This window comes from Haemaphysalis longicornis, unplaced genomic scaffold (assembly GCF_048455015.1).
Source record: "Haemaphysalis longicornis isolate Haplotype H1 unplaced genomic scaffold, Haemaphysalis longicornis Haplotype H1 scaffold_10, whole genome shotgun sequence".
In the NCBI taxonomy this organism is placed as follows: domain Eukaryota; kingdom Metazoa; phylum Arthropoda; class Arachnida; order Ixodida; family Ixodidae; genus Haemaphysalis; species Haemaphysalis longicornis.
Window position 1 is genome coordinate 71,788,015 of NW_027526204.1, and position 143,125 is coordinate 71,931,139.

The following is a 143,125-nucleotide window of genomic DNA, read 5'->3' on the forward strand; positions in this document are numbered from 1 at the left end:
AAGATCACCAGAAAAGTTGATCGAGTAGAAAATGTCTTTGCAAGAAAAATGGGCAAAAACTGGACAAACTTTTTTGTGAAGGAGTTGTATTAAATGCTCCTGAGTGTTTTGTTGAGAACCAAAACGCTTCGTAAAGGCATTCACGCTGGTTTTATATACATCAAAATTGGTCTAGCAACTGTTATAAAAATAGTTTATGTAGTCATAGCACAAAAGTGTTCCGGAATATTGCCCTAAAGAAATTGGCTAAAAGCGGCGCACTTTAGCTCTATGAAATTCAACCCACTAAAGTATGCGCCCTCCGCCGCCCCGCCCCCCCCCCCCCCCTCCTCTTTCCCCGTTTATTACAGGTAAGCCGACCCACAGAGGATATCAGGACCTGGACAATACAGCTATTCAAGCTCTACAAAGAACTGAATATTTTCTGTGTTCGGCAGTAAAAGAGGCACAGCAATTAAAGGAACGACAATTTGTGAGCACTGTTTAATAAATGAATTTTGCTGTCAACTGAGGCTGGTAATTAAGCAAGGCTGCACTGAAAGCTTGACGGCTAGTGGTTGCGCGCGAGCTCACTTTGAAGTGGCTGCATTGGACCCAAACTGCTGGGTTTGTGCTGCTTCTGCACTGCGCGAATGAGTCATCTGCTTGCGCGACACGCAGTGACCGGCCTCAGTACAGTTAACGTACTGTGGCTGAACTCCAATGCCCGTAGCACGGCCGTATTTCCGGTAGCTTTAGTCCGGCTGGAGTCCGACGACCGCATCTCGGCTGTCCTCCGGCGGCCGTACTTCGGCCGTACACGGGTGGCTTTGGAATGGCCGGAGCGCTACGGCTGGAATCTGGCCGTATCTCCGTAAGCCCGTCGACTGGCCGACGGACACTGGCCGTTGGACAGCCATGGGAGTACGGCCGTATACGGCCAAAAGGCCCACATTTTGACATGGGCCGAACATGGCTGCCGGAAAAAGGCCGGACAGAAAATCACCGGCCAAAGTACACCGGCCTGTTTTAGGCCGAACAGCCCTGTGCTGCCTGGGACGCTGTTGGCTTTTCTGCTGGCTGCATGTTATTGGCGAAAACGTTCCCGGGGCTTGGTGTGCGAGAGGTGTGCTCTGGCTTGTCAGGGCGACTCGTAAGCGATGTAGTATTGAGTGGTGAAGACTGGCGAATAGTGTGCTTGTGTGCGCCGAATGAAGTTAGAGAAAGGGCTGAATTTTATAATAACATTAGGCCGCATCTCTTGACAGACAAGCGTGTTATCGTACTAGGGGATTTCAATTGCGTCTTATCCGCGCGAGATAAGATTAGTACCCGGCCATTTCATGACGAGAGCACGGCTGTGCTGCAGGAAATCATAAATACTATTGGGTTAGTGGATGTGGGTAAATGTCTAGAAGGAGGACGGGAGGTGCAATTTACCCATTTTCAAGGAGTCAGTCACGCTAGACTGGATAGAGTGTATGTGTCGTGTGATTTAGTTGAAAAATGTGAAGGGTACGAAGTAAAGCCTGTATCATTTTCAGATCACTGCCTGGTGGTGTGTAATCTAGGATACAAGAAACGGACCAATGCTTTCACGTGGGAGCTATGGAAATTAAATGATAAGTTACTTAAGGATGAAATTTTTTTGAAAAAGTGAGTGGTATGATTCGGGAAATAGAAGAGGATAAAATCGGTGAACAGTGGGAGTGGTGTAAACAGGAGGTAAAAATGAGGGCCATTGAGAGGTCCACTGTCGTACGATACGAACAGAAAATTATAGAAAGGACACTGAGGTCAAACCTAGAAAAACTTATCCGTGAAGAGTGCAATGCGCCTGGGGTGCTTAGCGAGGATATCAGAAAAATGAAACAGAAGCTTCATGCGCTTGATGATGAACGCTACCGGGGAGCCCTCGTGAGAGTGAGAGTGGAACGATTAGCCCTACGAGAGGCCCCTACCAAGCGTGCGCTGGGTATAGAACGGGCGAACGCTCGACGTAACCATATAAGGGAGATAGAGTGTGAAGGACGGGTGACGGGTGATCAGCAAGAGATTGAACGGGCTTTTCATCACTACTACAAAGAATTGTTTGCCTTCGGCAGGGTTGAGGTGGAGGCCTTTAAAACCGAGGTTATCAGTGCTTTCCCAAGGATTGATGAAGAGTACAAAGAAAGTTTAAGCCAGCCTATTGCAGTAGCTGAAGTTGAATGTGCGATCGATAGTTTGAACAACGAAAAGTCTCCGGGTCCAGACGGGTTAACTGCAGCCTTTTACAAGGTCTTCAAAAACGATTTATCGCCACTCTTGGCAGCACTATTTAACGAGGCCTTCGAACTAAAGGCATTGTCACCCTCTTACCGAGAAGCGCACACGATACTCATTCCTAAAACAAAGGACATGGACAACCTTAAACATGTTACAGCATATCGATCGCCCTATGTCCTGGACAAATGTCGATTACAAAATTTTTATGAAGGTCCTTGCACAAAGAATTCAGTCATCAAGCCGACTGTAGGGCCACACCATGACGTGTGGCATCACAGGACGCACTATTTTTTTCAAACACACACAAGGCGAGATGTGTGCTGGAGTGTTGCGACGCTGCCCGAGCTCGCGTGGCTGTTCTCCAGCTTGATTTGAGGAAAGCTTTTGATTAGGTGTCCCATGAATTAGTGTTGCTGATTTTAGATCATGTGGACGTTGGAACAGTCAGCAAGGAGCTGGGTGGCTCTGGCGTACCGCAAGTGCACCACGAGATTAACTGTAAACAAGACGCCAGGTGCGCCAGGGCTGCCCTCTGAGCCCACTTCTTTTCTGACTGTATATCGAGACGCACTGCTTGAATATATTTTAAAGTGAAGGAAGGAAGGAAGGAAGGAAGGAAGGAAGGAAGGAAGGAAGGAAGGAAGGAAGGAAGACTTTGTTGAATGCCTGCAACAGACACAGTGTGTACACTGCGCCCGGACGTAGCCACTCGTCGATCCCGACGTCAGAGTATTGTCACGAAGCCAAGGACGACGCAGTTGTCTTGAAGGAGAAACAAGTTTATTGGAGCGAACTTGTGCTCACCTAACAACTCAAAAGAATACAGAGGCGGCGAAGCAGCGGTCAACAAAGTTACTTGCGTCGGCGAGCGTCGCAGAATCGAATGCCCCGGCGTCCGCACTGCAGGCTTTTTAAGTGCGATGCACTTTATAAGCGACCCTGAATCCGCCGTCCGCATTGCTCCTCCTCCTCTCCCCTAGCAACGGCGCGAGGAGCGGAGAGGAGCGTCTGTAGCAACGGCGCAGCGACGTCACACCCCACGTGACCCGCGCGCGCTCCGCCTCCCGCGCCGTGGCTGCGCGCGCCCGCGCCGGCTCCCGCACCGCTCCTCGCGCCGTGACGTCACACTCCCACGTGACCGCGCGCTGGCGCCTTTGCGTCTGCTCCCCCTCTCCTCGCGCCGTGACGTCACATGCTCTGCAGCTGGCGCGCCTCTCCCCCGTTAGGTTTGCACTCACCCTCGGCGCGCGCCTCTCCCCTCGCCTGACAGCTCCCCCTCGCCGGTACTGCGCCTCTCAAGGCGATGGCAGAATTACTACGCCGTGTACTCTCGGCGCAAGAAATGCATTCGCACTTCCTCACGATTCCCTTCGGGGAGGTGGGGGCAATTTTTATCTTTCGGCGCGCGTGGTTCTCGAAACGTCGAATCGCATCGAGAACATAGTAGATCCAAGGAGATTATTCTGGGCTGTTCACGTTAGATCGGAATGCTCTCCCTATCACAACAGATAACACATGCGGCACAGAAAGAAAGAATGGAACACACGCTTCCCTTGGCGCAGAGATAACACAGACCGGCGCAGCCGGGCGGTAAAAGCAAAACACAAATAAACAAACCCAATGTATGGTTCGCGGCAATATTCGCAGGTTTCAGCTATGCGAGGCAGAGGTAAAACTTCTGGCCTACGCAGACGACATTGCTGTTTTCTGTACGACCAAGGAAAGTGTTACAAAAGCGGTGGACATTGTTAAACGTTTTGGGTCAATCACAGGTAGTGGGGTAAACTGCGGGAAATGTTTGGGTTTCTGGCATGGGGACTGGTCTGTGACACCGGAATTTTTTGCCAACGTGAGCTGGGAAACCAGTCCCGTTAAGTATCTAGGGACGCCACTGGAGTGCTACCATGACAGCGAACCGAATTGGCGTGCCCGAACGCAGGACAGCGCACCTGTTTGTCAGCCAGTTGGCGAATAGGTTCCTTTTTCTTCGCGATACAACTTGCGGTCCTTTTTGACGAACACTTTGCCAGGTGCGGCTGTCTCAAGCGCTGCCGGAATTTGTCGTATCCAGTTTGCACATGCAGGGAAGGATTTCAGGATATTTTAAAGAAGTTGTCATGTCACACAGGTTTCTGTCAACTCGCTTTTCGATAGACTATTTGAGTACAGTGTCATGTAGAAAATTATATAAGGATGTTTGCGGCTGTCTGTTCCCGGTACCGCGATACAGAGAACTGCACAAAGAAAGCCCAGGGCAGGATGTACTGAAAAGAGTTAAGCGTATGGCTGTAAAACCGGGGAGTGAAGTCCTTTCTTTCAAACTTCATTCGAGGACACTTACTGTGCAAACATGGTTAAAAGAAAAGTGGTTAGATACACCGTGGGGTACTGACTGCACAATTTGTAAACAACCGGATAACATCGATTACGTTTTTATACGCTGTTGGATGGCGGTTCACTTTTGGCATGTTGTGCAGCAAACTTCACACAAAGACTTCCCACTTAACCCGCATGGTACACGGTATTTACCCACAGAAAATAACGAAGGAGCCCCCTACGATTTAATAATGCTCCTGGGCCAACACCGCCTGTATAAACATTGCCTAACGCGTCGCCCGCTTTCCAATGGGAGAGGTAGGGCGTGGCCTCCGCGATCGGCTACCGGCGGCGCGCCGTTGCTCCGGCCGTTCCAATCGCCCAGAAAGAGCGTAATTGCGAAGAGGCTGTTTCGCCGTTTTCCGCCGCACCGCGGCACGCGTAGCCTAAGGTCGCTTTCCCTGGCGCGGGCGGGCGCAGAGGAAGAAAACTCGGCCTTCGCACCCGGTGTGCGACGTTTAATAATACAAAAGTTACCGCACACCAATGCAGGAGAAAGGTAGAAGTAGTTGCTGGTGCCATTAGGGTAGTTACTGGTGCCTTTGAATTTTCGACGTAGACTATGCCCGGAGTGATGCATAAGTGAATTCATTGCACAGCAGTATTCTTTTTTGTAGTCACGCATGGTTCCAAAACACAACACGTTTTCTGGTTTTATTTCTGAAAATCTCGTACACGGAACGCATATTCCGTGCGTTCCGAGCAAGAACCAAATTATGGGAACTCAACCGGCCGAAATCCAACCATTAGTCAACACGAAAATACCCCCTATGTCGTTTCCTTTTTTCTCCTTTAAATGTGGCGTCTTTGGCAGATAAAGTAGATGACATGGAAACACTGCTTGAAATGTTTGGCTTAACTTTTACCGCGATACTATTAACAGAGACGTCGTATACTTCAGCATCTGAAGTGTATACTGTCCAAATGGCTATCGGTATTTCTTCCGCAACAGGCAGATTAAACGTGCTGGTGCCGTTTATTGGCATGCATGCTTGCATATACAAACGTACAGAGAGACTTCCAGTCTACCATACATGGACGTGGTCTAAGTAATGTAATAAAAATCTTTACCTGAGTTACGACTGATATAGTTCTCCACTTGATGTGTTTATTCACTAATATCCCGAACAACTTACTTACAACCGATGTTGTGCATAAGATATTAGTGATCAGCTTAACTGCTAACCGAAAAAAATAATGCCCTTAATATATCATGCCAACAAATTATGTACAGAATATATTACCCCAGCAAATCTAGAAATTCAGAAACAGCCTTTCGAAAAAATACATATGTAGAGTCGATAACGATATGAAAGGCATCGCGGAATACCATGACTTTTTCACTCACGGCAAATAATTTGGTAGCGAGATTGCAGTATGTACTTGAAACCCCTAAGCATATTAAATAAAACGCACAAAAAAATGATTGCTTCGTACTCGTGGAAGCCTAATAGATTATGTGACTATCGTAGTCGCCTGCCTAAAACAATACACGAGAGCTTATCGGTATTATGCTGTTTTCGCGCACGTGCACTCGCACACGCACACACACGCACACGCACGCGCACACGCGCGCGCACACACACACATACGCGCGCGCACACACGCGTACGCACACACACACACACACACACACCCACACACACCCACACACCCCCCCCCCCACACACACACACACACACACACCCACACACCCACGCACACCCCCCCCCCCCCCACACACACACACACACACACACACAACCAACCGATACCCAGAGCGTTCGAAACAACTTCAATGGCAAAAAAGCATACTTTCGCGCAGCGATATCGCGCGAAAATGCTGTAACAGCGAAAAAAGAATTCAGCACGCTGGCATTCACTCTGCCCGAGATGACAGAACCCTGGGCTAAGGCATTTGCCTTTCAAGCAAACGACCACTAAAGCTGCGTGCAAAGGCAATCGTGGGTGTTAAACAAACATACGTTTAACAACTTTGTACTTTTAGGACCGAGTCAAAATACAAAGACCACATATTGAGTTTTCTTTCCCGAACACGCGACAACGAAGGCTGATTTACAACTCAAAGCACAGGCAGCGTCGGCCCGACGAGCCTCCCTTCAACCTTAGGCTAACGGCGCCGCCTCGCGGCGTGTGTCGGAGTTAGCAAAATTACACCGCTCCCCTTGCTTCCGCGCCGAATGGGACGGCCGGAGCAACGGCGCGCCGCGGGCAGCAAATCTCGGAGGTCACGGGTAGGGACGCTTAGTTCAGGCACTCATCCGCTATGTGGCGCGCGCCGACGGACGTCCCGCCTTACGTCACTGCTCGCGAGTCGCGAACACTGCACCCACTTCTACCAACGTTTATAGATAAATGTTGACTTCTACGGCGTGTGTCTGTCAGCTGGCCTCTTCGAGGCGTCGGAGCGCCACCTGGTGACCGCTAGACAAACTGTCAACTATTTTGCATAATTTCCGAGAAGCGCCGCTGGTTGGTGGACATGAAAGCGGGAAAGGGTAGCAGAGAGCAACAGGAGAGTGGCCGTTTGGCCATTTTTCGCTCACGCGTTAGGCAAGGATTATACAGGCGGCGTTGCCTGGGCCTTCACAGCATATGGCGGGCGCGCATGGCGTGGCTCCATGGCGACGTGGATACCCGACTGGCCCGGCAGTTTCTGCGGGAGTGTCACGCAGTTCGTTAAGGGGCTGAGTGTCCAGCAGCCTGTACCAGATTGGTTGGATTGTCTAGAGCCGTTAATTACTCTAAAGTGATGATTAAACGACAAAGCCTAGCCGGAGGCACGGCTGGTATGTTTATGTCGGTGTGTGTTGTACCACATGCATCGTATGGTTATTTTTGGGTTGTACGTGTTGAAGACTGGTATGACGGCCTGGGTTCGAGCTCCAGCAGGTCTAGTTCACTTTTCTCATTTTTTTAAACGAATTTTTTTATTGCAGAAGAACTCAATTCTTCGACCGCTTTAGGTTCGGGACGCAGACTATGACCACGTTTAATTAACGCTCTGTTTCGCACGAAGACGGGTCACGTGGGGCGTCCTGCAGAGAGAGAGAAAAACTTACTGAGCGACTGGGGTTAGGGAAGCGCGGTGGCCGCCGGTTGGAGGTCGGCGGCGACGATGGCAGCTCGTTCCACCAAGGAGATCTGTACGCCCGGGTCGGAGCTACCCAGCGCACCCTCCCATTGCTCCAGCAAAAGGGAAATTTCGGCCAGTCGGTTTGGAATCATGATAAACAGGGTAGGGAACGAGACGATGAACAGGAAGACGCGGGACGAGCGCTGACTGACAACTGGACGTTTATTCAGAAAGAAATGCAGGCTTTCCCAATGACGCCCCCTTGTTTCCGCCTCACAAAAAATTCTCAAGAGGTTCAAGCGCAAGAAACAACCTTACAGAGAAAAAGATGGAAAGCGTAAGAGGCTGGCGGTCATACCGTATACCTCCATGACATCTCCCATCGCGTTAAGAAGATTGCAAAAAAAATTACGCCCCCATCCCCTCGCGGGAACCCTGGTGTGATGCGACGCTGAGGGGGGTTCAAGCACACGCGGAGAGCAACTGTCGACCGAAAGGCCGCTGGAGAGCGGCACACCGGTTATATGCGCAGCGCGCCCGAAGGAGAGGAGACCGCGGAGAGAGAGAGTAGTGCACATGCGCAGCGCCGCCCACCGGCGGAGTGAGAGCGCGCTGGGCCGCACACCCGCAGATGTTGAGAGAGAGTGTTCGCTCTCACCTGGGCACGCGCCGGCGCCAGTGCGCCTGCCGCGGCTATGACGGAACACTATCCAACACAATCCACTTTAATCCAATCCAATCGAATCCAATCCAATGCCCCTCGCGAGAGAGTGTTCGCTATCGGAGAGGAGAGGGGGTGAGCGGAGGAGAGTGCGGACGCCGACGACGACGACGGACGCACGCAGGAAGGACACGGCCGCCGACAAGAGATGCTCTCAGCGTCGCATCTAATATAATGATGTCATGAGGGTCAGTTTTGCGCATGAGCAATGTTTGTACTGTACCGGTTTGTTCCGTGCAAAAGCAATGTGGTGCAATCCATTCCGCTGTCGTGCGGCAAATTGTATGTGGGGCAGACGGGGCGCTGCCTCAATGTTCGTCTGCGCGAGCATAAAAGCTTGTTAAAAGGAGCACCTTGTACACATTTGTCGGCGCGCATTGCTCTACGTGTGGCTGCAGTCCGGAAATTGGTCGCACCACCGTCAATTTTGTGCACTGTGATTCTCGCACAAGAGAAATTGCAGAAGCTTTTTGCAATCCGTAAGCATCTTGACGCATGCGTAAATGCGCCGCCGCTTGCGCTGCTTGATTGTGAAGTCAATTTTTTGGAGACATGATAATGCCTACTTTCCACTTTTTTTCTTGCCATTTTTCTCTTTCGTAATGTGCGTATGGTGCGCGCGCATCTCTAATTTCTGTTTTCAGTCAGCACTTGTCCCGTGTCCTTCTGTTCCTCGTCTCGTTCCCTGCGCTGTTTATCATGACTCTCATTGCTCGTCACGGGTGACTACAGGGAAGCGATTGGAAGGACAGGCCCACATAGAGCGCGCAAGTGTGGCGCACTGGCCACATGCGGGGCAATGAGGCGAGGGGTATAGGGAAGGGTGAATGTGATGGAGCACCGCCCTTCAGGGACAGGAATGAACCTGCAGAAGTCATCAGGTGGGCGCTTGCTCGTGACGCTGGGAATGCACCACGGGGGGAGGGGGGGGGGGGATTTTCGGCGGGCGAGGCGGTAATGCGCAAGCATATAACGATACGTAATGAGGCGGTCTCTGGGTGATCGGGCCCCGTGGTAAGGAACCAGGCTGGCTCCCGCTCGGATTGTGAATCCTCGAGCCGCGTCATGGGCCGCCTCGTTCCCCACGAGTCCCGAGTGCGCCGGTGTCCTGAGTGCCAGTGGCGAAATGAGAACACGGACAAAATTTTGAACGGCCTTCTTTGAATCAGATACGGTCGCGGGGGTCGGCCTTTTTACAGGGCGAGCGCAATTGCCGCCTCCTGCGCCGTGGCAGGGCAAGCGGTACGAACTGTAAGGGAGCATAAGGGGGGGTCGTCCGGCCGATTCACGATGGCCAGAGCATACGCATTGTAGTAATGGTGCTGCGTCCACGTATACGATATCCAGTATCACAGGTATACGCGTCGCTGAGGTCCTGCGCTCGTTGCATTCTGCGACCCCCATGGTAGACAGGGTGAATGTTGCGTAATACAGGACGGACGACAAGTCGAGCGTGAATAGCGCGAGGGATGGGTGATTTATGAGCGGGCAAAGGACGGGCACGAATCCCGAGTCGGTCTAGGATGTGCGGACTGGTTAAGGTAGTGGATAAGCGTGTTATTTGTCCTGTGAGGTGCGCCTCCACAAGCTCCCCGGCATTATGGATGCCCAGCGGTCTAATCTGGCAGTGGAAGAGTACAGGGGTGCCGCTGAAGTGCCGCTTTATAGCAGCAGCACTGGCATGAAGGCAGGGGAGGGAGTATGTTATTCTGCTGATCACGAAGGCCTGAATAAATCCTCACTCTCACACAACCCATGCCGGCGGGTTGGCAATCCTTTTGATGAGAAAAATTGTTTGGACAACATGCTTAGTTAACTGGGTGACAAATTGTCGATTCCGTTGTATAATGGGACGTGTCCAGTGGAGCTGACAAAAAGAGATGAGATGCAGAGGCCGCGCGCGCACGTGCTGCAGAGAGAGAGAGAGAGAGAGAGAGAGAGAGAGAGAGAGAGACAGGCAGGCAGACAGATACAGACAGACAAACTTTACGCCACCAGACCCAGGGAGGGCCGGTACAAAATGTGGCATTTATTCGAACGACCAATCGGAATTGAAATGACCGAATCGAAATCGAATTGAAATGACCAATCGCATAAATTGTAATTGATGTTATTGTAGTTTTCACGTCAAGTGGGGATAATCGCCTATCATACCGTGGGGGTGAAAAACCTTGCCTCCCTCTCCTGGCTGGGCTAAAAAACACCCCCACGGTGACAGGTCTGGTCTCGTCATCTCCTGACCAGAATAACTTTAGGGTACAGAAAGTTGTCAAGACGGCATCTTGCTCTTGCTCTTTTGGCTCGTTCGGTGACGCTGAGGTGAAGTAGACGGTCATTCCTACTCCCGAGCATCGCATGTTTTCTCTCGTCCCTTCACCTGCACCGTTAGGTCTGCAAAGAGAACCCCCATTAAACGCCCCCCACCTAGCCTTCCCCGTTGTGATACCGCCCGTGTGGCACCGATTAATAAGCCTCCTTTAGGCATAATTAGTAAAGGAAAAGTGGATTGATAAGAAGACTAGAAACAAACAGGGGAGAGCGAATAAATAAAGATCAAGTTCACAACCGCCTGCTTCCCCTTCAGAATTTCGTTCCAAAAAATCAAAATGGCCAATCCAAAGTTAGACTTGAAGAGAGAATTTCAGGCACCTGTGGCTGCCATCGACTCCCACTAATGTATCTGCTAATTCTTCAGTGGAATTGTCGTTCGGTAATTGCGGCTCACAGCGATCTTAAATGCCTTTTTAATAGTCATTGTCCAGATTATGATGTTCTTCAAGAATCCGAGCTTTTTATAAGAGCAGGCACTTTGTGAAATTTGATTCTTATATCACCGAACTTTTGCAACAAAGCCAGATTGTACAACTCATGGCCATTGATGTCTTTATTCCTGGGCGTCTAACCCTTCGCGTTAGTTGATTGATGCTCATTTCCCTAACGGGGTGCTTACGACCGGTCCTCTTGATCTTGTCCTTTCGTCCTGTAAACAGAAGGGAATGGGTGCAGGAGACGTCGATTCTCATCACGTTAGCTGGGGTTTCACAACAAATATGAGCGGCTGCCGTTTATTGGATTCGACAGCTGAAACTACCCTGGTTTCCTTCAACTCGGGTACTATATGGTTTCAGTGTTTAACACTTGCAAAGGGAGGATTACTTTCTTCGTGCAATACTTCAGATTGCCCTACATTGTTTTCGAGATAGCAGTCTCACCGAGCACACCAAATCGTACAGTACGCACTTTAACTATCAGATAATGCAACACAAACTACGTCCTCCCCACTCCTCTCAACCCAATGGTCGTCTGCAGGCAAGGTGTTTACAGATAACACCCTCACTAAAACCATAAGGATGACAATTTATTGTTTGTTCAACCAAGAAAGATGGAATCAACACTTGCTGGAATCAGGACTGCAGCGCGAATTGCCGAAGGAAGGCAGAATAGAAGAAATTCGTTCAACATCAAAGCCCTGATAACAGGGTGAACGAATATTACTCCGCGATTTTCCAGCGAACCATATCTGTGGCGAAGCAGGAGTACCATAAATTTCGCTTTTTCGCGCTTTCGGAAAAGAAAATACGGCGACGGCTGTTGGCATTCCTTCGCAAGCGTAAATGTGCAGACACTCAAATTACAGTTGCAGCAATAGGAGAGACGCTGGATGAAATTCAACGCCTTACTCGGCCGACGCGTGTCCTTTCTTTCGGGACCAAATCCCTGGGGTTTTGTCAGAGGGTAGACGTGGCCATCCATGCGTACATTTTAGAGACCACACGCCTGTCCCGTTAACCCGTTCAAAAATAGGTCTCTCCCCTATTATAATACATATGTCATGAACTTGTAATTCTCCAATTCTATTATTAAATTCCGTGGCTGTTTCCCCACTTCCGATTCCACAGGCTGGTTTTACAGTGCTACGAGGTGGGCGTCTTAGGCCCAGAAAGCTCCCCCGTTTCTTGGCCAACCCGCCACGTGGATGTAATTCAGAACCTCCAGATTGCCAGCAACTGGTTGGGCGCAAGGGCAGCTCTTTATGGTGCGTGGCCCCCCAGGATACTGTGGGAGCTCGACCAGGGAGAAGGGGAGTCACAGCGCGGAGTAGACTGGACGTCCTAGACAAGAATCAACAACAAACGTAGCCGCCCTAAAATTGGCGTCTTCTGATAGCTCGCACTCCGAGTCTCCCCTCACAGGGAGAGGAGGAAAGCGCGCGAAGTTACTCTCGTCCCACTAATGAAACGAGGGAGCCTTTCAACGTGATGTCGGATTTCCGCTCGGTCGGCAACCAGCGCCTCTTCACGGCCGAACTAACGTCGTATTGCGGCCCCCGCCCGCGCCGCGTACCGTGCTCCTCAGTGCGCCTGGCGCGTGCGTTTTTATTGCTTTTGATTTGCAAAGCGCTTAGTACCAAGTTCATTCCAAAAGCTGCGTGCAGCACTGTGGAGGATAACGTTTTGCCAACAGTCCGCTCATTGAGGGCGCCTAACTCACTGTGAATGGGGCCTCGAAAGAACATTTCCATCTCCTTTCTGGGCAGGTGGAACCGCAAAGCCCCGGAGAGTTTCCTTCACGGTGAGTTAGGCGCCCTAAATGGGCGGACTGTTGGCAACAATGTAGCCTCAACAGTGCTGCACGCAGCTCCTGAAACGAACCATATAACTTCAGTCACCGCCAGCTGCCAGAAGAACGAACAGAACCCCGTCGTCTCCGCCTCCAAGAAGCGGATCTTTTGTAGCCCGCGAGCAAAAGCTCCGACCTCTGATCGGAGCTGCGAGCCAAGGAGTAAGCGTGACGTAGGCGTCACTTCATGGTTATTCCGCACACGGTGGAAGGATGGCAAGTTGGGGTATCTGGTTCATTGTGACCATATCGAACAAGCAGGGCAAAATAGAAGGGGCATAAGAAGGATGGACGACAACAGCGCAAAGCACAATTGTGTACTGGGTTCAGTCGTTTCGCTTGGCTGAGCCATACTGTGCGGACGCAAAGTCCTCCACTGAGGGGTAAGGTATTCACACGACGAAGTCCGCCATGTGGCCATATCGAACAAGCCGCGCAAAAGAGTAAGAAGGACGTCATAGGCAATCAACATTAATCGAAAATCAATACACCAACGCAAGCTGAAGCACCCACACTCACTCGTCAAGTCAAGCTGACAAGAACAGCGGGGCAAATGTCCAGTTCACCGGCCTTGTACATCTTAGCCCCGACATTATTTGTTGACTGTTCACCCAAACGCACTCTGCTGTCAGACCAGCACCTGTTGCCGCAGTGTCTGCAAACTTGTTTTCCCAGACACCAGAATGGCCTGGCACGTGACGCAGAGGAGCGGAGAAGGCTGACGTTCTTGTTGCAATTGACAGATGGGGCAGGACCGCTTTTTTTAAGGGAGAGAGCCTTCTAAAAGATCGATGTAGACGAAAGCGGAGGAAAAGGCGTGCAAAAGAAGACAGGAGTGTGGCAGCTTCATTCCACTTCTGCGCCGAATGATGTCGAAGAAACGTAAACTCCCATCATCGACCTGGATTTTTGGGCCCATCGGTAGCGCAGTGTGACGAAGGCATGACCAGTGCTTGCGGTTTTTAAGCTCCGTCACATCGGCCTCGAGTTTTCGGCCCATCGGTAGCGCAGTTGTTCGATAACTGACCATGCTTTGAAGCTCCATCACATCATCGACCTGGATTTTTGGGCTTATCGGTAGCGCAGTGTGACAAAGATAAGTAACCAGTGCTCGCGGTTTTCAAGCTTTAATTATGGCAAACGTGAATCAATAAAGGAGCACACGTAATTTTTGTTGGTGCACTAACAATCTGCACCGCTGCTGACTGGGCACGCACGCCGGCAAAGTAAGGTAAGGGCCGGTTGAAGTACGTATTGACACAGCTACCTTCCCAGAGAGTTGTGGTGAACGTGCCTGACGAATTGCAGCGGGAGACCCCTTATACCAGTGACCAACCTTTGGCACGCTATTAAAGTGGACAATGGTATTCCTCACTCGCGTTCGGCTCCTCACTTGCTTTGCAGTTTGACTCTAACCCGCCTCAGACCCTATGCTGGTTTACATTTACCGATAAGCGTACCGATACCGATCTGTAACCGTATTCGCGTGGGCTAGTGAATTAGGATGACGATGACATCGGAAGATGCATGCAGCACCAGAAATTTGAAAACGACAAAGCTGCAGATATTTTGATAAGTGAGGTTGGAAGCAATGAGCAGCGTGACCACAGTACCATTTTTAACGAACCGTTAAGACGGCGAGGTTCCAGTTCACAAATAGATGAATGTTGAGATGGCAGGGACATTGTGGCGTGGCCGCCTTTCTTGAAGGCATCAACTCAGTGTCGAAATTAACGGCTGTTGGAAATTTGGGTGCGATCGTTTCTGTGCGACCCTTCGTAAGGCTTGAGGCGGACGACGTGAGCCACTACAGGCCACATCGGGCCTTGGACGACTTCATAGTTAAGGCCACCGAGACGACGAAGTATTTTATGCGGGCGCCGTACGGGTGTCGAAACCGCGGATCCTCTGAGGGCTTCACATTACCGCGTCTTCGTGGGAAAGGTCTGTCGCTTGAGGAAGCAAGCATTGCACCGAGCATTGCATTCACACCCCGGTCGCTTACTATACGTCTTGTTTTGTCGAGTGTGTTGTGTCCTAGCGTCACAAACAAAATCACTTAGTACCCCTTACGGCGCTCAACGCTTGTGTTCATGGCGATCAGAACTGTAATGAGGCACTCATACCGTTTATTTGAGGATAACACGCAACACGGTGTAAAGCAGAACCCGCGCTACTCAAGCGTGTCAAGTGCTATAGGCTGGGACGAACGCAAACCTCAGACCTTTGTATAAATTGGATATCGACTACAGCCTGTTAGCAGGTTGACAATACGCATGCGTTGCTTGGACAGTTCGGTACATACGTGCGTTCCATGGCTATTCCAGTGTTAAATCTCCTGCTGGGTGTGCACCGGTCATGATCATCATGTAGATTGGCCGTGCCAGTAGTGATCATCCGCGTTTCGGGAAGCCATGGCCACGGTCTGCCTTGCGTCGTCGTTCTGTTACATTCGGATGCCGTTAAGCCCGGGAGAATGAACACGTGCGGCGAAGGAGACCACCAACGTCCCCTCCGGCTTTAGGTTCGTAGAACCCCGCTCCTTTGACTGCTGTTTACGCTTCTCAGCCCCGCCCTCAGCCGGAGGTCGCCATGGCTGGCACTGACCGCCTACCTTCGACCGAACGGAACCTTCAACGGGGCGCAGATACACACCGTCACTTCCAGGGTACCACGCTTGGGATCAACTGTACGTCCCCAAGTACCAAGCTGCTGATGACCTGGACGCCCTGCGTTCGTTAAGGTTCTTCGCACTGCTGTTACGAGGCTGCTAAAGGCAGCGATTGAGCTCCGGCAAGTTCCCTCACCGTCCGCGTTCTGAACAATATGATAGGTTAGCTGCTGGAAGGAGACGAGTTCGAACACGACTACTAACGACATTTTGCACTACCAGGGAAGAATATGCGGGGCTATCAGTCGGCTGCGATCGACCTTGAACTATCTGCGGGCAGCTGGCATTAAGTAACCGGTAAGGGAACTTCACCCCGCCCACACGACCCCTCCCACGTCAGCTCGCACACGTCGACTTCGCCAGTTGTCCTGCCGAAGCTGCAGGATTCAACATTCAACGGTGAGCCACGTGGGTGCAACGGGGTTCGGTGCCGTGTCGAGACGACGGCCCACAGCCACGTTCCAGAATTGATGGCATGGGAGCCAGCACCGAGGTAGCGTCGAGCGTTCCAGCGAAAAACTGAAGAACGCGAGGCCACGCCAGCCGCTTACAACAACAACTCAGCTGCTCCCGTCCAAGTAGACGACAAAACACTTGAAGCAAACGACCCGAACAAAAGGATATAGCCACTACCGTGTGAGCTTGAGTTCAAGTACATCTTTGTTCCCCACTTCATGAAGGGTGAAGCGTTACCGGACATTCATAAAAGCCGTCTAGCACCAATCGTAGACGTAGTCCGCGAAGTTGCATCCAAACGCAAATATGTATCCTTCCGGGTAAGTGAAGGCACGAAGGCTGAACAACCTTTGCTGATCACTTCTTGTTCTTGCGTCAGTTCTCGCGCTCGTCAGGAACGGGAGTTACAGAAAAGAAAACCCAAGAAGAAGCCTAAAACCGATTCAAGAACACCGCTCGACGACACGACATTCCGGGTTGGCCGCCATCATCTTCAGGACAATCGCAGCAAGCCTCAAGGACATGAAATCTTCTGGGAAGCAGGGCGCCGAGTTCGGTTGTCGTCCGCGTCACCTTGTCGGCGCTTGGCTGTCCTGAAAGTGGCAAGATGGTGCAAGCACCGCTGGAAGAGTTAAAGGAGACCGGGTTTACCTGCAGCTATACAAGGATTGACCTCCTGGAACGAAAAGAAACTTTACGGTTGTGGACCTATTCTTTATCCACTAGGAACTATCTTGCGGGCTGGAAGAAATGTTAGATCCCAAGCCGGGTATGCGCGGCTCCGCATTACAGAAGTTGCAGCGTTTCGAAGCTCCAAGAACGCTCCAAAGAGCTGCATCCGCACAATCAAGCTACGCCGCAGCGCTGAGGTGTTCAAGACGCGTCAAAGCGAGGCATCAGCGGGTAGTTCCACTACTACATCCCACGGCGTTCTTGAATGTAGAGGAACACCGCCTCTCCAGTTCCGTCCGGCCGTCTGCAGAGCCCCGTCCAAGAAACCGTGCTGCCATTCCCTGGCTTAAGGAAACCTTGTCCCGTGTACTGCGAAGTTATGACGTAGAGGCTCCACGTGCCTGCGTGTAAGCTGGGGCATGCAGTAGCGGGCGGAAAGGATAGGCTCCCCAGAGGATCGTTTCCTGGTGTGGTCTACAAGATTTCCTGCGCGAATTGCGACTACGCATACATCGATTAATATGGCAAGTTTAAGCAGAGATTGAGGCAGCATCAGAACTACGTGAAAAAGAAGCGAATAGCGTCGAATGCTCGTGCCGAGCACGTGGATGCAACGGGCCATAAGACTGATTAAGATAATTAAAAAATCCACGGCCAGGAATGGAACTTCAAATCGCGGCTTTACCTCGAGTCTTTAGATATACAGAGGAAACGTCACACGCTTAATCGGAGTGGAGGGTCCTCTCTCCGTAGAACACTCGCTCCTTACGTCACCTGCCGAATAAAACATAAGCGTCCATGCACTTTGATTCATTGTAGGGTTTAACGCGCCGAGGCAACGCAGGCGATGAGGCGCGCCGTAGTGGGAGGCTCCGGATTACTTTTGACCACCCGAGGATCTGTAACGTGCGCCGAAATCTCGTACACACGGGAGTTTTCGCTTTTCGCCCCCATTTGAAAAGCGGTCGCCACGGCGGGATTGAACCCACGACCTCATGCTCAGCAGCGCAACGCCTTAGCTACTGAGCCACCGCGGCGGGTCTTCATGAACTTTGCTTCACCTCATTATGAACAACGCTTTTCAACTTTCTTTTGGTCGGTGTCTACGTTTTTACTTCAACATGCCTGCCGACCAGACGGACTTTCGCCAAACCTTCAACTTCATTATTTTTGCGTGTATCAGTTTAGATTGGGACCGGTGCGTACTTCCGATGCTCACTTCTTGGCCATAGAGATTTGAGGTATTACTGTTAAATTTTCTAAAGCGTGATAGGAGGGGCCTAGTAAGTGAAGTGCACAAAGCGCCACTTCGATACCACCTATCAGCCCCTGCAGTGGACATAATAGGGCTGCGGACTCTATAAATGACAAATCCGTGGAAGCCATTTCATTGCGCAGCACTTAAGCCCCGCTCCTGTGGTGTCACGGGAGACAGACGAACGAGACAATGATTAGAAAAGCGGAGGAGGAATGTGTGGCCAACGTTTGAGAGGGAGGTCGGTATGCCGAGGCTGCGCGAGACATTCTCCCCGGCGGTGATGCACTAACAGATAACCAAGACAAGAAAGGCCACCGAAGATAGAGCGAGCAGAAAGGAGGAAGGTGAAAGTATGGCGAAATGCGCGAGACATCATTCCCCGTTGGCCTTGCGCACAAATTTTGTATTACGAGTATCGTAATCGTCAGCCAAATTTTTTTATTGACTGACAGGTGGTACTTTTTTACTTATTTCCTTTCTCCTTTACGCCGTGTTGTTTGTGCTCAGCGAGCGTACTTTTTGCGTTTTGTTTTCCCATGGCCCCAATTTAGGGGCCGACAAGACCCGGCAACGCGCTGTAACCCGTATATGGTTCCAGCCTTTTTTTCGCAAGGTAAGAGAATGCCAGGCATGTCCAGTCGCGGGTAGGAACCGTTGCTTTACCTGTCTATCGTCAATCCCATCCCGTTGGCGCAGTAGTATCGCAAAAGGTATTCGTTATCACCAATGTCGGCATATACAGGTCGTCTGCACCTTGCAGCAGTGGAGGACCATTGAGGCAATCGACGGTTAGCTCTTCCCGAAATTGCGGTACAGCTTACCCTCAGGCATTTTATCCCCAAAAAGCGAATGCACAACTAGGAACGGTTCCGAGGAAACGTCCGCCTTCAGCTTGGGCTTTGTTGCGTGTGCGTTCTCCCCGCGCCTGCAGTCAAAGCATGTTTTTCGATAGCATTTTTGATACAGCTGATGAGCTTCTGTTAGGTTTGTCGTATCAAAAGAAAGTATCACTACTTCATTCTTTAGCGCCCCATGTTTTAAGGACGTATATACAGCATCAGCGGCCATAAGCTTGCGAATTGGCGCGAAGGCATTGCATGGCCCGGTCACCGCCATCTCGCGTTCCTTTTAAGCGGGATTCACACGACGGAGAAACCCTCTCTTTTTGGCCCGCAGGACCCGCTCACGTGACCGGTTTTAGGCTCCGCCCCTCGGTGGGGATAGCACGCGGTGGCTCCGCGAAAGAAAATGCCTCCGCGTGTTTTCGCTCGACGGCGGTGGCCCTCGGCGGGGAATAAAACCTGTTCCTCGGCGCTGTCGTCTGCTACTCACTCCGCGTAGCTCCGCACGTGTGGATGCGCCGCCAGGCCGGATAATCCGGTCTCGTGCTGTTGACGGCACATATCCGTCCGCCTCCGTGAGAGGGTTCCTCCGTCGTGTGAATCCCGCTTTAAGAACCGTTCATGATCCTGCCAAACCACCATCCCAGAACTGCCGCTCTTCGCGTGCTCACCGGCCACCGTTCACCACGGAGCTTCCCCCTAAGATGTTATGTGCCGCCTTAACGCCAAATAATTTCATTGCGTGGTCTTTGCCTCTACCGCAGCTGACCTGCGCAACTTGGCAGTCTTACATGCCATAATTGTGCAACGGCTAGTCGTGGCAATGCAGTTCTCAAAAATAGTGCGTCAATTAGCTGATGTGACATTGCGTAAGAATTCGGGGCGCGTTAATAATATCGGGCAGTCAAAACAGCATCCTCGAATACCCTACTTACCGTAGGCCTCCCGCGCATCTTTGAAGTGAAGAAACTGATTTTATTGCGAGTCAGAAGTTCTTGAGAAATGTGCGGAACAGCAAAGCTGCTGGCAAAATCTGGTATGCAATTGTAGTAACGATAACTGTCAGCCGACTTTTGAGAATCCATGCACATTGTTTGTCGCTTGTTCCTTCATCACATACGTTCAACCTCCTAAACTGAAAGCGATCACAAACTGATTTGTGAGATGAGTGCGACTGATCGTGGTTTGACACAGCAGCTTCATGTCAGGGTAAATCTATTTTTATTACACAACGCTAGTTCAGTTTAAGGTCAAATATTACTTACCGGCACTCGGGTGAGCGCGCCCGCGACGATGGGTGGAGCTGGTTTCGTTAGGATCGTAAACGAGCGCCGCTGTGGCTGCAAAACCAAAACAAGACTTGGATACTCCGCCGGGTTGCACACGAGTCGTTCACTTTACTATAAACTCGGTATATTTGCAAGATCCGCACCTGGAGAGCTGTGTAAACGCGGAGATGGTCGAGAAGGAACGCAGCGGCTCGGTACACAAAGAGCGTGGAGAGCTTTCCACTAAGGGGGAAATGTTAGCCCAACTGATGAGTCGCCTGCCACATCACGCCGTTAAGATGCACAGAATCATGGATAAACAGCTCGGGGCCTATGCACCGCATGAGCCTTAGGCCCGTCGTGCTCTGCCTGTTCGATACGACATGAGGTTATACGACGTATCGCGCTCTGCACTGGTCTGCACATCGGCTTTTTGCCGCGAATGATGGAGACATTCATGTTATTTTAATTCAAACTGTTGAGCACCCACCCTCAGTTCACCGTACCACTCTTTTCGAATTTTTTAATGCCATTGCCTTGCCGCACCAAGCATAGCGTTGACGCTTACGAAATCTAACTATCGGACGCACATTGCGTCCTAGTGATCTGGCATCGCACACATAACCATCAGCTTTTTCAAATCCGTAACTCATACGTACATTTACCTCACATTTAGCTTGGCGAAAATAGGATTAAATAATGGCGAATAAGCACAGAGCAAGTGTCGGTTCTGCGACCGTATCCTTTGTGGCTGCAGCCGGGAACTGGAGGTGTACATTCATAGGAGTACCCGTAGGAGCGTGTTCAGTCGTGCCGGTTAAGCAGGCCACCCGCTTACCTTTGGGCCATTGCACCGAACGTTCATTGACGCTCTCTAGAATTCTCACTGTGCGGCAAAAGCTCGGAAGAGTTCACGACAAGAAAGTGTACGACACCTTACTGGTCTCCTGAAATACTTTCGCTTGATGCCCAGGGGCGTGCGCCGATAGGTCAAACGTAACGCGGGTCTTCGTAGTCCGCTTTACCCGTATGACTGTGTTATGAGCCATGTAATAGACGCGGCCATCAGTGTTGACCATATATGCTGCAGCTCAGCCGTGTCATCGTAGGCGTACCCAACGTCACGGTGTTTCGCGCACTCCCCCGCAATTTGTTGCAAACTTAAACTAGAGTTGGGTCAGCCGTTGTACCATGCTCACATTTTCGCCGTCCAGCAAGACTGATGGCTTCCAGGGTAGCCGATCTTCCTACCGATAATCAACGCTCTGCATGAAGTCGTTCAGTTCAGCGAGTGTTTCTTCTTGCTCTTGCGCACGCGTTTCCGAGCGAATACCGACTGTGTTAAGGCGCAGAACCGCATTCGGACATTTTGGGTGGTGGTTCTATAAGATCTGAAGACCACTGCTTGTAAACAACGTCCGAAGGCTGTTGTCTAAGTAGTAGATCTGTACAGAGTCCAACCAAGAACTGTTTCGACTGCTTTGAGGCCATTTTCGATGTGTTTGTTCCACCTGCGACGGAGTCCCGATAATGCTCAGCGCCGACGAGGATGTCGATGTCATCGGGAACCACACTATCGGTGATCCATCTCCACACCAGTGTCTCCACACCACCTAGTGTCTCCACACCACCTAGTTTTTTTTTTTTTTTCAAAGCATTTTCTGCCGGTACAGGAATAAGCCGATCGCAGATCTGTTCCTTAAGGAGGGGGTCGATCTTAAAATCGGGGCCTCCCTTAATTCCACGTAGGGCAATCTCAACTCTTCGGTTTGTTGTTGCAGACGAACCTTCTCAGGTAGCCAGTCGTAACTAAGATTCGTTGACAGTCCCCTTATAGCACAGAATACACGCGATAATTTCTTTTGTATAGACGCGTACATCAGGGCAGTTTTAAGTTAGACGATTTGCTTTGTGGAACCGGTTGGGCCAGCGTCTGCTTTTAGCTGAGCTGTGTAGCCTGAGATCTTTGAAGCCGTGAACTGTCGCTTTCGTGGGCTCGCACATTGTTGAAACGTGTCGGCGGCGGCCCTTAGTGCAGTTGACCTTTTTCCTACAGGCTATGGTCACGTGATTCCTGGCACCTTCTTTTGGTAAAAGGAACAGGGCGAGGTTTCGCGACTTGGACCTGTCCCTGAGGCGATTTCTTGACTAGTAAGTGCAGAATCCTTCGGCATATGCCGATGTCCTTCCTGCGTCCAGCATATTCCGGTTCTTTTTAAAAAGCAGGCAACCATCTGTGCGCGCTCTCGACGCCGTCTTAGTTTTAGGCACTCAAGCAGAGGGGCCAAATTTACAGGATTGGAAGCAGTTGCGTCACCACAAGTAGCTTTGTTTCCCTCCTGTTCTGTATGGTGATTAAACTTAAGGTCACTTGGCAGACACCAAACAATCAAGGAGCTGACACAGTAGAGAAAGATACCTCAGTGACGTGTAAGGCCTTAGGATCTCGAATAAGGGCCCTGAAGTGTGTCGTAAGACAACTCAGACCAATGTGATCTTGCACGATCAGGACTGATTGCGCAAACCTGTCGACGAGTATGTACTTAGCGTCTTGGTAGCACCGAGATGTCATGGTAAGGCCTGTGGTGGAATCCGATGCATGACCTAAGAAATGCGAGCTTGGCGCAATCGCTAAGCGTCGGATTGTTGTGCACCGTGTAGTAACATTGCTCCCAGAAAGAGTTCCAGCTGTGCGGATGGACATCAAATTCGCATAAGCCGATCCTTGCAAACTTGATGCTGCGGCTGGCCGCGCTCACCAAATCTGTTTTGGCGGAGGCGGCTGAAAAAACGGCGGCTGCGGATCTCGGGTCGTTAATTGGTTGGCAGTATTGTCGTTATATTCGGCGGTTCGAAGATACCCTTGATTCATGTGCGGCCCAAGAAATGGTGCTCGATCTCGGGGTCAGTTTCCCTGAGCTCGGTGGACATCGCACTAGTGCGGCCATGGAAGGTAACGTATTCATTCAGACTGGCACCACCTCGAGTCAAGGCAGCCTCAGTTTCCGAAATCGGCGTCGCTAGTGAAGAGCGTTGTGACTTCCACTTGCCTTTCAGCTGATCCATGATGATGCCGGCTGATGTGGTCGGAATGTGCATCAGGTGCGGTTACAGTGGCCTTGAAACACTCGTCCGCCTTTCGGTTCCGTGAATGCCGTCGTCGGTTCGTCGCCCCCACAGGTTTCGGCCCCAAGCTTAACAAGACGACGGCGGCCTTCAAGAAACAAGTGCCTTTACTGGACCTCTCAGAGACCACCGTCAGTCGGTGTCCATGACTGAACAAGAAGAAACCAGACGAAGTGCATGAGTTGGACGCATACCTGAATCATACAGGAAACGCCCAGCGGCGAAAATCGGTGACTTATCCGCCACTAAAGTTGCAAACGTAAGGCATTTCAAAGTGTTTACCCTCTGATGTCTTCGCCAGACAACCTTTTCTTTACTTTTTGTCACAAGAGAGGATGAAGATCATTGTTGAGGAAATATATGACGTTTCCAAAAATTGGCTAAAGATGGTAGAGAGATCAAGGGTGGAATCTGAAATTTAGACTTGCAGATGCGGCAGCGCCTCTTGTCTTCTAAATCCGTTCACACTGATTTTGAGGTAACGGGCTGCCCAAACCTCCTTTCCATGTTTCGATGGCAGTGGAATATGTAAGTCTGAGATGTCCTATTGGGCCTACCTTAAAGGGACACTGAAGTGATATGTAAACATTGCGGGATTACTAGCGCAAATTGTAGTCCGGAGTCCCCAGGCCATGTTTCGACCACTCTAGGCGCGTTTACGCGATTTTATTTAGTAGAAAAACTCATTCGAAAACGCTGTCCTCCTCTCTTTACGCTCGCCCATTTTCTGTGGCGTTTTCGTGTGACGTCAGGAGGGGATGAGCTGGCAATTGGCTGCGCCACGGCTGCGCTACTGCACGGCTCCCCGGCCGACAGAGCCAGTCGGCCCAGCGTTTCGTCCGCCGGCCGCCGGCGAGTCGTCGCAATCAAGGAGGTTAAAAAAAATTGCTTGGTCGCAATTCGTTCGCTTAGTTGAAACGAAGCCAGGACACGTTTGTGAATGGAAGAATGTGCCTTTCTTTACTTGGTTTGTTGAACACTGTATCTAGCTCCAAGTCAAGGTCGCTTCACACAAGCGCTCGACGCTTCGCTGACTGGTACGCCAGTAGGAAAATATAAGGCCTCTTGAAGGCGGGAGAAGAGTCAGCGAAGTCAATATAGGTACTAAGGAAATAAAATCAACTGATATTTTTACCGTACAGCGTAAAACTAGGGCGCGGGAAGCACTTTTTTGCGCTGGGCGAACAAGCACAGCGGTCAGCAGCACGACTACGCATCTGCGAACGCTTTTCCGTCTACGAAATGCAATTGGTAGACGTGAGCTACTGTGGAAACTCGGGCGACGCTTACTTCACGATCGCAGTACAACAAATAGTCACCTAAGCTGCTTGAAATGCCAAAACTAAATAAAAGTGTAAACCGGTTGTACAATATATACCTTATATTAGCAAGGCCTTTGCGTCCCGCTCCGTGGCTCAGTGGTCTGGGGCGACGTTTATGTCGCCGCAAATATTTTGCAAGTCACGAGTTCGAATCCCCGCTGGTACGTGCTTTTTTTTTGTAAGTTAACTTTTTTGTTTTCCGCCGATGTTTTCTATATCGAGTTCACCTTTTTTTGGGCCGCAACGTTCATGGCTACACGAACTAGTTCACAAAACGCGCGCAGGCTGGCACTGGCGCGCTAGCGAGTTCTCGTTGGCGTGCTGTTGCCATAAGCGCCGACTGCTTGCAGGCAGTGGGCACAGGCCAGAATGAACAGACCCTTGGCCTGGTGCGAACACGCTTTTTACGATACAGGCATGAGGGAGGCAAGCTCCAAATATGGGGGAAAAGCGCATGACATTTGGGCGTCTGCGGGTACCCGGAGGGCGTTCATGCACTGCGTAGGTCTCGGCTAGTGAATGCTACGACTACAAGCCGTCCTGGGAGGCTTATCTTGTGCATTTTACAGCCGACAACATGGCAGAAGCGCGGTACGATGATTACTGAGATATTGAGAATGCCCATCCAACAACGCCATTGGTTATGTTTTACAGAACCGAAACCGAAACCGAAACTTGTGTGATTGCTAACCTTGGGCATCGTCCAATCACGGCGCCCCTCCTCTCAACGTCACAGCCTTAGTTGGTGCGGCCGCCGCAAACCGCGCATGGTAGTTTTTCTTCTTTCGCGCTTTGTAAAATAATTACCGTTTTGTCAACCGGATAAACGATGAAAAGTGTGCTAATTTGAGCCAGTCTACGCAGTGCAAGCAAAAACGGGAGCTTGACAAATTCACTTCAGTGTCCCTTTAAGACATGGCTAGGTTGCGTGAGAGCGGGTGTATGTTTTCCCGATTTCAACAGAGTTTTAAGTGAATTTCTGATGTTCCCGCAAAACATCTTCGCACACAGATTTTCAGATACTTGTGCTTGTTTATTCTCCTCCACAGAGTTTGCGATTCTTCGGCATTGAGACCCTCTTGTAGAAAGAAGAAATGCCGTGTTTGTAGGCGTGGGGTGAAGAAACGTTTTTTAGCGTTCGACGGGCCGGTCCGTGCGGTAGTCGACGTCGCAAGGAGTGCGGCGAGGGAGATTGCGTGCCTCTTTGTCGGTGCCTCGTTGCCTTCTAGACCTTTGTGTTCAGGTGTCTTGGTGCCGTTAACTTCCCTCACTGTGGCTTGGAGAATTTTATCGAAACCATTAGTATGGTGACTGCCGCCAACAGTCTAATCCCGTTGAGTCTGCAATGATGACCATTTTATTCGAGCCTTTGGCCAGTCGGATGGCCAAAATGGTGCCTCCAACTTCCGCTTCTTTGATCCTGTTTGTATGAGGATCACGCATTGACAAAGATTGTTAGAATGGTAAGCTAAGACAATTGCTGCCTCGTACTCTCGAGCACCCCGTAGCCGGTGTACTGTGGTTTCCAATTTTGGAGCTTTCCTCGACTGAACTTGCCATATCGCCTGTTCTTGTACAGGTTTGGATGTATGTATTTGGTAAAGGAACGTCCTTATGCGTGTTCGCTAATCGTTGACACGCCCATCACTGCGTGCTGTCGTTGCTTTTTTTCGGGGTGCCTTTCATACGATACCCCGTCCCGCTTCTGTTTTCTTAGGCGCTCTCTGGGCGCTAGGAAAGTGGGTTCTCTGGTTTTGGAATTCAAGGACTTATCCTGTGTAGGTAAACTGCAGGATGAAGGCCTCTGCCATCGACCTTTACCCACCATCGATTGAGCTTCTGTCCTGCGCTGTTCGAATTCATTTTTTGCCTTCGAATGTTACTTCGTCCCCCTCATCGAGTCCATGGCCCCCCACTTCTTATGGACACGTCTCTGGCTGCACATTCTGCTACCCTGGTTCTTCACCAGTTGTCGGTTCATCTGAGGGCTACCTTGTACACAGTCGTAAGAATGTTGTCTCTTATTTTCTTTGCTGTGGTCAAGTTTCTGGTATGGTGGGCTCTGCGATATCCGGCTCATGATCTGCGGCTGCATGATGCTTTAATCTTTTTTTCTGTCTACCACTCTCCTCTTGGTTAGACGTTTTACAATGTGAATTTTAAAGTTTTTTTTTCTTTTTTGGCGATTGGGAGTTCGATTGCGCCGCTTGACTAGACCCAGGCCCAGCATTTTTACGACTGTTTTCTGCGAGGGCATCCGTACCTTTTTTAGGGTCATTTTCACTTGGCCGCGTGGCGTCTTGCGCTCTCTGCCAAGCGGAGAAAATTTGTGTTTCTGTTCGTAATCCATGCGTGCCCTGATTTTTGATAGACTGACAGCGCAGACGCGGCCCCTGCTAAAAATGCATGTCCTCCCTTTCACCTCTGCCCTAGTATCACTGTCCTAGTCTCCCCACTTCTATTACCATTGCTCTATGTTCCAGCTTCCTGGTAGCAGCGACGACGTATTTTGCAGACGCGTAACCAAGGCTGATAGTGGACGGCTCCCAGCCACGGGGAATTTGAAAAATGATCCTAATAATGCTATCGTGTTAAACATGACGCGGTATGCTTCGAACATTCTTGAATGTCAAGGTGAAAGCCTGGTTGGAGACCATTTGCAACAAGATAGAAGGGAAGTTAAGGGTAGCTGAATGTTCGCACCTGCTACACCTCAAACCCGAAAGGTATCAAAGCAGCCAACAGGCAGCAAATTGAACGCCTGGTGCACGAACACGAAGGCACAGAAGAAGAACTGCTAGAGGAGCTCAAATAACGCTACATTGTACATTGGAGAAGTGCCGACAGTCTCTCCCGCCATAAAAGGGCCTTGAAAACGTAGTCCTGGACACCTTAATTACAATAGCCAAAATAGGAGCTGCAACTAATAAGCTCAAAACGGGATCGGCGGCTGGACCAGACCGTTAACAACAAGATGCTTAGAAACCTACATGATGGATCGGAAAGGAATCTCGCAACATTTATGCAGGAATGCTGGAGCACAGGCAGCGTTTCTGAAGGGAAATTTGGCTCAGATCATTTTAAGTCCTAAACCGGGTAAGAAATTCAGCCTTGACAACCTGAGACCTATCTCGCTCACGTAAGGCGTAGGAAAGCTAATTGATCATGTCGTTCAAACAACACAAAAAATACGTGGATGATTCTGATCTCTGTTTAAGCACCAGGCTTCCGTTCACACCTGTCAACGTATCATGATATGCTTCAACTGAAACATGATATTTTTTGAAAAACAAGACAAGGGATACCTGAGTAATCGTTGCACTTGTTGCGAAGGCCTTTGACAACTTTAAACACACTGCTATACTGAACCTACAAAGCCTTAACGTGGGGAAAAGATATACAACTACATGAAGAATTTTCTCACTCACAGAAACCAAATATCTCAATTGGACAAACCTTACTTGATGGCATAAGCTTTGGAAATAGAGTTACTACTGAATTCTTAGTTCTATCCTCCTTTTACCATCGCCATTATAGGAATCCCTGAACGCCTCGAGAAAATATAAAATCTAAATCACAGGATATATGCGGACGACGCGACCCTCTGGATAGCAAGGGGCAACAACGGTCAAATAGAGGAAGCTTTACCGATGGCAGTAGATGAAACTGATGAATATTTCTCGGGAAGTAAAATGCACAGCGTGGAAATCCTTCGCATACTGGTCCTATGGCTTTAAGCCAGCTGCAGGAATAATGAGACAATAACTCTTCCAGACTGCAGTGCACAAGAAACCAGTAGGCTCTTTCGCAGACTTGCAAACAAGAAGAACTCGGGCATAAAAGAAGCCAACCTCCTCCGACTGTTCAAGCGTTTGTGATCCGTAGAAACACGTACGTAGTACCAGATTTGAAGTAACCAAGAAAGAAAAAGACAAGCTGGACGCGATCACCAGAAAATCACTAAAACTGCCCTAGGGCTTTCCATTTGTGCGTCCACGAACAAGCTGATGAAACTAGGCTAACAAGATAGACGGGCTGATCGAGGCGGTAAGCATTGGACAGCCCCAAAGACTTGTCAACGAAGAGGGGCAGACATATACTGAGCAAACTCGTTATCTCCTATGAAGCCACAGCCGACCCGCAAGAGGATATTCCCCCGGACGTCGGAAACAATATCCTAATCCCTCCCCATCCAGATAACATCAAGCAGCGTTTCATGAGGATAGGCGACAGGGAACGGCCTAGGCGCTACAAAGGAGGTACTGAGGGCGGTGCAATGTACCATACACTGATGCTGCGGAATACTATCGCAGAAGAGACAATATTGCGGTAGCGTCCGATGAGAACCATAGGCGCACGCTGCGCGACCAGAAATGGGACTCCCAAAAGGCGGGAGAAGTGGCGATATCGCTAGCAGCTACGTCCAAAAATACCAACATCATAATCTGCGACTCCAGAAACGCCATAAACAATTGTAACAGAGGACGAATATCAGCTGAGGAGATCAGAATCCTCGTAAAAAACCCAATGGACCACCAGGATTTACTAATCAGCACCCCGGCCCATCAGGCTCTCAGGAGCAATGAAGGAGCAAACAAGTTTGCCTTGGACTCGCTTTCAGGGCAGGCTCAGACACCCGTTTCACAGAATGTCTGAAAAAGAGAGGATGCTCACTTACAGAGAAGTAACGCAATACTATAGATTACCAAGCAAGGAATACCCAGACACAGATCGTAAACTCAGCAAAACGGAAAATGTACTCTGGCGAAAATTACAGGTCGGAACATACCCAAATTCGCCGCTGCTTAGTGAACTCTACCCGGGCTAAAAATGCAAACATTGCGAAAGCCTGCAAGGCGTAGTAATCATACCCACATTATCAGACGGCACACACACCATAAACACTTGGGATGCTCATGTTTATGGATGCTCAACGGAAGATCATCAATCAAGCACAGGCCAAAGGCATACTGGCCTACTCCAGCAAGGGTTGTAGAAAAATTGAGTGAGACCTAATAGAGATTTTCTATCATATACTGTACAACTTCGTGGCCGCGCCCATCCCCGTTTTACCAGCCCCGTGGACAGCGCTGTGCGAAGCTGGTTCCGCACCCTCGCCATCGCCAGGAGCCTCTTGTTTGCCCCTTTCGGCACGTTCCTCTGGCCCTGGCGCTTACGTTTCCCGGCGCGCACTCTTCCCACTACCAGAGCTCTCTGTGGTCACGTTTTCACGGCGCGCGAATTCCGTGGTTACCGCATATTACCAGCATACAAGGGGACGTTCTCTGCTACCACCTTGCATCAGCGGCGGACGTTTTGGTACCACTTCTATTAACGATATTCGTTAGCGTTAGATGAGGCCGAATATTTTTCCCTCAATATCGAGCCTTCTATTACCTTGTTTAATCTTTGCTGGAGGAATAATAGCCAGCAGCTAAAAATCGCTTTTTGTCTGGCGGTGACCTGTTGCAAGATCAAACAATTCAGCGCCGAAAATTCCGAGTCTTTCTTACAAATGTAAAGTAGAATTTGCATACGAGTTCAATGTTTACGTTTAATTGTCATACGCAATTTTAATATCACTCGTTCTTCAGCCGTCCCGGCACACTGCAAAAATATGTTATGCGAGTTTAATCTGCTATTAAACACAGTGTGTGTTCAACTACAAACATACTCCATTTAGCTGGTATTGCTGGAACAACCTGGTCAGCGGTCGCATCTCCAGCTGATTATTTTGAACACTCCATGTCGCAGCTTTCCAACGGCTTGCTCAGAGTCTGCAAGGCCCACTTATGAGGTCAGTGGCGAAGCGCGCAGGCTGCGCGTGAGAACCTGCCACTCTGTCTGGTGGCTCAACACTGCGGACTCTACGCGGCAGCCGTCGCCAATTCGTCACGGCGCGCACAGGAGACGGATTGTCTGGCCGACCGAATCGCGGGGATAATCCCCCATTGAAAACGCAGACGGTGCCGCCGGGTTCCGAGAAGCGCCGGGGAGGTGTAATTGCCGACGTCGGAGCATGCGCCGCGCGAGCCTCCATTCTTAACGCGCTCCTTCGGCATAGTGCACTGTCGCCGCCTTTCGCCCTCACCCCGCGGGGTCGCGCACGCTTGCTCGTCCGCGAGCGGGCCCGTTGACCCAAAGATGGTGGCGCCTCATTGAATATTCCGTAGCGCACTGAGTGGCAGCTGTCTACGTGAATTTGGGCACTCCCTTCCGCGTGTACGAATGCTACGGGGGCGTTCCCGAGAGAGCGTGAGCTCGAAGTGTTTAAGGCCGAACTTGGCCGTTACAAATCTTTCTTGTCTGAGCGCCGAGCTGGGCAGTTCCCGGCGGGACAAGGAGTCTCGACCGTTAAAGCTAGGATTTGTGAGGCCCCTAGGCTAGAGCTTAGGATCGCGTCGGAAGTTTAGGGTACAGCGCCGTACCGGGCAACTAGACGGATCCTGCGGTGAGTCAGGGTCTCGGCCGCCAGTTCTCGAGCGGTTTGTGTACGCTCCGAGGATAGGAGAGTTAGGCGAAGTTGAGTAGCTCCAGTGATTTGTACGCACTTAGAGCTAGCGTCTAACTGCAGTTTGAAGTTTTCTCTTTATTACTCATGTACCCAGTTTTCCTACTGTAAATTGCTGTATATAAACTCTTCGTTCCACTTAATCAGCCCCAACGCCTCGAGTTCGTCAATTCGACCGCCATCGATCTCCAAGAACTTCAACACCATCGCCCTGCCAGCCTCCTGCCAAATCAACCGGAGCCCGGGCGATTGGGTTCCTGATCGACACCGGACTTCGGGGAAACGAACCACAACAATCTTTACTGAGTCTTTATGTGGTTGATAAGCAAAGCCGCCCCCTATGTCGAACGGTTGAAAACTGCCGACTCAACACTTACAACGCTCTTAGGGTGGAGCTTCGCAGTCAAAACGCCGCGTGCTGCTTCGAATGATTGCAGATGCGGGGCTCAAGGTTCTTAGCTAAGAACATACTGCCTCACAGTATTGAACAACGTTTTTACATTTCTATCACCGCTCAGATATGGCAAAATGCACTCTCTGCTTTCACTGTTTCATTTAGCATGCATAGATTTTACTTATGAATTCCACTATTATTTAAACTGCGGATGTATTGTACATGCAGCGATACATTTTTTTTAATTCTACAAAAACGTATGTTCGTGAAATACCTCTGTTTCTTGTCCGTCGAAGAGCCCCGCCAGGAGCAGAACCCGCGGAGCTGCTGCCTGGGGTTCGTCGGGGAAACGGACGAAATACATGCGGCGCCCACTCCGGGAGGACCTTCGGGCCTCGTAGTACCTTCGGGTAAGATACGTGGAGGCTGTGGTTACATTTTAGATGGCAGTGCGACAGCAATAACGAATAGAAAGCACGCTGCTTACCGAGACTCCGCTTGCTGAATACAACTGAATAGCATTTCGCCCTTTGACCACCTGCGACCCAGTAGTCGCGGCTCTGCCATCGTGGCCTCAAAGACAGAGTGAAAACCCGCTGAAATGAATTTTAAATGCAGAGCATTTCTTAGCCTCGCCTCTTCCTGCGTCGGACGGCGTCCACAGCTCCGCGTCCGCAGCAGGTGCGCCTCTCGTCCTTCCCTCCTCTCTCTCAACAGCAGCTGGCGCGCGCATGCGTCCTAGTCAGCCCGTTCGCTCCGTCGCGGTCTCGGCGTAACAGGTGCGTGATAGCAGCGCGGTGGGGCGTGGAAGGGCGCGCGCTGCTTGCGCATGCGCGCTCTCCCCCCCGTACTGCTCTCCCTCTACTGCGCGCGCTGCAAATATAAAGCGGCTAGCGGTCGCTCGTGCTTCAGTCACGGCGTTGCTCCCTCCTTCCTTGGTTGACGCTCGCTCCACCCTTACGCGACTTTACTCTCCTCTCTCTACCCCAAACCAACACCAACGCAACTACGACCCAACTACCCACCCTAACGCGACTTTACGCGGCGTTAACGACCCCCAATGCTCTGCATTTACTCGTGTTCCCCTCGCGGGAAGGCGCGGGAATTTTTAACGCAATCAGGGAACTTTGTTTACGCAAAACGCTTCGAATATCATGCGCACATTTATCTGTGTCTGGGTCATTCCATTTCGTTCGGACTATACCGCAGCGTAATCCATGTGTAACCAACACTATGCTTCTTGTATCAAGTGACGGTTACCCGTTAAAGTAAAGGAATGCAGCTGTCTTCAGTGCAGGGGTGCAATTCCAACCTGACCAGACGAAAATCCCTTTGGACTCGAGACCCTCTTTTGACAGCCTCATGTGTGCGATACTTTTCACGTCTGGAATCCCTAAAAGTGCGCTCGTTTCCTTTTCTCTCTGACATCGGCTCGCACTTTTAATTCGTCTGTCTCACTGCATACCGTTAGTTTGCAACACAGCCGTACGTTACCGCAGAGTGTATCAGGTGTGGCCGCACCGCTGGCCTTGTCGTCCACTGCATTGTATTTGCAGTAAAAGCTCGTTCATTGGAACTCGAAGGGGGCAATAATATTGCGAGCGCTAGAATGAATAGACATTGCGCCACAGCGCAGGGGCAGAAGACAAACAATCCGCGGCTGGACTTGAATTAGGCGCTACGACACTACACAGCGACCCCGCACAAGGAATATGCACCCAACTTACCACATGGGGCGGCGGGAGCAAAGGGTGCGCGCGCTGAATAAGCGACTCCCCGTCCGACCGGACATTATGTGGACGCGGCTGACTACCGCCACTATGATGCGTATGCGGTAGCAATCGTTGACCGCCCTGATGCACTGCCAGTTGACTCAATTTCTGTCCGCACCATCAATCCGATTCGAAAATTGGAAGCCAATTTAGAAAACACGGGTCCCGCGACCGAGAGAAGACGCAGTGAAACATCCCCCTCGCGAGGGGCACGATCAAATGCAGAGAATTTCCGGGGGCGCACGACGTTAAGTAGTTTGCGTTACGTTAATGTTGTTGCACTTGTGGCAACTGCTGACGAGAGAGCGCTCGTCAGTAGTAATTTGAATGAGTCAACGATATAAGGCGCGTTCGCAGCGTCCTATTCTGTGTCGGCTTTGTGGCGCAGTGGGTAGAGCACCATGTACAACATTGCGTTCCGCCCGCAGGGTCGAGGGATCGAAACCGGGCGCCGGATAGTATTTTTTTTATATATATATAGTAGGGACAACGACGGTGCGGACTACGGACGTCAACGCGGGTGACATCGTGAGTTACTGAAATGCTCTGCATTTAAAACCTGCAACGGCATGTGTTGCGCACTGGCGGCTGCGGCGCGGCGCCTGCTTCGGAAGTGAAATAGGCTGTGGCTGCAGCGTAGCACGCACGCTACGCTTTTTTTTTTTTTTTGAAGTGCAGAGCACTTTAGGCGCTCGCCTTGTCGTCCTAGCTCGCTCGCCGGAACCAAGCATATCGCTACGGCGTTCCGGTGTAGCCTGCCCGGTTCCTTCGCCGCGGCGTAACCCAGCGGCTTCGAAAGCCAAGCGGCCATGCCAGGATATATGTTGAGTGAGCTAAGGTTTAGGTGGTTATTCTTAGCTTTCGTGGATGTCTAGGATTAGCTGATTATCATGCTTACTGCTGCTTATCGTCCAATCCACAATTCAAATCCAATCCAATCCAAGGCAGCCCAATCCAATCCAATGTAATCCAGAACTCCCTCTGGCGCCGTTTCAGGCAGGGGGCGCGCGAGCACTGCGAAGGCAGAAAAATTCTAATTGCATGGGGTGGTAACAGTAAGTGGATAACGGCGGTACAGCCCATATCGAATCGCTGCTCTGCACTTCCGAAAGTTTTCACATTGAGTAAAACGGCTTTAATTTCTTGTTTCGTTTTTATTTTCGAGCAAATTTTGTTCGGTTTGGATTTGCAACAGATTGTAATCACTCTGGGCCAACTCCATCTGCAAGGAGCGATGGAAACCAGGGGATTCGAGTCCGAATTAACCGTTCTGGATACTGACGTGTTCGAATTGCAGGGCAGTGCTGGGACCAGGGTTTCAGTTCGAGAGTAAGTTCGAAGTAACCGACTTCCAATTAACGAGCAGTTAGGGTATCTCGTACTAGCTAGCTGACGTACTTGTATGAATAAAACTTTTTCGCGTTCGTTCCCTCGTTTGCAGCCATTGACTAGCGTAGTGTTTTCGGTCATTAGTACTGCATCAAATACTGGCGCATATTACTATGCTTTGATGTTAGAGTGATCAGCGTATCATAGCCAACGTATTAATATTTCTTTATGGTAGAATAGCAAAAGCGATACAGAATTTTTGTTTAGGTTTGTAACAGGTTGTGCGAGACCTGTTTCGAAGGGAGTGAAAAAAATGACGGGACAAGTGCATATAGTCTGCACCAATAAGAAATATTTACTGCGCATATTTCACCAAGCGCAGCATTGTGTATGAAAACGGTGCGCTTTTAGAAACTTTGGGGAACTCAAAATCGTTCTCGTTTACTTGGTCTGTCTTCCTAGTCACGATCGTCGCTTGATGTGGGCCGTGAAGCGTGTTAGAAGCGATAAGGGTAAGGTTCCCGGATGCCCATTTGGCGACGGTGCGCTCTCCCGCTTTTCTGCGAGTCCAGGAGCGGAATGTTGTTTTTCTTAACTTTCGTGCGCGATTTCCTAAAGCAAAGAACATTCTCCTAGTGCCCTAAGCGAAGAAGGGTGTACACACTCGCTCTTATTGATGGCCCCCGTCCCCTCCACATCAATTGCTTGCGTCACTTGCTTAACCCAAGTGGCCTACCACGGAAAAGTGGGGTGGAACCCCGATTAGCCTCAAGGCTAGGCGTGTTTACCACAGCTTCTGTTGTATCGTGGCGTCCCACACATTAAACACCGCATCCTCCTGCTATCTCGTATATACCCTGAACCGCCCTGGGCGTTCAAAATTGCACCTTGGGTAGAATGAGTATTTTAATACATCAGAACACCCCTTTTTACGGCCTTGTGAATGCAGGGCACTGACTGTGGGCGACAGTTAAGGATTTCTGAGCACCCTTGCATACACCACGCCAGGGTACAGGCTACTGTGCACAGCTGTCAGTTGTGTATATGACGACAAGCACCTACGGGCTGTTTGTGGCCAGTCCGGCAGTGCCTTCAAGGGTGTCCCACACGAGGTTAGAAATCCCCCACAGCAATAAATAGACAAGAAATATGAGTTTGCTTCCCCCCCCCCTTTCTCCAAATGACAGTAACAGTAAATTATTTTGAATGCAATACGGATTGCAGCCTGGCCAGTTGATACACAACCGAGCACGAAACGGCGCAGAAAGCACACGTATAAAGCGCTGAAAACAACCCATGCATTTGTTTGACAAGCAATAAATAGGGAAAATTGTCCTGTGACTTCAAACTACTAAGATTACAGAACATGCAAAACTAATCACGGAGATCTACTAGGAAACAATATTCATAGTACACAGCATGGAGATAATGTTCAAAGCCGCGTGTTTTCACCACCCGTATATTATTTAGACACTAATTGACAGAGGTTTTGACGGAAGCCTCTATCAATGTTTTACAGAACCGAAACCGAAACTTGTTTGAATCCGAACCTTGGACATCGTCCAATCAAGGTGCACCTCCTCCTGTCGTCGCAGCCTTTAGTTGGTGCGGCCGCCACAGAACGCGCATGGTAGTTTATCGTGTTTCCCGCTTTATAAAATAATAACCGGCTTCTCAAACGGATAAAGGATGAAAAGTGTAGTACTTTGAGCCAGTCTAAGTAGTGCAAGCAGACCCGGAGATTGACAAATTCATTTCAGTGTCCTTTTAAGGGGGTCTTGTATCATTTATTACTTTGTTTTCTTTTCAAAATTTCTTAACGCTTCGTCGGAATTATGTTCAAATATCCGCAGTCATATTCCCCAATGCCGCTCCAATCCAGTTCGTAAAATCGGCGGAAGCATAGAGGAAAGGATAATCCGCGAGAAAGAAAGAAAGAGCGAGGAGGGGGTGCGGCTGAAGGGCTGCAGCGAGGGACACATGTCCGTCCGCGCCACCCGGTTCCCGATGCGGTGCGTCAGAATATCTACCCGGTTGGATGCACCCAGAACCTGTCGGTGCGGCGGGTCATCCAGCAGCCGACTCGCCCACATTTCCGCCTTGATTCAAACCAAGCCGGTTCTCGGGGCGGAGACGCGTGCGGAGACGCATCACTTTCCACCCATGTGTTCCACCCTTGAACCCTGTTCGTATGTATATGGTGCGCCTATGTCCGCGTGCTGCCGATGAGAGATGACGCCAGCAGTAACGGTGCTGACCTAAAATTACCTCCACTAGCTAACAATTTCTTGCTTTTTTAGACCGGCAGTATACTAAGCTTGCTGTTAAGCTTGCTGTTTGGTACAAAACATAAATGCATATGTAAATGCTCCTGCATTATTCTTAGAACGGCGTCTGCTTCCGGTACGCTACGTAATGTAGACATAGGTGGCGCTGGCTAACACCCAAAATCGAACAGGAAATTATGTAAGGATCTATCAGCAAAGTATGCAGCCAGCTATAAAAGATGGTGCTGCTTGCCCTACTGGTCCAAGGCTGGAGCAACAGCAGAGCTTGCGGCCCCTCGCCCTCGACGGAGACCCGGCTGGTGCACCTGACATTGGTTTCCGAACTTGACGCTGAAGTTTGCCATGACTAGCAGGCCCGGATGGTTTTGACCGCAGCGTTTCACATCTCTCGCAAAGTGAGCCGCGTTATCACACGCTAGAACAGGTGTCAATTAAGGGGGGAAGTGGGTCTTTAATCTATTTTTTTTTTATTTCTTATCCAATTTTGGTGAAACTATGCACTCTTGTACAGTTTTTTTGTGCTGATTCCAAATATCCAATCAGTTTTTGCAAAAGTCAATTAGTTTTAGAGATAATTACTAATTAGCCGCCATTTTTTAAGGCCTAAATTTATTAAAAAAAAGTGGTCCATAAAAAAATGTTTTGAACACATGATTGGGTAGTCAAATGCATAAGCAATGAACTAATGGGAGCACTTGGCTTTAGTAGCAGTTTTACAGCTCATTGAAAATCGGTGTTGAGATGGTGGCCATTAGTGGTGGAGGATAAAATGCAAAATAAGTAATTATTAAAGCTCATTTTCATACATCTGCACCCATTAGTGCACAGTACGCATATTTAGCTTCCTGGTGCAAAAAAAAATTATAGCTCTACCTGCCATACATGCAGAGATATTGAGGCCTTAAAACTGAGTGGAGTGCAAAATTTGTGTTTTGAGGAAATGGCAAAAAACAAACTACATGAGATTAATTGACAACAGCAATTAGTATGTACATATTTATGATTGAGAGTTAGTAGCCTCCAGGGATGTAGTCTGTTTGCTTTCCAGCATTGGTGTGCCGCTTTTTCACCGCTCGCTGGACATTTTCAGCCGCTGCTCGCTTTCGACCCGATTCAGCTGCTCAGGACCACGTAGTCCAGCACGAGCCCCGTAAAAAGTTCGATCACGGTCCCGACGCCGATGTGGGATGTGTGTCCGTGAGTCATCCATGAACCGTCGTAGGAAACGGCGATGTTTCCCGGATTGTCGGTGTCGAGCTCGCGGTAAAGTTCACGAACGGACTGCGCGGACTCAGTCGTGACACTGTCGGCTGCACGAGTAGCAGCAGGGGTCAGCTTTGTTTTTACGTAGTGCTGCCCCGTCTTCGTATGCAGCCCACGATGGGAAATGTTCATCTCGGCAAAGACGTTTAGCGCCGTTTAACGATTTCCGCTCGACTGCATCGCGCGTGCAGCCAGTACGTTCACTACGAAGGGGTTCACCTTCTGTTCCCCTTCAACACGCGGAGAACTCCACATCGACGACACGACTCCGCAGTTCGCGCATTCAAGGCACAATTTCACCGCGAGGCCGTATTCGCGTTCACCAGTGGAGACGCTAACGTTCCCGCCGCACGTTTTACACTTTACACCATTCATCAAGCCGTTCAACGAGTTCAGGCTTGCAATGACGAAGTTCGTATCGTCAACGGGGCCGGTCGCAACGTCGGGGCTTTCAGAAGCAAAGCAATCCATCTTTCTCTTTATTGCTGGTTTTGACGCAAGGTCATGTAGGCGCTTTTCAGCTTTCGCTTTTTTCTCGCGCACTTCAGACGGCTGCCGCATCGCTGTATCTAGTCGAACGCGCTGGCTCGGTCCCGGCGGATCCGTCGGGGCTGCTAGGCCTATCTGGCTGTCAGGCACATCGACGGCTCCGTTGGCTCCAGCATTACGCTCAGGGTCGCGTGCTATCTCTCCAGTTTCCACTGATGCGGAACGCTTCTTGAAGTTGTTCACTCGGGACTTCTTCCTTTTCTTGCCATACTTCTTCCGCGTATGATGTTTTTTCGCCGAACCAGGCATCGGTTTGCGTTTTCGCTGCCGTTCGCACACAAGAGAGATGGCGGCGGCACTTCCAGGCAACCGATGCGCCCGCACGCTAAGCAGACGGCCCGCGCCGCACTCGGCCAATCCAATCGCGCCGTGGCATCACGTGCGCCCAACGTCCAATCAGGCCTCGAGTTTTACTTTTTTTCAATGCTTATTTTCTCTTTACCGGGTGGACGAAGCGGGACAGCAGTGGCGGGCGATTGAAGCGGGAAGAGCGCTCTTTCAAATGACACCGCGATGGCGCCTGTCGCTCCAGGGGGAAAACGGCTGCGCGACGTGACAAAAGTACCGTTTTAGCGTTCGCTTTTGCGCGCATTGGGCTCGCGCAACTGTTTTGAATTGTTATTGCGAGCGAAATACTAGTTCCCGAGGTTTGAAACATAGCAGACTTAGGCAGAAAGACTTGAGGATTCCGAAAATGCCACTTTCAAAAAACCGGATTTTTTCGCCAATTTTTGGTCCGACCCGTGTGTCCCCCCTTAACCGGCTTCGCGAATTTGGCGTCCGTAGCGCGAGCTTTTCTGTGCCCCCCCCCCCCCTTCAGGCACAAACACACATGAACCGGCGAGAAGGGGAGCACGCGAGACAGCACAACACAAGCGCTAGGCAGAGTGGTTTCGAAAGCAGAGCTGGCCGACGCCGAGCGCTCCCCACGGGGCAAACGCCCACGTGTGCTCGATATTGATATTTTTTCCGCATGTCAACGGACCACGCTCAAGCATAAACACTTTTACGTCCCAGTACGGAGAACCGCTGACGGAAAATGGAAGGTGGCTCACAATACCTTCGCCTCTCCAATATCCTGTGCTTCCTTTATTTCGTCCCTCCTCCTGTCCTTGTGCCGGCCCAGCAGTGTGGCACTGCTTAATTCTGTGATGCACATTAAGTGAGCATCCTGAGGAGCTGTGCACATTCCATGCGTTCTGCCGCAGTCGACGTCGTTACAGCCTCTAGTCTGCCTTACATAGAAGCGTAAGGCAGTAACCCGCAATAACCACATCTCAATAAATTTACGAATGGTCGGGGGGCTTAGAGCATTGTTTTGGCGCAGAGCCGCCCTAGTTTACTTTCTAGCAAAGGCTACATAATTTGTTAGGTCTACACCTGTCCTGATTTTATTTTACCCTGTGGCTTACCCATCCGTGTAAGGCATGGCGACGATTTTTTTCTTCTTCGACAAAGGTTCCTGTACACGCTGCGTTTGCGCATGCCGTTTAGGAGCTCGTAGCCTACGCCCCACAAAAGAGCCTGATAATAGCTCAAGGAGGAGGCCTGCTTAGTCTTAGACGCTACTCTTAAACACGATGACGCCGATATCTGGAACGCGAGTTCTTCAATGCAGACGTCGCGAGTCACCCTTTTACAACCTTGGAATGAGCACACGTATATATAAGGCATGAAACCTTCCGTGGGACATCGGCTAAGTTCCAAGACTCCCACTGCATAAAACATGAAAGTGCTTGCGCCGCTCCTGAGTAACCTTGTGCTCGCCCGTGGTATGGTGTCGAGGTTAGCGACAGACTGCCTCGTGTTCGCAACGTTTCCGGTAATGGGCGGTCGCAAGACAATAACCTCTTCCGTATTGTTACGTAGCCAGAGACGACGCAGCTGTCTTGAAGGAAAACAAGTTTACTGGAGCGAACTCTGTGCTCCCCTAACAACTCAACACACAGACGGTGAAGCAGCCGTCAACAAAGTGATGAGCACAGACTAGTGTCGGCGAATAGAATGCCACAGAGTCCGCTCTGCGGGCATTTATCTTTCGGCGCGAGGGCTTCTCGAACCGTCGAATTACAGCGAGAACTCTGTTGATCACAGATTATTCTCGGCTAGTGACGTTAGGGCGAAACACTGTCCCTATCAAATGCGAACCCGGCGGCATAAGTAAGAAAGAATGGAACACCCGCTTCACTTGCCACACCGATAGCAAAGCCTGGCACGACCGGGCGGCAAAAACAAAACAAAACAAACCAACCCAATCCATGGTTCGCTCCATTACCCTTTCTCCAAGGGTGCATCGACCCGATGCTAAAATAAAGCGACAGTCCGAACAAAGAGAAAAAATTCCGTCATCTTGCGCAGTAAGGGCGGACGACGTGGACGACTTCGGGCCGCGTGCGTCGTCGTGATGTTCCGGAATCACCATCGAGGATCACTTCGTAGGTACTACCTTGGTCAACACGTCGTAGAATCTTGGTAAGGTCCGAAATACTGCTGCAGAAGCTTCTCACTGAGTCCGCGTCATCGGATGGGAGTCCAAACCCCCTCACGATCCCCTAGGCGGTACTCGGCGTCTCGGCGTCGGAGGTTGCAGCGCCCCGCATCCACCTGCTGCTGGTACGTTGTACGAACTCGAGCGAGCTGGCGGGCCTCCTTCGCACGCTGAAGGTATCCTTAAGACGGCAGCGTTGAGGTCGTCGTCTTCTACGTGCGGAAACATGACGTCAAGCATCGTAGTTGGCCGTCTACCGTAGACAAGCTCCAATGGTGTCATTTCCGTAGTTTCCTGGATCGCTCTGTTGTACGCAAACGTGACATACGGGAGGACTTCGTCTATGTTCAACGTCGACGTACACTGACAGCATATCCGTGATTGTCTTGTTCAGACGTTCCGTTGGTCCGTTCGTTGCGGGTGGTACGCCATCGTTCTTCGGTGATCCGTGTTGCTGTAGCGTAAGATTCTTTGCTTAAGCTCCGCGGTAAAGGCCGTTCCGCGGTCCGTGATTAGGACTTTTGGGGCTCCATGTCGCAGCACAACTTGGTTTATGAAGAACTTCGCGACTTCATGTGCAGTCTCTTTCGGAAGAGCGGCGGTCTATGCGTAGTGCGTCATGTAGTCTGTGGCTACGATAATCCCCTTCTCGGATCGTGACGTAAGAAACGGGTTCAGAAGGCTCATTTCAATCTGCCGGAAGGGCATTGATGGGACGACGAGTGGCTTCAGAAGTCCGGCGGGTCTCGTCGTCGGCGTTTTTTCGCCACTTGCAGTCACTGCAGCTCCGGACGTAGGGGGACACATCGGTTGTAAGGCAGGGTTAGTATGATACTTTGCCTTAATCTCTCTATTAGTGCGAGCTATGCCGAGATGTCCGGAAGACGGGTCGTCGTGGCACGCTTCCAAATCTTTCTCACGAAGATCTGCGGGGATGACAAGATAATTTGTGCGTGTTTCAGGGTTTAACTTTTTCTTCACAAGGAGGCAGCTTTTGAGGCAGAATGCTGGTAAGTTGCGTTTCAACGCCCTAGGAACGGCGGCGTCGGGTTTTTGGAGGTAGTCGATCATGACGCTTAACACTAGGTCGGAACGATGCTTGAAAGCTAGGTCGCTCTCCATCACGACTTTGAAGAACGCGCTGTCTTCATCGGAGTCTAGTGGTAGAGGGTCGACGGGGGCGCGGAAGAGGCAGTCGGCGTCGCCGTATTTCGTGCCGGCTTTATTGACGATTGTAACTTCGAACTATAGCAGTTGCAAGCTCCACCGCCCAAGGCAGGCAGAGGGGTCCTTCAAATTGGAGAGCCAGCACAGCTCATGGTGGTGCGTCACAACCTTGAATGTTCCATCATACACGTTCAGCCGAAATTTCTGAATGGCCCATATTGCGAGGCACTCTTTGTCTGAGGGTCAGTTTTACTCCTCGTTCAAGAGACCACGGCTGGCAAACGCCGTTACTTTTGCGCATCCTCTCTGCTTTTGGACGAGGACGGCACCCAAGCCTGTCACCGGCGTCCGTGTGCATTTCCGTTTCGGTGTTTTCGTCGAAATGAGCGAGCACAGGCGGACTTCGCGGACGTTGTTGCACCTCGCAAAATGCTTTTTAGATGCGACGCTGAGAGCATCTCTTGTCGGCGGCCCTGTCCTTCCTGCGTGCGTCCGTTGTCCGCGTGCGTACGTTGTCCGCAGCCACTCTCCTCGTCTCCTCTCCGATAGCGAACACTCTCTCGCGAGGGGCATTGGATTAGATTCGATTGGACTGGCTTGGATTGGATTGGATTGGATTAAAGTGGATTGTGTTGAATTGTGTTGCGTCATAGCCGCGGCAGACGCACTGGCGCTGGCGCGTGCCCAGGTGAGAGCGAACTCTCTCAACATCTGCGGGTGTGCGGCCCAGCGCGCTCTCACTCCGCCGGTGGGCGGTGCTGCGCGTGGTGCTGCGCATGTGCAGTACTCTCTCTCCCCGCGGTCTCCTCTCCTTCGGGCGCGCTCGGTGTGCCGTTCTCCGGCGGCCTTTCGGTCGACGGTTGCTCTCCGCTTACGCTTGAACCCCCCTCAGCGTCGCATCACACGAGGGTTCCCGCGAGGGGAGGTGGGCGTAATTTTTTGACGTTTTCCCAGCTGAAAGGGGTGGTATCTTTCGTCAAGCGCGTGTCTGGCTATGCAATGCGTGCGAAGTTTGCGATGAAGCGCCGGTAGTATGCGCACAGAATCGACCTCCGCCCTTATTGTCTTTCGGTCTTGGGAAGTTCGCTATAGCTTCAAGTTTTCGGCGGGTCAGGCAGGACTCCCGCGGCGTTGACGACGCAGCCCAAAAATAGTTCCTCGAACGCTAAGCGGCACTTTTCAAGCTTAAGCGTTAACCCCGGCGTACGAATGGCTTCGAGTAGACTCCAACCTTTCAAGGTGTTCACCGAAATTCCCGGCAAATACCACAACATCGCCGAGGTATACGAGGCATGTGTGCCACTTCACGCCAGCTAGCACAGTGTCCATGACTTGTAAACTTTGCTGGTTCTGTGCAAAGCCCAAAGAGCATCACCTTGAACTTGTTTAGACCATCCGGGGTTATGAATGCAGTCTTCTCTCGGTTTCTTTCGTCCACTGCCAGTAGCCTGTCTTCACGTCCATTTCGCTTGGCAGAAATGGTCGAGGGCGTGGTCAATTCGTGGGAGAGGGTACACAACTTTTTTTGTGATTTTGTTCAGCCACCGTTATTCAACGCAGAACCGTATTCTGCCGTTTTTTTTTCTTTCTTAACGAGTACGACCGGGGCAACCCAGGTGCTTTTCAATGGCAGTATAATGTCGCTGAGCATGTCTTCAACTTGTGTCCGGATGGCTTCCCCCTCCTGTGAAGACATGCGGTACGGTGACCGTCGGGTAGGTCGGGCTGCATCTTCGGTTATTATTTAGTGCTTTCCTAGAGGTGCATGACGTAACTTTTGAGTTCGAAGAAAAACACTCGCTGTAGCGACGCAGCGAGGCCAATAACTTTTTTCGTTTTTCTTGCGGCGGCGCAGGGTTCACTTCGAAGGGATGCTGAAGCTTCAAATCATCTTCGAGTGCGCGTTTAAAGTCGGCGACCACGATCACGTCACTTGATTCGCCAGGGTATACATGCACACTAAACGCTCTGCAAGTCGCCAAGCGAGCCTCACTCGAACCAGCCGCGGCCCACCCCGTTTCAATCGTTCGCCTTCGTCATGCCCAGCACCTTCACCCGATGTCACGAAGCCAAAGGTGACGCTGTTGTCTCTAAAGAAAGACAAGTTTATTGGAGCGAACTTGAGCTCCCCTAACAACTAATACGCAGACGGCGATGCAGCCGCCAGCAAGGTGACGTGCGCAGGTGAGTGTCCGTGAATCGAATACCATGGCGTGTGTTCTGCCGTCATTTATCGTTCACCGCGAGTGCTACTCGAACCGTCTAATTATATCCGGAACACTGTAGACCAACGAAGAATATTCTAGGCTCCATCAGCATATTCCATAAGCAAACTCTTCTGAAATTCTAGGCTGTTCTGGTCACTAATGTTACCGAGGTGTATCAGCATTTGAGCAAGGGCGCTACAATTGCGCCAACGTCAACATTAGTGACCAGAACGTGGGATTTGCTTTGCTAAAAGTGTGCAATGGCTCCTGCAACGAAGACACCATGGTCGAGAAGCACGTTTCGGTCAATCTCTACGACAGCGTCGACGTCAGAGACAATCTTCTCAGTAGACGGCAATCATCAAGCTTGCGCGGGTTAGCAGGGTGACATGATCATCGGCGATCCTTACAGCAGCGCGGTGTTCGGGGTTCGGTTCCGTCGTCATGGAGTGATCGGAGGAAAGATATCGACTTGGTCTGCAGATCACTTATTACATCGTTGTCCGTAAAAAGTCCATTCCGAGAATTACGTCACGGGAGCAGTTAGGCAAAATGACGAACGCAGCGGGGTACGTGGTGCCGTCTTTGGTGATGCGCGATGTGCACGTTCCACCTGGCGTTACGAGATGGCCTCCTGCTGTGCGTGTCTGGACCGTCCCATTTCGTAACTTTCCTCAGCTTAAAGGCGAATGATCCGCTCATTACTGAGTAGTTGGCTCTTGTGTCTATATGGGCGACTAGATTAAAGCCATCGATGGACAACTGGACGTCGGACGCCACGTTCCTCAAATTCCAGGTGCGTCAGGGCGTCATATCTCGGCTTGCACGTGTTGATGGTCGGGCACTATGCGTCGTCGTTTCCTTCTCAGCGGCAGGCTCGGTCAATTTAGGTACACGTCGCGCCGTGTGGCTGTCGTCCTGTTCGGGAGTCACGTCATGGTTAGATCGGGTGGTCGAGCCTAGGGCATGTCGTGAATCGCGGTTTTCTGTGAGTCTTTGCGTCTTTGTAGGGCTTTCGTTTTTCCGCGGTTGAGAAATTCACCTCCAGACGATAGGGCTTTCGTTTTTCCGCGGTTGAGAAATTCACCTCCAGACGATGCTGCTTTTAGTTTCCCCTGCGTTGGCAGGAGAACCTTCCTCTTGCCAAGTCAGCATTTCTACGGCGGTTCAGCGATTGGTATGGGTAGGACGACGACAAACGGTTGAAACGGGCTGGGCTACTGCTGGTTCGAGAGAGAGATTCGTCGATCTCACATGGTCGTTGGCCAAGGAGAGGGAGGGGTGCGTCGACATAGAAACCACGCATTCCGAGTCTCTTGTATGGGCAGCGACGGTAGACGTGGTAGGCCTCTCCGCAGTGGCAGCACAGCGGACGATTATCGGGGGTTCACCATACGTCAGTCTTTCTCGGTGTCTGGTTTTGGACAGCGGGGATCGGGCGGGCGACCGTGGACGGCGATACGGCGGGGCCTCTTGAGGGATTGGAGCAGGGCGGGGTCGACGAACAGCTGCGGAGTAGGTCATAGCTTGTTGCTCGCGGGGTGCTTCGGACGGCATAGAAGTCTCCAAAGCGTGTTGAAATTTTTCCCGGATGCCATCAGTCAGGGAAGCGACTTGAGGTTGCGGCGTCGTCGGAAAAAGTTTCCGCAGCTCCTCCCTGACCACTGCATGCGCGGATGGTCTCGCGTGTGTGTAGATCGTCTGCAAACCCAGTGCATTGGCTACGCGGTCGTACTGCCTCGTTTGTACTTCAAGCGTCTTCTCCATCACGGCCGGCTCAACCGTAAATTCGGCCACCGTCTTAGGAGGGTTACAGACAAGGCAAGCAAACAGCTCTTGCTTTATCCCTCGCATCAGAAACCTTAGCTTCTTTTCTTTTGTAATTTCCGGATACCCACGGCGAAACAATCTGTTCATCTCCTCAACAAAGACCACTACCCCTTTGTTGGAGTGTTCCGAGCGCTTTTCCACCAAAAGTGGGGCTAGTTCCATTCGCAAGACGGTGGCGAATGTTTTAAGGAACTCGCTTTTCAAAAGACTCCAGTCAGTCAGGGAGCTTTCATTATTCTCGAGTCAAGTTACAGCGGAATCCTTCAAATAAAAGAACACATGCCGAAAAGTTACTTCGTCGTCCCTCTGTTAAAGATTCGGACGTGCTCCACTTTTTCAAACCAGTCCTCGGCGTCTTCACCGGGAGATCCGCGGAACCATGGTGGTTCCTGGGGCTGTTGCAGGACGATGGGGGGAGTGGCTTAATGCGTGATATCTGTTGGGACGGTCTTACTCTTGGTTCTTTCTGGCAGGAGACCAAACGCAGCCGTAAACCTTGAAGTCGTGGCTTCCTCGGCTTGTACTGGCTTGTCCACAGTGTACGTTCCACAGGGTATAGGGAGCATTAAGGGTGCGTACCCAGCACCTCTACCAGATGTCACGTAACCAAAGACGACACAGCTGTCCTGAAGGAGAACTTTATTGGAGCGAACTTGTGCTCCCCTAGCAACTCAATTAATACACAGGCGGCGAAGCAGCAGTCAAAAAAGTGGCGTGCGCAGGCTAGTGTAGGGGAATCGAACGCCGCGGCCGCCGCTCTGCGGGCATTTATCTTTCGGCGCGAGTGTTTTAATGAACCGTCATATTACATGGAGAACATTTTAGATCAAAGAAGATTATTCTAGGCTAGTGAAGCTAGAGCAAAACACTCTCCCATGAAATGAGAATGGAACACCAGTTCACTTGGCACACATATAACAGAGCCCGGCGTGGCCGCGCGCCAAAATCAAAACAAACCGAATGCATGGTTCGCGCCAGTATACATCTTCTCTGAATACTTGAGCGGATTCGGAGGAGCTCCCTTCTCTAGCACTGAGCGGCAGTTCATTTTGCACTTAGGGGCTGGGCACCTATGTTTGCGTTATGCCCCACGGTCGCATAATTGTTCCACGCCGTATGCGTCTGCTCATTCCAAGGTTCTAAAGATGGGAGTGGCAACGTCTGCACTGCCGAACTCGAACTGCAAACAGATCAGTGTCTTGATTTTACCCAACCGGCCAAACCGCTTCCGCTCACTGACTAGCCAGAGTCATTATTAATAATTAACAGTGACTCTGGCGAGTCATGTAAGCGGAAGCGGTTCGGCTGGTTGGGTAAAAGCTACTATGACTGCTCCCATCGCCGCCATGAAGCGACACTAATTAGACCGTTGCCCAAGGTGGTATCACCATGTCCAAAGCAGCTTTGAAGACCAAACACGGCCTCTTTGTGCTGCCAGTTTTCCATGCTGATTCCTAAAAACATAAGTTCGCCGAAAAATCAGGTAAAAAAACGTTTCCGCTTCCGAATGGAGGCGTTTTCGCCGAGGGAAAAAGTAAAGCGCCATGGCTTTAAGTGCGCCGATGTTATCTCCCCAGGCGTCTTGCGTAAGTATGGAGGAGATCGCCTGCACTGCGGTTCAGGGATTTTGCCGTGGTTTGAATAATCCTGAAATCAAGATGTCGACGTGGCAGCCAATTTCTTTTCTCTAACGGTCACTCGAGCTTCTTGCCAGGCTATTTTGTGCCTTCCGGCTTCCCCTTGCCTACATTTGCTGTATTTTGCTACGTACCTAAATAAAGTGTATTTCGCTATGCTTATTTTCGCATGATTCCTAATCTCCACAGTCTGAAGTTACACGTCCTGTTCCTTATATTATTTAACGCTTGCCAGGCAGTCAATTCCCCAGTTGCTGGTCAGCGCTCTGCCCGTTTGCTCTTGTGTCGTTATTCGCGGGCTTTCGTGCCAGCCACGTTTAAATCCGGGTGTCACTTGACGCCCTCCTGCTGCATTTAAAATGGTAAAGGTTCGTACCCTTGACAGACGACAGCGCAGCGCTGGCGTTGGAGGACTGCCGCACTGAAGCTTCGCCTGTCTGGGGCACTCTCGACCCGGCAGTTGCTTGTGCGCGGTTGGAAGCACTCAGCCGGCCCCCCGAACCAGCAGGGCACCAGGCTCCATCGCATGAGACGTAGCGTTCTAGCGTCTGCCTCCGCATTTGGCCAAGGGGCCTCCCCTCCTACCTGATGCGCTGGCTCAAGCACCAGCACAGGCCTGCGACGAACATAGGACACATTTACATAGACGTTAGGCCACTCGGGAAAAATGGGGAAATCAACACACGGGATCGCAATCAAACTGACGCTCACTCAATGCGTCTAATCACGCCGTTTTCGAACTATAGCGTTTACACAACGCCCTGAACACGTTTTACGAGGCACTTCTCCGGAGCCGATCAGACGTTTAACCTCTAGCACGATGCAGCAATTGCTAACCCAAGCAATGTGCAAACACCTTGCGGTTATACCATGCTATTTAAACTCTTCCCGTTGGTATTGGTACAACGTTTGGCAGCACTTGGTTACACTACCCCCGTGCTCTCGGCACAAACGGTTTACAATGGAGTTGTCGCTGCGAATAAAGGCGCTCTACAATTAAGCTACACGCTTTGTAAAAATATCCTGGCCGAACAAATGGTCCCATAGAATGCGCGCTCACATGTTCATGGCTTGGACCTCAATCACGGCCTCCCTTTATGCACTCAATATGCTCCCCCTAACACTTTCTCCAGACGCTGTTCCATTCTCCGCTAATCCAAACCACGTGATGCCTGCGCGGGTGGTTCAAACCCGATATGCAACAACACGCCCGCTGTTCCCTTGTGCGGGGCTAATCCGAATCACGTGACATTTGCGCGGGAGGTTCAAACACGATTTACAACATGCTGGGCGGCGGCGGCGGTGCACTGCGAGGTAGCAGAAGAGTAGCACACGCTGCCGTACGTTCGCTCATCACGCGAACACTTCCTAAGACGCAGCAGAAATGCGCCGTGACCGAGAAGATTGCAGCTCCTGTGGCGCACACATTTCATATTAGGGAGTGGAGCAATCGTCAGTGCATTTTTTACGTCCATCCGTGCTTCTGTTTATTTTCGCAATCATCTGATAACCGCAATACCGCCGTTAGCTGCCGACTGCGCAACTTGCCAAAGGGGCATAGGTGGAGGCGAGGTGGAAAATAGTTGTGAAAGAGGGTTCAGCGGTAGTGAGGAGAATCCCGGAGCGGCGACGAATAAATCCATGACAGGGGGCTTAGACATATACTGCTTTGCAGTGCAAGGATGACCTGCGCAGCCGGATGCAGTACCCGAAATTAACGAAACCAAACACGTTTGTTCGTAATTTCCGATCGAGCAATTAGCCCTTAGCCCGATGAAACTGCAAACTACTGGAGATTTATTCTAGTGGACAAACATGGAGCTGTTTAAATCTTACTGTCTGCGTAACACATTAATCCAACCTGCTCGACCACTGACCACTGACACCGGAAAGTTCGCATTATGGCGTTGGACGTACCCGTTTAAACCTCCCACCAGCACAAAGGAAATGTTACCATGTGAGCGCATGAAACCTTTATCTGCGCGTGCACCCCCCCCCTCACCCCCCTCCCCCCGTTCCGTCCAATCCCAACTCGTGCCTAGTATACTGGCAGCCAGTTATGTGCGCGTGCTTAAGGTACCTCCAAAATTGTCGCTCTGAACGCCCTTGCTCACGTGACGTTGCTATTCCTCCGGGAGAGATTCCCAGCTACTCGGCGAGCTGGAACTTGTGGTGTAAACGGCGCCGGCAGCGGCTTTGTTGTTTTCGCACCCATTCGCGCTTCTGTTCCGGCAGACGCTCCTTCGATCCCCACTGTTGTTCCTCCGAGCGAACGACACGCGCCTTTCCATAGGAAATTGGAACCTGGATGAACTCGAGTACGTGGCTTTCTATTTCCGTCCCGCGTCGTAGGCATCTCACTATCTGTGTAACATGCAAACCCAAACCCAAAGTGATCGACCATTGCGGACAGCTGATAGGTCGCATTGATCCGCGAGACATCCGCGTTTAATTTTCCCGCCAGCAAAACGCGCATGTCATCGGTAGCGGCATGAAGACTAGCTCTGCATGCACGCCCATCTGCTTCCACCCCCACCCAGTGAAGGCATAAACCAGCAACGGGGGATGGGCGCGTGCTTAAGCGTGAAGTACACGGGCGAAAATGTCACGCGGAAAGCCTTTCACGCTGAAAAAGAATTATGGCCTCACGTAGGCGTTCAAAGCGGGCAAGTTGCTCTGGTAACGTTTTACAAGGGCGCTACCGTGGTTATCAACCGACTGCGCAGCTTCTGAAAGAGGTGTCGGGGGTGGCGACGGGAATAACAGTTGTGAAAGCGGTGTCGGCCGTGGCAAGGAGGAGCGGCCCCGCAACGGCGGCGAGTAAATCGGCTTCACCGGAATGAAAACTGGGGAGTTAGACATATAGTGCTTCGCAGTAATAACATCTCGCATTGTGGTTTTATATTTACAAATAAAATAACAATTATTCGTTTTCCGTAACAGTAACACACGAGGGCAGTACAAGCCTCTCCATACAACGAACCCAACGCAACACATTTGTCCACACTCCTAGTAAGCTGGAGGGTCACATGATCGAATTCAAGACAAAAAGCAATCTGACTTTATTAGGTGTAGCGTTTAGCTTTGCTTTCCGTGTCATGCAATCGATGGTTACGACCGCCTTTTTTTGTGATCAAGCCATAAGCTTGTAACTTGGCAACAGACGATAGTGTGGCGGCGGTGATGGGCAGGAAGGTGATAGCTCAACAAAGCTTGCATTGAAGCAGAGAGCTCGACCATGTTACTAAAAGCGACTGAAAAGAATGAATAGATACAATAAAAAAGATTGTGTGGTGTTATTTAGCTCAACACCCGGCTTTATCTCGCGTTTGGATCCACGTTACTTGATCGCGTTAGGGTACTGACGCTAATTTTAACCTGAAGAAATGTGTTTGTCTTGCCAACCGGCCGGCCGCTATTTTTATAGCCAAGTGTTCTTATATCTTTTATGCGCAATGCCACATAGCTTAGTTTGCGATATTTCTAAGCTAAGCGTCAAATTACACTGCATGTCGTCATAACTATAAGTGTACACGGAACTTGTTGCTTACGTTTTGCTTGCACAAAAAATCATGGCGCCTTCACCATGACTTTATGAAGTCGAAGGTAGGGCCCCAAGACAACCAGGCTAAGCCAAGCTTTCACCACGCATATCCAGTGTTTGCTGAGTTAAGACGCCGCCATTTTTATATTTTAGTAGCTAATGCACTGCGCCCTGCATCTCGCTATCTCGCCCGATACGTCGAATCCATTTATATCTATCTATATGCATGCGCAGAGCGGTGTGCACTGGTGCTTGCGAAAGGATTTAAAGTGCTGCTTGCATGCTGGCTCTCGCGGGGCTTCACAAAGACGCCGATTGCGGAGCGGACCGGATAGCAGTTTCTGGGGCACACTAGCGACGGGCGGGCCCTGCTGCACGTGGTCCATCTACAGGGACCTCTGCGTCATAAAATCCCGCCTGTGGAACCGGTTCACCGTGGAAATGCGCGATTCGCGAGAGCTGTTACGAACGGGGCTGTTTTAGCATTGACCACCGCCAACGCCACTCCTTCAGAGCATGAGCTAAGGACAAAACTCCGTCACTCGTGGGCCTTGAGCGCCCACCCGAGGCACCGGTGTACTACCGCACGAGATGAGCCGTGGAATCCATTGTGAACGGGACCCGCCTTCAAGCACACCTTCAAACGAGATCACCGGCAATCGCAATTGAGGGAAGATAGCGCCGTTCCTGAACACGCCGCCGCCCAAGAAGGACCACCTGGTCTTCGAAGATTTTCCCAGGCACTGGTCTTCAACAGCTAGGCCTCAGTTGTCACGAGCAGAAAATAAACCCCTGAAGTACTTAACTAATGGATCAGTGTACGACCGTTGCGGCTAGCAGCAAGGTAGATCTGCTTTAACCTCGATACCTAAGCACACATGTCCTCTGCGACTTTTTGCTGCAAGCAGCCTGGCATGGAGACGGGGCAAACGTTATTTTGGGCAGAGCACTAGCCCTTCCGTGCCGCCCCTGCAATGTACAGCCATCCTGCCTATATTCTTACCACATTGTTTACTCTACATATATGCTTGTGGCAGGCTGGTGTTGTGCTGGTGACGCGGTTCATGGAAGCGTTCAACACTTACGCTTCGTCGCCTGGCGAGATGTTGAAGGATGGCCTGTACCTAGCGCTGTCGGGAAACGCCGGCCGCAACATCAACCCATCTCGGTCATAACGAACGGCATCCGAGATAGCAGACCCTTCCAGGCCACTGCAAGGAAAAGGCTCTTTGAAAATGTTGCATGTATAGTTGCAAAATATGATAAGATATCCTTCCAGTACTAAGACCTTGTTGCGTTCGTTTCCTAAACGTTTGTAACAGTGCACCCCTACTAGCCAGTGAACATCGTCATTGCGTTAAACCTCATAATCAATCAACCATCTACACCCGATACCACCTACATCTACATCACTACCATCCACAGCCTATCATTAATGAACAAGACGGACCACCGATGGGGATTTTCACTGCTACGGCCACTGCGTGTAAATAATTTGTGCACAGATTATCAATGCATAGCATTTCTTGCCGTGTATCCCCACAGCCAGGACCATGCAGGGGTTTATGCAGAATTTCGATTTTGGGGGGGTGTCGGTAGGATGTTTGGGGGGTGTTGTATAAATCCGTAGGCAGGGTGCCTGTGGTTGTGGAATCTTTTTGGGGGGGTGTCGAAGTCCTTCTGGGGGGGGTGTTGGGGGGGTGTTAGGGGGATGTGTATAAATCCCTGGGACCATGTAACGCCCTGCATTTCCACAAAAAGCAGATTTGGCGGAAGTAAAGATACATCTTAAGTTGTTATAGTAGCGTAAACGGAGATAACTGGTAGGACAAAACTGAAAAACAAAAGAAGAAAAAAAGAAAAATATGTAACGAACATGGTCCGACAAAATCCAAATAAAGAATCGCACACATCTCCCACAAAAGTCGAAGGCTAAACAAAATAAGCCCGCAGAAGAACGTTGGAAACGCGAATAAAATATAGCGAAAACGGACCAACCTGGCACTACGCCTTGCATCTTTGGAAAAAAAAAACACATAATAAGCGAAGCAAAGCGCCTCTTCGCGTTAATTCTTTGCCCCCGCCCCTCAATGTATCCTACAACATTCAGCAAGCACTGCGGGGAACAGGACATCATAAGTGGACTTGCAAATCTAACCCCTCAGCTTTCATCCCCCCCCCCCCTTCGAATAGTGAGTAGCCGCGCTGGGATCCTGAGATTGGATTTTAAAGGGGCCATGAACCCAAAATACCCATTTCTTTTATTCGAAAGATTGGAGGGTTTTATAGTGCCCTCAGCGCTTCCCCGGCAGCAAACGATGCTATACTCACAGGCAAATTAAGCAATTTAAGCCAAGAATTCTGATTTTCCCGCTAAATCGCATGTTTCGGGACGTTTGCGATGACGTGCCCAAGATAGGTGTTAACCGAAACACCTTTTTTCACCGTCATTTTTTTAGATGGCGCCCCAATACCACTCAGGGCCGCTTTACGCCGTCGTTATGTTTCTGACCGTTTATGCACCTGGCTTGTTTTAAACACGATAGTCTTTCTTGGGCTACTTAAACCCAGAAATATTGGTCTTTATGTCTATCCGCCTGTCTGTCTCGATTCAGCCACCAGGCCAAAGTGAAACAGAATTTGCACAATACGTTTATATACCCACAGCCAAATCTAAACGTCTAAGTCCGGTTTATATGTTCATACTTCTCAACATTGTTGAACAAGAACAAGACATTACGCAAATATATAAGACAGAAAATTAATACAGAAGGGATATTTACAGTGTTCCTTTATAAAAAAAATCATATATGCCCGATTTTTGCTAAATGAAATACATCCACTGCAGAAAAACACACTTCCACCTGCTGTCGCCCGCGCCAGTGTAGCTCTGGCGGCATTCTAAGAAATCAAGCGGCAACAGTTACGAAAGGTTCCACTTGATAGGCTCCACGTTCTGCTTGGAACGCACGTTGACTATAGGCAACGCAGAACTACAAACGTTGAAGTAGGGCGTCTCGATTCACGCGCGTCTCCGCCTTATGGCAGCGCTGCATCGAGGCACCCGGCCGGGAGCAGTGGAACGCGGTAAATTTAAATTGACTTGAGCAAACCTTTAGCGTGCTTACCTTGGGAGAAGCGCGACGCAAGAGGAATAACACGAAAGGTGAGCGGGAAAGCGAAGGGAGGCATTTACTTGGCGAATGTCGACAAAGACTATCGTTTTTTTGTCGACATATCGTTTTTTTATTCCTAGCCCCAGGCTAGGAAACAAGGTGGGGTGGCGCTTAGGTGGGAGAGCGGTAGCTTTTTTTAGGATGCTCCGCGCCGCTAAGGAAAGCAAACAGGAGACAAAGGGGAAGCGAGGGACACATGCACACTCAGCGCTGGAAGGCAGTCAGGCATAGCGCTAACCGGAGAACCTACAGACATAACTGAGAAGGTTGACAGAAGCGATTTCAGTGGAAACAATAGAGCGAACAATTTTGTAAAAAACAAAAATACACCCCGTAAGCGGAAAGGGAAAAACAAATGCAATAAATATTTAATCAGCAACATAAATATGCATGGAAGCAGAAAGCCTGATAAGTGGGTTGAAATTGAAAACCAACTTGAACGGTAAGTAAACGTGTACGCTTTAGCCGAGACTCACCTCCGAGAGCTAGAAGTCCCACCTGTCAGACAATTATGTCTGGGGAGGATGCAACAGGACCACAGGAATGAAGAAAGGGGGAGGTGTTGGCATGCTCATTAAACAAGGGACCGACTGGTAGAGAGTGCATGAAAGCTGTAAAGAGCATCTATTGGTTAGAGGCACCATAGCGGGGGAAAATTACATGGTTAGGGGTTGTGTTATCTGTGGACCGGAACCAGAGCTAGGGAGGAAAATAAGGAAATGGTAAACCGTTTGAGAAGAGATATAACCGAGTTCAAAGATTCGGGTGAAATAATCTTAGTTAGAGATATGAATGCCCAGATAGAAGATTTAAATGAATACACAGATCTAAACGGCTTTCTAGTGATAGATCTTACGGAAAACAAGTGTGACGGCCAAATAAAGTGGGAAAACGGAAACAGACATGCAGTCCAGCATAGACTATAGTCTAGTCTCCGAGACAGTATACGAAAGGTTGCTGGGAATGAGGATAGATGAGAATGGATAGACAGCTAAGGAAGCGACCACAAACGGCTTATTTTGCACTTTGGAGGCGCAACCGGGACAAATTTAGAAATAAGTACGACCGCAGGAACTAATCTGAACAATTAGCAGTTAAATATCATCGCAAATAGGATGGCAGATGAAATGAATAGATACCCAGACAAAAATTGGGATTATGACAAAATGATTGCGTTCATAAAGAGCCAGATGAATGAAGCAAAGCAAGGAAACCGACCGAAAGGGAAGTTAAAGTCGAGAAGCTGGTGTAATAAGGAAATAAAAGAGGCTATTGACAAGCGAAGAAAGGCGTCGAGAGAACATAGAGAAGCAAAAAGAACTAGTATGGAACCGGATCTATAGTGAAGGAAAAATGGGACATCTACCCGGGCAAAAAAACTAGAAGTGCAGAAAATGGTGCAAGCAGAGATCAAGCAGAAAAGCGAACAATGGATGGCAGAAATACGGAAGAAGGACAAAAGCGCATCCAAGAAGTTTTGGAACCATGTAAAATTAGTAAGCTCAAAAAACAACATCCATCAAAAATTCTAGAAGGAGAACACGCGTTGGCGCATATTCATCTAGTGATTAGTGAGAAGCTTAGGGCAATAGAGGTAGGGAAGGCTGCGGAAAGGGAAATAAGTTTGAGCAATCTTGATAGGAAAAAAAGCAGAGCAAAAGGTTTCCCCCCAGACAGCAGTGGGCCCGGACGGAATACCAATGCAACTGATAAACCTGCTTGGACCTAAAAGGAAGGCATCGTTTGTGTGGGCAATCGATAAGGTGATACAAACCAAACAAATACCGGAGGACTTGCTAGGAAGTAGGATGAATTTAATATATAAAGGCAGAGGTGACAAAGCCAGTATTGATTCATACAGACCACTCACAGTGACGTCAGTGGTGCATAGATTCGTAATGCAGGCGATAAAATCAGAAATTCAAGCATGGATGGAAGAAAATGAAATCCTTGGGGAACTGCAAAATGGATTTAGACAAGACAGGCGATTGGATGATAATTTGTTGGTGATAACGCAATGCATTGAAATTGTGAAAGCGCAGAATATACCATCATGGATTACGTTCTTGGACATTAAAGGGGCATATGACAACGTAAACAGACAACTGCTGTGGAGAATGCTGAAACTCCATGGATTAGATGAGTTAATACAGTTCCTTATAGCAATCTATAAATAGTGTGCACCTTACAAGGGAAGGACAGAAATGCGCCCAGCAGGACAACGCCCACCGGGGACTGAAACAGGGATGCCCTTTGAGCCCAATACTGTTCATGCTTTACATGGCAGGGTTAGAAAAGAAAATGGAAGAAAGTCAAGTAGGGTTTAGCCTAACCCATATGCTGCAAGGCGAAGTGGTACAACAGCATATTCCGGGAATGTTATACGCAGACGACGTTGTTCTTTTAGCTGATGACCAGACCCATATGCAACTCATAAATATTAGCGGCTAGGAAGCCACCGACCTCGGGTTAAATGTTAGCGCAGAAAAATAGGAAATAATGATTTTCAATGGCACTAGTACCACTGACGCAGTGTCTATCCAGCAAGGAGAATTACCTAGAGTGAAGGAATATAAATATTTGGGAGGGTGGATAAACGAAGGGGATAACTACTTAAGAACTCACGAGGAGCAACTTAAGGTTAAGGGAAAGCGAAACGCAGCTATAAGGAAGCATAGAGCTCTGAGGGTATAATAAATATTAAGTAGTTAGAGGAATGTGGAAACGAGTAATGGTTCCGGGTCTCACATTTGCGACTGCTGTACTCTGCTTAGAATCAGACGTTCTATTAGGCCTTGAAGGGGACCAGGAAAGGGTAGGCCGTTTGGCCTTAGGCGTGCATGGAAAACCAACTAACGAAGCCGTGCAGGAAGATATGGGCTGGGCGTCGTTTGAAGTTCGAGAAGCGCAGAGTAAAATATGCTTTGATATGAGGTTGTGGGCAATGGATCAACGAAGGTGGGCAGCTAAGGTTTTTATGTACCTATACTTGAAAAGCGTGGACGCGCAGTGGTTAAGGAAGACTAGAAGGCTAACGATGAAATACGGAAAGAACAGCGGAGAATCCATAACAGCCAAGGTAACCAAAAAAGAGGCAAGGCAGATTGAAACGAACAAATGGAGGGAAAAAATGGAAGCTAAAAGGTCGTTAGAGATGTACAGGGCATGCTCCCCGCTTCGCGTGCACACGACCGAACTGAACTGCAACGTTCGACTCCTCCTTGTGTATGGGTACGCGGTGACAACTCTCAATGTCTCATTCGGTGATAGCTTCGTTAATGGCCTTAATGGCCTTATATATTTGCGTTGTGCATTTCTCATCGAGGGTCCCGTTACAGTCGTCAGACTCTGGGACCCTCGCCTGTATAATAATTTGCTTGTATGTTTCCGTACAAAATAAAATGAATTTGAATTTGAATGGCATTTCCACGCTTACCAACAATTGCGGCTACGTTGTCGTCCACTCGCTCTACTACCCCGCGAATCTCTAGATTACAACAGCGCGAGTCCTGCTCGGCCTGAATAAGGCGCTGCTCTACTTCCCGCTTGCTTATACATGAGGTGATGCATTTCGGTCAAAGCTCCCCGCTTTCACGAGCCCGCTTGAATTTTTTCACTATCTCAGTTTCCAGTCCTTTTCCTAGGTCCTCAACAACTCCATGAGCGTGCTCCATGCCACGAGCAGTTTCTTCCGGGTCGCTTCCCCAAGTCGCTTCGAATATTGCGTGCAAGAGTTTCTCGCGACGACTTCTATTCTATATACCTTAAGTTCATCTGAGAGTTTCGAAAATTCAGCTAACACCGTCTTTGCAACCTCCTTAGCCACTTGTACAAACGATATAAATGCACTTACTCTCAGCTTGCCAGACGCGACGCCGGAGAACAGACTACCACGATTGCTGAGGTCGTGGTCTCTTTCCTCACGTCACCACAGCAAGCGAACCGGAACGTCTGCAAAAACGAGCAGAGGAAGGTGAGGTTGCTGCTCGCCCTCTGTTGTCGCCGCTGCAAATAATTATTACTAGTTAAAAAGCTAGTATTTCCTTTTTGTGTCCATTAACTCTTTCTCTAGCTCCTAACTTTTTCTGGCCTTCTAGGCTACGGTTAGTAGCCTCGGTGATCTCCTGCCGGAGAGACCCGACTTCAGCTTTGAAGCATTATGAATCCCAGAGGCTGTTCAAATCAGCAACCGTCTACGTAAACCTCGTGTGCACAGTTTATCGAACACAATTTTATTTAAGACATTTTATCGACGGGCGTTTAATTTGCAGCACGTTTTGTAGTTTTCTGCATGTTTATGCAATGAGAAAAGCGTGTCTCCAAAGTGAGTCAGCAGTAATTACCAAATTTTGTAGTATTTTATTGTAGCTGCCTTTTACTTCCTGCGTGTTTTATATGTTTTTAGTATGCGCAAGGTTTGTGTCCACAAATTGTTTGCTGTGTTCATTGCTCAGGTGGAACTACTAAAACGAATCTCCTTTTTTCCCTATTCGTTCCTTTGACCCGCAGCCTATCCCGGCATCGTGGCGCACAGGCTACAATGCGGTGACATACGTCGTACCCTTTTCTATACTCCGCTTTGTTATCGGCACATAATTTTAATTATTTTGCCGTGTCTGTTGCACATAAGTAAGACACTTGGGGCTTAGTCGACCTCGGTGTCGAAAATCCAACTAAAACGCTTCCAAAAGTATCCTCCGATTTCAGAATTCCTGCTGCTGTATCCGCATCAAGTGTAATTACTAACAGGTTACTTTACTAGGGAACAAGTTAAGAACGGCAATAGCTCATACACGGTATCACTCCGCCCAAGCGACGGACCCGGATGTCAACGGGCGCGCACGTTTTGAACGGAGATGCTATGAATGCGTGATATCGTCTGCCTCTCCTCGCGTAGTTTGTCTGCCGTCGCTACAGTACTTGAAAGCATATTAAGTACAGAAAAGTACGGAAACGGCTCGTGCCATGTTCAAAATATTCCCAGTAACGCACTACTTGCGGCGCACGGAGTAACATCCGGCTGCGCTGATGAGGCACAGCGGCAACTTCCGTTGCCGTGACGTCACGACCGACGTGTGACGTACCCCGTGATAGGTCCATTAAATTTTGGAAAGGAGGACAATGATACTACGGCCTAGGCAAAAGAAAAGATACGCGATTTGAGCAGGCGGCGCGCCTGCACAAGTTCGTTGCTGACCAGACACGGCCGCCAGCAACAACGCACGCCCCTGCCAAAGCGCCTCTCCGACGGCCTAAAATGACGCCGGAGCCAACACTGTCACCTAGCTTTAAAAGGGAGCAAAAGATGGACAGACTCTCAAGAACCAAGCAAAGCTTAAATTGCAACCATTTAGGACAGACTCAAGAACCAAGCAGGTCCTAAATTGCAACCATAATCCAACTAAAATTGTCCCCTGTTACGATTGAGCCCGCCGCTGGGCTTCGTTTCAATACTCCTCGGCTGTGCGGCGAAGCCTCCACTACGTGCGCCTTTCACACAAGCCCCACCGTGTCGGTGACTCATGTTTTCACGTCTCGAAAAGCCCGGGTCAGACGCCTCGCTTTCGGCAAGTTTCAAACTTCGACGGTTGCCGGCGAGGCGCGTCAACGCGCCCCAAGGATACGAAAGCCCCGCGTTCGCAGCAGAGTCCTCCTCTCTCCCTTCTCTTGGACTCAGCGTGCGCCGCTACTACCGACTACTCACATGGAAAAAGTGTGTGTGTCTGACGTTCGTGGCGTGAGCACGATCTAGAGGGAACGCTGTTTGACCGTTAGCGCTTTGGGTATAAATAGACCCCGCCTAACCGCTGTATTTTCATTCCTGTTTGAGCAGTGAATCAATGTTGTCACTCTGCTCGAGTTCTGTACTGTAACCTCGCACGTCGGGGCACTGTTTTTTTGGCTTCGGCTCACCTCTCGCTATGAAGTAAACAGTTACGTTAGCCTACGGACTTCACGGCTGCAACAGCGGCTGGCCGCTCGCTTCGCACCACGCTACCACACGTATGTAGGAGGCGACGGAGCTCGGCTCGGGTCTGCCTTCCCCGTACGCAACACCCTACTACGAAACAGGACCGAGTATATATGGCGTCTAATTAGACAAATTTTAAAATAACCTAAAAAATTTTCGTGGTTGTACTACTGCCACAAGCTCCGTCGGGCAAACGATGAATGGCCCCACGCGGCAAATTTAAAGGGACAGACAACCGATTTTTGTCGAGCATACATTCTCTATCCCAAATGAAAGGGCATCACTTAAAGCACCTTGACGAGAAACGGTTTTGCTGATAACGCTCTAGAACTTTTTAAATCGAATTTTCTGATCTACGAGCCGTATGTGTCCCTCCCAAAGCTAATGCTGGCAACCATGATGTAGAGTAGCTCGGCAACATACTTTTGTCTGTATGCGGAATAAAAAACGATATTTAAAAACTTGTTCCCAGCTAAAAAAGTGTGAATCGCAGGTTTCCTGTTCCTTTATGTGTTTTTTTAATGCAAGGGTCCATTTTGCACGAATGCGCCATCTGTTGGGGTAGACGATAGGTAGAATCTGGCTTCACGTTGTGGAGGCGGGAAGTTCGATTCTCCCCGGGCGCGACTTTTTTTTTTAAGCTGCCGTTGGCGTATTTGGAGACTGAAATCCAATATTTTGGCAGAACAAACGCCCCTGACTCAGACAGAATCGTCAAAGCTCCTTCGCTGGGTCTGTTTACTGAACGCTGCCGTTGATTCTGGGCATGGTGGCTCAGTTAGCCACACTGAGAGCAACCCAGCGGCGGCGGGCGGCGTGTCTTTAGAATTTTCAAAGTAATGTTTAGAAATACATATACTATTTAAGCTTGTACAAATACTTGTGTTAAAAGGTTTTCAATACGTAAATAAACGTTTCAGCAGTTACAGTAGCTGCTAGGTTTGCAGGTCACGTGACAGGGACACATATTGTAGTGTCAAGTTTCGGCACTATGAACCGCCACCCTTCCGATTTCAGGAAGTTTGCTGCCAAATTAAAATTATTTCCGCCAGTTTGTTTAAAAATTGTTACTGGGCTATATAAAACGCTGGCTTTCATATGAGCTAGAGAACATATACGCTACAAAAATCGGTTGTCTGTCCCTTTAAACGAAACCCTTAAAGGGACACTGAAGTGATTTGTAAACATTGCGTGATTACTAACGCAAATTGTAGTCCGGAATCCCTAGGCCCTGTTTCGACCACTCTGAGCGCGTTTACGCGAATTTATTTTGTAGAAAAATCAATTTGAAGATGCTGCCCTCTCTGCATCCTCGACCATTCTTTGTGGCGTTTTCGTGTGACGTCAGGAGGAAATGACTTGGCTTGACTGCGCTAATTCACGGCACGCGTCGGTCAGTCGGCCCCAGCGTTCAGTCCGCCCGCCGCCGACGGGTCGTCGCAATTCGTTCGCTCAGTTGAAACGAAGCCAGGACACGTTTGTGAATGGAAGAATCTGCCTTTCTTTAGTTGGTTAGTTTGTACACTGTATCAAGCTCCAAATCCAGGTCGCTCCAACCAAGCGCTGCACAAGCTCACATGCGACGCTTGGCCGACTGGTATACGCTAGTAGGAAAATATAAGGCCACTTGAAGGCGGGAGAAGAGTCAGCGAAGTCAATATATGTACTAAGGAAATAAAATCAACTGATACTTTTACCGTAAGCGTATAAAACTAGGTAGCAGGAAGCACTTTTTTTTTTTTTTTTTGCGCTGGGAGAACAGCAGCATGACCACACACCAGCTTCAGCTGGTGGACAGAGCACATAAGCGGCGCGGACAGCATATGGGCTCCAGTGAAGAAGGAACCACTCCTCTTGGTCTTTGAGAAATTTGAATAAAAGTATTTCCTCCTCCTTTGCGAACACTTTTCCGTCTAAGAAATGCACTTGCTAGACGTGAAATATTCTGGAAATTTGGGGGACGCTTACTGCACGAGCGCTACACAAAAAATAGTCAGCTTAGCTGTTTGAAATGCTAGAAATAATAGTAAACTGGTTACACATTACATACCTTATATTTCTGAAGGAGGCAGCGCTGGCCTGTGGCCGAGTGGTCTGGAGTGCTAGGTTTTGCAGTTGATTTTTTTTTTCTGCCGATGTTTTCTATACTGAGTTACACATTTTTGGGCTGTAACGCTCACTGCTACATGAGCGAGTTCGCCGAACGCGCGCAGACTGACACTGACGCGCTAGCGAGTTATCGTTGGCGTGGTGTTGCCATAAGCACCGACTGCTTGCATCAACTGCGTCCACTGCGTAGGCCTCGGCTAGTGATTGCTACGATTCCAAGCCGTTCTGGGAGGCTTATCTTAGGCATTTTACAGCCTTCAACACGGCGGAAGCGCGGTATGGCGATTATTGATATATCGAGAATGCCCATGCAACAATAACGTCGGTTGTCAAGCATGTTTTACAGAAGCGAAACCGAAACTTTTTTGAATGCTAACTTTCGACATCGTCCAATCACGGTGCACCTCCTCCTGTCGTCACAACCTTTAGTTGGTGCTGCCGCCGCAAACCGCGCATGGTAGTTTTTCTTTTGGGCTTTATAAAATAATTACCGACTTATCAGCCAGATAAACAATGAAAAGTGTGTTAATTTGAGCCAGTATACGCAGTGCAAGCAAAACCGGGAAGTTGACCAATTCACTTCGGTGTCCCTTTAAAATCGGCGAGCATGTGATCCCTGAAAGAAGCCACGCAAGAATTCTCAGAGATCACTCAACATTATAGGCTTTCCTTATATCTGCCAGGTCATAAATCCATCACAAAAGAGCAAGAAACCTCACTTCGGCAGCTACAGACCTATACTTTTCCGCACCCTACCCGGCTCCACGCTATATTCCCCACAATGTATACATCCATTTGCCCTCACTGTGGAGAGCTCTCAACCTTGTATCACATGGTGTGGCCATGCCAACATAAGAATATAGGCAGAATACGAAATTCAACTTTAGAGCAGTGGGAGCGAGAGCTGGCCAGCTCTGATCCTGATCATCAGCTTCGGCGAGAGGGCGAAGGCGGCAGCAAGCTCTTCTGGGGTACTGGACTGAGGACTCCACTCACAGCGCTCTTATTTGATGTGAATAAAAGTTTTCCTCCTCCTCCTCGGCACTGACTGACGGAAAGCGGCAGAGCCGATCTCCCAATTGCCAAAATACAGGAATTGTTGGACCCTTTAGCCGACATTTTGAAACGCCTGCACAGGGTAAGTGCAGGAATGACAGAAAAAAAGATAAATCTTCTGCAGCTACTGACCACGAGCCTGATATCGTGCAGCCTGCAGCACCAGAAACTTTATCCGCCCTGAAGAAGGCCACATTAGACTCCATCATCACTGCAGTATATAAGGCAGCTTTTACCCTCCCTATATTAAACAATCACCGCAATTAAGGGCCTTTAAATTCTATCTCATAATACCTTTCAAAAAATCACTCTTCTAGCAGAAAAGGAGCCCCTGGGAAAAACAAAATAGGTACCGGTCCTCCTGTAAATTATAGCCCACTTCCCGAGAAAAAAAAACAGAAAAACACGCACGCGTACACCCAGAAAATATTATACTTCGCAGTTAGGCTACCTATAGTCTAAGCTGTCTACAGTAAAACAATTTTATTTACTATTCATAGTTCCTCAGTTTAGAAAAAAATATTTGTTACGGGAGAGGCAGCAACAGTGCAGAATTAAATTGCGCGAGCAAAGAAAATGCGACAGCATTAGTGAAGACAGTAACCAGATCATCTTAAACTTCGTGCACAGCTGAAACAAGAATAACACTATCATGGGTAACCACACGTATTCCTTTATGCTTTCCCTTAGATTGAATTGTGCCGCCTATACAAATCAACGAACACGAGAAAAAACCTTTTAAGAAGTGCGATTCTCTTCCCCACTCGCCCAGCCGATACAGCGCGCAATTTGTGGAAAACAGAAAAATGTGTGAGCTCAGTTCGGGCTATATTTTAGGCCTACATTAAGAAGAATTGAGTAGGCCTTTGTCACCAAACGATTTTGCGCTATAGGTGGTATTCGTTGCAAAATTTAGCTGTCAATTTCTTCGCTTGGCAACACTGGAAACGGCCACGGACATAGCCGCTGCGCCACGGACATGGCGAGGCTTGGGCCACTGCGCCCCCAGGCCGAAGGAAAAAATTACGCCCACCTCCCCTCGCGGGAACCCTGGTGTGATGCGACGCTGTGGGGGGGTTCGAGCGCAAGCGGAGAGCAACCGTCGACCGAAAGGCCGCCGGGGAGAGGCACACCGGTTATATGCGCAGCGCGCCCGAAGGAGAGGAGACTGCGGAGAGAGAGAGAGAGTACTGCACATGCGCAGCACCACGCGCAGCGCCACCCACCGGCGGAGTGAGAGCGCGCTGGGCCGCACACCCGCAGATGTTGAGAGAGAGTGTTCGCCCTCACCTGGGCACGCGCCGGCGCCAGTGCGTCTGCCGCGGCTATGACGCAACACAATCCACTTTAATCCAATCTAATCCAAGCCACGCCAAGCCAATCCGATCGAATTCAATCCAATGCCCCTCGCGAGAGAGTGTTCGCTATCGGAGAGGAGAGGGGGTGAGCGGAGGAGAGTGCGGACGCCGACGCCGCCGCCGACGACGACGACTACCACAGACGCACGCAGGAAGGACAGGGCCGCCGACAAGAGATGCTCTCAGCGTCGCATCTAAAAACACCGGCGTGCGTCGTCTGCTCCGTTTCAACCAGATTCTCAACGGTGGTGTCAGCATAGAGGTCATTAATCGCACTCACATTGTACTCGAGGCAATACTTTGCGTGCGTTGAGGTAGTGTTTATTAACGTGCAACACAGTCAAGTGCTTAGCACGGACAAGTACCGCCATCCCGCGGAGCCCGACGTAACCAGTGACGGCGCAGCATGGCCTCTGCGATCGGCTACCGGCGGCAGCGCGCGAAGGCCATGGGCGCACTCACACGGTTGCCTGCATGCGCGCAATTAGGATGCGTTCAAGGCATCGGAGCCCATTATGCCTGAGCTATTTGTCACCGGCCATGCGCTCACACTACGCACGAAATGAACGACGAGAATAGAGTTCTAGCATTCCGTATGCCCCGTGTGTTCCGTTGGGACCGCGTTGGGCGGGACCCGGCAGCGCATGCGTGCGTGGGCACGGCGGGGAGGAACCCCCCCCCCCCCCCGCCTTGACGAATGCGTGGGCATGGTGAGGGCCGGCCTGCGGAACTAATCCACCCTCCTGGATGAATGCGCAAGAGTGTCCCGGTCAACACGGTACGAACGGTACAGACGGAGCATACGAGGTGCTAGAACTCCAAGATGTTCCCGACCATGTACATAACGTAACGACAGGATAGAGCAAAGCTAGCCCAACATATGGCAGGGGTCGGCAACCTTTTGAGGCGGAGAGCCAAGTTGCATGACGTCGACACGACGGGGGCTGGACGGCAAATCGGCATCAGCTGGGGGCCAAGGGATTTCCAGGGAACGTTCGGCGAGTTTTCACTAACGTACAAACGTGGAACAATACTGTGCCAAACTGGAATATTGTACTAGACCTGTGTAAAGAAAGGAAGTGAAGACGGTATCTGGCTAAGTGCGAAGATGGGGGACAGACAGTTATAACTGGAAGCAATCTTGATTTGTTCCTCTGCAACCACATTTGAGATCAAAACTGCCGGGCCGGTCTTAAGATTGGAAGTCAAAAGTGGGGAGGGTCTGACGTCTCCCGGGGTGGGGGGGTGGGGGGGGGGGTGCACATTCAGCCCTCAGGCCATAGGTTGTCGACCCCAGATCTGTGGTATCCCGGCCCATCGTTTGAGATTACTGCGCTTTGAGAGCCGAGTAAATTTTAAACGCACCGGAAAGATTCATACACTTAGGCCTATAAAGCTGTATGCTGCAATTAAGACGCGCTGCGTCTACACGTTCGAGCGAACCACGCGCAAGCTGGCACAACTTCTGCAGCAACGTGATCGGGCCCATCATACACTAGCGCCGCAACGCCTGAAAACATGTGATTGCTCGGCCGAGCGCAGTGTAAACACCCATAAAGTATTTTTTACACTGTGGTTTCAACACAGCTGTATCATTAAGAGCACCTCAAATACCAGTCAACTCACATAAACGCTTAGGATAAGCGCAGACGTCGGTACTCCAGCCCCCGGAGAGCTGCCCCTGGTGGCGCGTGCTGGTCTTCGACGGACTATCCCAGGGCGTGCCCTCTCAATGGTAGTGCGCGACCAAACTCGGCTGCGCCTTGGAAAACGCCGCGTAGACAACTCGGCGAGGGAGGCAGGGGCCGGAACGCAGCCCTCAGACCTGGCGGCCAACCGGCGAACGAGGCCTAACGGCGGTGGCGAATGCGCCGAGAGCCCTCACGGCGGTGTTGTTCACCACGCACTCGATCGCTATGGGCACCGGTCAAGAAACTTACCGGAGGATGCGGCCGAACCTGTCCTCCTTGTCCTGGCCCTGGCTCGGCGGCGCAGGGGATGCCCGGACCGTCAGACGACCAGCCACTCACGCCGGCGGCGGAAGCAGTAATGGCGTCAGCAGCCTTCTGCCACGCTCGCGCCCTGTGCGCGCGCGCCCTCTTCTTCTAATCGACGCTCACGTGATGGTGACAAAGATCAGTTTACGACGATGACAACGAGTAGAAAAAGCAAATGTTTATTGAAGAATATTGGCATTTACTCGTTCAGACTCACTCCTATCCTTTGAAGAGTATCAACATTTAAAGTTCGGGATGAATGTTCATTTTTGTGTTTCTCGGCAATGCGAAGTGACCTTCACCGAGCTGCACTGCAGGATTCCTAGGCTAAATTTCTATCTGTTCAGACCAGGGTTTTCGCCTGCGGAACTATGTGTTTGGTACCAGGTGGTGGTGGTGGTGGTGGTGGCCCGAAAAATGGCGCATACCCACTTAGGGGGATTGGCCAAGAAGAGTTATCCCTGAAACAATCGAACGTTTTTTTTTTTGTTTTTTTTTTCTCGACTGTCGCTGTTTCTCAGCAGCTAGACAACTGCTTTTGAAGGACCCTATTGAGCGCTTGGGGTTGACTTGGTCGATTCCACTTGTATTATCTATTGGAGGAACAAACTTGGGGTATGCAGAAAGGGATATATATAATTGCATTCAAGTTTCTTCTTTCTGCTTCACGTTCTTTGAATTGCTGAATGTTGCTAATAATGGGAAATTCGGGTTTTATTTATAACGAAGTTTCCTTTTACGGCCTCTTCCCGGAAATAAATTAGTATTTTGAGGCCCTCACGCATTTCAGCAACCGATTTAGCTTTGGTCAATCACCCCTTGTGGGTACGTGCCCAAAACTTTGAGGGCATCATCATCAGAAGAAGAATTGATTTGATTGATAGTGGGGTTTAACGCGCCGACGCAACGCAGGCGATGAGGCGCGCCGTAGTGGAGGGCTCCGGATTAATTTTGACCCCCTGGGGATCTTTATCGTGCGCCGAAATCTCGTACACACGGGCGTTTTTGCTTTTCGCCTCAATCAGAAAAGCGGCCGCCGCGGCCGGAAATCGAACCCGTGACCTCGTGCTCAGCCATCAGAAGAAGAAGAAAAAGAAGAAGAAGAAGACGTGCCATGGTGGGAGGCAACCAACCAATCTGGTTTTTTAGTTAAAAAAATACACTCTTCTTGGCCAATCCCCCTGAGTGGGTATGCGCCACTTTATGGGCCACCACCACCACCACCAACCAACCAACCTCTCAGCAGGGGCGTCGCCGGCCGCCGGTACTACGGGGTGACCTTCGTAGCCCAGGCTAGGTGGTCTTGTGTCTCTCCGGGTTAGAGCAGCTCAACGCTGCCTCCCGGAGCCCTCAGGAGTAGGCTTGGAGGAGATAATCACGTGGACGGGCCCTCATGTGATGACGACGTCGACCCATGGTTTTAATACTACGCTTAGCATCACTTTCGCCGCAATTTTCTCAGCTTTGATATATTGTTGTTGTTGTTGATCCTGATAATTAATGGCGCATACCCAATCAGGGGATCGGCCAAACAACAGAGGATTGTAAAAATGAATGGTACTCTTATCAATTCACGACACGCCTAGGAAGGATAATTTAGATCAGTTGGTTTTGAGAAGAAAAAAAAACTGGAAAATTAAAGCGAGGATGACCAATCTCAATCATAAAGAGAATCGTTTAGAATTTTCAATGTAGCGCAGGAGAGCAGAGCATACATCCCGGCGGCAAAACCCCGTTTCGGATGCCCCGAACGATAGTATAGCCGGCCCTGTTAGTGATATCCCCAAACTGCAAAGCGGCACCTCCAGGGACTGACGTCTCAGTCGGGAAAAACGTCGGCATGTCAACAGGTAGTGTTCGACAGACTCGTCTTCGTTGCAATAGCTGCACAGAGCTGTTGGCGCCAGACGAGACCTGTGCAAGTACCTATTTAACTAGGGTACTCGACAACGTAAGGCTGTGATAACCACCTCTAAGTTGCGGGAAGGGCACCATTCAGGTTTCCATGAGAATTTAAGATGATTAAATTCACTTAATGACAGTAAAACCGATTCTTGCTGTTCTCGGAGTTTCAGCATCCTACGGTACCTAGCTGCTGTTATTAATGGTGTCGGCTCTACGACGTCTACTACAGGACCTGAAAGTGCTATCCTTGCTAGAGAGTCGGCTGTCTCGTTGAATGTGATCCCCGCATGACCAGGAACCCAAAGAAGGTTAATTTCAGTGAAGTGAGGTGGCAGGAGTGACCGAAACGTCCGCAGAAGAGGAGTGTCTTTAGGGGAAGAAAGGGCTAAGCATACAGAAAAAGAATCAGAAATTATGATTGGAGATGTAATTGATACATCCAGCTTTCGTAGCGCCAGGACAATTGCCAGGAATTCCGCGAAGAATATCGGGATAAAATCAACCAGACGAACCGAAAAGGACCAGTTAAGGGAAAGGGAAAATATTCCTATACCGGATTTTTCTTCTCGTTGAGAGGCATCTGTATATATTATAGCACCTGGCTGCATGGAGGTCAAATAACCTTCGAGAAGACGATTGAGCAGTCGGGCTGGTAAAAGTTTAGCATTTTTGGGGAAAATGTTCTGGAAATTGATAGAAAGAGGAGAACTCCTGTCTCTGTATGGAATAACCTGATTTATTGCTACACCCAACGGAGAAAGGAGGCTCTGTACCAGAGTGCTTTGTGGACATGAGGACTTGGGCCATTGGTGCACCATAAACGCACCTGGTTCTACAATAAAGATAAACTGCTCCCTGTTCACCTCAGAGCTATAAGCTCTCAGAAAAGTTTCAACAGTCAGTGTCCGGAACCTATTAAGCAGAGGAGGAACGCGCGCTTCCAAGTAGAAAACTGCATTTGCTGCATTCTTAGGCAACCCTAAGGAGCAGCGAAGAGCCTGGCGCTCCAGAATAACCAGACGATGAAGCTTATACGCCGCGGACCCAGCGAATAACACGCACCCAAACTCTAAAATGGGGCGAACGTACATCCTGTATATCATAAGAAGGGTCTCTCTGCGCATTCCCTTCTTTCTATGACTGAGACGTCTTAACATCCCAACAGCACGTGCACCTTTGGCCTCAATGAGGGCAATATGTGGGGTCCAGTCAAGTTCACTGGTGTAAATTATCCCGAGGTACTTTAAGGAAGGAACCTGAGGAATTATGCACTGCCGGTAACTGAGCGTAATGTTAACAGGGCCTGAGATCGGAAAAACTAATAAGGAACATTTGTTGACGTTCAAAGAGAGACAAATACTGTCCAACCAGGAGGCAATGAGGTTCAGATATGACTGCATTAAAGTGTAAAGTGATTGAATGTCAGGAGCTGATGCAAAAAATGCAACATCGTCGGCATATACATATGTGGAGACACCAGAAACCACCGGAATATCGCTTACAAGGATGTTAAAAAGAACAGGGGAAAGGACCGCCCCTTGCGGAACGCCCCTAGACTGTGGCCGCTGTGAGGAAGTAACATTAAATTTAACACAACTGAACTGCCTGTCCTTCAGAAATTCACAAATCCAAGCTATAATGTACCTTGGGAAGTTTAGGACTTGTAACCGGGACAACAACACAGGGTATTCCACGCTATCAAAAGCTTTTGCTACATCTAGGGTAACTAGAGCCGAAAACTGGTTAGTGCGACGGGCTAGTTTAATCCGGCTTTCAAGGTCAATGTGCGCACTCCAAATGGAACACCCAGGGCGGAAACCAATTTGTCTCGGGCTAAAGATTCTAGAGCTAGACACCAATTGCATTATGCGTTGCTGCAATATCCGCTCGACTAATTTAACCACGTTCGATGTCAACGCGATAGGCCTGATGTTTTCAATCAAGAGGCCCTGACCAGCATTCTTAAGTACAGGAAGTATTTTGGCGAGACGCCAGACATCGGGGATCCATGCATGTCTAATAGAATAATTTATCATGTTAAGTAAATGATTCGGAGCTTCATTATATAATAATTTCAGCATTTCAGTAGTAATGCCATCTGGGCCAGGAGCTGCAGCTGTCAATTTAGTCATGACATCAGCGAGCTCTGAGAGCGTTACCTCTATGAAGTCGTCTGCCACGTCTGGCGGGGAAAAGGACACCGCTAAGGAAGATGAAAAACGAGCTTGAAGCCCATCAGCTATCGACTCTAGGGACTCTGAGAGTTCACCTGGAGATAGCACCACAGAGTCTGTATTATCTGGACAGGGTACGGCTTTCCGCAATCGAAGAAAGCGAAAAAGCGCACGCTTATTGTTAGGCTTGGAGAGACTCAAAGATCTATCTGTGTCATAAGTCTGTTTAGCATTGGAAACAGCGCGTTTGAATTCCGCTGAAAAATATTTGAAGTTGCACCAGTTAAGCGGGGATAAGTTCTGGCAAAGTTTCTTCCAGGCTGCCTTTCTACGTCTAAAGCTGCGCGAACACTCTTCGTCCCACCAGGGACTAGGCGACACTGACTTCTTCGACATCACTTCAAATAATGACGACTGAGCTGAAGTGGAAAGGGCAGAACAAAGGCCTGTCGCACATTCAGCTTCGTTTTGTGGGACCAGAGAGGACAAGGACTCCTTCAGAGAGATTTGAAACCTTTTATAGTTGACAAAAGATCGGCTTTGGCGGTTAATTAAACGGATGGGACACCCGATGTCAAAAACTATTGGGATGTGGTCACTACTCGACCCGCCATCAATGGTCGACCAAGAAGGCACTGAAACACCTCGAGAAGATATAGTTAAATCCAAAACAGATTGCGTTTGTCCCTTAAAGTAGGTTGGAGAATCCGAATTTATGCATGTTAAGTTGTTATCTGTAATCCAATCCAACAAGCGATTACCGCAAGAATCCGTCCGGAAGCCCCAAGTAACGTGGTGGGAATTAAAGTCTCCTGCAAAGATAATTGGAGGTACAGCCGAAGCAATAGCCAAATCAAGGGGTTCAGAATCAACGACGCCACTGGGAAAGTAAACATTGGCTAATGAAAAAGGGAGGCAACCAGGTACGTAGCTTCAATTCCAGCACTAAAATTTCACAGTCAGAGCGTTGAAGTTGGAAGGACACCTTCGCGTTATGAGCAAACTTTGTAGATATCAAACTTAACAGACCGCCACCTCGGGTTGGTCTGTCTAGCCGAAAGGTGCGGTAATTATAAAGACCAAATTCCTGGTTGCTTCTAAGCCAGGTTTCCTGTAGCAAAATTACGTCTGGGGAAAATTGGGAGCACAAACAAAGTAAATCTGCAAAGCCTGCCGAAACGGAGCGACAATTCCACTGAATAACTTTTAGAACCCCTATGATTGAGAGAGACCGGCTGCAGCAACTGCAGCCTCTAATATCTGACCCTTGGGCTTTGAAACAGATTTACCTTTCTTGGATTTTGCCTTTGGCTGCACTTCCAGGGTTTCGGTACTAGGTGATCCGGAACGCTTACTAGACTGATTTACAGTCTCCATGGGCCAAGTCTGAAGCTCCATGTCCGAGTCTGAAGAGGGCGAAAGGGGGGGAAAATAGTCTGTGTCGGCCGTAGCACCACGATCAGACGAAGTACCAGCCTCAGCGTAAGTAAGATGTTCGGATCCACGCACAGAGGTAGTGAGAGTAGACGAGACTTTAACTGAATCCGAGGCAAGATTAGCTGCTGAGAGCAGCGGACCTTCAGGGGCGGTGGAAACTTGTTGGATCACTTGGGGAGAAGAGGTACACGAAAGCGGAGCGGGCTGCAAATATGGCGCCAGCTGAGTCACCACTGTGCGGGACACGCACTCGATTATGCTGGAAGTTAACTGGGTGATAACTGAAGTGACACTTTTCTCAACGGCCGCCGCAACCACGGAAGCAAAAGCTGGGTCAGCGAGGGAAGGCTGTTGGATCTTGGCAACCGCTTTTTCCACCGCGGCAACAATGGTACTGACTACGGCTGCGTCAGCGAGTGATGGAGATTGTTTGGCAGTAACTCCAGCGTACCCATGTGTCCTTTCTTTGACAATGGCAACAGCATCCCCGCGCGAGCAGCGACGCTTACCCATGACCTCAACCACTTGGACTTCTTGAGCTCTAGCAGGGCAATTAGAATAGTCAGCTGGGTGTGCCGCTCCACACAAACAACATTTGGCATCTTGGGCAGTGCATAGCTCGACAGAATGGCTCTCACCGCATGCGCGACACCGGGGAGACGATTTGCACGCCCTGGATGTGTGGCCAAAACGCCAACAGCTGTGGCACTGAAGTGGCCGAGGAGAGAGAGGTTCCACACGGTAAATGAGTGGCCATAATCTCCGATGGACATGCGGTCCCTACAAATGTAGCGATGACAGATTCTGTTGGCACCCTGTTTTTCTCTACAGCACGGCTGCAACGGTAAACTGACGTGACTCCCGCTACTGAAAACTGCTCTAGTACCTCCTGAGGTGTCATCTGAACATCAACACCTCGAACGATGCCCTTCACGCAAGCAAGGTGAGGGGGGATAAATGCACTCACCTGAACAAAGCCAAACATTGTACATTTCAAGAGGTCAGCGACACAGGTCTTGTCTGACGATCGGCACAAGACGCCACCTTTGCCGAACGGGCGAACCTCCGCAATGTGCTCGAACTTCTCAGTAGCCGCTCGAAGTGCCGCCTGTACAGCCCGCGGGTTTTTCAGCCGGATGAATCCGCCGCTTACTGGCACCAGGGCCACGGGGATGCTGCCCACCCCACTGCGCTTTAGGGCTTCCAATTGCACGTCCTGCGGACGAATAGAGGCCGCCCAGGGGGAACTCCCCTGGCCAGGAGACTCTAAAGACATCCAGGCGCGGAAACCAGCAACCTGGAAGAAAAGAAGACCAGAATAATGACGGCAAACAACCGCTAATCTGCCTGAAGGTTGGCCGATCACCTGAACCAGGAAAGCGAGAAACCAAGCGGCTTAGAAGCAAGCGACCACGCTGGCAGACACGTCTCCGCCCGTGCAGTCCGGAAAGCATTGGTGAGCCGGTGGATCAGGTCGTACGGTATGTTCAGGTTTTGTTCTGCGTACCTGCGTCGGTCGCTTCTGGGGAGCACTCTTTTAGTGCTCTGCGCTGAGTAAAATCTTTTTTCCGGATTCAAATGACTTGGAAGAACTTATCGCATCTTCTAATTTTGCACATGCATAATATCCTTAGATCTAATTCTTTTTTTTTTTCAAAATGAGATCATAGTGCAACTTGGCCAATCCCCCAGGATACAACCCCATGTTATCTTTACTCCAACCAGCCATCCAGCATCATGCCTAACATTTCTTTTAAAGCGAAGCTGGCTATGCCTCACTGATGAAAATCCGTGTCACTGCATAACGCACCACAGGCAATCCAACTTTACACAATGGGCAGGGTTTCACAAAACAATGATGACGATGAGCGAAGGCACATCAAGAAAATATGCTTCCCGTGGTCAAACTCGAACCCGAGACTCTTACATTAGAAAGCCAACACGTTTTCGACTGTGCCATTCCGACACAGTCAAAGCCGTTTGTATTTCGACTTGGACTGATTATTCGGGTAACCGATCCGGGGTTTCGGTTTCGATGCCGGTAGTTCTGCCAACATGGGGCTAACCCCAGGGTGTATATTGTTTTTTTTTGTGTGTGCCATTTTGCCCCAGGGCATCAGAGGAATTGAAAAAAAAACGAAAGTGGCCGGAGGCAAGCGGCTTCATTACAAAGCAGTTTCTACAAGGGATGTTGCCTCCCGGGTTCCTAACGTAAAGGGATTCGCCAAGCCTGCTGTGGTTTGAGAGAAGATGAGGTTGAGGTGGTGACTTTGCCGGCTGTAATAATCACCTCTATGTTGTCAAGTACCCCAGTTAAATAGGTACTTACATGCACAGGTCTCGTCTGGCGCCAACAGCTCTGTGCAGCTACTGTTACGAAGACGAGTCTGTAGAACACTACCTATTGACATGTCGACGTTTTTCACGTCTCAGATGTCAGTCCCTAGAGGTGCCGCTTTGCAGTTTGGGGATATCCCTAACAGTGCCGGCTTTACTATCGTTTGGGGCATCCGAAATGGGGTTCTGCCGCCGGGATGTATACTCTGCCCTCCTGCGCTGCATTAAAAATTCCAACAGATTCACTTTATGATTGCGATTGGTCACCCTCGCCTTGATTTTCCAGTTTTTTTTTTTTCTGTCGTTTATGGTTCCTAAACTCTTTCCAACCGGTCTAAATTATCTTTTCTAAGCGGCTCGTAATTAGATAAGAATTCCATTAATTTTAACCGTCCTCTGTTGATTGGCCGATCCCCTGATTGGATATGTGCCATATCTAAAGACAACAACGATTTTGCTGGTCGCTTCCCGATCTATTCGCTAACTTGCTGCCTGTGTGGAAACTCTCATCCGGCGGACTACTCCAGGTGTCCGGTTCGCGAGCAGGAAATGAAAATCCTTGAAGTGATTGAGAAACGTCGGTGCACGCGGAGTGAGGCGATGACAGTGGTTCGCGAAAGATTGTCCGGCTATGCCTCAGCAGTTGCCCGTGGCTCTACACTTGTTGATTCGTCTCTGGCTGAAATAATTGCCTCTGCAATAGAAAAAAGTCAGGCTAAAGTAATGGACAGGTACATGCATGCCATGACAGAACTTTTGGCAGCTCACACATCCCATGTATCCCAGACTGTGTCTGCATTGTGCGGCGTAGCGGTACAAAGCGATTCAACAGACGGGTCCAGTTCAAAAGCTGCAGGGTCACTAAACCAGCAAAGCTTTAGTGAGTCAAATCTTTCGGAATCACCAGGCCAAGTCATCTCTAAAGCCCTTCAGTCCCCTGAACTTCCAGCCTCTCCCCCTAGTGTGCCCCCTTCGCCTCAGTCCTGTTCTGGACGTGATCCATCTTCCTCCAAAATCGTTTTTCGACAGCCCACTTTGCTGCAATCCTCCAATATTCATCCTGAAAACAAACCTAGTGCCAGTTCTTTGAACTCTCCGGTGGACATGGAGTATCAAACAGTTCCGTTTAAAAGAACTGGATCTCCGACTGTGGGCTCACTGGAATCGTCTCCCAAACAAAAAGCAAAAAAAGGTCAAAGCGTTCCCAAAACAAATGACATCTTGGAAGCTGCGGTGGCAGCCATCAATTCATCGTAATGTCGCTTCGGGTCCTACAATGGAATTGCCGCTCTGTCATGTCAGCTCTCACAGACCTTGATTTTATAGTCTCTAAAGAACAACCAGACATTATTTTATTGCAAGAAACCTGGCTGACTCCGTGTAGGCCATTTTATTTCCATAATTATCGGATATTCCGCTTAGATCGACTAACCAGAGGAGGTGGATTGTTAATTCTCGTGTCATTGCAATTTTGTCATAAAGCCCATAAGTCATTTGAATTCATGTCGGTGGATTGTGAAATTCTAGCAGTTACATTTAGCCTGCCCGGGTGTTTTGCATTTTCGGTGGTTAACTCCCATTTTCCGGAAGGCGTCATTTCTACCTCTCCTCTCGATGCTGTTTTGCAATCGTGTGAGAATCGCGTTATTATTTGCGGTGATTTTAATTCCCACCATGTCTCTTGGGGGCTCCGCACAGATTCCTGTGGTAGGCGGCTAAGTGGTTGGATGAATGATAACAATATGCATTGTTATAACTCTGGTTCAGCAACATTTTTTCGATGGAAGACTACTTCAGTCTTAGACTTGACTTTTTCAAACTCCGGCATTATCTCTTCGTGGACTACTTTAGGTCACGCGACAAGTAGTGACTATGTTCCTATTTTATTTGAGATAGTGTGCCCTTCTAGGTCCCCACGTGCTCGTATGATTCGGCATACAAATTTACACCGTATGCAAAACAAGGTAAAAATAGCACTTCAATCTGTTCCATCCGGTAACGAGGAACGCAGGGCAGTTCAAGTTACTTCGATCATTTCGGATGCTGTTAGGTCTTCCCAATTCATTATCTCTTCTCAAAAAGATGGCAATAGCCCGTGGTGGAACGAAGATTGCGCACGGGCGTATAATCAAAGGCAGGCGGCTTGGAAGGTACTGCTAAGAAACCAATGCCCGTCTAATTGGACCAATTACAAATTTGCGGCCGCCATATTCAAACGGACAGTGTCTAAAGCGAAAGAAGCTCATAACACCCAGAAGTTTGCCGCTCTCTCAAAGCCAAAGAATAGGCGTTTGCTGTACCAGTTTCTTCGCTCGAGAAAGGTGGTTCAAGAGCTCCACAATGAAAATTCAGTGGTTCATTCAACACAGGAATCTATTGAAGCTCTCGAACAAATTGCACAAGAACTTAAATCCCGCTTTTCTTCTGTGTTCTCCGCTCCTTTTGTCAGTCAACTTTCTAATGTTGGTTTCAACCCAGTGAAAATGTCGGAATTGGCTGACGTTGTTTCACAGCTGTCTGAGGCTGCTCCGGGGCCAGATGGCATTACTGTGCCAATGTTACAGTTTTTATTTGAGGAAACCCCTGAAGATTTACTCAACATAGTAAACACGTCAATGAAACATAGCTGGATACCTCCAGAATGGAAACTCTCCAAGATAGTGCCATTGCTAAAAAACGAAGGATTAGGTTATGTCCCAGATAACATCAGGCCAATTTCCTTAACTAGCAACTTGGTAAAGCTCGTCGAGAGGATATTGAATGGTCGCCTTATGCGGTTTCTTGAAAGCAATAAGATTTTAAGCCCCACTCAAATTGGCTTCAGACCCGGGAATTCCATTTGGAAGGCTCATATTGACATTGAGAGCCGCGTTAAACTAGCCCGTAGCCTAAAACACGTGAGCGCACTTGTTACTCTTGATATAACAAAGGCCTATGACAGCGTAGAGTATACTACCTTAATGTCTCATCTTGAGAGTAGCGAAATCCCTCTATACATCCAATCGTGGATTAGTCAGTTTTTAACTGGAAGGACATTCTTCTGTTCGAAAGGTGGCATATCATCTTCGCACTATCAGCAGTTTCGAGGGGTTCCTCAGGGGTCAGTCCTTTCTCCGGTTCTTTTTAATATTCTTCTCAGATCAGTTCCCATAATGGATGGCATATCAACTTACGTTTATGCCGATGATATTGCTTTTTACTCATCGGACAGAGATATTCATGACTTGTGCCAAAGACTACAAAACTATCTGGCCACCCTAGATAATTGGCTTAACAGGCTACATTTGTCACTTAATGTGGGAAAATGTGCGGTCTTAGTATTTCCGGTGACCATCCCTATTTCTTTATGCCTATTGTACCGACAGCAATCCATCCGTCAAGTTACAGAATTAAAATATCTCGGTATAATTTATGATGACAAGCTTACATGGCGTCCTCATATTAAACATATTGCTACTAAAGGAGAAAGAGCTGCAGGCGTGCTCCGCAGGCTATATAGCCACAAATTCGGGTTGCGTAGAGATACACTGTTAATGATATATCGCAGTTATGTCCGCCCGGTATTAGAGTTTGGCTGCGTCCTTTTTTCTGGTTGTGCGGCGTACAAATTAAATCCCCTATTTATCGTCGAGAGAATGGCTTTGCGACTATGCTTGGGACTGCCAAAATATGTCGCTAACCCTATTTTACACCTTGAGGCACGGTTTCCTCCACTGAAGTTTAGATTCCAATTATTAACCGTACTAACCTTTGTCAAATTGTTTGAACCCCCACTGCATGACGCCCAGTTCATTTTCCGTCTGAGGCCTAGCTGATCTTTTTCAAGGCATTCAGTGGACGCGGTTCCAGAGACCCCAGATGGATCTAGTACAGTCATGGCTCCAGCCACTTCACGCAGACCTTTTCCGGCTCCCCTCTACTTGTATTAGTGTGTCATCTGTTGAAATAATGTTTGATAATATCTTCCCCCCGAATGCCAAGATGTTGCCAGCCCGAATTCTAAATGGATTGCTGGAGGATCATTTGTCAACCCTTCATTCCCATATCGTAATTGCTACCGATGCCTCACAAGTTGATGAAAAAGCTGGAGTCGGGATATTCTCCCAGTACCTCGATTGGTCCTTTTCGATCAGGTTACCTGATTTCACACCTATTTTCCAGGCGGAATTATTGGCAATAATTTTGGCTCTTCAAAAACTTCAGCATAGATTTTCCCATGTAGTTATACTTTCTGACTCCCTCTCTGTGTGTTCCGCATTAACATCCGAAAAAGATTCTCCAATTATCCGCACATTCCGATCATTTGTTCCACATCAGCTTTGTGAGGTTCGGCTAGTGTGGGTTCCAGGACATGCAGGAATCTCATACAATGAAGTGGCTGATCAATTATCCAGCATGTCTCTTGGTGGCCCTGTGGTCGTGCAATGTCCAAATGACAGTTTTCTATTGGGGGCGAGATTTAAACGTCTACAGCTACTCCAGGCTTATAAGCAAGACGCCCTTCTATCCTCTAGAGATTATAGCCACCTTCGTCATGCATGGAAGCCAATGTTTTGTGAAACAAGGATATGCGAGGTAGCAATCACTAAACTTCGGTGCAAAATTCCCCCACTAAATTTTTATCTTTATAAATCACGTCTGGCTCCATCTCCGCAATGTCCTTTCTGCGACGAACTGGAAAATTTAGAACATTTTCTATTTAATTGCCGCAGCTTCTCCCCAATGCGACGCACGCATCTGGAGTCAACCTTTAGACGCCTTAACCTTCCGCTATCTAGTTACGAGGTCCTGTCACTAGGCGCTTCCGCCCTAGGAGTCTGCCACAGGGATGTTGTGTCTGCCCTCCATTCTTATGTTGTGGCGACAGGCAGGTTTTCCTGCTAGCCAGCTAAACATTCACACACACCTCATTTTTCTTCCTGAATCTACTTTCATATTATACATATTTAAAAAATTCTGTTGGGTATTTTCTTTTCTAAATTTCAGGATCTAAAATAATATAGGTCACATCCTCATTAGGCACAAAACTTCTTGGCCAATCCCCCGCGTGGGTATGTGCCATGGTGGGAGGCAACCAACCAAACAACCTATTCGCTGGGCGGTCCCTGGATCACGCCACTGTAAATGAACCCATTTCATCAATCAAGATCGTGTCACGTGGTAGAGGTGCTGGGACTCCTGTACCCTGTGGACCCAGCGAAATCAGGCGTTTTCCGTCGGAGTTGGCGAATCGCCGAGTTGCCTTTGGACCCGGGTGCGTACTTCCAAACGCTTCGCTGCACAGACCACCCACGTGACATGCCTGTTCGCGCGATGGAGAACGGTAATTCAACGTGGTCGTTGGCTGCGCCCCAAACCTAACGCGACCTAAAACATACCAAATCACCATTATTAACAAAAACGACGCGTAGATTTGAGTTTAGAAAAAAAAATAGAAAAAAAATAGGCAATAGCTTAGACATAAACCTGCTGAGGCTCGAACACAAGGCGTCATCACCAGTACGCAGTGCTCTACGTCTAGGCTACAGAGGCAGAACGGCTTGTTAGTTTTAGCAGGCGCTCAAAAGAAAGCGCGCGCAGTGACATCACACATGTTACGTGGGTGCTCTGTGCAGCGAAGCGTTTGGAAACACGCCGCCGGGACACGAGACACGCTCCCTGTGCGAGGAACGGTTAAGAGAGACGCTTCCAGGATGCTAAGTGACGTTTTCTCTGCCATCCGGCTGCAACTCCGTTGCGCCGGCGAAAGCCCGCCAGCCCTCCTAGCTCCCGACCATGCCTTCAGCTGCTTCTCTTGCCCTACGTACCTAACACTCGACGATCACGCCGTGTGGTACGCACCTGTGAGTGAACGGACCTCGTCTACCTCGCTGCTGCGAGCCGATCTGGCCACCACGGCGATGCGCGCGCGCAACGGTGCGCCGCTCCCCGGAATTTGCCCTGACCGAATTAAGAGCCCACCGGCTCTGAGCGCCGACGACGTGCACACTTGCGCGTGGCGCCCCATCGCCCCTTTCACCTAAAAAGAACTACGTAACTGTAACCAATGTAACAGGGAAGTTGGTCTAGGAGGCGGAGGAGGATAAACATCTTTTTTGTGTAGCAAATTTGTATGGCGTCTTTAGGAGGTGGATTCCTCAGTCCAGGACCCCATATGCTGTGCCAGCCGCTACTGCCCGCTCCACCAGTCGAAGCTGGGCGGCAGGCATGAGCTGGACAGGGCGCGCCTCCAGAGCTCGGGAGAGTTGTACGGATTCGGTTTGGGGAGAGGGTGGGGGGTGCATCCCCCAACCATATGGAAAAGAGTGCAGACTGCTCCACAAAAGGGGCAGCTAGGGGCGTAATTTGTTCGGTGTAGTGGCAGACTCTTTTAGGGTGGAGAAAGGTGTTTGTTTGCAAGGCACGGTAGTGGTGTGCCTGCTCAATAGATAAGTGTCGGTGGGGTTGGGGAAGAGTGCGTCGGGCCAGGCGTAGATATTGGGTCATTTCTCTGTATGCCAGCCGGGGAGTAAACCTCTCAGGGGCGGCGTCTTCACCCCTCGTGCGGCGTATCATTTCTCGCGCAAGGTCGTGGGCCGTCTTGTTCCCTCGCACTCCCAGGTGGTCTGGAGCCCATACGATCTGGATCTGTCGCTGCGGAGGGTGGCGGAGTAGTATTGCGCGGGCCGCAGCGTGTACCGTTGCGGCCTGGAAGTGCCGGCAGGCCTGGTAGAGGAGATGGCACGCGCGATTGCCGCCTCTTCAGCTTCACATGAGGAGCGTGTTGTGATAGAGGCAGTGATAGTCGGTCGATCCTTCTCGGGCGGGGCTTACTGCCAGGGCGAACGCTGGGTAGGAGGGGTATGCCACCGCGTCTGTGAAGACTCCATCAGCATCTTGACTGTACTGCCATGACATGGCATCCGCGCGAGCCTTACGTCGTCCGCTGTGGTGTTCAGGGTGCGTGTTACGCGGTAAGGGTCGGACTTGAATGCGTCCTTGAGTATGTCGGGGGAGGGGCTCTAGAAGTGGGCCGTTGTATACTGGTGTATTTATTCCCAATTCTGACAGGACACGGCGGCCAGCCTTGGGGAGAGAGAGCCGTTGGTATTACTGTAACAGACGTCCTTCAACTAGTTCCGACGACGTATTACGGATGCCGAGTTGAAGGAGCAGTGAGGTGGGTGTGTTTGGGGAAGGCACAGTGCGCGCTTGAATGATCTTCGGATTATTGTATTCCCGCATTCTTCTTCTTGCTTGTTGAGCAGAGCATATGGGACTGTGTAAGTGATGCGGGAAATAATGAAGGCCTGCACGAGACGTAGCATGCTCCCCAAATCCGCGTCTCTTCGTGATGATCCTGCGAAGAATATGCGAAACCTGGTCCGTAGAGTGTTTTAGGAGAGTTACGGGGGTGGAGTTTCGTTTGTCGTGCTGGAAGACCATTCCAAGGATCTTGATTTCAGGTGTGGGGCGAATAGTGTAGCCCTCTATGTGTATCTCGACCGGTGGGAGTGGGTCCCGTTTGGGCTCCCCTGGTTGGACCACGAGGAGTTCCGACTTTTGCGGGGCGCAAGAGAGTCCGCAGTATTTGGCACACTCAGTGACCACATCGGCCGCTTCTTGAAGGCGAGCTTCCATGCCCCCCAGCCTGTGCCTGTCCAGACTGTCACAGCGTCGGCCTAGATGCCATGCTTAATTTTTAGAAGAGCCGCAAAGCGTTGTGGCAGTTTGATTCGGGCAATGTTAAAGAGCATTGGCGATAGTACTGCTCCTTGTGGAGTGCCTCTGCTCGCCAGGTTGATGGGGTGGGCTTTGCTTCACCGACGTGGATCACCGCTTGCCTGTTTGTGAGGAAGTTTCGCAAGTATGCATACGTGCGTTCCCCGCAATGCAGCTCTCTCAGGTGGGCCAAAATGACAGAGTGAGACACATTGTCAAATGCCCCCTTGAAGTCCAATGCCAGCATCGCTGTGGGGGAGTGTCGGGTGGCCGGGGTCATGACCTGTTCTTTATTCTGGAGGAGGATGTCCTGGGTGGCGAGGTGAGGTCTGAAGCCAAACATAGAGTTTGGTATGAGGTCCCGATGGCCTAGGTGACGCTGTAGGCGAGCGAGGACGATATGATCCATGAGTTTAACGACGATGGACGTTAGCGATATAGGTCGTCGGTTGTCAATGAAAGGGGTCTAGTTCGGTTTGGGAAAGAGGTGAACGTAGGCGAACTTCCATTCTGCAGGGATCTTTCCCTCGCGCAACACTCTATTGAGGCACGCGGTGTCGTCATCGAGGTTGGCTAGTAGCCTGTTTGAAATTCCATCGGGATCCGGCGCCGTGTTTTTCCGTGAGCAAGCCAGTGCCGCTCGTACCTCCGAGATCAAGATGTCTTGATCCAGTGTGGGGTTTGGCTCGCCATCGTAATCTATGTGGCGCTGTTGAGCACCGGGTGGGAAGAATTTTGACTCAAGGTTCGCCAGAAGTGTGTCTGTTGAGTGCTTGTGCATGAGGGCCCGTAGCTGGTTCAGTGACACTGTATTCGAGGTAGAGCAGTCCAGGAGGTAACGAAGAATTCTCCAGGTTTTTGGCGTTCTCACATGGTTGCCCATGGCGTCACAAAGGGAGAGCCAACTCTCACGGCAAAGTTCACGCGCGTATTTTGGCGCCTTTTCAGTGAGCTGCGCAATGCGCATGCGGAGATTTCAATTGTGTCGTAGCTTTTTCCAGCGCTTTTGCAGGCTGCATCTAGCTTCCCATATGTGTAGAGAGAGAGAAACAACGTTTTTTATTGTCCGGCAAAAAGACGCGGCCTGAACGTCACGCTGGACGGCCACCCGGCGCCTCCGAGGAGAACGTGCTGTCGGCCGCTGGCGCTCGAGAGCCTCCAGCGCTTGCTGGAAGGCCTCGCGCTGGGCGTCGTAGTCCACACTCGCCACCGCACTCGCTAGGCGCGGCGGCAACGCGTCTGTGACACCGTCCTCTACTTTGCATTTCCACAGCATGTGCGCCATGGTTGCTCGGTCCTCGCCACACACCGCACACACGTCACTGGCGTACACCTCTGGGCACACATGTTTCGCGGTGTGTGTCTACGCAGGGATTGTCGGTATTTGCATGTAACTTAGTAGTACAGGCGGCCTGGTCCTGAATAAGTTGGGTTATCCACGCGGAATATTGGTCTTCCTCCATCGGATCTGGGATGTCCTCTGTATGCCGTGATGACCTCATTTTCCTAAAACCAACCCAGTCTATCAAGGAGGCACGTCCCACCGTGCGGACTAACTCAGGGCCTGAAATGACCAATTCAATAATAAAATGATCACCGTGCCTCTTGCTTGTTTCCCCATACGCACATCACCTGCTTGTTTCTCAGGGAGAGGTATTGCATTGTATCCCGGCATGGTGCTTGTGCCCGTGCACAAGCACCTACCTGGTATGTTGTGCTCATTAAGTATCACCGCGCTTTCTCGTCTATATACTTGTGAAGGTAGTTGCCCCTTGGATTAGCGTAAGCGTAACCCCAAAGCGGGTGGGCCGCGTTGAAGTCTCCACTGACGATGAGCTGATGCCTGCCTGCTTTTTTTCCAGCCACTTCTAGCGTGTCATTTAGGGCCTGTGGGGATCATTTGCGTCTGCAGTATTCGTTGAGATGGAAGATGGGTAAGGAGGTCTTTGATGCCTCGGCGAGGAGTAGTTCTAGTAGTACGCCTGAGACTCCTGCTAATGGAAGGGAGTGCTGTGTAGCGGTGACTGACCTGGGTACCAGCGTGTGTAACACTCGCGTGCCATCCGCATGAAAGGTGACTATCCGGGTAGCGAAGCGTGTGAGTGGGTTTCCTGCAAGGCTATAACGTGCGGGGGTGTTTCTTGAGTTGTAATATACTGGATAGGTTCTGCGCGTTTCTCGCGGAAACCGCGGCCGTTCCCCCTGCCAAACTTTTGTTCGCCGAGGTTCCGTCTATCCTTATTAGGAGGACCCATCTTCTTCCCTGGCATCTTTGAGTGGAGGAGGAAAGGAAGCAGTGAAGCGAGTGCACTGATTAGGAGATGCTTCAGTCTTCGTAAGTCGTTCCTCGAAATTGGCAAGGATATCTTTGAGGGCTTGCAGGGTCTGATTGAGTTGCTCCGTAATCGTTTGTTGCGAGGAGCTACTGCAGGAAAGAACGTATACCCATCACCTCGTCTCGAATTATAAATGTCGTGGGATTAGCTGGCGGGCCCGACTTGGGGGGAAGGGGGGGGTGGGGAAGAGGGGGGTTGCACCACCGTTTGGTGGGAGGAAAGTGCGGATGCGCTTGATAGCGGGGGAAACTTGTTGCGAAGAAGGTGAAGGCGAGTTTTAACGAGGCCCGCAGTTCTGCGAGCTCCTGTCTTAAAGCAGCGTTTTCATCTTGTACTTGTGTTAGTATTGCGCCATATTATCCTCAACTCCGAAGGCCGCTATTCCTGCCCGGCTCACCTTGGGGCAGTCTTCCTGGCGTGATTCTTTGTGCCCGGTGCCCGTGTTGAATGAGCAGATTGTCGAGCGTTGGCCCATGGGTGGCTTGCGCTGCGTCACTGGCGTCGTACCTCGATAGCGTGCCTGGCTGGGCGGGCGTTCCCCGGTGGTTGAACGCTCCCTGGTTGCTGAACGCCCGTGTTGTGGCCCGTGACCCTGGTCCCGGCTCGGTCTTGAGCTCGAACGATGAGGTCCCAGGTTGCGCCGAGAGCCAGGAGAGGGGGAGTGCGACCGGCAGGACTCGTTCGATGTGGGCTTGTTTGCAGTTTTCTTGGCCTTGTACACGGTTGGCAAGTACCACTTAGGGCAGTCTTTAGATGCGGTTGTAGTAGAATAAACGTCTTCTTTCCGTACGCTGAGCATAGTTCTTTGTCGCCCCCTCCTCCAGAGGCGATATTGAGTTGGTGCGACGGCGTTTCAGTATCGTGAGCGTGCTCAGTTAGCTCGAACTCATGGTGGTTCCTCACAGTGTGGTTGCCTGCCATGCTTTGTAATGCATTGGTTATGTATATTGTGAGGTATATATGTATATCTTTGTAAATAAATGTGTTTCGTGTCCGTACCAGGATGTCCTCAATAGAGTGTGTAAAATGTGTGTTCCGCCAGGTGTTAAAACATTTTTCTTTAAATTACACACTGGCATGCTCCCTGTTAAAACTTGGATGAAAGATCGGGGTCTGTTTATAGCTTGGTCGATAGACTGTCGGCTCTGTACTCGACCAGAGACAATTGATCACTGCTTTGTAGACTGCAGAGATGCTGTCTTTTTCTGGGACATTTTACAGCGAACGCTCAAAAAAGACATGGATATTACGCCTTTCTCTAATCGATTTTTGCCATTCGACTATCCTGGTGAGCCACCTTATGACATGTTCATGTTGATTGGTTTGCACAGTCTGTGGCGATGCCGCTTATGTGATAGGCATGCTGAGCCACCAAGATCAACTAAGTCTTATTTCCGAGAAACTGCGGCATTTGTACATAGTGTGTATAGTTCGCTTGACCAACCACCTGACTGGTTCCCTCTTTTGAACGCTTGTGTGTGTTTGCCTGATTTTTTATGTATATTTGCTTCTCATAACTTCAGTGTATTTTTTTGTTTGCTTGTATTCCTCGTACTGCAACGTCTGAGAGTATTTTCCCATGTAATAAAGAAGAAAAAAACAAGAATCAGGCGCCGTTTATAGTGGATAGGATATCTGTCTGTGACCCAGAAGACTCGGGTTCGATTACCGGTGTCAGAAGCGTGTGCAGTCTCCGGACTCTGAATCCAGCCGTCCGAGTTCAACGCTTGGTGAGGTCTGCTCATTTTGCCCCGGAAAGGCAGTTTTTTTTAGTGTGCGGCGGTAGTGGTGTGGCGGTCAAGAATTTTTTTTTGTTTGTTTCGGCAAACCATTACAGTCAAATGATTGATCGCGCGGTTTAAACCGCGCAATGAATTCACGAATAATAGTTCGACTAATCGACTTCAGTGTTCTGTTCAGTTCCCGATATGTTTTGAGACATAAAGCGCGACTAAGGGCTTAATTGTGACCGGCCTCAAGTCAAAACGTCGTTCCGATGCCGTGGTCATAGAATTCTTATCTGAGCTTATCGGCGTTCCGTTATTCCGAGGTACAACTGGTAACGGCGAATTGGCCGCGTTGTCTTGCTTTTGGCACAAGACGGTGTCAAGACCGTAAGACGCGTCAGCTGTGATCTTCGTCCGCCTGTTGTGACTGGCCAGGGCCGAGCTCATTAACGAGCGCAGTTTTCTTGATTTTGGCGAACGCTCACAATTGTACGGCCTTCCCATGCCTTGAAGACAGCGTGGTGGACTGTTGCTGCAGTAGTTCTCAGCAATGCTCAATACAAAACGAACGTCATGAGTACCGGTACCGCTGTCTTTCTAGCTGAGTTAAAGGGGCACTGACACAAAAATTTTGCATCTTGTTTTTTTGGTTGCGATAAGTAGCTAGTGACCTACTTATCACATGTAGAAACCTCATTTGCTTCAGCGTGCGACGGTTGTTTAATTAAAGGCATTTTCAATGCGGCCAGTCGCAGTTTCGGTTTCAGCGGGTGCCGCGAACCGATGGATTTTGTGTGAACAAAGCTGACCATGTGACCGTCGGAGGGATATCACAGAGCAGAGCTGCGGTAGCACTGTCGAATCCGCATCGCCGGCAGTTTCTGCGAATGCCCCCACGCACTGATCTCGTGAGCCGCTTAATTAAAAAGCGACCGTGGACGTGACGCAGGCGCTGCTAGTGCAAATGCTTCCGCAGCTAAAGAACGACGCGCGATGCTCGAAACACGCGCGCTGGTAGCAGCTGGCCGGCCTGCCTACAGGTCCGCCTACAGATTTGTTCGGCTTAGCACTGCGGCGGATATTCGATTGCCGCTCTCGTAAGCGGTGGAGATGACAATTTTTAATGCAACCCGCCATCGCATCATTAACTCCTTTCTCATATAAGCTGCCATGGTTGGGACTGCAGCGATAACAATCTATCGCTCGAGCTACATGCGCCGGCCTGGGCCACTTCGCGTCCGTGGCCGCCGCCTGCACAGCGACCGTGCGGCTCGCTCAGTGGGCTTTTCGTGTCTCCTGCGCGTTTTCGCGTCCAATGTAAATAAAAAGTATTAGAAACAGAGTGCCTGGAATTGCTGTAGAACTTTGGTCGCGGCCAGCTGCCCGATGAGCTGACGAAATCACGGTGCCTCCGCCGCCAACGATCGGGTCGTTCGTTTTCGAGAGCAGAAGCTCCGCCCTCCGGCCCTCCAATTGGAGCGGCGAGCCGGCGAAAAACGCCGGCCTTGCGGAAGCGGCAAACAGAAACTCGTGACGTGTTTGGATGTTGTTTATTTAGAAAATATCCTCGGGATGTCGATTGCGCGTGGTCCTCTGCTGGCTGCTCGGTTGCGTTTCGCACACTTTAAAATTTATTTTAAATATGTTCTGGGCTGTATTCGCCGCTGATATTTTGCAGATGATGTATATGTGTTCACACCAATCTATCTCCGAAGTTATCTCGCCTTCAAAATTTTGTGTCAGTACCCCTTTGAGGGATCAGATAGGAGACCAGTACTAACACCAAAGGTCATTGTCAGCAAACTAATATGGTTCGCTTCGTGAAGATTTCGAAGTGCCTTCCTCTGATTATGGGCGCCAGACATAGCAACAGGAAGCTGTTTTAAAGTGATATTGTTGTGGTGCATCAGTCGTAACAATATTATTGCCGCAATTTTGACAGACGGGAAACGACAGCTTAGCCGCTCCGTGACCTCAACTATGCCTGGTTGTCTACACCTTCATTCGTGTCAACGAACCACGGTCACTCGGAAAAGGGGGAAATCGAGTTGCCCTGGACAAACATACTTGCTGACTATACTTCCGCATCTTCAAAGCTGATGGCACCAAATATCATTATTTGCATTTACTTTCTTGCTCACGCAGTGCCGTGCATAGTTGAACACGATGATCGACGGATGTCACCGCGAAAATTCGCGCAATCGATTCTATTGCCCATTCGCCGCAAATTTCAGTCTAATAGGTCGATTTTGTAGATGTATAAATTTACTTTAAATGCAGTACTAGCACCTACACGTACGGTGTGTGGGACTACGCTCGGGGGATTCCGAGCTACAAACATAGTCAATAAATTGAAGCGAGAAGTTGGCGAGAAAAGGACTGCTAAAACAATTGAATTCCATAATTACTAGCGGAGCTGGAGTCAAAGAAGATCTATTTTACAACGCCATTGGCGCTAAAAGGGCATTCACTAAAACTACCCCGCCAAAGCGGAAATATTTGCAAAGCTGCGTAAAATTTTCCCACGGTAGAATCGGTTTTATAACGCGGAAATTTCTAAATTTCTCTAACATTTTTTGTTTGTGAGGAATAAAATTCACAGGCGCATTACAGAAAGCGTGTGGAGGAGTCTGCGCACACAGCTACATCGCTGGAACCAAGACTGAAACACTGACATTTTTTTTTCCTCTCTGCCTCGCTATTTATCCCACAACTATGTCTCATTTTTAACTCCGATTTGGCGCCGGTGAGTTCGGTGTTGGCGCCCACCTATTTCTGCTCTGGGCGGGTATCAGACTCGTTTCAAAACACGCGCGCTCTTCGAGAGCGCGAAAGCGCGAAAGCACAGCGTACTTGGCTGCGACCGACTAGCGTGCCTACGCCAATCCAAATCCAGTCGGAAGTCGGCCGCGGCAGATGCAGATGCAGATGACGACCGTGACTGCCGTGACCGTGCTCTCTGTCCTTTGACGGCACAGCTCGCTGAAGACGGCGCCTGGTCGTTGCTGCCCCGCCATTGCTAATAATACCTGCCTTCTGACTCGGCTGCTGGCTCCAGCCATATTTCTTACCCTGTTCGTTCAATATACTGCGTTATTTCTGTCTGACAGGCGACGTCGCTTGAGTTCTGTTGCGTAACGGTGTGCCGGCCCGCATCGGCAAAACATCGCCATGCCGGCGACCAAGAAAGTCGTTCTCCTGGCCTGCGGCTCCTTCAACCCCGTGACAAACATGCACCTTCGAATGTTCGGTACGTTCCTTGCACGTCTTTTGTCGTCTGTGAGCTGCTAACGGTTGTCACGAAGCCTCGAAAAGTTCGGTTGTCATATGCGCCGTTCTCTCGAGTGGAATGAATGCACTATCATCCGGCTACTCCAAAAGAGTGTCCGATAGATACGGGCGTTAAAGGATCACCCGATTCCTTTCTTACTTAATCCGCAACACAACCCGCACAAACCCCCCAAAAGAGTTGCCGATGTTGTGTTCACATTTTAATTTGTTCTTTTAATTTGTGGCGTACAACGTAACGCTCGTTGAATCAGTTCGATCACCTTCGCAACAATGCGTCTTTGAAGCCATGCCATGAGAACGTCTCCAAACGGTAGCGACAGCTGCGTGATAACGGTGGATAGTGCGAACGCCCGAGCAAAGAAACAGCCGCAACCGTTTTGACAATTTTCGATCCTCATTCTTTAATCAGCTGTTGCTTGTTGACCTTACGACGTTTGGATCACGTGCGACAGCCTGCAGGTGCTTTTTTTGTTTGTTTGCTTGTTTGTTTTCGTTTGCGTGTTTGTCTCCGTGCTTCTAGGATGACGGCTTGCTGGCATCCTAGCTAGAGACAGAGCCAGGGGGATCGGGGAGACCGGGCAATCGTTTCGGACGTTGTGGCCAATGTCGTGCAATGTTCCCCCCTCCGGACGGCGGCGCCGTTTTTGCGTTTTATATTTTCTTTTTCATCCGGCGGCAAGTCAAACATGCAGCCGGCGCCGTTTGTCGCCGATGTTGGCGTTTCCTGCTAGTCTAGGCTCAAAAAGATATGTAGAAAATAAGAAAAAAGCTTCCTGTATGTCTTCTATGACACGTGTGCCAGTCTAGACGGGAAGAGATATGTGGAAAAGAAAGAAGCTTCCTGTATGCCTTGTATGACACGCATACTTCGACATTGAAGCACATGCAGGAAGAAAAAAACGCTTTCCTGTAATCATGCCGCACATGCTTTGTGATGCTCGATACGCTGTTTCCTGTCGCTGCCTCCTACGGGACTTTTTTGTGAAAGCTGGCCTTGCTTGAGTTTATGTTAAGGAAAGTAAATTGAGCGGTGCATTGATTTAGACGAAGAGACGAGATGATTATGGTGAAGCACTGATATGCCCCGTACAATGGCGACCTTATCAGCTTCGTTTGATCAAATGTTGTCGGTAAAGATACCTTTTCAAGCTATCTTTATTGATTATTTACTATGCAAGCCACTTTTATTGCAGGTAACAATGAATGTAGCTTCGCAAGCTATCTTGTTATCTGTCAGTCGCCAGTTCTAACCTCAAGTGCCAGTTACTTCCGCATCGGAGTCACAGACCTCAAACGGGGCAACGAACTGGAGAGTCTGACATCTATCAGTCAGGCAGCTGCTGGCGTATCACCAGTGGTAAATGAGCAGCGTTTGAGGTACAACTTCCAAGCCAAATTTCCTCTATCTGAGTGACAAAGTGTATGTTGAAGGGTTCAGTGATGGAAATGTGATCAAGGCATTATGCATTCACACATGCTGTGAGGGGAAGGAAATTCCCACAAAGTTTCAGTTGAGGAATTACTTTCGTCTTGACTGTTCTGCCTGACAGGGGCCTGTTGTATAAAAATGTGCGACAAACTGTACACAGTAACCTGCATCAGCATTTCAACTGAAAATGGTTTCGTCGTGCCTCCCGGAGCCGTTGAGGAAAAGTTGTCTCTGCCAATTTCAGACCTCTTTATCCTGCAGACCTCTTTATCCTCTTTATTCTGCACCTCTTTGTGACCCAACTGTAAAACAGAGCATGCTGTGTATTCAAAGATAGGCTGGAACTGAGAAAAAAAGAGAAGGGAAGAAGTACTCTTAACGAGTACAATGAAGACGAGATCAAAACTTGGTTCATTAAAAAAACTGCCTTGCTTTGGTAACAGCGATGCCAATGTTGTTTGCAAACTTCTAATAAAAAATTAAAGCCATTCCACTCATTGTGAAAGCTGTCGGAACTGCAGAGCAGTGCTTCGCCATAATGGGCTGTACCGCCGTTATCCGCTTACTGCTACCACCCCATACAATTCAAATTTCCCGCCTTCGCAGTGCTCGCGTGCCCTCTGCCTGCAACTGCACCAGTGGGAGTTCTGTTCTCTTTGTGCTTTTCTCCCCGCATGTGCCAGCGTTGCACTGCCATAGTTTGCATTTACTATCGTAAAAACCAACCCAACGGGCGTCCTTAACTAACGGAACGCAGGTGCAGCTGGTTAATTACATATATTTTCCCTCAAATGTACCTATAGTTTTCTCTGCGCTAAACAACGGGAAGATGCGTGACAAGCGCCAGTGTTTCACGAGTTTGGAACGCCTATGACTATATAAACCGCTTGGCTTTCGAAGCCTCTGGGGTACGCCACGAACAACAGCGTTACCCCGGGACGCCGCCTTGGTGCTCTATATACTTGGGTCGAGCGAGCGAGCTAGAACGACAAGGCGAGCGCCTAAAGTGCTCTGCACTTAATATTGGAGATATTAGAGGCTACAGGGGAAGCAGTGGCTACTCCCCAAACACTTTTTCACCGGGTCTCTGTGATGTCGCGTAATTTTGTTTGTGCGATTCACGACTGCTGACCTGAGTCACCGCCAAGAAGCATGATTGCACGATTGTAGCGGGGCTTCTAGTTCCATCTTAACGTATCACCTGGATGCTAATGGGCAGCTGAAAGAAACGGTAAAATTGTTGTCGGCTGTTGCAAATGAAAAGTTACTGTCCCTTCCTAAATAAAGTTGAAAGGAGCCTGAAAGCTAAAAGTGTGCCAAATAAATCTTCAAACCTTAAAAGACCCAAATCGCAGGCGAAGAACGAAGCCACGCAACGATTTTTTGCGCACTAAGTGACCGCATCTACGAACGATCTAAATGTATACCGATAGTACGTGGTTTATGAGATGAAGGTACACTGTTGTACTCCTCCTTCTTGATCGATGTGTGTATTGTCTCATCTTGAACCGTTCCTTTTTTGCAATTTGCGAGTGACCGTTTTGACACGATGGAAGCCCGGTTTCACGCACGCGCTGGGGGTCCAGAGACCTTATCAGAGCTCTTCGGTCGGCAGACCAGTCTATGGGGAAATGCATTCGTTTTTTGACAGGACACCATGGTACCACCGAGAGAGCCTTCGGTTTAAAAACCTAGAATCATTGCACCAGAGAGTATAGGCTGTGACCTTGTGACCTAAGCAAAACGATTTATTTTACCGGTCGTTTTCTGCCTTTATTCTAGCTTGTCTTCCTTTCTTTTGTTTTTTTGTGGTAGTACAGAACATTTTGCAGTTGGAATGTAGGGGAGTAGTAAATTCTTTCGAGCTTGTGAGGTCTCTCAGTATAATAATCTGCCTCCAGGAAACACACCTTTATGCAAGTCACAGCCGCTTCTGAGAACAATACAGTAAAAGCTCATTAATTCGAACTCGAAGGGGACCATAAAATTGTTCGAATTAAGCGGACGGGCGCTAGAATGAATGGAAATCACGCCACACTGCGCGTGTGGAACACAAAGAAGCCACCTCGGGACTCTTTATCGCGAATTAGACATAACTACACATTTGTGGCTGGTGATTTCGTAACTAATAATGGCACGCATCGGAGCACTGGCGCCCTCCGTAAAAGCGAAATAAGCTGTTGCAGTAGTGTAGTGCGCGCGCCACGCTGTTGTTTTTCTGTTTCGCTGTTTTGCATCTCTAGGATATTTGTTTTGGTTTGGATTTGCAACACATTGCATTCACTCTGGGCCGACTTCTTCTACGATGAGTAATGGAAACCAGGGGATCATAGTTCGAATTAACCGTTCTGGATACCGACGCATTCGAACTACCCGGAGTTTTCCCCAATTGAAATATATAGGGCTGTGGCGGATTAGGGTGGGGGGTTCGAATTAACCGATGTCGAATTAACGAGCTTTTACTGTACTCTGTTTTTAGAATTAAGGCTGTAATGCGGAACTAAGGAGAAGAAAAGGACGAAGGTGCTTGCAGAACCGAAGGAATGCCTCTGCTTGGGCCATTTTGGGATCCCTTGCCCTAAGCGTTTTGTTAAGTTGGGGCTATGTGGTGGGGCTTTTCTGTCTCCTGAAGCAGCAGCAGGCAGCCAATAAACCCATCTGGGTTCTATTGCATTAGGTGTAGGCAGAATGATAAAGATAGCCTCTTTTGGAGTCTGAGCAGTGTTTTTCATTAGCTGTTTAAAAACATGTTTTTGTGTGCGGTCATATGCATGTGTGTACACTTAATTTAAAACTGTGCCTACCGCATTTGCACCTTTCCTCTTCTCCTTATAGGGGCCGTGGAGACAAAATACAAGTTTGTTTTATTCGAAAGATTTCATGTTTTATAGTACCCCCAGCACTTGTCTGGCAGCAAAGGATGCCGTATTCACTGAGAAGTTAATCAATTTAGGTTAAAATTTTGTTTCTCTCACCAAATCATGTGTTTTCGTGGCGTCAGCCATGAAGTCACAAGGGCGGGAACTCAAATGAACTTCCAATGCGTCATTCGACTCTGCGGCCTTGCTTATCGTCAGTCCTCCCAGATGGCGCCACCATAGTCAGCCGCGGACTGTTGTCCACCGTTGCTTTGTTTTTGACTGTTTGCACCTGGCTTGTTTCTGTTACTGTAGAAAGTAATCATTTCATGAAACATGGGGTATGCTTGATAAATATGGTCACGTAAGACACCGTCGCTTACGCCAATCGGCCAGTGGCGTCTGAGACAGCCCCAAAGCACCGGAGTTCTATGCAGCTAAAACAAGAATTGTGCGCGCAGTACCACCGGCAGTATGCATTGGTGCTTCTATGTTCACGTGTACTTTCGTAACTTCCACTGTTTGCCCCACCATTCTACTGCTATAAAAAGAATGTGCCCTAAATTTAAGCACAAATAGCTTGTTTGGCAAGCTTATAAGCCTTGCCTAGTTTGTTTGCTTTTGCCGGCCTCAACCAATCACAGAGCTGGCTGGTATGACATCATAGGTTCTGTTGCGGGAAATGACCTAGTGGGTCGCATGGCCATTCCCTTTTTTTTTCTAATTATATAGCTTATTTGAGTGAAGTGTGCATTAAAAGTGGTGTCAGTATAATTCTAATAGGCAATCATTCGAATGAACCAAACTTGTGTTTTGTCTGCATGGCCCCTTTAAAGCAGCTGACCTTACCAAGGCTTTACGTGCATCTAGATTGGGTGCCCGCTGTTTTCTATCCTTATGAGTTGAGAAGTGACCTAAGTCTCGATTTATGCTCCCGTTGGATAGAGAAATGTGAAGTTGCATGAGTTGAACCACGCAGCACAGCGCCAAAATAAAATTAGGCTGGTTTACTTCAATGTTTGTTCAAGTGTTTCGGATGCGTTTGGTGGCAGCGGAGTGACCTGGCTTCCTGCAGAAAAGTAACGTTGTCGTGAAGTTTTAAAAATTTTGGGCTACAGAGCTTTACGGCAGATTTTTCAAGCAGGCACTGCTAGCGTCGTTCTTTGGAACTTTGCATAAATCTCTGCAGCGCAATGTCTACTAGCCCAGAATGAATGGCTTTTTGTGCAGAGCTGGCGCGGGACCACCTGTCGTCGAGCAGTTCGGTGGAGGTGGTGTGCGGCCTGATGTCCCCCGTGGCCGACAGCTACTCCAAGGCAGGGCTGGTGCCAGCCACCCATCGGTGCCGGATGCTTTCGCTCGCACTGGCCTCCAACCCCTGGGTCCGGTGAGTCTGTGCTCCACAACAAAGTTGTTTCATCGAGACTTCTTCGGAAGGATTTTGATCCACACGTTGAAGAAATCGTGATTGGTTCTAACTTTGACCGCAACTACCCCCTATGGTGACCCGCTTGAATCAGTGTGGCTTCAGTGCCAGAAGCCCCAATTTTAACTGTGATGCACATTACAGAATTCCAAGCTGTCTCAAGTGATGTCCGTGATGACGGGCCTGTACCCTACGGACAGGTTTGCCGGGTCAAACTGCAAACTTAGAATTCACTCCAAGGGGGCCCCAGTGTTTACTTATTGTGAGTTTCTGTTTATGCATTGAGAAGGGACGCTACAATATCAACATCAACAGTTCTTCAGTTATGCCAAAAATTCGAAAAATGTGTTGGTAGCGCCACTGTATGCACTTTTGCGCCGTGCTATCTGGGATGTCATAAATTGTAAATGGCAAGATGAGACTATTTTTCTGAAACAAGCAGTAAATGAAGAAACTTGTAAATTTATAACGAACGTAAGGGAAAAGCAGTAGAGAGGAATGCAGCTGTAATTGTTTATTCCTAATGAAACAAAGCAACGTTTGTGGCTGAAAGAGCGACTAAAGCCATGATCATTCAGTTGAAGCCAAGAGTTTTTCATATTTAGCCTTTGGTGGCACCTCAGTTTTGTGCAGTTTGACGAATGGTTGCGCAGGGAAGAGTGGGCCTCATTTAGGTGCACAGAATAGATTTATGCCGACGTTCTCAGTATGTGTCTTAAAGGGGCACTGACACAAAATTTTGAAGGCGAGATAACTTCGGAGGTAGATTGGTGGGAACACATATACATCATCTGCAAAATATCAGCGGCAAATACAGCCTAGAACATATTTAAAATCAATTTTAAAGTGTGCGAAACGCAACCGAGCAGCCAGCAGAGGACCACGCTCAATCGACATCCCGAGGATATTGTGTAAATAAACATCCAAACACGTCACGAGTTTGTGTTTGCCGCTTCCGCACTGCTGGCGTTTTTCGCCGGCTCGCCCGGCTCGCCGCTCCAATCGGAGGGCCGGAGGGCGGAGCTTGTGCTCTCGAGAACGAACGACCCGATCGTTGGGGGCGGAGGCGCCGTGATTTCATCAGCTAATCGGGCAGCTGGCCGCTACCAAAGTTCTACAGCGATTCCAGGCACTCTGTTTCTATTACTGTTTATTACCATTGGATGCAAAAACGCGCCGGAGGCACGAAAAGCCCACTGAGCTAGCCGCACGGTCGCTGTGCAGGCGGCGGCCACGGCCGCGAAGTGGCGCAGGTAGCTCGAGTGATAGGTTGTTACCGCTGCACGAAATTGTCCCCAAGTCCCGACCATGGTGGCTTACATGAGAAAGGAGGTAATGATGCGATGGCGGGTTGCATTAAAAATTGTCAACTGCACCGCTTACGAGAGCGGCACTCGAATATCCGCCGCAGTGCTAAGCCGAACACATCTGTAGGCGGACCTGTAGGCAGACCGGCCGGCTGCTCCCAGTGCGCGTCTTGCCACCCACCGTCTCGAGCGTCGCGCGTCGTTCTTTAGCCGCGGTAGCATTTGCACTCGCAGCGCCTGCGTCACACACATCCACGGTCGCTTTTTAATTAAGCGCCCCACGAGATCAGTACGTGGGGGCATTCGCAGAAACTGCCGTCGATGCGGATTCGACAGTGCTACGGCGGCTCTGCTCTGTGATATCCCTCCGACGGTCACGTGGTCAGCTTTGTTCACACAAAATCCACAAAATCCACCGTTTCACGGCACTCGCTGAAACCGAAACTGCGACTGGCCGCATTAAAAATGCCTCTAATTAAACAACCGTCACACGCTGAAGCAAATGAGGTTTCTACAGGTTATAGGTAGGTCACTAGCTACTTATCGCAACAAAAAAAACAAGATGCAAAATTTTTGTGTCAGTGCCCCTTTAAGCTTGTCTAGCCCCAACGCCGTCTCGTTCCCCTCCTTGTCCGTCCCCCCCAGGCTGGACACGTGGGAGTGCGAGCAGAAGTGCTGGACGGAGACGCGGCGGGTGCTGGACCACCACCGGCAGCGGCTGTCGGCCGAGGGGCTGCCCACACAGCCGGGCCCGAAGAGGCGCCGGCGGCGACAGAGCAACGAGAACCTCAATGGCAAGTCTGTTCTACTCCATCCCCCTCCCTTCCACTCGCACCAGCCTGACCATTCCTCGAACGATTTTGATTCTCGCTGTCCAAGTCTATGGATACAGCTGTCACCCAGTGTCTTGGCTGGCTCAAAGAGCTGGACCAGAGAGGGTTATTGACGGGTTGAACAAAATGCGCATTTATTTTACGGGAAGGAAAACCACTGAAGCCCGCTGACAACCAAACAACACAAAACTAACTGAAAAGACCTCCTACCCCGAAATCATAAACACAACAAACAACGGTGTACAATACGCGGCAAATGAAATGCGAACACGAAAATATGAATCAGAACATGCAAAATAGAAAAAATCTGTTCATTGGGGTCTAATAATGGCTCGCTATTGGTATCTTCGGAAAGCCACATTCCCGAACTTTGTTATAACCAAGCCACGCGTCATTTTGACTTGTATGGAGAGAAATCGCGCTATTTGCATGTTCTGATTCATATTTTCGTGCTTGCGTTTCATTTGCCGCATATTGTACATCCCCAACGTTAATATTTCTACACGTCCTATACAAGGGCCCTCTAAGTAATGTCCTGTGACTTACTAATGTCCCTAGGGGACGGGCCTACCCCTGTCGCCGGCGCTGACATGGTGTAGACTTTGCAGGGCCGTGACAAGGTGGTAGCTGTATTGGTCGAGGTGCTGGCATCGATGTGCATGGTCATTTTTGGGACATTGTCAGTGCCACTGGTCCCGACGGGGTTCCTCAGCGGCTTCTGTGTGGTAGCCAACACAGCAGGAGGCAGCCCCTGGTCTTGAAACTGTTGGTGTGGCAGCAGAAGGCACCCGGGAGGATCAGGAAGCGCTGCCGCGGGAAGATGGTCAGAGCGTACCGTATAATGCGGAATATAGGTCGAGATTTTTTACAGAAAAATTTGCCGAAAAGTCACCCCTCGACCTATATTGCAGTCACTGGCAGTTGTCATCTGGCGGCCGGGAAGCCCATCGAGCCCATCCAAACCCCAAAGGCACCATCGCCACCACCATCAATCGCACGTGACGCCATCTTTGTTTTGTTGCTTCTCTCGCTGTCGGCGAATGTGTGCGTGCAATTTTCTTCTTGCTCAAAATGAGTTTAGGCACTTGGCGCCAGTTTACAGCAGCATTTAAAAGAAAAGTTGGTGGTTTTCCAAGGCCAATGACGTGTCCGCCTTGCGCCAGTTCGGTATCACCAAAAGAAGCGTTGCTAGCAGCATTAGCTGAAGGGGCACCTCTCAGTATGCAACGCTCGGAAGGCCTCGTTTCATGGGCGCTGCTCTGTGCACCTGTGCTGCTGTACAAAGGGGCAAATTTTGTCCGCTAGCGTCGTGCGATGTCTCTACGAATGGATACCCCAAGACGTTTGCTGACCGCCTGCACAGACTGGCTGTCGTTCCGGTCTGCACACGAGCGTCCCATGCTTTGCGCTCGTTTCACGATGACATCATCTTGCGAGTGTTTAAGAAGTGCCGCATAAGCAATTCCCTGGACTGCAACGAGGACAACAGCGAGCCAGAAGCAGTGGTCCGACGACACTTCAGACAGTTTTAAAGGAGTAATCTGAGACGAAACAAGTTATAGTCTCAATAAAACAATTGTTGGTACCTAATTATTTTTTTTTTTTTTTTTGCATTTTTCGGCTACAAGGTAAGGGGGTCGACCTATATTCCGCCTCGACCTATATTCCGCATTATACGGTAGGTTGACAGCCGTAGATGTTCGACGTAGGTGCCCCATCATCACCGCTGGGGCCGCCAATGCACAGATTGGGACTCGGAGGATGGGGCCGATGCGATGCTGGCCCGCTCCAGCCCAGGCTTGCATGGCGTTATTGAGGCCTGGCCACATCCCCCTGTCTCGCTCCTCCCAGACCGTCTGCCTCTCGTGCTGCCTGCTCCTGCTGTTCTCCTGCCTTCCTGTAAGCCCGCTTGTCCTGGGCGTAAATTCTTTCACCCGGCAGTTACGACATTCTCTAAATGGGCTGTGCTGTTTCAACTTCACGAGTCATTGCCCCATTTGTCGCTGCTCATTGGGGCTTCCTCTGATTAGTCCACTTGCTGGCGGCACATTTAAATTTTGTTGTCTTGTTCTTCGTCTCCAGCCCTTCAATTGCACACATCATCCCAGTCCCCTTCGGGAATTGCCCCTTGAACCATGAAAATAGCAGAGTAGCAAATCGCAGCCTGAGGTGCTTCTGCAGAACTTGTCGGGGGGCAAGTCGGTGGATCTTTGGGGGAAACCATGAACTGTGCAGAAGGATGTGTTGCTGGGCAAGTTGGTATTCAGCTGTGGAGCACATTACAGCGTGACGACAGACAAGAGCTAAGACAGAACAGCTCTTGTCCCATGTTCTGTCTTAGTCCTCCTATGCCTTCACGCTTTAATGTGCTCCACAGGCACAGATTGGAAAATGTTGTTCTGTCTAATAGAGGCGGAGAACTTGTGCTCGTCCCATCTTATCTTTGTTTGCCCTTGGTCGCGCTAAGCCTGTGTTTTCCCCCCCGAAGCAGTGTTTCCCTTACCGCATTAACACAATCGTGTTTTCCCCGAATTTCTCAAGAGCCCCATTTGCCCCTTGAATACAGTGCAACTCTGGGAAGCTGCTTACCAGTAGAATGGACTTCTGCAGCTGTTGGTCTCTCTCTATCTCCTTGTGCTTCGCACGACCGGTGATGTGATGCAGTTGCATGCTCTTGCTCTGTGCAGAGGCCTCGTCGAATGTGCAGCTGATGCTGCTTTGTGGAGCTGACCTGATGCAGTCGTTCCGGGTGCCTGGCCTATGGGCGGACCAAGACGTGAGTGCGGTTCGCTGTACTTCTTAGCACGAGCCTCGCCAAAAGACAAACGAGGAGAGGAAAAGAATGGGCGCTGACTCTCAGCTTAGTTTTAGCTCAGCTTAGTTTTAGCTTAGCTTAGCGAGAATACAGGGTACAGGGTGTGTGCTACCTGATTGCCTGCTATTCTTCTCATTTCAACTCTGGTGGTGTTTGATATTTTTGTGGGTAGTGCAAACGTGTGTGCAATATTTAGTTAACCCACACGACAGCGCAACTCCAGCTCCATGAAAAGAACCTTCGTTCCCGATTTTTATTATCTCTTAGAGAACCTCTAAGGCTTATCTGCTTGTAGTGTTTCTATAAGGTTTCTTCAAGAGCTATGTCTAGGATAGAGTGCAAATGCAGCAACAACATGGCTTCATTTGGGGGCAACTGGATGAGCTTTTTTCACACTTGTAAGACTGAGCGTTGAATGTGTAAAGCTGGCAACGGAAACGTCTGTGTTCAAAGAATATAAGTGGGCCAACACTCACAATTTGTTAATTATATTGCCCATCCCTAAAGACTGGTAAGCTTTTTAGAAAAGGTGGTATGTCAGTGGGCAAATAAGTACTCTAAAGACAGCTCGCTAGGTTGCCAGCCTCAGGTGGTTTGTGGAGGTAAAGGTATGTTTTTTTTTAGGGAATCGAAACGGCTGCATGCAAGTTGCTTTTTGGTCGAGTTCACGTGGTTTGTAGCACTCATTTAAGTAGAAAAATATTAATTGGGAATTTGCTTTGACCGGTGCAGTGAAAAAAGTGGATGCACAAAGTTATAAATGCGATAAGTAAATGCAGTGTAGTTGAGTCTCGGTAACTCAGCCTCAGTTAATTCAGTTTCCTCATTTCCCTCAACCATATTTTGATGTCTTGCAGTGCTCGCACTTCTGCGCCAAATGCGCCAATTCACACAAGATGAGGTATCCTGCGCCATCCTGATAAAAAAAAAAAAAACAATTTCGCAAGCAAGTGCTCCAAAATTTATGTCGCGCAAATCACGTGCGGCCTGTTAGAATTGCTACTTCGCAGTGGGGTCTAGACATGTAATATTCACTGTCGTGCTGCATGTTGCCTTTTATCCACACCAAAAAGGAACTACATACCTTGAAAATTATGTTTCGCTGCATTTTTGCTATTGGGTGGAGTGTACTCAGGGGATTTAATCGCATCAAACTTGTGGCGACGTAGCGGCTGTTTTGAAAGACGGGGGAAAAAAAATCCCATTGCTTGATTCCAGGAATGCCAGGTTAGGCTATGAATAACCAATTTGGGCTACTTGTGGTTGGCAGGAAAATATTTTGATTGGCTATTTGGCTATTTTGGGGCTATTTGGAGAGCCGATTGTGAAAGCTATTTGTAATGCATGTTCGAGCCTGCCTACTGGGAAGTGTTTTCAGTGACTCTTTGGAAAAGTGGTCCCCTAGCAAGGACAAGAACACCATTATTCTTCAGCAGTGCCGTTCGTTTGTGGTTGCATGTGTAAATCACCTTGAAGCGCCTTTCATCCAATTTGACACTGTTGGACGACCTCCACATGAATTACTGGACGATACTGGTCAATCTTTAGTGTTGAGAGATGCTTTGGACACATCTAGCAGTTGCTGTTTAGTTGCTCCAAGGGCGCTCCAAAAGTGGCATTTAGGTGCTCCCAATTGCTCCAAAATTAATAATTTGCTGATACAAAAATTGCTCCAAATCACCGTTCATCCGTGGCACCACTGTGATTCCAACAGAGAAAAAATGACAGCACCGGCTAGAGCATAACTCTGTTTTCGTAGCGTAAGCTACACTGGCCGAGGTTGAGCGGTTTTGCGTGTGCCGTGAAGGGCCGTTCTGTGCAAGTGCGAGAAGCATTGGATTGGTTTGGATCGGATTGGCTTGGATTGCATTTGATTTGGATTGGATTGGAATAAATTGGATTGTGTTGGATTAAATCTAATCCAATTGGAGTACAGGTGCTGAACCTTAGCTCATGCAACGTTTATCCTGGCATAGCCGAGCAAAGCCACTGCTAATTTTTTTTTCATATCTGGAGTTGAATCCTTTCCTTGTCAAGCTGACACGATTAATGCGTGATGTCTGTATGACCTTATTGAATAGATGCATTTATACGTGTACAAGTGATTCCCGCATCTTCGTTGTGGGGGCCCTGAGTGCAATTTTATTATTCGCACAGGCACCAGGGCGGCCTGTGCTGGGTAGTGATGCGTTGCCGTGTTGTCTTCCTCCTGCTCCCCCTCTTCCCTCCCTGCCCGCCTCTTCCATCCCGGTGGTCCGGCTCGGTCGTGAAGATAGAGCACATCCTGACTCAGTACGGCCTGGTGGTGGTGACCCGGGCGGGCTACGACGTGGCACGCATCATCTACGACACGGACATCCTCTACCGGCTACGGGTAGGGAGGGCCGCTGCGTGGCAGTGGCGGTGTCATCTTGTATTTAGCACTCTAGGTCATCGAGATGCATTTCAAGTAAAAATTATGGGACAATGTAATACCCATGCCACACGTACACAAAAAATGGCATTAAGTGCTGAAGGCCTTAACATGCCAAATGACATTAACTGGTCGGGCCATGCTGCACGCAAAACACAAAGGCATTAAATGTGTTAGGCATGATGGTGATCATCACCAAAAAGAGAAATTCACTCATATTTTAGAAGTATTTAACGTAGAGAAAAACATCTCACATGGGTTACAGATGTTTTTTGTTTTTTTTTTGTGGAAGAAAACGTTATGAGAAACAGTGTTTTCTTAAAAATGGTGTGAGCCATTTCTAAAAGTGGCTTCATCAGCTGCCATCGCCTGCCAGTGGTAGCCAAATCCGAAAAATTTAGCACGATGAGTGACGCGATGTTTTGCCTTTTGCCACTGTTTTTGTGACCTTCGTCTTCATCAAAACTTCGGCACCAAGGGTGCACAAGAATTGTGTACGTGTGGCACAGGTATAATGTGCATGTGTTCTATGTCAGCAAGTAAGCCTCATTTGTGTCGCTAAGAGAGTGCAGCTGGATCTTGCTTGTCCTCTTTAATGTGTGTGCATCGGATAAGCGTACGTTCCCACAGTTACGCTGGTGAAGGTGTCGAAGAACCGACCTCCATCAGTTCTCTCCTTGACTTCCATCGAAGGAAGTTGCCTCGATGGAAGTGAAGACATTGCAAGTTGAAGTGATGTCTTCTCAGCGAAGCATTTCTGTACAGTAATAAAGCCAACTTCTAAGGAGGTCACTGTGTAGTGCTTTGCAGGGATACATGGGGCGTATGATGTTTTAATGAAAGGTGCGAGGGTCTTCCTTTTTTGGTGTGAGCGAGATTATATTGCCGGTGGAAAAATTTCTTCACAACAATGCATTCCTGCGTAGCAGGAAAGCCAGCTTAGAAGGAGCTCGGTGCATAGCTCACTCGCTACTCATTTATCCAACACGTTCAACTTGAAAGGGGCTCTCTGCAATTATTCGTCTAAGTAGTGAAATACATTTTTTAATGGATCGATTTGTATTGCGGTATTGAGGCCAGAATTTATTGCTAAAAGTAAGGTGAAGTCGTTTTACCTGGATCTGGAATTTGGTAGTCGTGTTTTTGCTTTCCACTTTTTTTTTTTTTTTCAGCGACCAATCTTGATGTGTATTTCAGTGACTTCATAATTCGATAAAACATTTCCTCATAATCTAAATCTTTCAGCCCACAAAAGTGGCATTTATTTCTTGCAGAGGAACTTATACCCATTCACAAAGGTGGGACAAACTTAAAAAAAAAAAAACCTGCTTGCAAAGGCAGGGTTGCTCGAGAGAAATTGATGCAATTTTCTTGTCAGTAAGTCTTGCGTATGTTAGATTAATGCTGCTGCTACTCTGGCGTTTCAAATGAATTTCAACTGAACATCAGTAACACTGCTGCTATCAACTTCTGTTTTCGTAGAGTGGAGCTAAGTTTACAATAATGTGTGGTTTCTCACAATAAAAACATTGCGAAGGAATGTTTGACATGTTTGCGAAGGAATGTTTCAAAGCTGTATAGCTTTCCTTTGTAGCCGTTTGGCTGCATTTAGGTGGATGTCAAACATTCCTTCGCAAAAACTTACTCCACCTTTAGGATTTCCCCTAAATCTGGTCGAATAAAAACATTGCTATTCGTGTCTAAAACTACTTATGAATGCAATTAGACGGTATTTCTTTTTCACAAATTGGGAATCACTTTCAAGGCGTTTGCTCTCTGCTTAAAAAGTATTGTAAGTTAGGGAAAAATCAGTTGCTCTATGCAGTAGTTAAAAAAATGTTGATGTTAACTCATTAATCTGTTTTCAATATTCCGAAAGTTGCGACAGCTGGAATTTGCATCTCGAAGGCATTTGGGAGCTTGAATGAGCTCAAAGCACATTTGAACCGAATGCCTTGGTGGTGGTACAGTGCTGATATTCCTCTATGAATATTTCAGATGCTTTTTTTAATGAAATTGTGGAAGTATCGCAACATCTCGTCGCATAAAAAAAAACATTTTAGCATCTCTGTTTCATGTTTCCAGCACCCATACAACAACATTTTAACACCGGAATAAATTTTTGAGTATTTGACCAGCATTGAGTGAGCCACGCAAGACGTCTTGTAGTGTGGAAACAGGCGTCGCCTCCAATTTTGTCTCAGCCCAGCTAACCCGGGCTATTTTCATTTAGACCTTAGCTAAACCAAAGCCGGGAAATCACCGAAAGCCACTACATATTAAAAACCACATTGCTAGAAGATTCGCTGACACTTCAGTGCCGTAATAAGATTCACAACATTTACTTTTGTTTTAGATCTAAAACCAACCAATTCTGCTCGTCTCATTTTGGGAACAGTGGAGCCACAATAACTCAGATTGCTTTTTCTGCTGTATTCAGGTAGAAGTTAAGAACAGCAGTAGCTTATGTAGGGTATTGCACTGCCAAAGTAACGAACTCGTGTCCAAGCATGCGCACATTTTAAAAGAAGATTGCGGGTAATGCATTAAATTGTGTGCTTTTGTGGCATGGTTTGCTCGTCGTCACTGTCATAGTTTACAAGCAGATTAAGTTAAAAAAATCACAGAAACAACTGGTGTTACGTTCGATGTACTCCCAGTAACGCATTCTTTCTGTCGCACGGAGCAACAGCCGACTGCATTAATGAGGCTCAGGGGCAACTTCTGTTGTCGTTCTTTAGTTACACCCAAGTATAGTTTGAATGTGTAGAAGGTGAGGAGCAGTGCTTGTGTGTTTTTACAGGTTCAGTCCCCGCACTTGCGCAGATTTTTGTAAAATGACTGACCATAATTCCAGCAGAAAAATAACATGTCGGGATATCTAATGACAGAAAAATTGCCCTCTTTCTTTTTGAAGAGGAACAGGCTGAAAGACAAGAAATTAAGCTTTGGGAATTTGAAATGCCCAAAGTATTAGTAAAGTACACAATCGTCGAACAAATTTGCGTGTGCTTCTATGTGTGGGTTTCAGCCCCTAATTGGCATCCTTTGCAATCACCCTGTCACTCACTAACTTGTGGCGTCGAAAAAGAAGTTTCACATTGCATGCAGCGGTTGCTCATTCATGTCAATATAAGCACAAGGTTGTTTTGTCGAGTAACAGCTCAAAATTAATGTTGTCCTTGTTGTGGATCGGGTGGGGCTTCACGTGGTCCACAGCAGCACCTGATGGCTCAGAGTAGCCATCGATGTGCGGCACACAGTAACAGGACGATCAGTGCATGGCTACGCGTGCACTGGGGATGGCCTTTCGTAGCAAGCATGGCTCCCATAACAGCCGTGCAGACGGACCGTCAAATAAACAGGGGTGAGACAGCTGCGCATATTGCGCCTTTTTGATACAATTCCATTTTCCTGCGTCAAGCTGCTCCAAAAGCATGAAAATTGCGAAAATTGCGCCAAACTGCTCCAGAAGAGCCTGAAAGGCACGGATTTCGATGCTCATGTCAGTTCCGGCGGGGACGAAAGCCTCTCGCACCCCGGTGACGGCTTTTATTGTCGGTCAACAGAAATGGAAAAAATAGAAAGACTGAAACGAAGCAAACGATAGCTTCTAAAACACGATTCGTTTTCTGTCCGGGTTCGCTAAAACGGCCTTCCCGATTAGGCATCGCTGTGGCTACAAACATGGCCGCCGCCTGATCTGCCTGCTACTGCCTACTTCACGCGCTCACTGCGCATCGCCGATATTTTCCCTGGTTTATTTTACGCTATCAGCTGGGTTCCAGTCTATTCATTCTATCAATTGTGGCTCTGAACAGTGACGTTAATGGTTTAGATTGGCGCGAGATTACGAGAAGTTGCGCGGCTCGTAGAAAAGTTTTGAAATGTGGGGCTTACGACTTCGGCGTGATTTGTCCTTGAGCGCGAAACGCGGTGCGTGCGTCAATAATCGGGTTCGTGAATTGAACTTTTTGGCTCGTTGTGGTGTTATAAAATGCTGAGGTGTTGCTGTGCTTCGAAGCGCGATCGCGAGCCTCAGCCCGGGATGGAACGGTCGGCACGAAAGTTGCGGGCTGCGCTGCAGCGCCGCGACCTGTCCAGGCAGCGCCCAATAGCTGCAGGACTGCATGGTTGCCATAGCACGCGACTAATAACACTTGATGTATGCGAAGTGAAATTTAATGCCCAAATCTAGGTGGCTAAACAGTAACGCTACTCAAATGATCACCGGGTGGACGTGCGCCCCACGGACTGCAACGGGTAGGCTGGTTGGGCTATGCGACCATTATCTCGAAGTTGCTCAACTGTTGCCGTGACTACACTCGTTCGTACAACGCAGCCTGGGATTACAAAAATAATAATTCTAGCATTGAAATGATAAAAAAAAACGCCACAATTGCAGAGCCCTTAAATTTGATAATGATAACGGCAGTTTTTTTGTCAGTGTTGCGTACATCCGCAACACAATATCACTAGTTAGGAAAAAGGTAGTGCAGTCAGAACTTTGTGATACTCTTAAAAAATTATTTCACGTAAGGCTGTTTCAGTGTTCTGTGTATTCAAAACTGATTGGAATGTGTACTTGACCCTTCAAATTGCTGCAATAATGATTTTTTAAGCTCACAAGACGATGTATTAAATGTCCCTACCTGCTCCAAATCAAGATTCTTCTGCTCCAAAATCGAAATTTTGCTGCTCCGAAAACTGCTCCCAAATCTCTTTGGGCTGCCTCACCCCTGAATAAAGAACAGTCTAAGCGGCTTGGGGAGATAGCAAGTGTTTTAGACACACTTCATGCATACCCTGTGCAGTGCTGGTGACATGGCCACACCTGTTTTTCACGCAGAGTCACATTCACGTCGTCACAGAGTGGATTCCAAACGAGATCAGTGCCACGGCAGTGAGGTGAGCCTGTGGTTGTGTTTGCCACATTTAAAAGTATTACGTCATTTATTACTGTAAAATCTCGTTACTAGAGACACTCAAGGGACCAGGGAAAGAAACGTGTCTCTTGTAACAACAGTCTCTTGTATGCAAAGTTGCCGTCTTGGTGAACATTAAAAAACCAGCCAAACTGTTTTCATTCAAATGTTTCTAGTAACCAAGTGCTTCTGGTAACAGTGTCTCTGGCAATGAGGTTTTACTGTATTTGTTTTAAGGTTGGGATGATATTGATATGTTTGTTATTGGGGGCGAAGCAGTCTTTTTAATGATCCAAATTCGTATCTTGTCTTCATGGCTCCTTTAACTATGCCAGTGCAGTAAGCACAGCAAATAGTGCGATCTGTAACAGAAGGTGGTGGAACTGATCACGAGGCTGGTTTGATTTTGGCTGCGAAGTTTATTACTCTGATGGAGGCAAACAACTAAAATGCTAGTGTGTCAAGACTGTGGCGCGGTAGCTAAAAGGTCTTTTGGGTGGCCTGAATTAATCTGTAGTTTTCCAGTCACCCCAATTTGAACTTTCTGAACTGGTGCAAAGAACATGCTTGCGGGAGAAGCATTTCGGGATTTGAAGCAGATGATTCGAAGTTCCTGTTTACTGAAGGTGCAAAAATATTGGAAACTTCGTATAGTTTACTCTTTTTGTGGAGATTATTTGTGCGTTTTGACTGTTTCAAAATTTCCAACAATACAACAGTAGCAACAACAAAGATATCGGCTTTGCCGCGTGATATGCATGTCCTGGCTTCACTGCACTGCACCTGCCTTTGTGTGACCTCGGAAAAGCAAGATGCCATAGCTGCGTGGGGAAGCTTAACAAGCATAAACCTTGCCTAAAACAGCAATATATAACAAGTAAGCGTGTTATTTTAGGAAGGAGTTGTTTTTTGTTGTTATCGAGGCAAGTAACATTGAATTAAATGAGTGTTGTAAATTTCATTGAACAACTCTTGCAAAAGAACAATTTGGTAACAGCAGGAGATGCAGCGGAAAGCACTCTCAGTGCATGAGCGTGGATGTGTAGCAGCACTAACAGTGGCAGTGATGGCCGTTTCTCCTTCAAGGCGGGCCCTGATGCGTGGCGAGAGTGTCAAGTACCTCCTCCAAGACTCGGTCATCGACTACATCCGGGAGAACAGCCTCTACATGCACTCGAGCACAGAAGAGTGAGTCTCTCTGTCCCCTTCACGTAGCTTCGGGGGCGAGGGGCCCTCTTTTACAGTTCCATGAGTAATGCTCATACAGTACTAGTCATTTGTTGTGGTGGTAGTCACGGATATGAAACTTGTGCTACCTTGTTAAGGGCTGGCATTTTCTTCAAGTGTGGTTATGAGCAGGCACCTTACAGTTCAGTGTGGTTATAAGCAGGCACTTACAGTTCAATTGTAGGGGCAAGGACTGCTAGAGAATAAAATCTGCCAGTTTGGCAATGTATGTATCTGAAATTGAAAGCTTTTTTTTTTCCCAGGTAATATTGTATGTGTTAAAAAATTCAATGTATTACAGAGTAAGAGAATGTGTGTGTATGTGTGTGTGTGTGTGTGGGGGGGGGGGGGGGTAGCTGCTGTCGTCTGTTTGAATGCAAAGACAACATGACTTCAGGATTGATCTGAAAACACTCGAAATGTGGAACATAACATAACCATAACCTGTGAAGGGATATGCATTTGTGCTTTTAGTAACCTCAGTTAAATTTCAGCTGGCAGAATTGTTTTTAGGTCACGTGATACGCTTAGAGTTGTAATGACAAGTTTAGGTGTGAAACGTCGCAACATTTTCATTTTCAGTAGTTTTGGTCTCAGATTAGTAATATTTCGTTTAGATTGGTTAGGAATAATTTTCATGTTTTTGATATAAGTTTGTACTTTTATGTGCACTAGCATGGATATGCTTGAGAAACTAAGTTGTGGGTCCAGTTAAAGCACAGTGACATTGGCTGCTTGTCACCATGTCCTGTTCTTCTGTAAAACTTCGTTATTGTATTTTTATCAATGATATACATGTAGGTAGATGAACGAAACTTTCAATTGAAATTTGTACTAGAAAATATTTTCCTTGTTACTTTTTTGTTCATCTCAGACACCCAGCAAAGGGTCAAAAAAGGATAGTTATTACCTTCAGCTTAAGCCACCCATAAGTGTGTTGAGAGATTTATAAGCTCCAGTAATTCCTGCAAAATAACATACACGTCAGCGGAAAAAAAAAATTCGTAGAAACAAAGAATCAGTGCAATTGATAGTGTGTATGTCATAGAAGACTTTAAGGTAATTTTTGCAGACTGCACTGGAAAGTTCGGTGAAATAGGGCGTGTTAATGATTTCAGAGTTTCATTAGAACAGTGGGATACGGAAAATACGGGGGATACGGGAGGTCGTTCCCAGCCACTTGGGGTGCTCGGGGAAGGGGATTCGTATGCAATAGTGTCAAGGAGGCGGATTTGCCGGGGCAGGGATGGCACCTAGCTGGTGCCGGGTTGTGACATTAAAACGGTGCCGTTGTTTACCCCACAAACAACCTCATGGCTCCTGCCGTGCTGACAACAGTCGGAGCTTGACCCACGTCCGCAGAGCAAAAGGTAACAAGCCCCACAAGGCCCTGTGCACTCTCATAAGCGGGTCACTGCAGCAGAAATTTATTTTAAGCCTCATATCCGAGAGTTAAACTTCTTGTTGTACTGGAACTCCATCTGGCTTGGGCAGGAAGTCTACCAACAAAATCTTGCAGCTGCTGACGCCTCCGTTGCCTCTTGCACAGAGGCATCAAAGCAGGCTGGTAAAACGGCTTATAAATGCGAAGACATCTCTCCGCAGTGTAACTGGTAGTGTATTCGAAGTTTAGTGAGTTCAAGTGTTCCCTGTAGGCTAGAAAATAGGGCCTAATTGTTAGCCTAATGTTGTTTCTTGTGAATGGCAGCAAGCTAGTAATGATACTTTGACAGATTCCTTGTCAACGCACTTTCACTGCCCATTCGCACATACATTTTAACCTTTCTGCTGCAGTGGCCCATCGAATGATGCACACTGATGCACACACCAATGCACCAACGCCATGAGATGAAAAACGGCTTTGTCTGCAGCGCTGGCACACTTCTTACGGCGAGAGGCTTCCCGCTTTTTAATGCCTTTTTTTTTCAGCATTAGTGAGCAGTAGCTGCCAAACTAGTGTCAGTGCCGTAACACATTCAATAGCATCAACAAGTATGCAACTCGGAGGTCAGGTTTCCAATGAAGTCAGATCTTCATGGTGTGACAAACAATGAATGACATCTTTGCATCCAGGGCCGTACCCAGAAATTTTTTTCGGGGGGGGTTATGAATTTTGGGAAGGGGGTAGTTTTGCTGAAAGCAACAGTAAGTATTGTTTACGTGCTGCCTGAAAAGATTTCGGGAGGGGTTCGAACCCCCAAACCCCCCCTCTGGGTACGGCCCTGTTTGCATCATTCCAGCCTTGTCGAGACTGGATTGTCTTGGCTTTGTGCCAGCGCTACCTGCCTGCCGCTGCAAGCATGATTGTTAAGGTCTCTTGCAGTGACACACCAATGCCCATAATTGTAGTTTTGCTTTGGATTACGTGCTGATGTCGGCATGAGCAAGTTCGCAAGCAGCTTGATACAAGTTCACTGCAAAGATGACAATGCCTGCCTGCCTTTGTTAGGGCCGCTGGTTCTGAATAACCTATTTCATGTCTACGAAAGCATTCCCCTATTTGTGCAAGCCCTGTCCTTATCTAACCACTGCTCTTCGCTTTAGTTAGAGATCTCTGTATTTTATAGGACTTGTGTAGTGTTTTGTAGTAACGTACCATCGGTGCTTATTGGTTTTGCCTCTGAAGAAGGGTGTATTCTGTTGAAACCTAGTTATTGGGTGCCATTGATGCGAGTGCTTCATTTTCTAAGTTTACGTGTTCAATTGTTGTGTTTAAAACATCATGGAACTCATTGGAGGCACCTTTATTAAAAATGTGTACTTACGTGCCTAAGCGCGTAATTCAGCATCACAGTGAGCTTCTTTTTTCTCAACGTTCAGACTAGGCCTTGCTGGCTGTTGGAAGATAAGGTCATTCTCAAATGGAAACACAGTTGCCATAAAAAGAGCACTTCTTGTACCTGTAAGGTACGAGTGTCATCCAAATTGTAGCCGTATTATACGGGTACCATTGCCATTTCCAGCATCTGGAACTTGAGGAACTTCTCATCGTGCGTTTGGAGCAAACCTCAGCAGCAGAGAACTCAGTTGTCAGCACCTAAGGATGGTCTGCATATGGATCCGAAGCACTCACCTGGCATATGTGCAGCTAGCTGCGCATAGAATGAATGAGCTTAGTCAGCAACGCTGTGTCGTTAAGCGGTGCTCCTCCGCTACTCCACGCGCAGTGTCAACTCGAACCACACGGAGACGGACGACGGCCAGGAGACGGCCGTGTGACAGTTCCAGACAACCGCAGCCCACCGCTGGCCTCGACCACTAGGGGGCGCCACCGTTGCAACTACCGTCACGGCCCTACCAAGCGCCAGTGGGCTACGTGGCTACTCCTGTGGCTACCCCCTTTCGTCCCAGCCAACTATGGTCCACGCGAAGCTGCTAGCCAGGGAAGCTGTTGCACCCTGAAGATGTCAACCTTGGTGCAGCAGCTGCATTGCTAACAACTCGCATGTCGGTGCGTGCGCTTGGACATTTGAACGTTAGGTGCCGGGATCTGTTTCGTAATTCTGTTCGCTAGAACGCATGTTCCCCACTTCTCCAACTGGTGGTGCTTCCAGGGTTGGAGGAGACGGTGACGTCGATTATCAGTATTAATGTGGGCAGTTCACTTGCAATATGCGCCAAGTCCATGTAATGTTGCTTCGCTGCGGTAGACTGCATTGGCATTTTTAGATTGAAGAAGCGAATGAGCAGTAGCTGGAATGTATGCTTGGGAAACATTCATCGGAGCACTTTTTTTTTTTTTTTGCACACTTATTTAATTTCACGAACATGCCAGCCGGGGAAATGTCGGTGCAAACTTGTCCCAACATAGCCAGTAGGGAAAGCAATCAAAACGGGCTTGTGCAAGGCGGTCCAAGTTTCTGTCGGCTTTCCAGCTCATTCTGGAAACACGTGGGAGGATGTTAACGCAAAGTAACCACTGCATGTTGTTGCGTGAGACTGCACTTTTTTTTTCGACTCAAAATCACCCGCGCATCATGTGGCACTTTCTCCTTAGACAAACGCGAGGTGCGCCCTCAGCAGCATTTGAAAGTGAGGCACGTTTTTATTTTGGTTTTTAGCGTCATGGACTTGTTTGTAGCCGTACATAGGTTCAGTGCCTATGTAAATTGCTTTGATGTATGGAAGGCAGGTCAGCAACAGACGGCACCAGTCACTGATCAACAGCGCAAAAGCATGCTTGCAGCTGTGAAAGTCTGGTGTTTGTTGGCCGCTGATTGTACCATTTTCTGTCGCCCATTCCTTATTAATGTGTCTCCCAATTTCGCGTAGTTTGTCTTAGCATAGACCGTGTGCCAACTTTGTTGTAACTGCAGCTGAGTAGCTTTTGATGTGCTGCCATGTAGCTGTATTTTGTAGTGCGTCGCAAGGGAGGCTGCGTTCCGCGTTGATTGCCATTAGGGAAGTTTTTACCTTTTGACTCTTCTTCTTTCTTGCTGTCTCAGTGGAATTCGACTGCGGTGTGCCAAGTTTCAGCCCTCACTGCAATAACTGTTTTAGAGGGACAGCGAATGCATGCGTGAGAATGCTTGCTTCCAAACGAAGTGTTAATTTTATCCTTGTTTGCGGGCACAACTCATGGTTGTGTCAGCTTTTAGTTTGTTTGTCTTTTTCTTTTGACGTACGACAGCAGAGGGTTCGATTAAGAGTGTAGTAGTACTTGTATGTGACTGGTTCGCTTCTCGAGAGTTTCAGTGGACCGTTTTGCTTCCGCATGCCTTCCCATGTTGTTGAGCCAAGTGAGCCCAATGTCGGGTCATTCTCTTTATTTCAGAGCATTGTGTTTCGGCTGTAGTGCAGCATTCCTGCATGCTTGAACGTTCATTCTTTTTTGCATGCAGTTTTTAGAATTTGGTGCCGTCTTGCATTGACGGAAAGGAACTGCATGTGAATGGCAAAAATAAAGTGTATTTCCCGAGACTTGTGACGTGATTTTATTGTAATGAGATGGCGCACTGCCTGACACACATGCTTTCACACAACTCGTGTGTTTTGTGGAGGAAAATACGGTGCTAATACGACAGCGTCACGGGGATGGCTGGGTGCAATGCCTAAGTAGAGTTGCGGGGTTGCGTGCAAAATGTGTCGCGTGGGGGATTGATATTAGTATCAAGAACGAGTTGAGAGACAATCACTAACTACTCACACAATCATCTAAGCGGTCAGGATAGCTGATGGGCTTATGTTTGCATTCTTTCAGCTGTCTAGCATGTGACGATTTGGCTTGGGGGCTCTACTTGCGATGAAAAAGTATAGTTGCGGGCTACGGCGGTTTTACTTGGAGATGGTTTTGGCAGACACTGAACTACTGCCCCAGATGGTCTAACGTGCACTCTACTGTGGCTCAACTCGTAGCATTTAAGCTGTTCAGACCTGAATTTCAGTTGGCAATTTCCTTGGTACTACAGCTTTCACAACACAAAAAACTTTTTGTGGCTATTGTGGGCAGAAAGTTAGCACCAATAGTAAGGGAGTGCCACTGAGAACAGTAGGGACGTAATCACGCATGTTAAAATTTGTTTGCCGTACCAAATGCACAGAGTCGTGTGCAGTCATTATTGCTTTCTTCTGAATTGGCATTGAGATCTAGAGGCCCTCTGAGCACACATCTACTGATAGTTTTTTCCTAATTTCCAGATATTTCGAAGCTTGTGCAAGAAAGTGGTTCTGCCACTTTCTTTAGCGCAGAAACAGCTCTTGGGAGCCGTTGACACTTTCTGTGCTTTATGATGAATGGTGTGGATACACTATGAGAGAAGTTGCTGTTTTAGAGCCATCCTTGGGCAACAAAAATCTTCTCAACACTAAGTAAAGACCTGCTAAGTTTGGCCAAGGACCTACCCTAAGGAATGAATGTTAGGCTGGTGAATTGTACAGGTGCTTCTCAGGAACCCACATGTAGTGCATAGCATTCGTAGTTTAATCGTCTTTTGGGTGCTTTCTTTTCAGCTTTTCAGGCTGTTCTTTCTAGCTGCGTTGCAGTGCTCCAGCTGAATATGCAACAAAAAATGTGCAATATTTGTTTATGCATGGTACATGCGAATTGGCAAGGTCCCGTAGCAGTCCATGGCAGTGGCGTCACTCGTGTGGGCAGCAATCAAGTACCGCTCTAGCCAACAGTGCCAAACGCTCTGTGGTTTGCTTTTGTTGCGCTTGGCGCTGCTTACGACAGTGCGAGGCAGAGTCATTTTCTTTATCTTGTTTTTTAAGTGCAGAACACTTTAGGTGGTCGCCTTGTCGTCCTAGCTCGCTCGCTCGACCCAAATATATAGAGCACCAAGGTGGCATCCCGGGGTAACACCGTTGTTCGTGGCATAGCCCAGAGGCTTCGAAAGCCGAGCAGTTTATATAGTCATAGGCAGATGATCTTGGGTGAAACATTGTATGGACATCAACTGAAGGTCCTGAAATGACATTGGATATTGTGACCATTTGTGGATATCCTATGCATGGACTTTCGTGGTTTGCTGGGGGTAGACCGGTTTCGTTTTGCAGCGTGAGCAACTAATGCGGCTTTGTATCGAATGCATACGTCGTAGATAAATGGTCTGCCAATTCTGGAAGATAAACAGAACAGTTCGTACGGGAATGAAAAAACCCAGTGCAGCTTTGCAAGTGCTAAAGACGCTTGTCGAAACGTAAGCAAGGTAGGACTCACTGGACCAACTAGATGCGAAATGCACTGATATTGCGCAAGACATGGGGGGGGGGGAGCGAAATTGCAAAGAATGAATGTTTTAGTAATCACACATATGCTGCACGTTCACTTTCCTTTTGTTTTTCGATTTTAATGAACATCTGATCACTCGATCGGCAGACGCATTTTTTGAAGTATACAGTTAATTCACAACGTTAAAAGGTGTCTTTGGAAGGTTGTGGTATCTGATAAGGCCCGCTAGCTTATATCAGTTTGTGCTAGACTGCAGGCTCCCAGTGCCGTATGGCGATGTTTCCAAGAAGCGCGTTTAGTCGCGGGTGCAGATTACTATATAAGCCTGTCTCCGCGCTGCTCGCGGAAGACATGTAGCAGATGATCTATTTCGAGCGCTCACCTCGCGACAAGGCGACCCAGCATTACATTTGTTGTCGTGTTCCGATGCCCGCATAGGATTTTGCATTATTCATGGCACTGATTTTGTAGAATGTTCGTGAAATTTATGCACACTGGCTTGTCAAGGGTAGTGATCAATATCTGAGGTATGGAGCGTAACTTGTCAGGTGTGTGTGCTCCGCTAGATTATGTGAGCTCACAAAACCGATTTACATCGTAGTGTATAGTCGCAGCATGACCATCTGAAGAAACACTGCTTATGGAGACACTGTTAGTAAATTTCCGGGCTGTGGAATTACAATCAGCTCCATGCATATGCCGGTTTCGCGACGCCGGCCTGTGACACACGCTGGGTGCTTATACGGACCGAATGGACCGCACTAAGATCGCGTCAGAAACATTTACACTCTCGTGAATACACCACATTTGCGAACAAAGTGACTGCTCCACATAAATATGTATTTCCAACTTATACAAACGGTAAATCTCAGACGTGTACGTGTCGCAAAAGCAGCGGCGAGAGTGGTGACCGGGCCAGGGACTCCCGCGACTACTTTCGAAACGGGCCGCTCGGGAGATATCAGTGGCGCCCCTGCAGGAAGCGCTCGACACGTACAGCTAAATCAATGGTTAATTAAGTGAACCAAGACTTAACAAGGCTAAGCCAGGCTTTCGCTCTGCATATCCAGGGTTAGCTGAGCTAACCTGGAGCCCTTTTTTTCGCAAGGTGCAGAAAGAAAGTAGTACACTGCAATTGGCCAATAAAACCAGTAATATTGCTCATACAAACTCACATGTATTTATTGTACCATCGTAGTTTTTTTACGCCTTATATATATAAACAAATTTCGCCTCGTTTTCATCTTCATGTCGCTTTTACTTGTAGTTAAAGAGCACTTCTGTTTTCTTCGTTTGGCCAATTCTCAAGAATTTGTGCTGCTTCAATAAAATTATTTCCTGCGCTGTTAAAGATCCCCAGGCGCTCAAAATTAACCCTCCACTACCACGCGCGTCGTTTAGCTTCAGCGCGGGAAGCAATAAAAAAAAAAGTTCAGGTCTCACCGAGATTTGAACTCGGATCGCTGGATTCAGAGTCCAGAGTGCTAACCATTACACCATGAGACCGAACACTTCCGACGCCGGGAATCGAACCCGGGCCTTCTGGGTGAAAGCCAGATATCCTAGCCACTAGACCACGCCGGAGACGCTTTTCCGTCTTTGGAGCTGTTGCAAAGGCGGGAAAATTTATTTTAAAGCGCAGCTTTTTAACGTCCGCTCCTGTGGTTTCGCGTCGCCGTCAGCCTCATCCATTGACGAACCAAGTGAACGGAGAGGACACCGAATAGGGACGATATAGAGCGAGCAGGAATGCGGAGGAGGAAAGTATGGCAAAAGTGTAAAAGGGGGGGCGGTATTGCCGAGGCCACGCGAGACATGTTCGGGGGTGGCGACGCCCTGCGAGATAACGGCTAAGTAACGCGTGCCGTCGTGCGTTCGACGGTGACTCGATCACTGAGATGAAGAAAATGCTTCTGCCGCTGCAATAAAGAAGTGATATAGGAAGAATAAAAGTGACCTGTAACCATATAGAGGTGTCTGGAATTTTCGCACAATCGAACCAGCTAAACAGCTGCGCTCAAATTCCGCATTGGCAAGTATCGTAATCGTCAGTCATTTTAGGGGCGAAGCACCTTAGAGGCCGGACTGTCGGCGTCTCCTGTCGTCGTCTCGTGTCAAATAAAAAAAATTAAAAAGAGCTCAATGAACGAGTATGAAGAAAAACAGTAGACCGGACGACCGCTCTCCAGTCTACTGTGTTTCGCTGTGCTCGTCGATTGCGCTCTTTTTAATTTTTTGAAGCCATGGATCGACTCGCCCAACAGCATTCTATTACGGTAAATCAAGTTGTCAAACGATAGTAAAAAACGACTGTATAATGGTTAAAACTGCTTCAAAATGAACTAACGTGGTTTAAAATAATTTACAATACAGGAATAATCAGGATTTAATAGAGAAATTTGTCAGATTTTGTCTCTAAATCGGTTTCAAACGCCAGGTTTTCTCCTGTAAAGCATGCTTCTTAGCATGCTGCAGCGTGTGACACGAAGACAACTTATAGCCAGTCGGTCTCATTTTATTTATTTATTTATTTATTTATTTATTTATTTATTTATTTATTTATTTATTTATTTATTTATTTATTTATTTATTTATTTATTTATTTAACATACTTTCAAGGCCCGAAGACATTACAGAAAGGAGTGGGTGAATAAACACAAAATAAATGTGCGAGATACAAAGAAATCTTTCAACACGGCGTTTCATGAATGATGGTTTTGAACGTGTTGGTATCAAGGATGGCGGCTACGGTGGCGGGAAAGTAGTTCCATTCTTTGCTTGTGCTTGGGATGAATGAATTGCTACAAAGTTTAGTGCGGGAATACGGCACACCAACTTTAAAACGGTGGTCAACGCGAGATGAAATGTATGACGGTTGGGTGATAAGCTGTTCTTTCAACAAAGAGTTGTGGTGGTATATTTTATGAAAAAGTGAAAGGCATCTACGACGGAAAAAAAGTTCTGGCAATTTAAGTGTTGTTTTCATTGAAGTCGCGCGCGCTAAAATCTGGTTCAACGCAAGAGAGGACGCCACCGCCTCAGCAAGTACGTAATTGCTCCTCCCACCGGCGCTTCTCCGTGGCCAATCAGCGCGCGCAGTGTGACAAGAGAGAGAGACTTACAATATTTGAATATTGAATACACTGCATGCTTCGCCCCTTCACATGTTTCGCATTAATGTAGATGGTCCGGGGTTTTTTGTGTGTGTTCTCTTAGCAGGGAGATGAGTAATACGTTTACTGAACCAAAAATAAAGCAAGAAAAAACTAAAAGATGGATTTTTTCCTACCGATACGCCATCCAGGGGGGTCGGACAGAGGTCGTGGGAACTTGTAATCACAAATTTGTTTATTTGAACAAACACTATCCGGGGTCCTACCGGGGTTTTCTTTCTTATCTATCAACGAAAAAATATCGCACGAACATGATCAGAAAGGCATGGAAACATAGTTTATGCTCTTATTTTAAAGGGACACTGAAGTGAATTTGTCAAACTTCTGTCGCTGTTTAATTGCATTGCATTGACGGACTCGAGCATACTTCGTGTGTAGGTTGGTGGAAAGGGTCATTGCAGCAGGAGCTCGAATGGAGTACTGGACGGAGGACCCCACTCCGATGCTCGTAGTAAAGTTTACTCTCTCTCTCTCTCTCTCTCTCTCTCTCTCTCTCTCTCTCTCTCTCTCTCTCTCTCTCTCTCTCTCTCTCTCTCTCTCTCTCTCTCTCTACTAACCTCAGCAGTCGGGGCCACCGTGTGCAGCTTGGCTGCAAGGGAGCGTTCCCGGTAGCCGCTGCTTTTGGTGGGCTGGTCGACCGCGTGCAGCCTCAGCAGGGCAGGCTACAACGACAACAACAACAGATGTTTACAGATGCGCATGCATATATCCGCCAGTTAGGCCTAACGCTCTGTCATGTGGTCTTACGACTTCAACGGTGCCCACAGCTTGGCGTACAATGAGTACTTTTTTCAGTGGTACTGGTTGACGACTTTACACTTCAAAGCGTGACGTTAAGCCTAACAATGTCTGCTTAGGCTTACTGTTTGGCAGTGCCAGTTTGAGGGGTGTGCGAGCAGTGCGGTCGCACAGGGCACCAGCGAGAAGGGTGCGCCGACCTGCACTGAAAGCCTCCCCCCCACCCACTTCCCTCTCCTCTCCACCAGTCCCCTTCATATGAAGAAATATACTTCGGCGGTGCAGTTTGAAGTTAGCGACAAAGCGCGTACGCGTGCCCAAATCATCCCACATTAAAACTTGCACCAACAATTTCTCACACAAAATAAGGCTGCGAAGAGGCTGTTCCAGAAACTGCCTGACGAGGCTTCGGGACGCGGCTGCCGTATTCACAAACCTAACTCAAGTATAACTTTTGCCTTACGACAGTCATCGGTGCCTTAACGCGCGTTTCAAGAACAAAACTTAGGCTAAAAGGGCACCTTGTCGCGAAGTTACCGGCCAGAAAAGTAAACTCTACTTAAGGTAAAAAAAAGTGACCCACGAAATTAAATTGATGTTTTGTGTAAAAACCGGTTTTGTTGCTAGTATTGTTACCGGGTACATTGCTAAGACCCCCACTTCTGAATTTCGCCCAGTTTCCTTGCCTGTCTGGCCCTGTGCGCAGCACGCTTAACCAATGCAGAGGCACGCGTACATTGTACTATACAAAAAACCGTTATTTTACGGGTATTCTACGTAGAAATAAACGCAGTAGTTTTTTCGAAGACGGACGGGTGATACTCAGAAAGCGCAAACAATGACTCCCGTTACAACCTCTTCGCGACACCCGCTGGGAGCGCAGGATTGAAATCCTGGAGCCCGTCCGTTAGTATAGACAGCGGAGCTCGCGACACACTTCTTGAAGTGCAGCTCAAGTCTCAGAAGTCACGGGGCCAGTGTGAGGCACGAATCACGAAGCATAGCCGAACAGCTCACAGACCTCAAGCCATTCTAGCTTGGTATGACATCGTGTGTCAAATCAACACCGCAAGCAAGGCCATGCAATACAACACAACCGACATTGTCGCAAGTGACCAGCTATCGAGGTGACTATCGAAACTAGCGAGGTGACGGATACAAAAAGCCTTTGGCGTCAGCTAAGGCCCTTGCTGTAGGCATGGGCGTTACCGCTAACATGAGGCCAGCTCCGCGGTTGAGGCGGAAGAAACCAGGGTGTCGAACCGGAACCGGAACCGAACCGAAAACCGGAACCGAACCCGAATTTTTGCCCGGAACTGGAACTGAACCGGAACCGTATTTTTTCCGCCATTTTGGAACTGAACCTGAACCGGAACGAATCGAAGGAACCGTTCCGAACCAGTTCCGAGGCTTCAAAAATGTGATTTCTAGTTTTCCAGTTCGGTACCCTACCTTGCGTCTGAAGATATTTTGCCACTCCCCAGACACAACCATGAAATATTTTGCGTAGTCTGCAGTTCCCAAGGCCCATCATGTTCTCTTCTAATTATTTCCCTCAATTTAATGTAAAGTTGTCCGTATATGCTATCAGTTTGCGTTAGGCACTGCCCATCTATCCCAATTATCTTTTACGTTTAGAATAACTTAAGTTATAACGCATAATACGAGGCAACATATCATGGAATATTCTTCATGGTTTCTCTACATGGTGTTTAAAATCGCGTAAAGTTTTTAATGTCTTGTTAATGCGCATGCATCCGTGTCCGCTTGTGAAGGCCTTCAGGGACACCATCAACAATACATCCATATCTTCCACTTATAGTTTGAATGGGCAGTTATATACAAACAGCACTGAGACACAAACACTCGCAGTTCTCAAAATTAACGTAACTTTTTCTTGTATACAGTGCCGTTGTGTCTTTTGGTTACTGCTCAAAGAGAACTTGAGATTTAAAAAATGGGGAATCCTAATTTCCACTTTTAAAGTATATTTGATAGCATTTTTATGTTATCTCGAATTATTAACCTTCAACTTAAGAGGTAAATGGATTGAAGTCGATTAGTGTGGGTTAGTGGGTAGACTCGCCAGACCCCCTCGCCACATCGCCTCGCCACACCCCCTGTTTCCTGGACCACGTGTGGCTTTCGTCACGAAGTGGATCCTTTAAAAAAACGCTCCGTCCACCTCAGCATCACTTGGCAGCGGAGGCAGAGAACAGAACGGTCGCCTGATAGTCGCCTTCCTATTTCACAGGTTTGAATATTCTGCAGTAATCTTTGTTCGCTTACTCAGTGACTTTTTCTGTTGCCTCTGGTGCCAACCACACAGTGTCATTGCTATTGTGTGCCCTTGTGTATAATCCCGCATTGCTTTGGTCATGAAAACTGACATTGCTGACCTAAGACGCGAGATCGCTGATATTAAGCGTGAATTTCGAAAAGAAGTAAGGGAAATGCAGAACAGCTACGAGGAAATTAAAAAAGAATATGAAACCACTAGGAAAGAAAATGTAGAAATGCGAAAAAGCTGCGAATTCTTCAACAAAAGCTACGAGGAAATGAAAGACGAATGTGAAACTACAAGAAAAGAAAACGCAGCTTTGAAAGTTTCAAGCTCGACGTTGTCATGATAACGGAAACCTGGCATGAACGTGATCAAAGAACCGACTCGTATGGGCCGTCTTTCCCAAAGTCTTATTGATGTATTTATAACCAGTGATACAAGTAGCAGTACCATGTCCGGTGTGACTGGTGTACATATAGGTGACCATTTACCTATATATACATGTTCTCAATGCACACAGAAATACTAAGATGTAAGCAATGCCCCGAATCTTTCGCTTTTCACGATATTAATCAGAATACTTTGACTACTTTTCGTCAGAAAATTCCCTCTATTTGGTGGAACCCTTTACTTCTGTGCACCACTGCAGATGATGCCTACGATACTTTTCTAGAATCATATAAAGATGCATATAAAAAGTCTTTTCCTCTTAAGATGGTCAAGAAAAATAAGAATATAAGGAAACCATGGATTACAGACGAATGTCTGAAGATGATCCGTAAAAAAGATTTATTGTACCATAAGTTTGTAAAAACAAAGAACAGGGACGATTTTATAGCCTTTAAAAAGTACCGAAACTTTGTGACAAAGTTCTTACGCTATACAAAAAAAAATGTACTTCGAACATGTGTTTTCTGAAGCTTCCTCCCGGCGTGATGTCACGTGGCGGGAATTGAATAAACTTCTGCACCCACTTACCCCCCGTAACGACGTCTTTGAATTGACAGTAGATAATAAACCACTCAAGGGTCAAGAACTGGCAACCAAGTTTAATCACTATTTAACGAATCTTATGCAATGCTCCCACAATGAAAGCGCTATGAGCTTCCTAAAGGATTCTAACCCCCAGAGAGCCTTTTTTTTCTCCGATAACGCCTCAGGAAAAATGGGCGATTTTCTTGTCACTAAAAAATAGCAAGGCCATAGACATCAATAGGCTTCAGATTCGGCCTATTAAGTTTGTACTGGACCTTCTTGTATCGCCACTTAGCCATATATATAACTTATCACTTACTACTGGTGTTTTTCCAAAAAAGATGCAGCAAGCTAAGGTCACGCTACTGTTTAAATCCGGGGACAAAATCAATTTTTCCAATTATAGACTGGTTTCTGTATTTCCAGTTATTTTAAAAGGCTAGAAAAAGTAATCGCGAAACACCTTGGGTCCTTCTGTGACAAACACTCTATTATATCATCAAAACAGTTCGGTTTTCGTAAACATATGTCAACGAATTAGCTTTACTAACGCAAAAAGAATGAATAATCCAGGGATTTGAAGAAAATAAGGTAACTTTAGTTATATTTATAGACTTTTTCAAAGGATTTGATAGAATTAGTCATTTAACATTGCTTTAAAAATTACAACATTATGGAATCCGGGGGCTATACTCTTTTGCAATCTTATTTAAGTAACCGGCAACAAGTCGTAGCAATAAAGGAACACACAACTCTTCTTTACAAGAAGTAAGGGCTGGAGTTCCTCAAGGCAGTCTTCTAGGGCCAATCCTGATCAATATTTATATGAATTATATCGTAGAAATTACTGACATTGCACATTTTATTATTTACGCAGATGATACCAGCATTTTCTTTCAATCGTGGGATACTACTCAGCTTTTGCATTTAGCAAATATAACCCTCCAAAAGCTTCACAAATGGGCTAAAGCAAACTCGTTAAAAATAAATACTAAGAAAACTAAAGCGGTGTGATTTTCACCAGCTCAAAGATCTGTTGACAGAAACCTCAGTTTGTACATCGGATCTGAAAAGATTTGTATAGTTAGTGAAATAAAAACATTAGGCATTGTTTTTAATGAACATTTAAAATGGGATGCCCATGTCGATCACGTCTGCACAAATTTATCTCGAGCGTGTGGGTTGCTTTGTAGGTTACGGCCTATGGTTACATCAAATATTAAACTTATTCTTTATCATGCTATATTCACAGCTCACATCAATTACTGCAGCCTCGTATGGTTAACCAGTTCCGCAAAAAATATTAATAAGCTGCATTTATTTCAGAAAAAAGCCATTCGACATATCGCAGCTGTACCATATGACTCTCACACCAACGAACTATTTCTGCAGTATTAATTTGCTTCCTGTCCAATGTATCTACAACTTTGATCTTCTTACAAAGTATAAAAATAGCTTGCAACACAACGGTGCAGCATATCTAAGTCTAAGTAGTTTAAGAAAACCGTTGGACGTACCGTACGAAATTAGGGGAAGGAGTACATGGTTTGTGCCGTTTTCAAGAACGAATTATGGGAATGATAGGTTGCAATCCCGAACTGCCCGCCTTTTAAATAACCTAGCCGAGAGTGGCATAGCTATAAATACAATTTCTAAGTGAGACTTAAGGAAACGTTTACTGCTGAACATAGAACTTTTTTAACTGACAATCTATTAAGCGTTGTCTCTTGTGGCAACCTTGGTTTAGCCAAAATTACTTGTAATATTTTTCAAGCGTTTTATTGGCATTGTCTTCATTCCCTGCAACCTTTAGCATCTAAAAATTACCGTACACTGATTTTTTCCAATATTGTGTGTATTTATTTATGTGGATACTTCTGTAGTGCAGATTTTGATGAGTGTATGCATACCTGTATATAACATGACTTTTTCTTCAAGTTTTGTCTTTTGCTTTTTTTGTGTCTACACAGGTTCCGTACATATCCAACATTTCTCTTTTTATGTACCTGTGTACCCTGTTTTGTTCTGTATCCTTTATATGTATGTATGTACCTATGAGTGCCTATATGCGTGTATGTATATCATTTAATAAGTATCTTTTACAAACTGTGAGCTACAGTGCGTTTTAATGCTTTCTTTTATGTTTGTATGTAATATCGACATGTTAAGGCGAGATTTATTTTCTTCGGATTATTTTCTGTGCGTATGCTTTAAACTCCTGTTTCTCCTGCCACGCCAACCGTAAGGTGCAAACACCTCGTGAAGCTGCAGTTTTGCAGCTTTTGATGTTTGTCCTCGCATTTCTATGTTCGAAATGCTCAATAAAGTTGAAGTTGAAATTAGTTAGGTGAGTGAATGAGCTCATGTGAATTATTGGGACTGGTGTGTTGATTAATGACTAACAGTGTTGACTAACAGCTCTGTTAGCAGATAAAAGATGAGCAGTAGGAAATTTTTCTAAATTCCACCTGCCACGCTTGGCAGTCGGCGCCACATACTCGTCACATTACCATAGAAAACATTTTGCGGGTACAGTTAGAGGAGCTCTTCAACAGCTTAGATAAACTCGCCGCGGTGGCTCAGTGGCTAAGGCGTAGCGCTGATGAGCACACATACGCGGTTTAGATTCCCGGTCACCGCGGCCGCTTTTCTGATGGAAGCGAAAAGCGAAAACGTCCGTGTGTCCGAAATTTCGTCGCACGGAAAGATCCCCAGGTGGTCAAAATTAATCCGGAGCCTTCCACTATGGCGCGCCTTGTCGTCGGCGTTGCGACGGTGCGTTAAACCCAACAGTAAATAAATAAATAAATAAATAAATAAATAAATAAATATAACTAGGTAAATAAATAAATAAATAAATAAATATAACTATAGGTAAATAAATAAATAAATAAATAAATAAAAAGCAGTAAATAAATAAATAAACACTTTCGAAAACGCTTTCAATCTTCTTCGCATCTGGAAGCACTGCGAAAACTATAGCTATTGCCAGCACAGAGCAACAGTGCGTGATTTGCTCGTCGCTGCGGATACACCTTCCGTTTCTGCTTCGCTTTTGTGGCTTTTTTTAGATGGCTATCAAATGCGTCCTATTCTGGAACTTAAGGAAAGCCGGAAAACAGTCGCTACACCGCTGTAATGACGTCATTCAGCGGTCGAAGAACGCGAAGTCCGGGAAGGAGACAAAAATATTTTGAGCAAGTTTCTATGTTATCTGACGAGGAGAGAACAGTAATTTTTGGCTGAGGCACATTGCGACCCCATAGTATAATGCGTTGGTTGACTACTTTCTGCAAGCACTCAAGATTTAGACAAAAGTTGAAAAACGTGTTGCAGGGTCGCTTTAGTTTGGCGAAGACAAAATATTTGGACAACGAAACCTTCATTATGAATTTGTTGTTATGCCGATTTGATAAGGAAACGAAAAACGAGCACAAAAAATTAACAGAAAAAAACACGCCTGCTTTTTTTTTCTTCGAACCCGTTTGAACCCGTTTGAACCGGTTCGAACGGGTTCGAACCGGTTCGAACCGGAACGGAATGGTGCTCTGGAACTGAACCCGAACCGAACCCGAAAGGCTTGAACCCGAACCCGAACCGAACCCGAAAAAATTCCGGTTCGACACCCTGGAAGAAACGGCAATTCAGCTACAAATGTGGAGAAGAAACATTCAGGATGAATTTTTTCTATAAAATAATGACACGGTAAAGACGTCCATCGAGGAACGCTTCACGCAGATGGAGCAGCGCGTGAATCTGTGGGGCCCCTATACAACTTAAAACTTCCAGAAAAAGCGGTACTTGCTGGACTGTGCAGCGACCTTCATCATGCTTTCAAACAAGAAAAATGCTGGCATAAATGATTAAGAGTTTGCGCCGAGCTTTAGTACCTAAGCAGCCTGCTCCCTCCTGACTACAGCCCTCCTTTTAACGTTCTTCCGTTCATATTAGAGAGTTTTAGCATAGCAGCTAGCCTACGCTACGCTGGGGTCGGCGGTTAGCGGGACCCGGAAGGGAGTGTGTGCATTCGTTCTGTGGGGACGGACAGCCCGCCTCGCCGAGCCCGCGCGCGCATGCGCAGTCGGGTCCCGGTACCCGACTCTCTATTAAGCCACAACCTCGAGGATAACTCCGAACTCTTAGGTGGCAATTATTGTACATAAAACAGGAGTTCAGGGCTTTTTCTGTATTATACTCCCTCCGTAGATGGACAGGCTTCACTGTGCAACAGTCGATGTGGGAAAGCCAGCTTACAAAGACCAAGCTTACACCGTTCCCTTTAAAGTCGGCTTCACCTCTAAACACAAATGCAGAAGGCATTTTTTTTTCCCGTGAAATATCAGCCGTCTTATATCAAAATACAAAGGTCCACCTCTTTTTACTTTTTGTGAATATTTTCCATACGCGCAAGGTGTGGCGCACAGTTTTACTATCCCAGGGACTTTAGTCGGCGCCGCAAGGTGGCGCTACGCTCGTGTGCGATTCTTGTATACATCGCTCTGTAGCCGGAAACAATATGCTGGATCCTAACCACACACAGCTTCGCTGTAAAAATGAGTTTGGTGGCCGGGGTTGGGGGGGGGGGGGGGGGCTGGGGAGGGGGCGCCTTGGCAGATGTTCGCAAAGGGTGCCGAATGAAGCAAGGCCGGCCCTGCCGTTAGGTGACATTCAAGTTGAACCCTATGACGCGTCAAGCAACGTCATACTCATCTACGTCGAGCTGGGAGTATCAGTTCCGTACTTTAGACCTCAAACCGTGACGTTAGGCCTAACTCCGGGCCGTCGCATGCCAGCGTTCGCCATTAACACGACAACGTTACTGTGCCCTGTGCACCTCCAAAACTTTCCAAAAGAAGACGAAAGAAAGCTTTGTCCGCCTCACACTAACACTTGTTCTCATTCAACCTGACTCCATTCCATGTACCCCGAACGATACTCAGCAGAATGCCAATATTGTAATCAGCCACGCACCCTGCCTCACATCACCCTATAGTGTGTGCACAGAGCACAAACCTTCCTCCTTTGGCCTTTCCCCTGCCTCTGTCTGAGTTGTTGGAGAACCTGACGACCAACGTTCAAATGGCGGCCCATCTTCTATTGACGTCGAGAGCGAAGGCCGCCTGATTGTCTCACGAATCCCTGGACTGCGGCACCACGGAACAGCTGAATTAATGTTTCCACCACCTCCTTCTTCCGCGTTTCCCTTTTTGCGCGAGCGAGTTATAAACTTGAAAAAAAAAAAATAGGAGGCTTCAATAAAGAGGCTTTGCAAAATTGGCTTCACGAATTTCCCACAAAACCGGCAGAAATAGGCTACTAGCTAGTGCTTTACCACTAACATGAAAAGCTAGTTTTTTCCAAGATGAACAGATTTGGGATTAACAGCTCTCCTTGCGCCCTTACCAATCCGCTTGAAGGGTGTACCTGTGAGGAATACCGTTTATAAGAAAAATAAAATAGCCAGAACACAATCGTCATGCGTGTCCATGGGCTCAAAGCCCGACGGAAGCGTTTCCGGTGTAGTCTGTGGTGGCTGGGATATCTGGATTTACCATAGGAGACCGTGGTTCTATTCGCTTTGGAAGCATGTTCGGTCTCATGGTGTAACGGTTAGCACTCTGGACTCTGAATCCAGCGATCCGAGTTCAAATCTCGGTGAGACCTGCGTCTTTTTTTTTTTTTTGCACCGAAATAGTTTACAGGATTAGTGAATCAGCACAAATAGCTGATGTTATGGCTAACCGAAAAATAAAGGACATGACAGAAGCACATTTATTGAGTCCTGCGAGTCCGGGGTACGTGGTGGCTGCCGATCTAATTCTGGCGGTGACGGTGGCAGCTTGTAGTGAGATTTCTTGGGCTGTCTGAGCTCACCAGCGCACCTGTCCACAGCTTGTCACTTTTTACATACGGGAAGCGATCTTGACTGCGTGCCTACATACTGTGGACAAGTGGGGACTGGTTACCGCAAAGAAAGGAAAATCAGTGAGACATCTCGAGAGAGATAGCAGCGGTGGAGCCTTGCACTGAAAATCAGGATGTCGGTTGGCAAAAGACACCACGGACGCTTCTGATAAAGCCCTGGATGAGCGGGGTGATGGTAGCTTCGGGCGGGACTGTAAGGCATGACAATGTCACTACAAGTGTCTAATCAGTTCCCAGTGGATCGGCGTGGTGGTGGTGGTAACGCATGTTTTTTAAGTGCGAATCACTTTATAAGCGACCCCAAACCATCCACCGCCGGCGGCGGCGTCGGCGGCGGCGGCGGCGTCCGCAGTGCTCCTCTATATTTAAATACATCCCCCTCGCGAGGGGCACGATCAAATGCACAGCATTTCCGAGGGGGTGCGCCGGCAAGTCGTATGGATTACGTATTGGTTGTTGGTTTTCTTGTTACACGCTGCACGTCATCAAATTTGCGGTGGGCTACAGCGGGGCGTCCCGGCAGCACGAGACGCGACCAGCGCTGCTGGTCTCTCGATCATAGTCTCGATCGCGGGACCTGTGTCGCCATCTTGCGGAGGCGCGTGACAACTTATGGCGGGTCTCTCGATCATAGTCTCGATCGCGGAACCTGTGTCGCCATCTTGCGGAGGCGCGTGACAACTTATGGCGCTTTCGAAACAAACCATAAATGAGTGAAGGATATAAGGCGCTATCGGTGCATCGAAATCCGTGTTGGTTGCGTGGCTCAATCGGTAGTGCGCCCGGCACTTGCCGTTCCGCCCGCGCCGTCATGGGTTCGAATCCGGGCGCCGGAAACTGTTGTTTCTTTTATAGTGTAGTGGCCTGGCTGCGGACTAGGCCGAACGCCGCGTGACATTGTGAGTTACTAAAATGCTATGCATTTAAAAAGAAACAGCATCCGGCGCCAGGTTTCGATCCGAGGACTTTGCGGCCGCAGCGCGACGCTCTACCGACCAAGCCACGGACGCGACTTTTTTTTTTTTTTTTTTCTTTATTGCCGTCTGGGCACAACACAACAAGTACTACACAATCAGCCCTCAGGGCTGAGAAAGGAAAGGAACATACATCAAAACCGCCGCGCTTTTAGCTGGCGGTTACGTTTTTGTGAACTTTTAGTACAGCTAGTTCGTTCATAACAGATATCACTTCGTCTTCGTATTCCAGCTTCAAAAACACTTCGCGGAGCTTACACACATGTTCAACAAAGTGGTTTCCAACAGACTTTGCATTGACATCTGCATTCCGTACCTCCATTCTACTCTTCCATATGCTGTGCAAACCCAATACAAAAAACAGGTCGTATGGTAGAACATCTGGTTTGACATCCAGGAAACGAATTCCATGTGGGGTAAGGGGAAGATCTTTTTTCACGGTACGTTGCAGGACATCCCAAAAAAAAACAGCGTCCCAACAATCTATAAAGACATGCTCGACACTTTCCGGTTTTTTACATAGTGTACAGTCGGCACCCCATGGCAAAAATAAACCTTTTTCTAACATCCACGTTTTTACTGGTAGCGTATTAGTGTGCAATTTGAAGAAGAACGTTTTAACAGGACCTGGCACTAGCATTCTTTTCACTCTCCGTAGAACATCATGTCCGGATCCGCCACTATACAAGGAACGGTACATCGGTTCAGGGAATAGACAATCGATGAGGTCACGCGACAAATTTTTACGGTTTACAGTAGACAAAAATTCTCTAGAAAAACGCGCCATTAGAAAACGACAGGAGAAAACAACTTCTCTCAGAAAGAGACTAACCGAAAAACGTGTAGCGTCCGCTGACGTCACTAGAAGGTCGGGCAAAGCACTCGCTACCGTGACCTGTAAAAAGGTGCGGATAAACGGGTCGGCCTGATCACGCAAAAACAAAAAGCGGGAAACAAGTTGTCTCACAAAAAGATGCGAGAGTGACAGGCCTCCGCTTCTAACTTTTCTGAATAAGTTGTTCCTGCTCGTCCTTTCATAAGTCGACTGCCAAACAAACACCGCGAATATGCGGTGAAACTTCTGCACATTCAGTCGAGAACAAGAAAGGGCCTGCTTGACATACCAGATTTTAGAGACAAGGAAAACATTACAAACTGTTGCTCGGGAAAAGATGGACAGGCCACGGCCCTCCCACTTGGCCGTTTGCGCGCGCATTTCCTGTGCTCTTTCGTTCCAGTATTTCGTGCTGTCTCGATACTGGTCAAAGGGTACCCCCAGATACTTAGTTGGCTGCGTTGACCAGGTGACGTTTTCAAAAACATTCGGGGCATTTAACCATTCTCCGTGCCACAGCCCAGTACATTTGCCTATGTTAATGGAACTACAAGTCATACTACAAAACTCTTGGGTGATACATAGGGCAGTACGGACACTCTCCTTATTCACACAAAAATAAACCACATCATCAGCATATGCCATCACCTTAACTTCACAGGATTGTAAAGTGTAGCCCTGTATCTGATTGTCTTGATTTATTCTTGCACACAGGGGTTCAAGATAGACGGCGAAAAGAAGGGACGACAGGGCACACCCTTGACGCACTGATGCCTGCACTTTAATTGGACTCGTTAACTGGCCATTAATCAAAATTCTTGTTGTACAATCCTTATATGCCATTTTCACTCCTTGTAAAATTAATTTTCCGATTCGGACATGTTCAAGTATTTTAAAAAGGACCTCATGACAGACCCTGTCAAATGCCTTTTGAAAATCTATCTGTAACATAGCCACCTTCCTGTAATCTATGTCGCAAGATTCCAGGATACTTCTTGCTACATGAATGTTAGTAGTTATGCTTCGGCCCTTAATTCCGCATGTTTGGTGGGGCCCAACTAAGGTTGTAATTACTGCTTGCATACGTTTTGTGATTACCTTCATGAAGATCTTATAGTCCGTGTTAGTTAATGTTATCGGCCTGTATCCCGTGATTTTCACAAGCTGTTCTGGATCATTGCTTTTCGGGATTAAAATGGTGTGGGCTTGAGAAAACGATGGGGGCAGGGAACCCCTATTAAAGGACTCTTCAAGAACAGTACCTAAAATAGGTGCCAGTTGGATTTTAAATGCCTTATAAAAGGCAGCGCCTAGCCCATCAGGGCCAGGCGACTTACCGATATTTAAACTATCGATTGAATCTTCTATTTCCTTTACAGTAATCGGACTTTGCAGTTCATCTGTTACATGGGGGTCTAGTTGGGACATCAGAGTTAAAAAGGACTGCTCAAACTCTTGGTTCGGTGTTTTGCACGAGAAAAGGTGTTCGTAATGTTTTGTAAAAGCCCCTTCTATTTCGACTTGTTCTGTCAAAAATATTCCTTCGTGCTCAATATTGTGAATTTCGTTCCTTCGCGCATGACTCCTTTCGTCTGCCAACGACCGTTTCGTTGGCATTTCACCGCCTATTAGTCTTTCCGTGCGAGCCCTTATCGCCGCGCCCTTGTATTTTTCTACCTCGATGCGTTCTATCTTTGCCTTTGTTGTGCGCAAATCCTCAGTAAACAGTCCCGGCGCTTTGGCTTCTTCAACTGTTATAAGCTGCAACAAGTCACGGAGTTCTTTTTCTTCTTTTCTATCATTAAATTTTATCTCCGTCGAACGTTCAATCGCGGCTATCTTGATTTCCTGCTTAAAGGATTCCCATTCTTCCACGATGTTTTTGTTGCCGAAATTTACCAGTTCTGTTTTTCTTGCAACAACTGTGGCTTGGAACTTATCATCTTTTAACAGTTTATCATTCATTTTCCAAAGGTCCCAGTTAAACTTTGCTTGCCTCTGTTTTTTTCCGCCAACGCATACGGAAACCAAGCAATGATCCGAGAAAGAAACCGCGTCGACTGCGTAGTCCATGCAAGAAGGAGCTAGTTCCGCCGAGACGTAGATCCTATCTAAACGGGCGTGGCTTGCGCCTTGATAATGTGTGTATCTGGCGGTTCGTGTCGCGTTAGCTAGATTTGTAACGTCTTCAAGACAGGAGTCGTTCATACACTGTTCTAAAAAAAGGGCGCTGGAATCTGATGGTACATTTTGATTGGCACGGTCCGCAGGCGTGTAGACACAATTGAAATCTCCGAAGAAAAGGACACACTTTTCACAGTCTACTAATCTAACCACTTCTTCAAAAAAGACACGGCGTTGGCTGGTTTTCGTTGGAGCATAAACACAAACTGCCCGAAAAGGGTGCTCAGCGTAATTAAAATCACAGCAGACAAAGCGACCTTCTGGAGAGCTTTGAACCTGGTCTATCACAGAGATAAGCGCTTTTTTCAAAAACATACAACATCCCCCTGCCGTTCCCTGGGCGTGACTGACAGCAACATGATACGAATCTAGAAAGGGTTCGACCATGGTGTCTGTGTGCGATTCACTCTCAACTTTAGTTTCTTGGACGCCTAAGATATCAATTTGCTGTGCCTCCAGCAGCGTCTTAAGTTGAAACCTTCGCTTCTTAGAACCAAGTCCTCTGACGTTTAAGGTTGCTAATTTGAAAGGGCCACTATTCAGCATTGAAAAAAGGGGAGTCACTCACACAGACACCAAGGCGTTTACATTCGAGGTTACATCTACATTCTAAAAGGGCGGGATACGCTAGCAGAGCGATTCTGCTGGGCCGGTAGTTTGCTTTTTTTTGTTTTTGCTGGCCACTACAGACCACTCACGTTCGAGCTGCTTCAGGCGTTGTTCTTCGTTGAGCCCCGGTGATTCTCGCGGCCGCTTTGCAGCTGCGGCAGCAGTGGTAGCCTGTGACGTGGTGGAGTCGTCGCCAGCGGTAGCTGCCACCGCTGGAGAACCGTCGCTCTGTTGCGTGTCCGTTGAGGTGGCGGCTCGTGGAGTAGCCTGGTCTTCGTCATCGTTGGAGTCCAGCAGTTTCTGGGTGGAGTGGTTGCCTTCTTTTTCTTCGGTGCCGTTGCCCTCGCCGTGTATCGTCTTGGTTGCTCCTGCTGCCTCGTTGATGGCGACGTTCTTGGTGTTTGGTGGGGCGTCGAAGGGGGCGTTTCCGCCTACCGCCTCGTCACCTTCTTTGGCAGGAGGCTTCGTCGTACCGGTAGTTGCCGAAGCAGCAAGTTCAGCCTCTTCGTCGTCCATGACTTCGGGAAGGACCTCCGCCTCTTCAGGATTGCCAGTCACATTCGCGTAGGTGCGTACGCATTCTTCGGCCAGGTGGCCAAACGTTTTGCACTTTGAGCACCGCGGGGTGCGACAGTCCTTACGAATGTGGCCGGTACGTCGGCAGCGAAGGCACTGAGGCGCCCGACCGGGCACGACGACCAGGATGGAACCTCCGTAAAAACGGAGCATGTGCGGGAGGTCGTCCGGTGTTAAGTCCTCACGCAACATCATACGTACGAGGCGCGTAGTCGACTCGGCGGCTTCAAAACCGGCCGCGCCCCAGGCGTCTTGTCGGACGTCTTTCACTTCGCCGAAGTCAGCGAACACTCTCGCTAAGGCAGCGTCGGCGACGTGGAAGGGCACCCAATGCACTTTCACCGTAACTTCTTGTTGTATCGGGTCGATGACTGCGCAGTACCGCCCCTTTACTTGAAGTCCGCCCGAGTCCAGAAGTCGCTGACGAGCCTCGGGAGTCTTCAACTTAATGAGCCAAACGTGACCCATTTGAAAAGGCCCAATACCGGCGATGTCCTTCAGCACGCCCAACAGAAGGAACGGCGTGCGAAAGTCGTCAATCCGGTAGGGCCGTCCACCAAGGTCGCAGTGCAAAATTAGGCACGCCCTCATCGAGTCTTCGGACGGTATCGACGGTAGAAGAAACCGGTAGCCCGAAGGCGCACCAGCAAACCAAGCCACGGACGCGACGCTGATATCAGTGTTAGTGACGCGCCTTATATCTTTAACGCATTCAAACTACGTCGTCAGCGGCGTGCGTTGGCGACTCAGCGGCGTTATAGCGGCTTGATAACTGCGTGGTGTAAACGTGATACTACAAACCCGATGGAAGAGATGGAAGAGAAGGCGGCGAGGCGGTGGGCTGCGGGGGCCGAGCGCAAGCGCCGCAAGCGGGCCGACAACCGTGCATTCGCACTTTCACATTCTCCCCCTCGGGGAAATGCGGGGGAATTTTTTTGCAGGGGGTACGAATGCGCTACGTTATGCTTTGGCTGAAATCTTTGGCTTGAGGAAAGGGGATAGGTTATGCGGACAGTGAAGATATAATAAAATAGTATTGTTTCTAATGGAAGTTAAGAGAAGTGGAGTCTCAAGGAAGTTACGTATACAGAGAGGTAAGGAAGGGCCGCTCCAAGCTTTGATTGAGAGCGTATAAAGCCAATTGGGTATAGACTGCGGGCTATTTCTTGAGTTTTAAGTGCGAATGCACTTCTTAAGCGAGCCTGAATCGTCCGTCGCCGTCGTCCGCATAGCAACAGCTGCGGGTGCGCGCGCTCCTCGTCTTCCCTAGCAACGGGGGGAGATGGGCGCGCGCTACTCTCTTCCTCCTCTCTCCGCTCAGTGACTGCGGGTGTTGGGCGCCTCCTCTCCACTTCGGGCGGGAGAGCTCTCGCTCGCGTAGCGGGCGCTCCGCATTTCGACGCGTGAGGGCGCTCGTGTAGCGGCCGCGTGGCCAGCGTGGCGCGGGAGGGTATTAGTCGAGCGCGCGCCGTCGTCGAGAGCGGTCGCTGGTCCTGCATCTCGATAACGATGATGGCGGACCGGGCAACGGTACCAGCAATAACGAGTGAAATATCTTTCTTTGTAGTTGTGTGCGTGTGTGTAAACTCTCGACTACTCATTAAGATCACGATATCCACCGTAATCGCGCAATCAACAACCGTGCATTCGCACTTACACACTCTCCCCCTCGGGGAAGTGCGAAGGAATTTTTTGAAGGCTTGTTGTCGGGGCTCGGCGAAGCAAGAAAAGCTCCCCTGTATGTGCTCAGTGGCATTATTGACCGAGCACCCTGAGCACCCGGGATCATATCTGGAGTACCGTAACGCGTGGCGAGGAGATGTGGTGTCCTGGTCGGATAAGGTTATGTGTCATATTCTTGACCAGTGGTGTGTAATGACCGGCCGCTTCACACCTAGAACCGCATGGGACTTCTTTTCCATTTTGAGGCGGGTTTATAATTCGAAGGTCAGGTTAGAAAAAGCCAAGTCGCCAAGCTGTCTGCTCGTGGTCCTCAGCGGTCGACTCGCCCTGAATTTCCCATATGGCCCTATGCCATAAGGTGGAAGCTGTGCGGAATGTTCACGATTTTAGATGAGGAGGCCCGAGCCCGCGGGATATGAGTTTGCCTAGTTTGTGGTTTTCTTGTGGCTTGTTGCGCAAGGGCATTCGCTTTGCCATTGCTTGATATTCCAGGGTGGGTCGAAAATTCCCTGCTAAAGCGATACCCGCGATAGTCGGTGTGTGACTCTGCAGGTGAGTGTGCAGCAAGCGTCGTAGCTGCTACTGTGCAGAACACTGTAGCTAAGCGGCCCTACCCCGGCTCGAGCGCTTCCACGCGAATCCACTTTCTTTAACAGCAGAGCTGTTTAGGCCGACACAAATCCGTCCGGCGGAGACGAAAAGCTCCAAGCGCACGGGAGCGCGTGTCTCGCCTTGCGTGAGGAGCTCCAGGCTTCGTCGTCGTCCGGCGACCGGCGCGCCACGTGTCCGCCGCGCCGAAGACGATAACGACAAATCTGTCAAGCCATCCCTTCCCAATCCACACGTGGCGACGCCCGTCGGACCAGCTGACGAAGAAGTGGAGGTCTACCGAGACGAGGACGCGCTACAAGAGGATTTTCCCTACTCGACGACGAAAGGGATGACGACGATGGTTACTGAATAAAAAAAAAGCACTTACCGAATCGAATCAACAGGTTTGAGATCAGTAAACGGCGCTGCATTTACCAGAGGTAAGCAACTGTTCGCATTCTATTCTCAGGAACGTCACCAAACGGCGCTCACGCAGAAGGTTTCGCTGCGTCACCGAGGAAGGCGACGGGCCTGGCAAGAAACTAATTCCACGTGGGCATTATTTTAAACGGCTTGTGTCTCCGCGTTTCATCCATGTAAGAAGCAGCTTCAGATCAACTTGCACGTAGCCGGGCTTATGTTGCCCGTTTCTTTTCATCGATTTGTATAAGGTATAGCTATTTCAACGCCTTCAAATAGCTTACATCAGTGACAGTGTTCACTGCGTTTGCAAGATCAGTGTCGAACTGTGTCGCATGTATTTTAAAGCAAATCTTTCTACCTCTACCAGCCATCGGTTCCTTCGTGGCGTGCGCGACAAGAAATCCCCAACGCGGCTGGGGAGGGGGAGGGCGGTTTTAACTCATGGAGCACAGTGGTTACCCAGCGTTCCCCGCGTGCAGGTGCCTGCTCACACCAGCGGGCGCGTCTACAGTGGCTAGAATAGGGAAGTGTGATGAAGGCGCCGCGGCTCGCGTGAGCTTCTTGGAGGCAACCACGCAGTTGCGCTGACGCTCGCTTTCACGTCGCCTGACGCCGCGTCAACGCCGCGTCAGTTGCAGTCCGGTAGGCTACCAGGTTTGCGGTGCATTTATTTAAAAGCAAAGCTTTCTACCTCTACCAGCCAACGGTTCCTTCATGGCGTGCGCGACAAGAAACTCCGGCTGAGGAGGAGGAGGAGGGAGGTTTTCACTCACGGAGCCCAGTGTAGATGGCGCTGCGAATGGTTACCCAGCGTTCTCCGCGCGCAATGGCCTGCTCACACCGGCGGGCGCGTCGGCGGGGCGGTTTTGTCGTCTGCTTTAGCGACGGTTGTTTTGGGCCTGTTTTGGCGCAGCTTCGCGTCCGTTGCGCTCTTCCTTCGCACGGCTTGATTAAGTTCGACAGCACCCCCGGGGTAACCCGGACACGACGGAATTATGTGGTCGTACGGCAAAGATACGTTAAAGATTGGTTTGCAGGGCGGGAAAACAAAATGTAGAGACCACATACAGCCATCTGGCCGCTAACGCTACCTTTTGCGCACTGCTTGCCACGAATGCGACTCCGTTTTCTGAATTGGTGGATATCAATTTGCTTGTGTTTTAAGAAGTATTACAAAGGGCGAAAGGAGCAACTGGTTCTGATAAATAGCGATTATAAAAGTTCCCTGAGCTTTCTCGCAATTCTCAGACTTACTAAACAAAATCGGTATAAATGGGAATCACGTAAGCTCACATGCAGAATTGTTACGGTGTCTGCGCTTGTGTCGCGCGGTGGTGTAACCCCGAGCTAGCACATCAGGATGGCTAGGTTCCGCTGTCTCACCTTTCGAAAGACGCTCCTCTCCGGTTTCTCTCTTCCGACGCACGGCCGGCCTACAGCAGCGGCGTGCCCCACTCAAGCGCGGCCGTGGCCGACGCTGCTGCGTTCGGGACTCCGCTTCCGCGAATTCCAGGAAACGGCTGGCAGAATCTCTGGTTTCACTCTTTGTAGAGCCACATACGTGAATTCAAGTGACGTTGCACGGGGAATTGTTGTGGGTGTCGTTTAAAGCTTCTTTCCAACCGCCTTCACAGCGTGGATTAGAGGCATTTTTTACGTGTTTACCTGTAGCCCGTGTATGTATGCCCCTGATGCAGGGGTGTTCGCGACCCGGGAAATGTCCCGAACAGAAATCGCTGTAGGGAAAATGCGCACGGCGAGAAGGTTACGTAGCACGAGGTATTCCACAGCACATGCGTTCCAAGGGGGTTGGCGTATACTTGAGCCGGGAACAGTAATAGCGTCCCGATAGGGAGAGAGGGCAAGGAGAGGCGAGGTTACATGGCACAACGCGTTCCATAGTACGAGGAGCTCCGTAGCGCGCGCTCACACTAGGCAGTATCGAGGGGTGTCCTCCCACGCCAGTACACCGCAGATGAAAAGCGGAAAAGTGCAGCCAAACGAGCGAAGAGATAAGCAGCGAAATTCCCCATCGTCGCCAACCGGCATATTTGCACGGCGGCAGGAACGAGCAGCGGTGCAACGCGTAGGAGACAGATCGAAGCCATTCGAAAGCGTCAAAGTGGGTCTCCAAGCAACACGTCTCAAGCGGCAAAATTGCAAAGCTCTTCGACGCGTTCAGCCGGACAGACACGCACCCTTTCGAATTCACAACCCATAAAAATGATTAGGTGTCCTCGAACTTTTTAGTGCGCAGCTCTTTGGCGCCCAGTGCAGGGGTTTCGCGGCGGTGTCCACGTAACCGAATGAGCGAACGAGCCACCCCAGACCACGACCAACTATACTTCACAGAGAATACGGAGTAGCGTTTGGCGAAAGTGTGAGGATGGCGGCACGTGCTGCTATGGCGTCATCTCCCAGCGCGTCCCCACGGCTCAGTATGAATATCGCCCCGAGCGCGAACACAGTCGGCCCCTGGCGGCGGCGGGACGAACCGCTCCTAGTGTGGCACGGCCGGACTGGAACAGCGGCGAGCGCGCACTTTCATACGGCCTGCGCACCCAAGAAGGAACCAATACAGCAGATTCTTTACAGTGGGGGCGCTTCGAACCAACCCTCTGCCCTTCCAACCCGCCTTTCTGTTAGTCGACGCATCGCCTCTGGCCGAGCAGCTGTGTGTTTTTGACAGTGCGCTTCGCTGCCGGCGGGCCGCTCAGCCCGACCGGAGCGTGAATAGCAGAATCACGTTTAGCTAAGCGATAACCCTATCTCCCTCGACGGGAAATCATTCGCGTCACTGGTCGTGCCCTGTGCCTGTGCAAACCAAGACATCATCCGAAAGGAAAAATAAAAAATAAGAAATGATATTTCAGTCACGGAAAGTGCCGTGTTTATTTGCCTGTCTCACCATTTTCATATAATACAGTCGCTGATAAGATATGAAGGCCTCGCATATTTTTCTTCATGTGCCCTGAGTTAAAATGTTTCTTTCAATTTTTTGATTAGGCGCTTCCGAGTGATAATGTTAGGCTGCTTGACCCAATTAGACCGAAAATTCAGAAGGGGGGAGGAGTCGCCTATTTTAGTGACGCACATGTAAATTTGCACGGACAGGTATCGCGTGTAGCCACGGCAGGGCTAGAGCTGTGGCAAGTGCGCGCGCGCCGCCGCTCTACCTACCCCGCGCGTGCTGTAGGTCAACCGGCGAGGGTTGGTCCGCAGCGACACGAACTAGCGGCGGTCAAAGGTGGGAACTATACCCGAAGCGCAGGCCGTATGAAAGTGCGCGCCCGCCGCTCCTCCAGCCCGGCCGTGAGTGTGGATGGCGCTCTCGCGTCGTCTGCTTTTTCACGTTGCGTGCGGCGCAAGACGCGTGCTGCACACGACAAAACAACCAATATGTGTGCTCGTTTGGCAGTAAGCAATGACATAGTAACCTCTGCGTGCTCGTTTCCTCTAGAAACGCAAGAATCAGCGGCCGTTGCGGGTTAATGCGCTGGTTTAATTCCACGAAACATCTTCGCTGTGGTCACCGCTTGAGTGTGAAACGTGTTATAAACATTGCTTCCACACATTGCACTTTTCGTATTGTTGAGTGCAGTCGTCTGCCGTTTCGGGAACGTCGAAGGGTGCTTTTTGAAGGTGGCGTGGTGATTATTTAAAGGGAAGCTGAAGCGCTTTCCAAAAAATTTGAGTTAGATTAACAGTTATATAGTTTCTTGCGCGCTGATTCCGAATATCACATTGAAATTTATCGTACATGAGTCCAAGTGGCATTTATCTTGCAAAAAGCGCGGCCCCGTTTGAAAGAAGCGCGCTTTTCCCCTGATTGGTTGCGCCCGTCATGACGTCAAAGGAGGACACCCTTCGGCCGCGCGGGTTGTCCGAAGCATTGCGAACGATCGCACGGTTGCCTTTGCGGCAATTTAGCTTGCAGTTTAATTTTCGCACATGACTGGAAGTTTGTTTTATATATTTCCCGTGCTGTTGGTTCAATTATCTTGGAGCTTAAATTTGCTTTATACTACAGAGAACCCCAAAGCAGTGACTGTGACGTCGACTAGTGGGTTCCATCAAAATATTTTTGAATTAGGCAACCAGCATAGGGGGATTTTATACCTTCTGTTAATATAAGGTACTGCCTTAACTGTTTCTTATTATACACAAAACCATTTATGCCGAAGATTAATGGGCGTTTTATAAACAATCTACCAGTGAAAAGCACGTACGTGCACTGCGCGAAAAAAATAGCGTTCATGCGCTGTAAACGTATATGCGAGACACATCTTGCCGGTACACGCATAAACCAACAAGCAGACTCTGCTTCCGCATTTCCTTTGTTCGTTGTCGCCCACCCCAGCCCCGTTACTCATCCCCGTACACAGACTCACACGCGCGCGCTATTTCGGCAGCGGCGCTACGGCGCCTCCGCGATTGCTAGCTGCACTTCGATGAGTGGCGTCTTACTGCTTCACATGCATTTATTCTGAAAACACTGCAGCATACTAGTGCCTGCTCAGCATTATTGGCTGTAGTAGGGCTTGATTTTCGCTTGTACGTTGCGCATTCTACTACAATATTACGGCAACCTCGTTATAATTAACAGACCAGTCGGACAAGGCAGTTACGTTGTAGTTACGTTACTTTAGGTAACAATCACCAAAAGTTTGTGATAATGAATCATTGGCCTGTTTCAGCCTTTCTAGATTTAAGCATTTACCGCGCTAGTCGGACAGAGGCCGTATATTTACTCTTCGCTCCGAACTTTTTTAGTATCATCATTATATATATCACCGACTATCACTGGAGCACACTTGAGGTTCAGTGACAACAAGTGCTTGCCAGGTTATAATATGCAGCCACACGGAATCTTGGGCAAAAAATTAGGCCCCCGCAGTCAACACAAATTATGGCACGGTGGTGGTTCGGAGTGGTGTTTTTTTTTTTTTAATTCCAGACAAACATCACCTTATCGTGACATATATATACTTGCAAAATAAGTAATCTGGTTGTTTTGGTTCTTTTACTTCGTAGGAATACTGTTTACCTCTTAGCCTGGAGAGAACTTCTATCAGGATTGGCCCCTTGTTTTAGTTTCGCCAAAAAATTGTTTTTTTGAACACTGTCCTGAGCCCATAGGGAAAGAAAACCGACGCGTTTAACGAAACAAGTATTTCCTGAACAAATGTGACTTGGTTTCTGGAATGGAACGAAACAACTCCGGCCAAAGTACAGCAGTATTCCCCATCCTTCCTAAATCTAGAATCTAATGTGGACATTCACGTCCGTCGCATCAAAAAAAAAAAAAACGCATTGGAGCGGTTTACAAAGTATTTAACGTAGTGTAGTATATTCTCTGTCATCAAGCACAGCCACCTCGGCTGTCGCTTCCGTATGTTATCAAGCATCCCGGCGTGGCATTATTCTGATTAGGAATACGGCATGATAACGTATGCCTCGTTTGGCGTTCGTGCATACTTTTTGAACACGAAAATTGTACAAATGAGTGCTATCAACCCCAACAACGACAAGTATCATTCACAAGGAAACACGGCGAAAAGAGCATGGCCGAGGCGGCCGATCCGGCCGGAAGTCCAGGCAGTCCAGGTATGACGTTTTTTAGCCGGTTTTCGCCCGCGCTCTTCGGTCTTCCGGCATCGCGCGGCGAGATGGGGGCGGGGCATCGGGCCATTTTTGTTTGCTCATTGCGCCGCTTCTATTGCATGTATTGCGAAAATATTTCGTACACGGGAACTATTCAATGTGTACTTGCTGCTAGTGAACTTTTCTTTTAATTCTAAAACCGCTTCACCTTCCCTTTAAAGGATAAAAGTTTAGTACGCGAAACGGGTAAGAAGCGACAAGACCTGTGCATACGCGTGCAAATTCCACACCCTTGTAAAATTGCGCTGTGTCCTTATAGAAAGAAGAAACAAACAAAAACATTTACACTGCACACGACCCGTGCGCTATCGCCCATACATTACCGGACACGTATTTTACACCCGCAAGCGCCTGTGTGATCGGGTCCTTCCCGTAAATT

The 143,125-nt window shown here is 48.7% G+C and overlaps 2 protein-coding genes and 3 non-coding genes across 6 annotated transcripts; 2 read left to right on the top strand and 3 right to left on the bottom strand.

Moving 5' to 3' along the window:
* Positions 1 to 10,995: 10,995 nt before the first annotated feature.
* LOC144157786 (abasic site processing protein HMCES-like) lies at positions 10,996 to 67,378 on the bottom strand. Its single transcript, XM_077688544.1, has 6 exons — positions 67,245 to 67,378; positions 58,664 to 58,761; positions 52,720 to 52,845; positions 48,467 to 48,706; positions 31,835 to 31,964; positions 10,996 to 11,400 (listed from the first exon to the last, which is right to left on the bottom strand). Exons 3-6 carry the CDS (start codon positions 52,788 to 52,790, stop codon positions 11,347 to 11,349), a joined length of 495 nt encoding a protein of 164 aa, XP_077544670.1. The 5' UTR covers positions 52,791 to 52,845; positions 58,664 to 58,761; positions 67,245 to 67,378; the 3' UTR covers positions 10,996 to 11,346.
* A 22,442-nt stretch (positions 67,379 to 89,820) lies between these two features.
* Positions 89,821 to 114,362, top strand: Nmnat (nicotinamide mononucleotide adenylyltransferase). Of its 2 annotated transcripts, XM_077689827.1 has the most exons (9): positions 89,821 to 90,168; positions 95,727 to 95,883; positions 97,875 to 98,023; positions 100,750 to 100,838; positions 103,150 to 103,251; positions 108,140 to 108,198; positions 109,302 to 109,403; positions 110,781 to 110,812; positions 112,610 to 114,362. In XM_077689827.1, exons 1-9 carry the CDS (start codon positions 90,090 to 90,092, stop codon positions 112,702 to 112,704), a joined length of 864 nt encoding a protein of 287 aa, XP_077545953.1. In that variant the 5' UTR covers positions 89,821 to 90,089; the 3' UTR covers positions 112,705 to 114,362. The 2 variants fall into 2 exon arrangements, with proteins under 2 accessions (XP_077545953.1, XP_077545956.1); XM_077689830.1 differs by lacking the exon at positions 110,781 to 110,812.
* A 3,184-nt stretch (positions 114,363 to 117,546) lies between these two features.
* Positions 117,547 to 117,618, bottom strand: Trnaq-cug (transfer RNA glutamine (anticodon CUG)). Its single transcript has one exon. It is a non-coding gene; the product is annotated as a tRNA-Gln (tRNA).
* Positions 117,619 to 117,624: 6 nt separating this feature from the next.
* On the bottom strand, positions 117,625 to 117,696 carry Trnae-uuc (transfer RNA glutamic acid (anticodon UUC)). The gene has a single exon. It is a non-coding gene; the product is annotated as a tRNA-Glu (tRNA).
* An 11,178-nt stretch (positions 117,697 to 128,874) lies between these two features.
* Trnaq-cug (transfer RNA glutamine (anticodon CUG)) lies at positions 128,875 to 128,946 on the top strand. Its single transcript has one exon. It is a non-coding gene; the product is annotated as a tRNA-Gln (tRNA).
* Positions 128,947 to 143,125: the final 14,179 nt, after the last annotated feature.

Excerpts from the sequence above, each read along its gene's own strand:
- LOC144157786 (XM_077688544.1), bottom strand. The coding sequence starts at position 52,790 with ATGTTGCGGCCGGCGTTTCCCGACAGCGCTAGGTACAGGCCATCCTTC. Across the intron at positions 48,707-52,719 it reads ATCTCGCCAGGCGACGAAGC|GCCTGTGCTGGTGCTTGAGC; the intron begins GTAAGTGTTGAA and ends TGTTCGTCGCAG. Across the intron at positions 11,401-31,834 it reads TCGACGGACAAGAAACAGAG|GACGAAAGGACAAGATCAAG; the intron begins GTATTTCACGAA and ends TTCTGTTTACAG.
- Nmnat (XM_077689827.1), top strand. The coding sequence starts at position 90,090 with ATGCCGGCGACCAAGAAAGTCGTTCTCCTGGCCTGCGGCTCCTTCAAC. Across the intron at positions 98,024-100,749 it reads GAGCAACGAGAACCTCAATG|AGGCCTCGTCGAATGTGCAG; the intron begins GCAAGTCTGTTC and ends TGCTCTGTGCAG. Across the intron at positions 108,199-109,301 it reads ATCAGTGCCACGGCAGTGAG|GCGGGCCCTGATGCGTGGCG; the intron begins GTGAGCCTGTGG and ends TTCTCCTTCAAG.